At 36.9% G+C, this 121,896-nt stretch overlaps 1 protein-coding gene across 1 annotated transcript; it reads right to left on the reverse strand.

Annotated features, from left to right (window-relative positions):
- Window positions 1-22,280: 22,280 nt before the first annotated feature.
- OPA1 (OPA1 mitochondrial dynamin like GTPase) lies at window positions 22,281-114,011 on the reverse strand (the record flags this gene model as incomplete). The annotated part of the gene is made up of 31 exons (XM_079704828.1): window positions 22,281-22,674; window positions 24,715-24,789; window positions 45,792-45,902; window positions 46,414-46,507; window positions 53,260-53,376; window positions 55,170-55,310; window positions 58,413-58,492; window positions 58,991-59,099; window positions 60,466-60,618; window positions 62,608-62,773; window positions 75,886-75,962; window positions 76,728-76,792; window positions 77,702-77,817; window positions 79,101-79,173; window positions 79,266-79,338; window positions 81,972-82,102; window positions 82,788-82,887; window positions 82,971-83,042; window positions 83,371-83,445; window positions 83,569-83,649; window positions 85,572-85,685; window positions 86,340-86,426; window positions 88,079-88,183; window positions 90,529-90,582; window positions 95,984-96,094; window positions 104,663-104,730; window positions 105,414-105,467; window positions 106,510-106,617; window positions 109,302-109,398; window positions 110,059-110,377; window positions 113,980-114,011. The coding sequence occupies 30 exons, from the start codon at window positions 114,009-114,011 to the stop codon at window positions 24,725-24,727; spliced, it is 3,048 nt and encodes a 1,015-aa protein (XP_079560954.1). The 3' UTR covers window positions 22,281-22,674; window positions 24,715-24,724.
- Window positions 114,012-121,896: the final 7,885 nt, after the last annotated feature.

Consider the following 121,896-nt stretch of genomic DNA (forward strand, 5'->3'; position numbering starts at 1 on the left):
CATACAATATACTGCACATATTTAAACTGTACAAGTGGTAAGTCTCTGCATATGTGAAACCATCACCAAAATCAAGATAGTGAACATACTCATCGGCCCAAAGTTTCCCTTGTGCACTTTATAATACCTTCATCCTGTCCCCAGCCACCCACAGATCTTCTATCACATTAGTTTGCAATTCCTAGAATGTATGATTCCTAGCATCATACAGTATGTCCTCTTTTAATTTTTTTTTAATCTGGCTTCTTTCACTTAGCATCATCATTCTGAGATTCACCCATGTTGTATGCATGTCCATTCTTTTTAATTGTAGAGTTGTATTCTATTGTGTGGATATACCAGAGTGTGCTTATCCATTTCTCTGTTGGTAGACATTTGAGTGATATCCAGTTTCTGGCTGTTAGAAATAAAGCTGCTAGGAACATCTGTGTACAAATCTTTGTTTAGACACAGGCTTTCATTTCTCTTGGGTAGACATCTAGGAATGGGATGGCTAAATCTTATGGTGGGCTATATATTTAACTTTTCAAGAAACTGCCAACTGTTTTCCAAAGTGGTTGTATCATTTTACATTTCCACCAATAGTGTAAGAAGGTTCCAATTGCTCTAGATACTTGTCAACACTTGGCATGGTCAGTTTTCAACTTTAGCCATTCTAATAGGTGTATATTTGTACTTCATCTTTTCATGTGCTTATTTGCCATCCTACATCTTCTTTGGTGAAATGTCTATTCAAATATGTTGCCCATATTTTTAATTGGCTTATTTGAGTCTTATGATTGATGTTTGAGAGTTCTTCATATTTTCTGAGCACAAGTCTTTTTTCAGATCCATGAATATTTTCTCCAGTCTGAGACTTGTCTTTTCATTCCCTTAACAGTGTCTTTTATAGAACAGAAGTTTTTAATTTTGATGATGTCCTATTTATCAATTTCTTCTTTTATGGATGGTGCTTTAGTTGTGTTTGCCTAACTTGAGCTTGCAACACTTCTCTCCTATGTTTTCTTCTAGAAGTTTTATAGTTACAGTTTCTACATTTAGGTCTATAATCCATTTCATGATAATTTATGTTTATCACGAGTTGAAGATTTTTTTTGCATATCCAATTGTTTCAGCACCACTTGTTGAAAAAAATCCTTTCTTTATTGAATAATATTTGAAATTTTGTCAAAAATCAGGTTACAAGACACCTCTGGCTTAATATTCTGTTTCTCAGTTTTTTACCAAAATAATGTGTGCTTCATTTTCTGTCTTTGGTTTTTAAAAGTTACTGTTTCATTAAATTAGTGTTCATAAATCTTTTAGGAAGTTCCTTTCTTGTCAGTTTAGATTGCTATAAAAGGAATAAAAAGGGACGCTTTCTACCGGAAAAACAAACAAACAAACAAAACAAAATGGAAACAGACTCACAGACATAGAAAACAAATTTATGGTTACCAAAGGGGTGGGGCGTGGGGAGGGATAAATTAGGAGTTTGGGATTAACAGATACACACGACTATATATAAAATAGATTAAAAAACAAGGACCTACTGTATAACACAGGGAACTATATATTCAATATCTTGTAACAACCTATAATGGAAAAGAATCTAAAAAGGAATATATATATATATATATATATATATATATATGTGTGTATATGTGTATATATATATATTCCTTTTTAGATTCTGTATATACTTCAGTAAACTAACTAAATTAAAAATAAATAAATAAAAAGCTGAAAGAGCTCAGCAGCAGCAGGCATATACTATAAGAAATAGCAACAGAAATCCATTAAAAATGATACCAGATGGAAATCTGGATCTATGGAAAGGACTGGAGAGTACCAGGAATGGTAACTACATGAGTAAGTGTATATGATCTTTCTTATTACAAGTCCCTTTCAAAGATCATTTTTAAAAACATAATTGCCTGTTTAAAGCAAAAATAATAGCAATGTATTGGGGACTTTATAACATAGGTCGAAGTAAAATGTATGACATCAATACACTGTAAAGTTTCTTAGCCATTATCACAATTAAGAGCTTATTATGCCAAAAGTGAAATATGACAGTTCACTTTTTGAAGTATATCCTTCCGTGCAGCTGAAATGCAACCTCCTCCAAAAAGGCCATCTAGGTTGATGGGCTTTCTTTGGCCTGTCTTCCCACAGCACTCCATGCCCCTTTTAGGAGTGCTCATTCTCTAAAGTTAGTGTCTGTGATCCAGCATCATTACTCTCCTCCTCATGTTCAATCCCTACCAAATTGTTTGTAGAAAAGCTTGAGCCTCCTAGATCTCTCTGAGTTCCAAAGAACAAATTTAATCAGAGAAGTGAGGAAATGCAAAAGCAAAGGAAAACAGTCAAGCAAGACAAATAATAATAGTTTAGCCATAAAACAAAGTCAAGGACCTTTAGTTCCTCCTCAAGGGCTATAGGTAATATCCTGAGCCGTATCCTTGAATTGTTTTGCAGATACTAAAACCCCTGGCAGAGCAAGAGGGAGGGGATATATTATAAGTATAGCTGATTTACTTTGTTATACAGCAGAAACTAACACAACATTGTAAAGCAATTATACTCCAAAAAAGATGTTAATAAAAACCAAATAAAATAAAACCCCCAGCAGGTGGAACAAGTTAACTATGCTGACCACAGGCATGCGGACCTCAGAACCAGGTTGATGTTAACTCCAGAAATAGCACGCTGTTACCTCACCACCAACCAATGAGAAGAATGTCCACAAGCTGATCATGCACCCTGCAACCCTCACCCCTAATGTTGCCTTTAAAAACCCTCTCTGAAAGCTATCGGAGAGTTCAGGTCTTCTGAGCATGAGCTGCCTGTTCTTGCTTGGGACCCTGCAATAAATGCTGTACTTTCCTTCACCACAACCCGGTGTAAGTAGACTGGCTTTGCTGCACGTCGGGTAGGCAGACTCAAGTTTGACTCTTCACCTGTGAGGGAAGAAGTTGAACCCCCAGCTCTGGCATGCTTTCTGTAAGCCATTTCCACTCCCTGCCACCCTATCCCACCACTACCACTGCACACGCACACACAGAAAAGGCTTTAGGAATGCAAAAAGGAGTGGGATATCTATCACTCAGCAGAATGTAGTAAGAGGGAAGTTTCCAACCTCTCTCTCTCCATCTGCCTGGGACAGTTTTCAGATAGGAGAACGGACCAGATTCAGGACAGGAACAAATCAGGTGTATTCCAGTGGTGTGGAGAGAATCCTGAACTGACCTGTCTTCTGATGTTTCTGGATGGTGGCATGGAAGGTACAGTGAGCCATGATGGGCAGGGCAGCACCTCCTTCTTAGAACATACTCCCAAGCCTGTGCATGGACATGGGCTTATAGTCCTCCTGTGCACAGCCCATCCGCCCCCATAGTGGAGCCCGGGACCACACGCTGGCACTGGAAGGGCCCCACGAGACTCAGACCAACTCTGTCCTTTGGCAAGGCCAACCTGATACCAGAGCACTGAGGGGCTTGCCCAAGCAAGGGTGGAGGTGAGATCAGCGGGAGCGCTGCCCTGTAACCACACTTTGCTGGACAAACACAGAGTACCTTGGCTTCAAATGCCAAGGGAAAGTTTCTAATGCAAAAGGCTTAAAACAGGGGAAAGTAATTTCCATTAGAAGTCTGAATAGGAGAGTGGTCACTGTTGCAGGAGGTGGTCTTGGGAGGGAGCACAGGTGGGCTGTGGGATGCCGGAAACGTTCAGGTTCTTGACCTGATGGATACAAGGGTGTGGCAGTTTCCATTAAGCCGGACAGGTGACACGTGTACGTTATATTTCAATAAGAAAGTATTTTTAACAAATGAATGAAAAGAGAGAGGAAAGGAAGCATGGGGCCCGGACACTGTGCTGGGCAGCCCCCAGTAGGTGGAGAGGGCAGTGTGTCCGGCACCCCAGCTGTGCCCCTGGGAGGGTCTGAGGGCCGGTCGCCTGCGCGTGTTGTCAGAGCTAACAGCCGGGCCTCCGGGCGCACTGTCTCCTCTGTGTACACAGGGTGTTAGGCCAGGCTCCACCGAGCTGCACTTCATGGTGACAAAGACAACAATGCCACCATCTCGTAACTGTCAACAGCATCGCTGTGCTCAGGGCTTTGTTCCAATATTTGCGGAGCCAGAAGGGCCGGGTCGCCTTTACGATATTGACTTAGATTCATCACTTACCAGAGAAAGCAGAGTGCCCAGGCCGGCTGGCTCGGTGCTGAGGCCTTTGGGACGTGCGTGACCTCAGGCAGAACATGCGGGGCCTTAGAAAACCGACCCGCTTGCCTGTCGTCACTCTTACCTTCCCTGTGGACCTGGGGGTCAGGAGTCACAAATTTCCAGACCGCCGATCAAGATTCTCTTAAGTCCTGTATAACCCAACCTGCCAGATTTGCAGAGGGAGCTGGGGAAACTGAAGCAGAAAGTTTACATCTTGAACTGAAGATTTCGGGAAATGGCATTAGAAAGCTTTTCATGAGGAAGTTTTCTTATTTTATAGGAAAAGGAATTTTTTTTTTTTCTTAACTGGATTAAACTCTATAAATGCCAAACATCTTAGCCTCTAGCTTGGGGTTTTATTGCTCCCAATCATTTCTCAGTGAGACACTTCACCACTGACAAATACGAGAGACCACTTTCCAGAAACTCGTGTTGCCAGGGGAAGCTCCCCGCTCCCCTTTGTGAGCCCCGGGCCTCAGCGTCCAGCCCTGACCTGTGACCTCCGGGGCTCCCGGCCTTGCTGTCAGCAGGAGAAAGCGAGGGGCCAGCCTGCGTCAGCTGGACAAACAAGGGCCTGGCAACACGGTCTTAGACTCTGCTCTCCGCGAGGAGCTGACCCCTCGCAGCAGGTGCCCTGTCCCCAGGGCGGCCTTGCTGTCCGGTCAGGTGGCAGGAAGCTCAGGCATCTCTGCTGCCTGAGAGGGTTTCTCTTCTTCCCGTTTTATGAGAAGAGCTCTGCCGAGACTCTGTGCCCTGCCGTCTCTCTGTCTCCAGGGCCCACACATTCAGCGAGCCCTCCGGCAGCCATTCATTTAGCCAGTTTCCTGGGCCACAGCGTCCTCTGGGGACCCCACTTTGGTGGGCAGCAGCGGAACAAGACGCCCTGCTGTTTCCCTTCCCTTTTAATTACACGGGGACAAGCTTCCTTGGGCTGACTTTGGGAGGCAAGCCCCGGGCCAGCCTGGCTGCCCTCCACGAAACAATGCACACATGTTCCAGAGAATTCCCTTCTCGCCTAATCCGGGCTAGGAAGAAAAGGGCTTTTCTTCTTGTTGTCAAAGGGGGTCTTGGATGCTAAGATTCCATTTTGTGTCTCAAGTCATGTCACGGGACTTCTGCCTCGGCCTTGCTGCCTGCTCTTTAGAAATGAAAGACACAGTCCGTGCTTCACCTCAGGACAAGACCCCCTCCCCTTCCCCGAAAATACAGGGGCTGGGGGCCAAGAGAAGCGGGAAAATCTTCCAGCTCCCACTGTTCCTTTCTTACCCAGGCAACCTCAGCTTTTTGGACTATTTGCCCAAAGGATGAGTGGGGAGGGCTGGGCCTCACCTGCTGATCTCAAGGGTCATGAATATTCTTATAATCCCCTGGAGAGAAGGGCCCTTTCATTAGAGAAGCAGATTCCTCTGCCTCTGCTCCACAGCCTCTGGGGCCCAGCTGGCTTCTCCAGATTTTCCTAAGGCCTGGCTATGCTGCTTTCCATCGCGAATCCACACCCCTATTTTATAGATGAAATAAAGGAAATAACAGCAAGGAAGTTACAGACACGCAACCTGTGCTTAGCAAGGAGCTGGGTTCAGTACCCAGAGGAGAACAAACTTCCTGCATCACTGGTAGTTGCAGGCACTTATGTGTTTACACTTTACCTTGTTTGGCAAAAGGATTGGAGGTAGCTTTTGGAAATACCCATGAAAATTCAGACGAAGAAATCAAAGATAAGTGCAGCGGGAGTGGCAGAATGAAATCAAGGCAGGGTAAGGTAGGTTTAGACATGTAAATGTAAGTTTCCATTTGCGAGCCAGGCTAAGCTGAGAATTTAGCTTCAGGCTCCCTAGAAGCCAAAGGAAAGGGAGAAAAATGGTTGATAGAAGGTCAGAGCATACCAGTCTCTCAAGGGAAGCACAGTTCTCCTTGAAACTGAGGCCTGAGACTCCCGACCCAAGGCCCCCATGAATGGTGACATGGTGGTGAGTCCTCAAATAAACAAAAACACTAGGTACTTCATTAAAAATATCATCTGTGATGTAACAGTTTCCTTAAGTTGTGCTTTACAATGGTTGAACTTGCAACTCACACAGCAATAACTGACATTCGCTAGACTCCCATCTAACCCTTGTATTTAAAATATATCCTGAATTCAGGCTAAGAAACTAAGAAATAATTCTCATGGGGATTGCATTGCTGCAGATATTTTAAACAAAGGCTCTGATCCTATCGCTAAGCCTCATAGTACAAAGCAATGATTTTCAAAGTTTTAATCTCTTAAAAAGTATCGTATACCCCAAAGTTTTTGTTGACATGGGTTTATGTCGATTGATATTTACTATTGGATATAATAGTTGATACTGATATATTCAAAACTGAAACTGAGAAATATTTAAAATATTTACTCATTAATAAATTTTTTTAAATGAAATGATTCCATGTTAATATAAAATACATTTCTTATGAAAAACAAAAGAATGTAGCAACATGAGTAGCTATTATTGTTTTTTATTTTTATATTTTTTTTGCGGTACGCGGGCCTCTCACTGTTGTGGCCTCTCCCGTCGCGGAGCACAGGCTCCAGACGCGCAGGCCCAGCGGCCATGGCTCACGGGCCCAGCCGCTCCGCGGCATGTGGGATCTTCCCGGACCGGGCACGAACCCGTGTCCCCTGCATCGGCAGGCGAACTCTCAACCACTGTGCCACCAGGGAAGCCCTATTATTTTTAATTAATTTATTTTTAATTTATTTACTTTTGGCTGTGTTGGTTCTTCATTGTTGCATATGGGCTTATTGCGGTGGCTTCTCTTGTTGCAGAGCATGGGCTCTAGGCGCGCAGGTTTCAGTAGTTTTGGCACGAGGGCTCAGTAGTTGTGGCTCACGGGCTCTAGAGCACAGGCTCAGCAGCTGTGGCACACGGGCTTAGTTGCTCCGTGGCATGTGGGATCCTCCCGGACCAGGGATCGAACCCGTGTCTGCTGCACTGGCAGGTGGACTCTCAACCACTGTGCCACCAGGGAAGCCCACGAGTAGCTTAAAAAATTTTTTTTTTTGCAATTCTCTTTAGTGTCTGGCTTGATAGAAGATAGATGGATTCTTCTATCTGCTTCTGCATTCAATCTGTTGCAATATGTTGTTTTGGTTAAGGAGGTGAAGAAAACCTGGTCTCACGCAGTAATGGGATGAGAAAAAAACAAGAAGAATGGAATAGCCTTTCCAGGTAATTGTGCAGCTCCTTTGATGCTACACAAACACTTGACACGTCAGTAAACTTATCCTCTATGACGTAAAATCCCTTGGTCTACCTCCTGCTTGGAGAGGACCTTTCCTCATGCCTGATCTGGACCCATTATGCACTAGCCGTTCAGAAAATATTGGTTTCCTTGTTTATGCAGATCTTCCAAATGACACATCTCTTTTTACAATATGAAAAAATCACATTCATGAATACCATCTTCTATCTCATCAGAAAAATACTGAGAAGTTGTCAAGCTCATTTTGTTTTTCCAAATTCTCATTTTTGCTTAAACGTGTAAGTTTTACCATTGGCAGCCAATACAACAGAAGTGTTTTCCTTAAAGTGGCAGGTTCACTCTTAGTTTTGAGAAAATGTCTGCTTTATGAGTCAGTTTGAATTACCATAGTTGATTAGTCATTCTTTTAAGCAAAATGGTGTTCCTTGAAAAAAATGACAGTTTAGGTCATACATCAAATAATTGCACGAGTACTTTTTATCAAGATGACTGTGATATTTTGGGTTACAAAGGGTTTTATGTGACACTCCTACTTTGTCAGACTATTAAAAAAGCATGTACTTAAGGGTTGAGGTTTAATAAAACTAAAAATCGATAAAATACATTAATATCATAGCAATACAAATTAATAAAATAAATGAATAATTTTTACTATTTCATCAAGCCATTCTTTAAGTAAAACTAGTTTGTTTCTTTTAAACTGTGAGTGCATGGTGGTAAAGATGACACAACGCTCATTAGCACAGGTTGTGCCATTGTCTTGATTCATGCTAGGCAGTGTTACCCATGGCTGTTTTTGCAGAACCAGTTAATGTCAACATAGTGAAAAGGGGAAATAAAGTATCAGTGTTATTATAAAATCATTTTGACCTTGTTGAGTACTGACAGGGTCTTGAGTACCCCCAGGGTCCCACCCTTACCAACTAACTGCTGGTGTAGAGGAAGACTTGGCATCTAAGATAGCAGGTACTCTAGGAGACACTCCGGATGCCAAAAAGGAAAAGGCAAGGATTTCTTTCTGAAAATGTTCTATATTTTGAGTACAGCTCTGAGAGCTAAAGGAATTAGAAATGCATCCTGTGATTATAATGTGATAAATATTTCAGAAGTTTAGTGCTAGAATCAAGTTATTTGATTAAGGTTAGATAAATGCTTAATATAAGCCAATAACTGAATTCTACTCATTTCATCACAATATCTTATCTACCATACTGATATATTTTAAACATTAAATGAGATAATAGCTCTGAAAGCTGTATGCCAATTCAGGACAGTTTTATTTAGAAAAGGCAATTTTATATAAAAATAGAATCACTTATGGTTACCAAGGTGGGGGCAGGAGGGATAAATGGGGAGACTGGGATGGACTTATACACACTACTATATATAAAATAGATAACTAATAAGGACCTACTGTATAGCACAGGGAACTCAATACTCTGTAATGATCTATATGGGAAAAGAATCTAAAAAAGAGTGGATATATGTATATGTATAACTGATTCACTTTGCTGTACAGCAGAAACTAACACAACATTGTAAATCAACTGTACTCCAATAAAAATTAATTATAAAAAAATAGAATCAAAGTTTTTACAAATGTCAGCATTAGAAGGACCTTTAGTGAACAGCCAATCAAACCCTTTTATTTTACCAACAAGGAAATTAAGACTAAAGTTGCAAAGGACCTTCCAAATTAGAGCAAATCCTGGGCCAGTTTTTTGCCAGTTGAAGTGAAAAGTTAATTATTCATCCCAGATAGCAAATGAAAAAAGACACTCACATGCTCACACATAAACCTGAGTAAACATATAGCAGTGAGCATTACCTTATACGTAACTCAACGTCTATATACTGTATGTTTTACAGACGTGAACAGTTCACTCATTTGAACAGTTTTTCAATATTTGTTATGTGCCAGATGCTGTGCTAAATGTTAGAGATAAGAAGATCTACGATACCCAGTGTCTGCCCTTAAAGACCTTTCACTCTTGTTAAGAAATGTATGTAAAGCGGCAGTCCCAGGACATGATGCTGTTAGGACAGGCAGATGTGTGGGGCGCTAATGGAAAAGCAGCCAGTTCAGGTGGGAGTTGGGAAGGAAGGGAGGGTTCACAAAAGTTACCCAGAGGAGGTGGTGCTGGATCAGGGTCCCCATGGATGGACGAAGGTTATATCAGAGCAAGGACAGTCCATCCTGAGCAGTGTGTGTGCAGAAAGGTCTGTGGCTCTTGATATAGATGTGGGCTGAGGGGATGGTTGGAATTGCTATCAGAGAAATGGGCTATGTGCTAAAGAATTATTATTATTATTATTATTATTTTGGCGGTACGCGGGCCTCTCACTGTTGTGGCCTCTCCCGTTGCGGAGCACAGGTCCCGGACGCGCAGGCTCAGTGGCCATGGCTCACTGGCCTAGCTGCTCCGTGGCATGTGGGATCTTCCCAGACTGGGGCACGAACCCATGTCCCCTGCATCGTCAGGTGGACTCTCAACCACTGTGCCACCAAGGAAGCCCTGTGCTAAAGATTTTGAACTTTATTTGCAAGTTATCTGGAGACAGTTTTAATCAAAAATGGTCACATTTGCATTTTAGAGTCTTCTTTCTGGCAAGAGTGTAAAGGATGCTTAAGATAGAAATGAAAATGAAGGCATGTGGCAGGAAGAGAGGTGAGCTATGGGGCCATCTGAGGTGTGCAGAGACAGGAGGATGAGCACAAAAGATACTAAGATCAAAACTGTAGACATTGGTGATCGGGTTTGTTGCTTGTATCAGGGACAGGGAGACTCCTAGGTGTCTTTCTTGGCAGCTATTACAGTGCCTGTCACCAAAATAGTGAGATCTGGAGAAGGGAGAGGTTTAAAATGGAGAAAGGGGTGGCTGCACTTTGGACAGGTTGAGTGTAAGACACCTAGGGCACATGCAAGTAGGGAGCTGGAGCTGGGGTTTGGAGTGTGGAGATAGGAACAGGATGGAGCTGGAGAGTTGAGAGTCACAAGCAAATGTGGCTGGGCGTCAACCAGCCAGGAGGAAGAGGAGACAGAAAAGGAGAGTGCTGAGGGAGCGCTCCAGGAAAGGCCCGCCCTCGGGAAGCTCTGTGGACAGTCCTGACAATCAGCAACCATTCTGTGATAAGAACGAAGACCAGGAGAAAGTGGGGTCACAAAATTACAGAAGTCAAAGAAGTAAGGGTTGAGAGAGAGAGAGAACAGATGTCACAAAGTATTAAATGGCCTTAATGGATCAAGCAAAGTAAGTATAGCAGTATTTGGGGGCATTAGTAGCACGGAAGTCACTGGGGGCCTCCGAGAGGGGTGGCTGGCCGAGGGGCAGTGGTGGGAGCAGCAAGGACGTGGGGAGGGAGGCCCAGCTGACAAAGGAAATGCCAGCTTGCAGCTTGGAGTGAGCTGTAGATTGAGTACGGGTTGATCTCTCTTCCAAGGCGCTTGGCTGAGAATGAAAGAGAGGGCATAGTTTACAGATATACAGGGTTTACCGAAGATACCAATTTACTTCTAGAGCCTGGGATTCAAGGACATTTTAAAAGTTCATTTGCTTTATTTCCAGATAACTCTCCCCAGAAGTACCCAGAAGACAGTAAAGTGGCAGTATAAAATGAAGACGAAGGAAAACCCATTCAAACTGAAAAATGTAAAAATAGCTAACGTAAGCAACCATACTGAATAAGATGTCAACAATCCAACTTTCCTTATACCCACATGGTAAAGCATGGCCTGGTGGCAGGGCTAGTAGGAGATAGCGAGCCAGTCCCTTTGCTGCCCGCCATGAACATAAGGATTCACACAACTCTCACTGTTCCCTCTCAGGCAACCCATCCATAGCCTTTTTTTAAAAAAATTTTTTTTCAATTTTTTTTCATTTATTTATTTTTTCGCTGCATTGGGTCTTCGTTGCTGTGCGCAGGCTTTCTATAGTTGTCGCAAGCGGGGGCTACTCTTCATTGCAGTGCGTGGGCTTCTCACTGCGGTGGCTTCTCTTGTTGGGAACACAGGCTCTAGGCGCACGGGCTCAGTCGTTGTGGCACGCGGGCTCAGCAGTTGTGGTACGCGGGCTCAGTTGCTCCGTGGCATGTGGGATCTTCCCGGACCAGGGCTCAAACCTGTGTCCCCTGCATTGGCAGGCGGATTCTTAACCCTGCGCCACCAGGGACGTTCCTCCATAGTCTTTTTAAAAACCTACTTGGTTTCAGGTCTTTGTTCTCCCCTGTTCCAGTGCAAATTAAGCCCCTGCCCTTCCCTTCGGCAGGGAGGGGCTGCTGGGTGTGAGGTGTCTCCTTGGAAGTGAGGGGCATCCCAAGACTGGGCTGCCTGGCTCCCAGGGATTTGCGTGTGAGGTGTGGCACTGAGCCCTAGAAATAGAAAAATATTCTATCTGCAAACATTCCCGAGGGGGCTGGAACTCTCTTATCTACAGCTCCCAGATGCCAGCCTTCTGAAGTCACAACCTCTCAAACTTCTCTGACGTCCTTTGCCGACAGCAACTTCTTCCTCAGGCTTCCTACTAAGCAACACAGGCTATTTCTAGTAGAGAAACAGTTTACAGCACCGTGCAGTGGTTAAGTGCACAGACGAGAGGACAGATTGCCAGGGTGGAAATCCCAGCTTTGCCACTTACAAGCTAAGTAGACGGACAACTTGAACAACTCAGAGATGTCATTTTTTTTTTCCCATCTGTAAAAGGGGAAAAGACCAGTACCTACCTCTCAGGGTTGTGGAAACCAACACACAGGTTAAGTGCTTACAACAGTGCCTGACACATAATAAGCACTCAATAAATGTTGGTATCATTATTTAGAAGGATTTAGGAGAGAAACACCTTGTACCCGGTTTGGAGGCAAATATGATGCCTTTCACTTAAAAGAGAATATAATCTGGAAAATGTCCTGCTTGACTCAGTTGGACCAGGAGACACTTTTCCTCGGTGTTGGGAGAACATCTTTATTTATTTATTTATTTATTTATTTTTTTTGGCGGTACACGGGCCTCTCACTGTTGTGGCCTCTCCCGTTGCGGAGCACAGGCTCCGGACGCCGGACGCTCAGGCTCAGCGGCCATGGCTCACGGGCCCAGCCGCTCCGCGGCATGTGGGATCTTCCCGGACCGGGGCACGAACCTGTGTCCCCTGCATCGGCAGGCGGACTCTCAACCACTGCGCCACCAGGGAAGCCCGGGAGAACATCTTTAGATGCCAAGTTTAATCAGTGGTAGGAACTTTGGGACCATGCTGGTAGAGGAAGGGGCTCTGATAAGGTCACTCATCACATGGACGCAGAGCATGATTAGAAGCATGGCTCTTTGGCTTCGTGGCCTGTGCTCTGCCTTTGCTCTCTTGTAGATAAACATAGGTTTCAAACCCTGTATGGGTGTGCTTGTCAGGGCCTTGCCCTTCTCAGCAGTGGCCTTCCTCCTGGTAGAGTTTCTCCAACTAGATTTCTTTTTCTGGAAACAGCGATGCATTCTTGGTTACAAATCCAGGATAAACACACACAGACTACACAATAGACTCTCCTTTTTGAAAAAGCACCCTTTAGTTAGGGAGCTGATTTTATTCAAGCTGCACCATAAATACAAAATAATTACCAAAATTCTGGGCTACCTCCTCCTCAATAAACCTTAAAAATAAATGTGCTCTGAATACTCAGAATTCACTTAAACTATGAAAAACTAGCATGACAAGTGCCATTTTCCCCGGCTGAGGTTCACCAGGGTGACCTTCAGAACTTGAAAAACTTTGATGTTTAGAGCAAAAGACTTTTATGTAAGTACGTGCATCTCATTCAATTGGGGTTTTCCCTTAGCGAGGACTTGCCCGATGTGCCGGAAGTAGGGTATCCAGTTCTCCCTTTATGAACATACCCACAGTTTTGCCAAGCAGCTCACATGTAAAGGAACCGCCATGGCAGGAGAGTTGAGGAGGTGAGGGAAGAGGCTGTTAGCACACGGCCGGCCCATCCAATACCTGCCCTTTGTTCCAGGCTCTGCACTCAAACCTTCCTGGAATCCCAGAAAGACGGCTAACAAGCCAGCCTCGGAACTTCAGGCAGCCTCTCTGAGCCAGAGTTTATGTACGGTAAAATTTTCCCTTCAGTCCAGCCTCATCATCAGCGAAGCTAGAGCTCTAGGTATATAAATGAAGCTAAAAATCTACACATCTCTAAGAATGAGCAGAAATCATATTATTTTCAGAAGCCCTAGTAATACTGTCACTCAAATCCATGGAGGCCAGAGGTGAGCAGGAAGTTACCGTTTAAATCAGAGGCTTCAAACGGTGACCCATGGGTGGGCAGTGTGTTACAGATGTTTCTGACTCACACACTCTTAAAAAGATTCTTAAAATCAGCTGCTAATATTTAAAAGGCAGGAGGTTTCATATGATTATCCGGATCCCCAACTTCTTTTACAAATGACTGAGGTATTACATTTGTGGCCCCTGATTTAAATCTTCATGGAACAGAAACAATACTTCCCTGGGAGTCAGGAGGCAAGGGTTCTAGCTCGACCACTAATTGAACAAATTGCTTCTTCTCTCTGGGTCTCTTTTCTTCTTCTTTCTTTTTTTATAACGAAAAAAGAGATATCATTGTTCTAAAACTATAATTCACTTTCTAGATATGCAAAGCAAGTCCAAAGCAAGTCCATGATATAACTCCTCTAGAAATCACACCATATTCTGTACAGTTAGCCAGGTGGTAGAAGGTTTTAAAAATGTTTCAGTATGTATATAACTGGTAACACAAAAGATTATCCAAACTATAGGCATCGGTATAAAAGCCATGGTAACTCAGAAAGAGGAAGCTACTTTTAAAGGAAGAAGTTCTCTGTCTCATATACTTGGGAAGATGGAAGCTGCCCACCACCAGATGCTGAACATGCAGACGTGCCGCGTATCCATCTGCCATGGAAATTTCCCTATTTCCACATTCTCGTCTTGTAGTTTTGAGGGTGAGCATGCCACGCCTCGGCCGTGGAGGCTTTCTGCTCCAGTGGCTTCAGACAAAGTTACCATTAACTCCCCAACCTGCAAAAAAATTATTTGACACAAAGGATTCCAAAATGTCCTCCTCTCCCCCTACAAGCCCACAAACAAATGGTACAGGAATGAGGTCAGAAAGGAATCCCCCCGCCTACCAGGCCCCTGAATTCATTTACCTACCTCAGAGCCCATTCAGGGGAAGGGGTGGGACCGGGAACAAGAGCCCCTCGGAGGCCAAGTGGAGTTTGGGGGTCGCGCGCTACATTACAAGATCTGACAGGCCTTTGCCAGCCTTCAGCTTCTTTGTGTCTCTCACATAATAGAGAAACACAAACTGAGCAGCACACGATCTGTGGTTACACCCTTGGACAGAGCGCACTCTTTGCAAATGCTAATAGTATTGTAGCATCCTGTCACCCGGGAACACGAAAAAAGGATGTTGATTTTCACATGAACCAGAACAGGCCCATTGTACACAAGTTGGTGACCAACTTGTAGTATCTGCACATCAAAAGCCCAGCCAATCATAGGGTACACAGCTGGCGAACCACACCAACCCGGGCGCCTGTCCCAGAGAACGAGATCCTAATGCCCCTTCCACCGCTATGGTGACAAAACATAGTGCTTTTGACGTGAATGGGCCCACAGTCTCAGGATCCTGATTCAGCAATTAGTATAATTAGTAAGAACGTAAGTGTCTCATATATTTAAAAAGAGAAATCTGAATGTATGAAAATGGGCGTGGCTTCGTGCTCTTGCTGAGAGCCTTCGGTATGGCAGAAGCAGCAGAGGGCAGTGATATTCAATGAGGCTCTCATACTGGGGGGGCGGGGTATCTGCTACTGGACTAGAGGAGCTCACGAGAATGTTGGCAGGGAAGTATTTATTATCTATTCCTATCCTAATGGTCCTGGGAAACTAGAAACTCTCAGGGCAAGAAAATTAAATAAAGAATATAAATGATATTCCTGAAAATAAACTTAGAGGTTGTAAAGGCTTCTGTTAATAGCTTTCCTTTCAAGTGCTAAGTTTATGAGAAATCAAAAGGCAGTCAAAATTTGGGAAAATAAAACATTCAATCAAGGTTTTGAAAACTGGGGTAAAAATAATTCTGCATCTTAACAGTTGGGCTAACTCAGAAAGAATTAGACAATCTGTAGAGGTAAAATGGGAAAATTAACATGATTAACATGTTAAGGAAAAATTGCAGAGTATTCATTTTCACTCCTAAGGTTCGGGGTAGACCTGAGATTAGAAACCCCTGAATCTTAGTATCACCTTGTTCCCCAGGGCCCCAGAGGAAACCATCTCTGCAGGGGTTTCTATTCTTGTGGTGCAATAGAAGCCTCATATAATTAGGGAAAACCATCCTGGGCATTTCTGTAAAGTTAGCTCAACTTGCACTTTCTAGGTATATCAGTGCCCTAATATACTCATAATTTTATAAATAAATTCATTTTCCTAAAAGTATATTTGAGAGACAGCACGTTTTAGAAAGTGCGTAGGCTTGTAACCCGATTTGCTTTCCAATTTAGACTCTGCTAGTCACTGGAATGACCTTGGTTATTTAACTTTTCTGAGCTTATTTTCTCATCTATAAAAATGGAAATAGTACTGCCCGTGATAATGGATGCATAACATAAGACATACTGGTTCCTTTGCTTTGGATTTAAGTTCTTTCCTTCAAAGTTTAAAAGGAAAGTCAAAAACGTTTCACAGGATTAATCCTTGGCAAGACAGGATACTGACCATTAAAAAGGTTTCAGGGGGGTCTCTAGATAGATCCCCAAAAGGCTCATGGCCAGCGACAGTACACTGTGTCCTGAGTCCCGCTAAGACCTTTATACAGGCTCTTACTCAGGGTGTGCTGCCACCCCTGCAATGGCTGTGTACCTTTTCTCCCAAAACACATCAAACACCGCCCCCTCGCATTAGTGCTGCTCATGGCGGTGGGGAGGCGGGTTCACCATCATTACTGGGCGTGTGCTGTGCTGTGCTGTGTTAAGGTATAGGTGACTCCTGGTTTTCACTACATATACATTGATGGTAGACAAAAATGATATAAATTTGGCACCCAGAGGGATTGGCTGTGAGCCAGGTGCGGTGGCACGTGCCGGTAGTCCCAGCTACTTGGGAGGCTGAGGGCAGGAGGATCGCTTGATCCCATGAGTTCTGGGCTGTAGTGCGCTGTGCCAATCGGGTGTCTGCACTAAGTCTGGCATCTGTATGGTGACCTCCCGGGAGTGGGGGACCACCAGGTTGCCTAAGGAGGGGTGAAGCGGCTCAGGTCGGAAACGGAGCAGGTCAAAACTCCTGTGATCAGAGGAATTGGTTGTGTACCACTTGGAGCATCATTGGCTGCAAGTGTGAGGACTTTTGACTTAAGCCCTCTACACATATACAGTTTTTAATGGAGAAATAGTAAGTATGGCATTTCGTTAATGACTCATGACGACTTCTGTGTTAACATGTGTGGAAAAGAGAGATTAAAAACAAAAATGGAACACAAACTAAGGGAGCAGAGAAATGGATAGGTTCATCCCTTAAGAGGTATATTAATTTCAATATTCCTGTTAGCTGAAGCAAAGAAACAGGTGAAGTCTTGAGTTCTCTTTGACAGAAGGGAAGCACCATATGCGTTTGTCTGTAGTGGGAAACTTTGCTGGCACTGAATTATCTAGTACTCCTTACTTTAAAGAACTTAAGTGATAACAGAGACATGTCATTAGATTTTACTACTGCAAAAGGTACTGTGTATTTTGTCAAATAGGTGCATCATACAGTATTTGTCTGCGAAAGCCAAGGGCATAATACTAGATAAATTAAGAAGTCGGTAAAGGTAAGTAGTCCACGTAGTACTGATTTCTGATGATTTGGCCTAATTCTCAGATAAACTTTATCAAAGCAAGAAGATGGAGTTAACCTATTCCCTACATACTTTCTCACAAATGTTAGAGGTCTCACAAGCTTTTGGCAAGTGTTAGATCATGTATGCCATGAACATATTTTTTGACAAGGGGATAAAATTCGAATTTCCATGTTGTTGCTATGATTTAGTTACTTCAAGAGCAAGTAGCAGAACGGACATTCTGCTTTGAACTCTAAGGAGTGAAACTTGTATTCTTAACACAACCATAACATATGCCTCTGTGGAGGCTGCTGACAGTTTCACTGGATCTTCAGTGAGGTCTATGGCCTACATTTTTTTTTTTTAAAGACATTTTGCATCTTCTCAAATACTTGGATAGGAACCAGGCTACACCTGGGTTAGTTAAAAACAAAACAAAACAAAACAAATAATAAGAATCCTTTACCACAAAGAATAAGGAACTGATTAAAAACATTTAAAAGCTATAGTTACCCCCTATCAGTGACTTGACCCCAAATGAACCTTAACACTGATCCTACAGAATGTGAACAAAACACACAAGGAGGCTTTCAGAGGTCGATCATATACACTGTCTCACTGTCAAGCTGCTAACAACTCTCATTTCAAGATACATATTTAACCCAATGCCTTATGATGTATGTTTTTCTTACCCTTATTTTATAAAACTGTCTTCTTCGGGCTAAAGATCACTCACATTTAACTGTCCTGGCACTGTTCTGCTTTGCAATCTTTGACAACTTTTGGAGTACCTGTCTTAACTCTTTTAAGTTTTCTACATCTATCAACTTAGTCTAATATGTGCAGAAATTATGACTTAGTTATCACAAATTGGGTATTTTATTGTTTAAATTTTATTGAAACAATAATTATTATTTTAAAACACATTTTGTAATATAATTAAATAATGCATCTGTATTATTTACAAGCACGTGGTAGCTACTTCACTTGGACAAAGACACTAATTCTTCAGCTGAAAGTATTAGAAGAAAACACATAAATTACCCTATTAAATCTTCAGGAAGTAAATTCTTCAAACTTTCTTGACCCATGAAGATTTTGAACTTGAAGTGAACAAAGGAGGAAAACAATTTAAAATGCAACTAGTTTCGGGGCCTCAAACTAGGACTGGTCTGTTAACGCTGACGAGTGAAATAACTGCTCATATGACTGAAATATGTTCTTCCTTATAAACCCTCTAAAGGAAGTCAAAGATTGTCTTGACACCTATTCACCAGCAATATACCACACTCCAGCTATTGTCTGCAACGAATGGAAGCAATCATGACTTTACAGAATCTTTTCCTGGTTTTGATTTTAGCCAACCACATGAATCCTGGAGAAGACACACCCATGCTCTGCCTTATTTTACACATATAATGATCACCAAATCTTTAATAAGCATCATTTATGAGCAAAGTTCTGGGAAGAATTATAAAATAAAAAATGGGAGCTCATAATCAGGTGGTAGATGGAATTAAGTGATCTTTAAGGTTCCTTCCAGTTCTAAGACTTAATGATGGCTTGTTAGTAAGCCTCATATATGACTGAACATGTTAGCATCATTAATGAAAATAGTGGCCATGGACTTCCCTGGTGGTGCAGTGGTTAAGAATCTGCCTGCCAATGCAGGAGACACGGGTTTGATCCCTGGTCCGGGAAGATCCCACATGCTGCGGAGCAACGAAGCCTGTGCGCCACAACTACTAAGCCTGCGCTCTAGAGCCCACGAGCCACAACTAAGCCCTCGCGCCTAGAGCCTGTGCTCCACAACAACAGAAGCCACCACAATGAGAAGCCCGCACACCGCAATGAAAAGCAGCCCCTGCTCGCCACAACTAGAGAAAGCCCGCGCGCAGCAACGAAGACACAATGCGGCCAAAAATAAATAAATTAAAAAAAAGAAAGAAAATGGTGGCCATGGCAGCAAAATGCAATTAAAAACATTTAAAAATTATATTTTACCAAAGAAAATACCAAAATGTATTGACAAATATCAAGACATGAAAAAGAGCATTGTTAGATCATAGATTACAACTGTGCAATGTGAGGCATGTGAAATTCAAGCATTCAAAGAAGAGCTACATTTAAGAGGCTTGTTAGACCATGCATTTGGTTATACTGTGACGTCAAATTATTTCCGTAGGTACACAGGTTTCTCTCTCTCTCCCTCGTTAAAACAGAGACAACTTAAAAACTGCTCTCCAATAAGAGAATTATAACATGATTTCAGTATCTTTAATTACTCATCTACACAAATGACCTTAGATCGAGCACAGGCAAAATATAAATTGCAGTAATATCTACATATAGCATGAGGGTTTTTAAAAATAATACGAGTTCATTCATAGTGCACAAGTAAAAACAAGGTTAAGTTTAAAATATTTAAACACAAAGCCATGATTATTCAAAAGGTAAGCATATTTATGAGCACATTTCTATACTGCTAAAGTTCCTGAAACTATAGCATATACCAGCTTAAAGAACTGAGATTAAAAAAAAATTACTTTGATCCCCTTTATTGGTAAACTAAAACACCATTATAATTTTTTCACAGAAAAAAACCTCTAAAATAAATAAAAAATAAAATTATTAACTAGTTAAGGGATTTACCTTTTAAACCTACACTCTGAATCTTATCATCATGTGTAAAATTTCCAAATTATAAGGTCAGAAAACACCACTCTCTGCAATGTTCCCTACTTATTTTTACACTATTCATTTGCTTCTGGAGGCTAAATAATTTGTGGGAAGGAGTCTGCTGGAGTAAAGCCTGGAAAGGGGGGATAATGCAAAGAAAAGAGAATATAATTAAGCCGCTAAGAAAGGCTGATTGCTCTGCCTATAACTAAAGCTCAGTTGAACTATAATTCAACCGTGAAGCTGCAAGAACCGCTTGTTTCCTGTCATGATTTGCCTACACAGTTTGATTTTTAAAATTGATACCCGGACCGAGTAAATTTTAGATATAATCTATTTACAGTTGTTCAGTCTTCCATACAGAGCTTTGTTCATTCTATTCTTTGCAAATTCTGACATGAAAAACCAATGATTCCGGTCTAGTTAGAATTTAACTTCTGTATATTGAATTTGTTTTTATTTGTTACATTTGTATACTTCTGTATAGTGATTTGTTGATATCTGAATCATTTGTAAGTTCTGAACTATAGACACAATACGCAGGGTTTACTATGGAGAATCTGAATTTTATTTTTTTCTTTTAATAACATCTGCATTTAATAAATACCTGCCTGGCTTTTGGGTGGGCAGGGAAGCATGCTTAGTGTGAGACTAGCCATAAAGGAAAAAAATGTATAATCCATGAAAGAAGTTGTATTACTGAGGAGGACGGGGAATATCTGGACTCTAATGTGGGATTTTAAATAATATTTTTATTATCTATTTACATATTTAAATTACAAATACTGATCTCAAAGAAATGGAGACATCCATCCTCCCTCCCCCACACCTTTCTTAAATTTATACAAAGAGATGCAATAGTAGTACTGACTTAACATCAGCCTTTTTGCTTGGGGGCAATCTGTAGAAGTACAGCTGAGGGCATTCTTCCCTATCCATAGCTCAAGGAAATAAACATGGTCTTATTTCTTTTTTTCTTTAGAAATAGATTTGTAGTTATAAAGTGGTTGTGTTTTACAACTGCAAAAATATTAATTAATCATTGCATGATGTTTGCTTCCATGAGGGTGTTTACCCACTGGCCAAGACTGGTTAGAGGGAGTTAACCGGTAAAGTCATCTCCTAACCTTTGCACAGACCAGCAGGGAGTTCTACTCCCTTTCCATTCACCCACTATCCCTAGGTCTGAAGGATACAGAAACGTCCTTGACTACTCAGCTCCCAAATAAAGTATACTGCTACTAGCTGCTTAAAACTGGATCTACTTTTCTTACCAACCAGTTTAAAACAAATATTTCCTGAATTCTCAATTTCGGAAATATTTTGTGGTATACTTTAACCTTCTATATTAAGTGTCAGATCTTGATAGAGATCACAGTAAAGAATGTACTGATGTTAAATTAAAAAAAAAAATGTGGGGTGGCAAGGGAACTGTTACCAAAACATAATTTTCAAGAAAACTGTAAAATTAAGTAAACTGTAAAATAAAAACTGTCACACAATGGGCATTTTTATTAGAATAATAAAGGCTTAATGAAATGGCAGCAAAGAGCAGAGTTAAATGAGAAAGACATTTAAAGTAAAAAATGGCCTATTTCTTTGCTTTAAAGTCCTTTAGCCAATAAAAAAAAATATTTATATAAAAAAATGAAAATGATGTGAGAATATTATTGTAATTGAATTGCAATGAATTAAACTTTATATTTTTCTTTAAACATTCAGTGAAGAGGTGGATGGTCAACACTATTCTAATTGTTGAAATAATTTCTATTTAAAATACAGTCTTATGAAAGCAGGCTTTTTTCCTGAGGCCTAAATGAAATGTTTGACAATAGCTGAAATTAGTCTAAATGAAATTAGTCAATTGATTATTCTTAATCTTTCCTATCCTATGTCACAAACCAACAGCTCTGTCAAATGGTAAAAAAACCACTGTTAACAAGAAAGCCTAGCTCAAGTATACAACATCCAAAATGAATGAATTTCAAATGGGTAGAGAGAGTACAAAAACATCAACTGAATCCAATAGGTAAGCTGCTACTCACTTAGCTTCTAAGGCAACTTCTAAGCTGTCAATGAAGGGTTGAAATCTTTCACTGAATGTACACGGAATTGTAATACAAATTAACCTATTTGAGGGGTTTTTCTGTTAACTCGCTTTCTTTCATGAGATGAATATAAACTGAATTATCATGGTCAAATAGTTTCGGGATATAGAACATTACAGATACAGACAACAACTCAGCAGGTTACCATCAATTTATATACAATTGATAGCCTTTAGATAATTGCCATCAGTTTTATTTCAAAACACCTAGCATTCTTTTTCTGGAAAAGAAACTGACATTGAGTAACATCAGCTAATGAGTTAGTTGAACTAGTGCCACTACAAACGAGACAACAAGCAGGAGAGCAAGTTTCTTATCTTCAAGGACTGAGTCTACTGGCCATACCAAGTTAAATTATCCCAATTTGTCACTTTAATACAAAAAAAATAGAATGTTAATGCCATTTCCACTGTTTTTCCATTGAAAAGGCAGCTGATGGTTAAAGTGCCTCTAACACACATAAATTATTTTTATTCCATGACTTTATTTTATGTTTAGAAAGGTGGAACAGCAGAAGAAAAAAAAAGGCAGGACAAAAGGCTCTGGAGTTTTCTTTCTTCAGATGGGTGCAGAGGTGATTATATTATGAGTAGGAGGTCTGTAAAAATAAACAGAATTTTCATTGATAAATTTAGGTCTAGGGAGACAAATGTAAAGTTTCTAAGTAAATTTCACTACTGCATGATCATAAAAATGTTGAAGCTTAACTGCCTAAGTTTGCTAGTTTTATTAAATTTAAAATATCTACCACCAGAAAAATATAAAATAATTTTATCAAACATGATGTATGAATCAAATATTGGACTTCATCTTCAGCAAGTATCAGAATTGGTTACTGAAAACGATCAGGCTGAGTAACTCCATGCATCTTAAAACTGTCATTGCGAAAGTATTCCTTAAGATGCTTGGTAACTTTTATTAAATGGTCAGAATGAAGCAAGGCTACAATTTTGCCAGATTTATTCTTTTAAATGGATTTGCAGGATACAAAATAGATCATCTGTCCAATTCACAGATATATGTAACAGTTCGTGGCATAGAGAGTAGACACAAGTAGGGAACAAAGAAAGTTGGGACTATTTTCCTGTACACAGCCGACCTCATAGGACTGCCCTGGCCTGCAACTGAGGCAGACACTCTGGCAGGAAAAGGCATGTTCCCAGCAGCAACAGTACCTCCAGATGTCACACTGATCAGCTTAGGGAAGTGACAATGACTGTTCCGTAAAACACTGGTTGGCTTTGGGCTACCTTATTTCATTGAAAAGACAGAAACATACCTTATATTTTTAATGGGGTTTCTGTGAATTTTTCCCCCAAAAAACCATATGTGTAAACAAAGACATCAAGTAAGCAGGTGTTTATGAAGAGAATCTCCAAATCCAGAAGACTCTCAAAATGTTGCTAACATTAACTACTGATAGTAATTATGATGTTGAGGAAGATATCGTAACACTTTATGGTTTTAAAAGAAAATTTTCATACATTGAAGTTATATAAAACATTTACAAACACAGACACTTAATAACACTGAATTATGTTTGGTCTGAGTTAAAGATTAATGATATTTAGTTTCTAGATATATTTTTGTATACACCCATACACCAGTCTTAACTTATGAAAGACAAACAAAGTAACAAAGCATTATTCTAAAGCTTTTAACTCCTTCCTCTCTCATTCATTGCTGGTATACTGTTCTGAATGATGTTGGTCTGAGCTGTGCTTCCCTTTCTAGCTTGCTTTCTCAAATATATCGCCCCTACACTACAAGAAAGTAGGCAGTCTGATTTAAGGGCCTTTTCTGAACAGAATGCATCTAGGGAGAGAATGAATCTTTCACATTTCTACTCCTTTCACTTCTGACTGTGTTGCAGGCTGCCTATAGTGTAAGGCTCACAGATAAAGTGAGTAATTAAATATTTCAAATTAATGATAAGGTCTTAATTATAGCATTTTCCCTTTCTCAACTTCTTTTATAAAAGACTTACTAATTATAATTCTTCAGCAATAATTAACAATTAACTCTGCTACTAAGGGAAGTCTTCCAATATACAATATTTTATTGGGAACTGCTTATAATGCCAGACTACAGAATTAAACAAGAGCCCATATATTCAGAAGAGTCCTAAATTCTACAGCTATCTAAGTTACTTTAAATTGAAAAATGGTTTATTTAAATGTTTTTAAACATTGCGAATAAGATTAAGAACAATTGTTAAAATTTTTAGTCAAGACAAATAAAAAGCTTTGCAAGTGAACATATACACAATTATCCATTGAATATGAACAATGAGAAATAAAACAATGAGCTACAGCTCAATTCTTCACATACAGAAACTCTATGAGCCACCTGCACACTATGAAATATCTTAGCTTTATTCAGCTTTCTTCTGTTCAAAGAGTTCTAGAGGATATTTTTAGTTTAGCCACAAGGCAATCAAGTTATTCAAAGGAACATCATACATACAAAATTTAGAATCTAGTTTCAGAAACTCCTCCTTTTTAAATTATTTAATTACATTAAGATTATTAAGGAACAAGTTGGATATAGTTAAATAGAATGATGACTATTAAAATAAGTCTAAAATATAAATTTTGTGTTTAGTCATTACCAATGCAGTAAGAGGTTTTTTACTCACTTATTACAATTTATTTCTCCTGATGAAGAGCTTCAATAAAAGCATCAAGTTTTTCTTGAATTTCTCTAACTTTCTCTGTGGAGATAAAAAGAGATCATAAATTAAAAACAAATTTTTTTTCAAAGGCATCACACATCATAGAAGATAAATGGTTTGGGATACTTTAACGACTTGGGAAAAGGGGGGAAAATTACCTTAGCACCACACGCCATCTTATAGCCAAATAAAGTTTGAACAGATTATGTAATAGCAAGAGCTTCTAAATTTTTGGAAGGGGAGGAGCGTGGGGGTTTGTGACAGATACCTTTGAGGATTTAATACAAGCTGTGGATCCTTACACAGAAAAATGCAAGTATAGATAAATATACCATTACATATAGAATTTTAAGGAGTTGCCAGATTCTCTGGAGTCTAACCAAGGACTCACAGTTAGCATTATCTGGAACAGAGGAAAATATATAATAATGAAACCATTTTTTAAAATTAGAAGAGAATACAGGTGAGTATATAACTGGCCTTCAACTTGGAAATGACTTTCTAAGTATGAAGTAGTGGGAAGAGTTACAAAGATCAACCAATATGACATTAAAATGTACCCTTTATATGTCAAAATGTCCTAAAACTGAACAGCAAAAGAAATTGTAGGAAATATTTTCAACAAACATGAAAAAGGAAATAACACTTAAAAAAATAAAAACACACTTTTCTTGCTGTGAATGAGGAAAGGAAAGTTTAAAAACACCAGAGCCACTGATGACAGATTTACATTATTTTATTTGATTTTAGGTTTCCATGTTTAAAGATGTTTAAATAAAATCTACAATTTCTCTCTGAAATATAAAAATTTCCTTCAAAATGTAAACTATTCACAGGACACACGCCAATCTCTTAATATTAAAAACAGAAGTCGTGATTTATTCTACTTCACTAACCTAATCATGCAGCTCCCATTTTAAAATACAGGTTATAGTAAGCATGGTAACAAATATTTTTGTCCTGTTAACACAACTTAACATGTTGGTGAGAATTATCAATTAAAGTGAAATGACTGGTTCAAAGCTGGTGATCTAGAGGCAAAACTGCAAAGCATTCTACTTCATATCTTAGAGAAAAAACATGTAAGAGGTATTAATAGTCAACATTTATATTTTTCCCACCCAGAACTTCATGCATACTTTATTTGTTGGCAGTCACTGAATGGCTGCATAGTGCAATGCCTGAATAAGACAATATTCTCACTCTCATGATGTTTATATTCTTTCTTTTTCCAGGTTTTAAAAAAAAATTGAAGTATAGTTGATTTACAACATTTCTATCTTTTAAAAGATACAAATTGTATCATTTAAAAATAAATAATCTGCAATTGAAGATATAAGTATCCCTTTTTAACAGAGAGACAGCTTTTGTGATGAGTAGCCAATAAAAAGAACTATCTTTTTTGTAAATTCTTATTAGCATTGCAGGAACTCAACACAGCCTACCAGGGTTGCATATAAAGAACGTAATGTCTTCATCTTCTTTTTCCAGTAATTCAGCACTTCTAATTCTTGGTATTAGACCGAGACTAACACACACCAAAAAAAGCCAGGGGAGGGGTATCCCCTATTGTTTTAATCAAATTATTTACTGAGAAAATATGATTTTAGTTATCACAAAGGCAGGAGTAACTCCTTATATATAAAAAATTAAACTCTTGGAAGTTTAGTTTATACTTTTTGGTAGTCTGTTTTTTTGTTTTTTTTTAACTGGCAGTCAAACCAGTAAACATACTTCCTTTCTCAAAATAAGGCCACATTTCTTATTTTAAAAATTATTTCATGTAGTTGCTTAGAAACAGTTCACCTATTTTCTTCATTGAACATTTAGAGAGTTCCAGATACTATAGGTCATCAGATGAAGAATTTTTAAAGGGGGTTGGGAAACAGGTGGAAAAAAGTTTTCTAAACTGTCTCAAAATTTTGGAAGTGGATGGGGTCTTTAAAAAATCATCTAGCTTAAATAGCACAAAACATGGAAATCTAAAACAAGTGTTCAGAGCCTTAGCAGCTCTCTAACATTAGACTGAGAACTATTTCTACTTGGGAAAACTGTACTGTATGAAGAAAGGAAATGATTCTATCTGCTCCATGATCAGAGTACAATCAGGCAGCTGAACGGCCAGCTCTACCCATCCTTTTGCCCTGTCAATGACCTCTATGTTCAGCTGGACAGACTATCTGTGAGTGGGTGATACAGTAGCATCACTCACAAGACACTGTTCAGAGCAAGATCTACTTGTATTGAAAGAAGCCAAGAGCCACTCTGATGCATGTGCCTAATTGTGGAATCTGAATCAAATTCAAATTCTTCTAAAATTAGAGATAAGTGATGTTTTTCGTAAATGAAAGTTAAAAAAAAAACTAATTAATTTAAATATGAAAACCACAGAATAAAAAATTACCAAATTTCCCTTTAAAAAGCTTTTTTACAAAATATTTTACAATCGGAATATCAGGACACTGTACTGAAACCTCAAGAATGACACAAAAAACATTAGTAAGTTACTAGGAAGTAATGCGGGGAGAGGAGAGGAGAGGAGAGAAGAGGATGGAGGTAAATGTTAAAAGGAAAAAGAATAGTTGTGATAAATGTATCTTTTTAATACTAAATTGAAAAACTCATTTCTTCATTCATTCCTTCACTTATACAATGTACTTAATGGAGTGACATGGGACACACATTATACCCTGCCTTTGAGAAGAATTCCTTGCTTACTTTCTACCTCTCTCTAAGTCTGTAAGTGTCTACTATGATGTTTTGTGTGATGTCAGATCCCACATTTCATTTGGTCCTCATACAACCCAGCAGGTTTCACTGCCAAAGATGAGGACATTAAGCCTGGAGAGTTAGCCTTGTCCACACTCCTCCAATTAAGAAACACATATTAGATCTGCTACCATATGCAGACTCTAAATGGAAACAAAACAAATGCCATTATTTCAAATGTATTTGTTGAAAGTTTTACCTTTTATGTAAGCTAAGGCATTTTGATAAAAATTAGGGAGTGAGATAGTTACTGAGCACCTCCTAAGTAGTTCTGTGCCTAGAAATGTCTAAAAAATGTATACTATGCTACCATACTCAGATGAATATTATTACCTCTTGAGGAGACTAGATCTATACACACTTGGAGAGACCCTTGGAGAACAATATAAGAGTAGGAAACTGGCCTAAAAAAGTTTAGCATCTTCAGTGTCTACAACAATGTCTGACTCGCTATATATGCTCAATAAATATTTGATAAATGAAGTTCCCAAAAGTATGGCATGGAAAATGAGGGCTGTAGGTTATCAAGAAGGGAAAAAAAGCACTTAACATGCTTCCTGGATGTTATGCCAGGATCACAAGAGCTACAGCAAGTCTGAGAACAAGAGGCAGGGTATACACTGACAATGAAGATCAAGGAAAGCTGGTGGGTCACCTGAACCACATAAAGCACCACGAAACAGAGAATACTCAGGTCTTAGAACACAGTAGCATTTTGGGGGGCGGGGGGGGATGGGGGTGGGGTGGGGGACAACTTAATTATTGCACCTTAAGAAGGCTAAAATATGCTGACTACACAAGCACACACAAGCATGATTTCATGCTTTGCAAGGAAGCTATATTACAAATAATATAGCAGCATTATTTTCCATATTTGAATTCATTCATTTTAAATTCTGATATAAGGTTCCAGCACTGTCTTGTATACCAACTATGCTTCCTGGCTGCACAGAAAACTGAGTTATGTGTAAAAATCAAGTTGGAATGTTAGCAACTAACACTTAACACTTTCTGATCCTTCCAAATTAATGTCTCACTATTACAGTGTTTTCAAATCCCCAAATATTATGGTATTTAATTTTTTCACCATTAGAACTTACTTTCCCACAGAAAAATGTGTATATATTAGCATGGCTAATTATAGAGCAAACTCCTTTTTTTTCTATTAAATATTTGCAATAAATATTTATATAGCTAGAGAATTCTTATAAATTTGTGATTTACCTGATAAACTAAACCAACTCAGGAAGGGATTAACAAACTGCTATTTTTGTTACACTGAAATAGCCAATTCCACATGTAGTGAATACTGAGTCTACTTTCCATTTGTCCAATGTTTACTTAAAAGATGAACAATTTCAAACATCAATTCATTGTGCTTCTTGATTGAGTCATGAATATTCCCATAATCCCCAACTCATAAACCGTCAGTCTCAGTGAATGAAGTTCCTTCTCTTTTTTCTTTTCTTCGGATGACTTGACACTCATTCATGTTTTGGGTCTCTTTATCTCCACATGAAATGATACTGCTACTCTCATTTTTTTTTTTTTGAGACTTCTGATACTTGCTCTAAAAGTCTCAAATATAGACTAATCTGTAATTAGGATTTGAATACACTGTGAATACCAAAAGGCCAAACCCGGGAGAAGGTTCACTTCAGTGGTTAATAACAGTTTAGAACAGGAACAAAGAATCACACACAAAACACTACCACATGAACTGAAATAAACCTTTTACAGCTTTTGATGTTTTTAGAGAAAGCATAAAGCAACGAGCTGCAAACTTACTAATGCAGTGTATTTTAAACAAACCACACATCCAAAGATCCAAATGTACCTTAACAGAACTGCTTCATAACATACTACATACACACTTTGTACCAAGCTTGAGGACACCTTGTAGGTGAGATTTTGCTATAAAAAGTTGTTCACTAAAAGACTGAAAATTAAAGGAACACTTCTTATTATGTTATATATGTTGTTCCTAAACAGGCTTGCTTTTCATTAGACAATTACACTGTAAGTGCTCTTTAGAAATTCAGTATTTAAAGGAATCATCTAGGGAAACAAGCAAAGAAAACCAACAACAAAAAAAAGTGAATAACAGACCAGATTCAAGAGTCTCAAAACTACAGTCGAAATCTTAGACTTAGCACAAGAAAAGATGTACACCTCTTACAGTTGAAAGGAAGAGCCAAAGAGATACAGAGTCAAAGATGTATAGCTAAATCTAACACTTATCTTCTGAATCTTGGCCCTGTAGTTTGTTTTCCCTACAAATAGGTATGATTATTTTTAAACAGACTCATTAATGAAGACAAACAGTATACTTCTGCTTGTTACAGAAGAAGGAGGCATCGTTTCCTATGTCCTGGAAAGCTGTTTGAGACTTGGACAGTAATTGTAAAGCTGGGTGGGGTCCCAGACTTCCAGGAGTCTGTGAGGTGGAAATAGAGTTCTCTGGGTTATTTCCATTGTTTCAAAAGTTCAAATGGAAATCTTTGTTTGGGCTAGAATTACATCTACTCTTGTAACAATTAGTTATTTAGGCTGATTAAAGATATAGTTGCAATTCTATGTTTCAAATTAAAACTATGTGCATTGTAGACAAATCTTATAAAACATGGACTTCACAAGAGTATACAATAATGAAAGGAATGTTTGATGAAAAAAAATGTTAGGAATCCCTGGTCTAATGCCCCTAACAATCAATGGAGTAGTTATTTCATATGATTTTTATCAAGATGAGAACATAATGTATTAACAGGTATACGATAACGTGATCAGGGGAACTAAGTTTCTAGCCCTGGTTTTGCCTTTAATCTTACGACTGTAGACAAATCACAGTCCTAGTTTCTTTATCTCTAAAATGAGGGAATCAGTCTAAAAAAAGCCCATATTACTTTAAAATTTAGGACTGAAATGTACTATTCTAACTGATCATGTTTTAATTGTACCTTTTAAAACTTGTAAATAGTCTTTTCTTTGTTCTTTAGTATCTTTTTATTTGATGTTAAGCTCCTAGTAAAAAATGCAACCACAAATGATAATATTATTCTCATAGAGTTGCAGAATTCATTTTAGAAAGATCAGTTTTATACTTTTTTCCCCCCAAGAATCAACGTGTGACTGTTTGTATGAATTACCTACTTACAAAAAGTCTGTCATTTAAAATCACTCAGCAAGTGCTACAGTACTTGCTATGTAACAGATGCCTATGAATATTCATTCATTGCTCATTCATTTATTTATTGGTAAGTGATCTGACTTAACCAATACTTAATCCAAACATTAAAGATGATTATTTTAAAAATTTGCTATTTCAGACCCCAGAACAATATGATTTAGAAAGAAAGCTGCCATAGAAAGTCTGTGAAGTAAATTATAATTTATGTCTGCTGAATGTATAAACAGCTCAAAGTGACTTGTGAATAAATTCAGCCTAAATTTTAAAAACAACTTTTGCTGAGCATTTCTATCAGGCTCCTTTCTGGCTAATATAATCAAAACCTCTTAAAAAATACTTTCTTGAATTTTGAAGCCTGTTCTCCAAAAGACTTTAGTATGGATGAACAAAGAGTAGCTTTATACCCAGGCCTTTATATTGGTTAGGCCCTTAAACTTTCATAAATAGATGGCAACCCTAATTTCATCTCAGCTATTAATTCTTATGGACCTGCCCTTAACCAACAGAGTCACACCATTCCAGGTGCTTGTCAGTGTCAATCAGTGTAAAATCTTGAACTTTCTCTGCTATCTGATACTTATTAAAAGGCTCAGTTGCAAGAAGAAATCACATTTATGGAAAATTGTATGGGGGATATATAATTCATCTATTTCTCTAGATGCTATATATTTCATCTTTAGATAAGTCAAGCCAAATAGCTATTTATTTAGATGGCATCATTCTGATTTTGTCCAGAATTGCTTGTTACTGGCCTACACTGAGGAACATTACAAGAAAGAGCCCTATGAAATTCATGATTATGTGCAGTCATTTGATTCAGTATATCATATAACTCAGTGTTCCTCTTATGAGGACTAGTGACTTTTCTCTCAGGTGTGTGTACCAGGTATAGCTATGCTTCAACTAAGCAACTGCTGTGCTGTTGTCTGAGAGCTACCATAAATCATGTAATCAACTCTGCTTTCAATTTTGCATCAGCTACTGAAACCAACTCCCCCTAAAACTAAGTTCCCCTGCAGGGCTTATGATTAACCTCTCTGCCCGAAACTTTATCCCTTTTCTTGTCCCGTCCCTGTCCCCCTGAAGATTGAGAAGTAGCAAAGAAAAGAGGGGACTGAAACCGAGCAGGACCTCGCGGAGCATTCCCCAGGTACAAGGCCCTCCATGTCCCATTTCTTGTTTGACCTTCCCTGAGTTCCAAAGAGCAGACTCAAGCAGTTAATGATTAGAACAGAGTCACAGGACTCCTAGTTCCTCTTGAAGGGATGTAGATGACAATCTGACGCATATCTTCGAGTTGTTCTGTGGAGTTGTTCTGTGGAAACTAAGACCCCCCACCCAGTGGAGGAAGGTGACTACATGCTGTCAGCAAGCAAGTAGACCCCAGACTGCTTGGAACTGGAAAGTTGATGACTGAGATTCCCTAAACATCACCCTGTTACCTCACCACCAGCCAATCAGAAGAATGTCCACGAGTTGATCAGGCACCCTGTGAACCTCACACTTAATGGTTGCCTTTAAAAACCGTTCCTGAAAGCCAGCACGGAGTTCAGGTCTTTTGAGCACGAGCTGCCTGCTCTTGCTTGGGGTCCTACAATAAATGCTGTACTTTCCTTCACGACAGCCCAGTGTCAGTTGATTGGCTTTGCTGTGCATAGGGCGAGTGGATCAGAGTTCAGTTTGGTAACACTGCTAGGAAGCTCAGGGCCAGATATGCAGCTTGCTTATAGCAAAGTACGCAGAACCCTTGAGCACCAATCTTATCCCAAATTTCACATTATTTCACTTGCCTGGATTTTCTCTTCCTTTCCACCCAATTTTTCCACTCAAGTATTTTTACTTTTTGCACAGGGTAGATCTTTATAAGCTGCCTCAAATTGTTTGGGGAATAAGGCAGGGAATTAATAAACTAACAAGCTAGTTTGTAGAAGACATACCACTAGGTAGCTGATTATATAATATACTATAATATTCTAAAAAAATCTTTTTATATTGGTAATACTTTTTAAATCAGTAATTTAAGAACATTTTGGGAGGACAATATTTGTCACATTTAACCTTCTATATTCGAATAATCCCTACATGAGAGAAAAAAATAAATTATTTTTATTTCTGCTCAATTCTTGGAAAACTCAATGATATAAAAATCTATACTTAAAGTCATTATTTTCAGCAACAGAAAAAAATCATACATTTTTATGGGATTCATGATCGTCTTTTTAAATGTGAATGTTAGATGGATTCTACCGTAAAATTATAATTGTCTCCTGTGAATTATTTTATTCTGTATCCAGTACATAAAATATTCCATATTCATTACATCTATCAACTCATATTATGATGAAAAAATATTTAAGTTATTTTATGTGGTAACTCATTAATGATACATTTTTTTCTCAAAAAAGTTTAAATAAATACGCTATTTCAAAATGAATACATTTCTTTTTCTCCCCATAAAAAACCCTAAATATCTCTACAATTTAAAAACTATGATATAGGTAATTAATTGGGAAAGCTAAAAAGCGTTAGCGTAATGACCAGTAAAATATTGTTCCAAACAATTAAGGTTTTAAAATAATTCATCATTTTTTTTCCTTCTTAAAAGCATATTTTACTCTGAATTTTTTTAGGAGGGAAGTTGAAACATTTTAAGAGAAGGAAAACCACCCAGGCAGCCCTTAAAGAGACAGGACATCATTTATCACCTGAAAAGACAGATTTATAAGAAGAGGGCCCTTTCTGTTCCTTTAAGACTGCAAAACAGATGGGAAGTGAATGGACAGTCAATGGGACAAGAAAACACATGGGAGGTGCCGCTGTATGTATGTTCCCAGCATAAGAAAGAGGTCAAGATTGTAACTGCATGACTGGGTCCTGGAAAGGGTCTTTCTTCAAGCTGTTACAAAGACAAACGCTGTTCCTCATCCTGCTGTCAAACTGTTATAAATATTGGTTTGTCAAAAGACCTTCAGTGCTGAAATTTTAAAAGGGAGGTGTAACAGATGAATGAATCATGAGAATGATTCTTAAACAGTCAGCTCATTAATGTAATTTTAAAAGTAAAAGGAAATAATACAAGAAGGGAGAAGGTAATTCTGATTTATGAGCCAAACTGAAAGTTTATAGAAAAAAGTATGGAATTAAAAATTGCAGACTTTAATAAAGTTATGAATTAAGTGAGATGAAAAACAAGAATGGAATACAATTATATCTCTTAAATAAGATGCTACAGAAGGACAAGTATTATTAATATTATCACAAGGAGAACTAATAGGCATTTGTGTTTTTTTAGGCTGATTTCATAAGTTTTTAGTTATTTCTCACTATAACCCTATAAATTGATATCATTACTGATATTGGTTCCATAAGGCAGAATAAGGCTCAAAGACATAAATGCAACTTCAGAATTAATTTCATGCATTCAGTAATTTAGAAAATCACCTTTAAATTATAAATCACAATTTCTTTTTTTCTACAGAAAAGAAATAAAATTGAAATAGCAATAAGAATGCATAGATGGATAAGCCTGGGTTATCTTTTTTGAAGAATGAAACCATTACACATTTCTTTAGGAGACAAACTCATTGTTCTCAAGTTAATGATTAGTTGAACTAGGAGAGTAGGCTCTTAAAATAACACACTGAAAATAATATAAAAAAGGAAGCCAAACTATATGAACTTGGTTATCTACAGTCACCACTAGCACAAATCCAGACTAAAAATGAACAGAATCCCAAAACAAACCTAAAAAGATACTATCTCTGACACATGTTGTTAGCCCCAGCTTTGCCATAAATATTTATGTAACTGGCTAAATCATTTCCCTTAGTGAACATCAACTTCCCCATCTGAACAATGGGGATAATAACTTACAAGCCTTATACGCCTTTAGAAGACAAACATAACACACGGTGTAAAGTGCAAAGCTCTATACAAATTTAAAGCACATATATAGAGTTCCAAACAGGATTTAATTTGGATTCCAAAGTACCAAATGATGCAGTTACATGAGAATACTTTCTATTCCTAATGCTTGCCTGGCTCACTGCTTTCCTGATTGTCAGCAATCTCAGTAGAAGTGAGCATAAAAGATTACAAAGTTAAGAAGAGAGTGGATGGTTTAAAGTAGAGGCAGCAGCCAAACATTCAAAAGTTTTCCTGTAGACTTCCCAGGTGGCGCAGTGGTTAAGAATCCACCTGCAACGCAGGTGACACGGGTTCGATCCCTGGTCCAGGAAGATCCCACATGCCGCGGAGCAACTATGCCCATGCGCCACAACTACTGAGCTTGTGCTCTAGAGCCTGCAAGCCATAACTACTGAGCCCGTGTGCCACAACTACTGAAGCCCGCACGCCTAGAGCCCCTATTGCGCAACAAGAGAAGCCACCACAATGAGAAGCCCATGCACTGCAACGAAGAGTAGCATCCACTCGCTGCAACTAGAGAAAAGCCTGTGTGCAGCAACAAAGACCCAACGCAGCCAAAAATAAATAAATAAATAAATTTATTAAGGAAAAAAGTTTTCCTGTGTAAAAGAGAATCATGATCAAAAGTAGCTGGAGTGCACAGAAGAATCAATCTAGTAGTTTTAAGATAGGAATGATTTCAGCATCTTTGAAGAAAGAGAGACATAATGAAGGTACAAGTACATATAGGAAGTGCCAGGGTCCTGAATACAGGTGGAGATTAACTTTAAAAGCAGAGTGATTTTTAGTACATGTTTTGTTACTATATAGCCTCTGGAATCCCTGACCTATTTAAAGCAATGGGTACCATAGGTTTTATTTTTACTAACGCTGCTTATTCCTCTCAGGGAATCTTTTTTTTTTTTTTACAACTTTATTGGAGTATAATTGCTTCACAATGGTGTATTAGTTTCTGCTTTATAACAAAGTGAATCAGTTATACATATACATCTGTTCCCGTATCAGGGAATCTTTTTGAAATAAGTTTGTATGAAGAAAAGGAAGAGAAATTGAGCCTACTCTGATAGATGAGAAACCAGAAATAGGAGCAATGACAACAAATTGAAGATATGGGGTATAAGAGGAAGCCAACCCAAGATTTCTTCATGAAAAATGTGTTCCAGAAGTGTAACAGAAATTATGTCCCTAAGATCATATTACAAATTTTGTTAGAATACAATGTTACAGTGGTTGTATCTCGGCAGTGGCAACAGTTTGAAAAATTCTGCCATCTATATCTTCTAACTTTATACAATGCATATGCACTAGTTTTGTGATAAAAAAGATTAAAACAAAAACACCTAAAATTCTGGTAGTTGTACTGGGTGAAGACAGGTACACATGACACAGAATATGAAGTGGTACCAATAAAAGGAGAGACAAAAAAAGACCTGAATTCCTTGGCCCAGAAAAAAGATCTAACTCAAAAGACTAAAACTAAGGAACAGACTGAAAAAGTTCTTCTAAGAGAAATTAAAATGGACTAATTCCATACACAGTAGGTAACGACGAAGCAGAGAAAATCTATTATCTTTAATGGACTGCACAAGTGTGAAAACTTCACCAGTTCAAGAAAGATTTCAATTCATTCACAGGTGACAGATCCAGGAAGGGCAGTTACTAGAAGTAGGAAGAATTCAAAGTGAATCCCCAACCACAAAGGATGATACGATGACAACCAATTACTATGTAGCCCCATGAAATGTCTCTTGGTGTCACAATTACCAAGAGGTTATTTGGGAAGATATCAGTCACTTTTAAAATTGATCATATCATGAATTAGCTTAATCATTTCTATGAATGTGATAATTAAGAATATGAAATTTCTAAGGTCATTTTGAATTATGCTCATTTGGAAAAAGAAACAGTTTAGAAATGTATAAAATGGTAAAGAAATTAAAATTTCTTTTGTCCTCAACCCCTCCTGCAACTATCCTGAGAACCCTCTTTCACAGAGGTTACCAGTTCAGTGTGCATCAATCTGTCCTTCAAGACAGTTCTCTTTTTAAAAAAATGTATTCATATCTTGTTTAATTTTATTTTTTAGTATACTGTTCCACAGATCAATGGATTGTTTTGCAATTCGATTTAGTTTTCAATAACTAGATTACACCTTTTTCCATCTTAGAATGGAGAGAATACATAATTAAAAAATAAAACAAATCAAAGTTTAATCCAAAACGTAAAGATATTATTTCATCCTAAAGTCTCACTGAGGGAGTGGTAAGCATTAATAACAAGGGGAAAAACAGCCTCATTTCTAGCTTTAAAAATGTGCACTGTCTTTTTTATACATAATCATATACACACAAGCCCATAATACATAACACATAAATAGAAACCACTTTAAAATGATCAACAAAAAATGCAATCCATAAATTACTGAACAGCCCTTTCCTATCTTTATTCTCACTTTTAATCAGTTAAAATGTGAGTTTAAAGCAAAAAGAATATACTTGCTAGTAAAGCATTGAATAACAGTAGCCTGTAAAAGATTACAGAGAAGTAAATATCCTTTTAATCTTGTACCAATTTATCAATATCCATCAATGCTGTCTTTAAAAGACAGACTTAGGGCATGAAAAATGTGCTTGATTGTAAAAGCCCCATTTTGAGTCTGAATTTTCTCATCAATAACCTGGAAAGCACACAACTCGGACTCATCGTGTGGAACTGTGCATGTAAATAACTACTTCTCTAACACACAGGACTCTCCCTGAGGATTACTTTATTCTTTGTGTCAACTCACTCTCCCTTTTTTGGACTACAACACAAAGGCAGAGTCTACTTCATCTCTGCAGACTCAAGGTAAAAATAATCCTTCACTCTCTTCCTTAGCTGCTTTGTCAATTTCACCTTACTAGGAAAACTATTTCACAAAGGCAGAAGTTAAAAATTCAATCACTTTAACCCTGAGAAGATACCTTAAAGACCTCAAACACTGATAACATAAAACAGAAAGAAGCTATTTATTCTGTAGTGAAGAAAAGAAACATTCCAATCTTTCCATTTTTCAAATATACTCACTTCTACTAACCATTCCAGAAAGTACATAAATGTCAAATAGAATAAAAATATTCCAGTCGACTTAAAAATTCCTAATAAACACACACAAAAAAATGAGTGTTTCGGTGAACTGGGTGGACTGGGGATTAGGACATCACTGGTGACCTAGAAAGAAGTAAGAAGTGGTTCTGCTAGGGATGAAAGCTAGTCGCAAGATGCTAGCAAAGGAATGTGTGGGTATAGGGGTGAATGTAGCAAATGCGAGCTGCTCTACAAGAGAAATGAGGTTGCAGTTTTCTGGTGAGACAGAGTGGGAGTAAGCTTTCTTCTTCCTCTTTTTTAAGTTAAGAGAAGGGGGTAATGAAGAGCCTGTATTAAAACGTCATGATCCAACATTCAGCAAACACATTCAATATGACATACAAAAAATGGTGAATTTATGAAAGAAGCAAATGGCTTTGGCAGAATAGATCAATCATAATAGACATGAAAAATTTTTTTTCTTAAATTGGTTATCTTGGTTGATCTACAGTTGTCTATAGTGGGAAGTCTGCCTTCTGCTCAATTAAACAACACTGGCAGTACCTCAGTAAGGTTTTTAACCACTGAAGGAAGGTAAATAAGCAGGGAGGAGGAAAAGCACTAGCTCAGGACCAAGAGATAATAATGATATATAAGAAGGCACAGTGAGAGACATAAGAAGAAAAGAGACAAAGAGGGAAAGACTGCTTAGAAATGTGCTAGAAGCCAGGAGAGACGAGGAAGCAGTACTGAGTGCCTATAATTACTGGCCAAAAAACCACAATCACAGTATGTAGGTATAAATGATGCCACAGAGATTATGGTTTTTACAGTTGCCTAGGTACCTAGAATTCTACAACTCAATGCTACCCTCTCCTCCTTTAAATCCCTTTAAAATTCATTTTCTTTGGTTATGTCTACAGAAACAAAATGAACATGCTACTATAGATAATAGTTCAAATAACAAATTTTCAATAGTCACATGATTTATCAGACTCTACTAAAAGAAGATATATGTCGATTTCATGCCCATTAATAAAAATAACAGACTATGCCACTGTAAGCATGAAGAACTCTCCAGAGAACTGGTGCGGGGGTGGAGTGGGTGGTGTCAGTGTGTGGCAACAATCACCTGTGGAGACTTGGCAAAATATGCATGCCGTAGCCCTACCTCCGGAGAAATAGTTTAAACACATGATTTCCCTTTTCTACAGTTTTAAGTTCCAGATTCTGAGTACAATAATCTTTCTAGGATGATTTTCAGTCTCACACTACTTCGTGGTCACGGTTTTCATCCATAAAGGCCCTCAAGGATTCCGCAAGTACGGCAGAAGTTTAGGAATGTGGAGGAGCCAATGAAAATTAAATTCAAGAGTATCTTGCTATTTTTCTTTCCTAAATAAAGAACAACAAAATTATTCTTGCTGGAGCTTCTTCCATCTAGATATTTCCTGACTACTTTTTATCCAAGTTTTAACATGGCATGAAGACACTTCTTAACTCTCTTATAAATCAGAATTATATTTGAGAGATAATGAAGGTATTTCTTTCTTTCTTTTTTTTTTTTTTGCGGTACGCGGGCCTCTCACTGTTGTGGCCTCTCCCATTGCGGAGCACAGGCTCCGGACGCGCAGGCCCAGCAGCCATGGCTCACGGGCCCAGCTGCTCCACGGCATGTGGGATCTTCCTGGACTGGGGCACGAACCTGCGTCCCCTGCATCGGCAGGCGGACTCTCAACCACTGCGCCACCAGGGAAGCCCAAAGGTACTTCTTAAACTGAAGCAGCTAAGGTGCATTTCTCTTCTGATCTTAGCTTATAAAATGGTAGTACTGGATCATTCTGCTGCTACTCCCTTTTTATCATCATGATTTAAAAAATGCACTAGTACATTAATTATGAAGAACAAACAAAATTTTCATTACAAAAATAATTTGTTACTACCTGGTAGCTCAGAGAAAAAAGAAATTTCCATCTGTCATCTATATTTCTAAGTTTTTAGCATCAAAACTGAATCTCCTGCACACTAAGATAGAAAGCTTGTATCTTTACTCCATTCTAATTATCAAGAGAAAGCATAGGATGGAGGATAAGAGGAGACTGGGAAAGTAAGGAGACACAAAGACAAGCCCCACCAGCATTGTATATTGCCAAGAGAAACAAACTTTAGTTTCAAGAAACAATTGCCGGCTGTCTGGGAGATGCTCAGGCATCAAACAATAAAGAACAGTCAACAGAGGCAAGAGGCCGAGCATGCTGCTGCGACTGCTTCTCTAATCCCCGGACCTCTAGTAAAAAGGCCAGCTGTTGCCACCTCGTGTAGAGAGTCAGCAGAGCAAATTAACCACGGGAGAAAAAAAGCTGCGGATATTGGAAAATTCTAATTTACCAGCCTCTTTAAGCTACACTGTTTTTAACACTGAGGACATCAAACTATTATCATTAAAATAAGCCTGTGTAATGGTAGCCCAAGTAAAAAGGTTTAAGACTGTTTTCACATTTCATTGGTAAATGAGATAGATGTAAATATGAAATATTCGGTTTTGACTGAAGCATATCTCCTCTTCATGTAAAGTACAAGAAATACGAAGAAGTACACTGAAGCTTATTATAAAACATTTCAACACTCCCAGACAAGCTCGACAAAAAGCCTCAACTTAGAATAACAGCCATTATGCTCAAGTAAAGATTCTGTATCTGTTACAGCTGGATTTTAAGTCTCTAAGTACAAACACACCACGCTGAAAAGCTGTGTCTGAATTTTGGGCAACTTTGATACTACTTACCTATGGCGCAATTCAACTGAGTGTACTTCAAGACAATTTAACAAGTCACATAAAGAAAATTAACTTCCTTCAATCTGTTTACTGGCTTCATTTACACTTTTGTGTTCTCTTACCCAGATGTTCTAATGCTATCAAAGTTTTCATATTGTTTGAAAGTTTAAGCTGCAAAGTTTTTGTAGTGTAGGAAGTACACAGGATGATAATGACCATGATACTAACATGTATGTTCTTTTTTGACCCTCTCCGTAAAGGACACTGTTAACTATGGGAGCTTCCAAATATAAAAGACCATTTCATATAATTATATTGTCTAACACCTTGGGGTTTTTTTCTCAAATTAGTTCAGCAGAGTAATTAAAAGACCTGGGCTCAAAACTTGGCTTTACCAGTTACTATCTGTGTGTTTCTTAGGCTGCCGTTTCTTTTTCTATAACATGAGAAAAATGACTATACCTATGAGACTGCATGTTAAACACATAACCTAATATCTGGCACAGGAAATTTATTCAAATATTAATTTATATTCATAAAAAGATTCAAGTTTCGATACAAAAATGAAAAGGAATTTATTGTAAAATAAGAAGAGAACAATCTAAATGACTGGTAATACCCCTTTAATTCCTAGGTATCAGCGATTCTTTGATTATGTACACAGGGAATAGCGAACAAGAGTTAAAAAAGAAACCTAAGCTCTAAACCCCATGCAACTGATATCAAGGTCCAAAAACTCACAGTAAGCTAGGTTGATATGATATTTACAGAGCAAACAATAAAAGAATCCCATGCTGTTCTGATGAAACTCAGTTTAGCAACATTTCTAGCAGTTGTTACCAGTGTCCAGACACTCAGTTTCCAGGCTGGGATGGAGAATAAATTCTAAAAAAAAGTCTGTGAGATGTTAGCACTATTACTTATTTTATATAATGACAATCATAAAATATATCTTACAAATAATAAGCAGATCATTATAGAAAGAAACATTTTAAATTGAGCTGTAACATGCCAATCTTTTCCTCTTCAAAGAAAGCGTTTTAAAATTGCGGTCTGTTTCAATAAATACATTGGACACATTATTAAAAACTATGCTGGGAATCCAAATAGATTTTATCTAAATTAATGCTGTATTTAAGTATCTATACAAAATCCTTTGAGATAAAATTCACTATAAAATCAAAAGAATTTCATCAAGGTCATAGTGAACATATTTAAGCACCAGACAGTTCTGAGTATGACTAGACAATGCAAAAAAGGAATAAGGTGGAAAGATTAGCTATGTATTTTACTAAACTGTCCATGAGGCAACCCAGTCTTTCAACATCTTCACAGGTCATGTTTTCAAAAGTCTCATTATCTCTAAATTATTTTCATATGATCCCTGATCCATTATCAGCTATAAAAACAAAATTAAATATTTTTTTACCCTTTTCTCAGACTTAGGGAACAGTTGTAAGAATACTACAAAGAACATTTTTCCTGAATCGTTTACTGTCATTATGCCCCATAGGCCCCAAATATTCTACTGTGTATTAGCTACAAATAAGGATATTTTCCTAAATAATCCCAATCTAACAAAGTTTAAAAATTAACAGTGAAGTATTACTACCATGTAACCCTTAGATTCCCACCAACTGTCCCATGAATGTCCTTTAGAGCAAAAAGATCTAGTTCAGGATCATGCATTGTATTTTGTTTTCCTGTTCTTTAGTCTCCCTCAACCTGGAACAGTTCCTCAGTCTTTCTTTGTCTCTCATGATCTTGATACATTTTAAAGATTACAAGCCAGTTATTTTATAGACTGTGCTTTAATTTGGGTTTTTCTGATGTATCCTTATGATTGAATTTAAGTTATACATTGAAGGTAAGAAAATCACAGAAGTGATGCTGGGTTCTTCTCACTGCATTCTATGAGGTGGCACACAGTTCTGATTTGACTACTACTGATAATATTACTGTGACCACTTGATTAAGGTGGTTATTACCAGGCTTCCCCACTTTAAAGTTACTCTTTTTTCCTTTTTAATTATTTTGCATGGAGATAGTTTGTGTGATTATACAAACATCCCATTCCTCATCACTGATTTTATTCATTTACTTCTATAATTATCAATTTATGGACTCCTGTTTTATTCAATGGATTATAATTTCTAACTGTCCTTATTTATATTGATGCCCAAACTGTCCTAGTTTTGGCCAACAGGAACCTCTGCACGTTGGCTTCTGTATCTTGTTGACCTGTCCCTATCATCCTTCAACTACTTCCTTACTTTCTATATCCTAAGATGTCCCAGGTTCCTCCTGACCTTCCCCTGCTCCACCTATGGAATCCACTGCATCTCCAGAGTCCTGGTTCCTTGTATGCCTCCTCATCTCATAAGCCTCCTAGGACTAGAAGAGGCAAGGTCTTCTTTCATTTCTTTCATCTTCCTAACTCTAGCTTTGTGGCTTCACTTCAATATTGAACACGGTATATTTTCTCCAGAATATGAGAGAATACCGTACTCATCTAAAAGGACAACCAGTTGATGAATCCCCAAAGTAAAGTGGTGAAATGATTTGAAATTGGGCAAGTTTAAAACTGGCAAAATATATGATGCATCAAACTTCTACCAATCTCTACAATAATCTACCCTGTACCATTTTGAAACGGTAGTAAAAACAAAACAAACAAAAACTCTGACTCCCTTTCTCTAAATTTCATTAACCGACTTAACATATTCTAATTGAATATGCTATACTAGGAACTTTGATCTGTGTAAGACAGTAGTAACCATTAAACTGTGAAAGTTTACTGGCTGCAAGTATCCATGACCATATTCGCAAGTGTTAGACTGAACATAAACAGTAAGGAAAAGATACTCTCAAGATTTTTTTTCAACTAATGGACAAAGTCATGGCTCATCTCCTTTAGTGTGACTGATGAGGCTGAGTCACTGGTCAAACACCTGCTTCCAAGGACATTATCTGGTACATTAACACGACAATAATTATATATATACAAAAGTAGTAAATCATTTCAAGGGAGTCATATGAGTACTTTCTCAGGAAAACATAAGACTTGGCTTGACAGTGCACAAATTTGTGTTAGCAATACACTTTCCTTAAACAATCAAATTGGGAGTAGAAAATGATAGGGTTACACAAGACTCTATTATAAAACGTGAGAAAAGACATATTTTCTAATCACTTAAAAATGTATATGCTGGTAAAACACATGGAAGTATTTCACTGTCTGATAACTATGTCTTGAGGGATACAAAAGAAATATATCTGTATACACTGTGATACTGACACATCTCTTCCTGTAACAGTACTAATTTAGCAAGAAATTATGAACCAGAAACTTCCAAATGTTTTTTGAACCAATTCCCCTACCAACCCTGTAAAAAAAACTATTATAGTATCATTCTTACAAAGAAGCTAAGGCTGTGGGAGATACCCTGCCTAAGATAACACAGCTAGTACATGGTAGTTCAGATTTAAGCACAGGCCTTCTATGAGTTAGCACAGACTTAACTACACTACCAAGGCAGCATGAAAAAACTGGAAGAACAGCAACAGAAGATGGAAATAAAAGTTAAAGTGAGATATGTTTCAAAAAAAGATTACCTAAAGAAAGAAGGAAAAGGAAAAGAGAAAGAAATAGGAAGCTGAGATAGTAGGGAGGAGAGAGAAAGAGAGGACAAGCAGTGGAGGAGAACAAGCTGCTCTGGCACACAGCAGAAGACAGGAAAACGCTGCTTGGTTTCGCTTGGATGTTCTAGGGATTGTATTGTAGCGCTAAATATTCAGCTTAGAAACTGTTTTCAGATTTGAAGAACTGCTTTTGTTTGAGCATGTGCTACCTTCTGGATATCAGAAAATTCAGAGATAGTAAATTTAAGTTTACATTGAAAGAAAAAAATACTGTTTCATGAAGCTGAAATAAGGGAAACTTATAACAAGGTAAACTCAAACAGAAGCACTAACCACCAGTATTTTTATTTTTATTTAATAATATTAACTTCTCACTGATTTCCTTGGGTTCTGAAGTATCTAAGTAAATCTTAATAGGCAATCCAAACATCTTAAAGCTAGGAATTCACTAGCATTCAAAGAAGAACCAAATGTCCCTCCGCACCGCCCGCCAAAGCCCCCAAAAACAAAGTGACAAAGTGACTAACAGGGCCCAGCTAGGTTGGGGGCTGAAGGTGGGGAGCCATATCACCCTGGTATAGGTGTTAAAGCCAGACCAGGTGTAAGAGGGTGTTCATGACCTGCCCAGTAGTGAGGAGAGGATCCGTGTAGGAGGAGAGTCAGTGCAGGAGGCCAAAGCACAAGCAGGATGAAAACAGTATCTCTACAAAAGCACGGTTGGGCTTCAGGTGAGGAAGAGTCCTTGTGTAGCTGGGCAGGGGGTAGGAAGAATGAGAGAGAGAGATGCCTGGCAGTGTCAGAGCATGAGCTCAGTAAAAAGGACTCTGAGGAAGGGCAACCTGGCACAGAATGTCAGAGCCTAGATGAGGTGGAAAGGGTATCAACACAGGGTAAGGTATTGTGGTGGTGGCCTGGAGTTGGGTGATAAGAACTGAGCTGGGTGAGAAGGACATTTGTGCAATGAAGGGGACAGTAGCAAGTTTGGTTACATATAAGAGGACTGATCAAAATAAGGAAATATATTAAAGATACTTAGAGCCAGATTTCTGTCAGAAAAAGGAATTACAAATAAGGAAAAGGAAAAAATTAGAATGAACTCGGTATTATTAGATTAAAATGGAAAGCACTGGTGTCAACTTATGGTTTTCAATACAGATATATACATATGATTAGAAATACAGATGTAAATATGTGTATATATGTGCACACACACACATGGTATTTGTTCCCTCGCTCCACCGAGTGGGTCTGGGAACAGTGATATTTCAATAATGATGAACATATCTGGTTCTTAGTTCTTGATTTCTAAATATCATTCTCCAAAAAGGGAAGCTTGGTCAGGGAAAGCACAAGATGAATATGGAACATCTTGTGTGGAAGGACAATATTAGGACAACAGGTGAAACTTGCATGGAGTCTGAAAATCAGATGTAGTAATTTATCAGTGTTATTAACATCCCGATTTTGATGGGCTAGGAGAAAATTCTTGTTTCTAAAAAACACACGTTAAAGTACTTGGAACTGATGGAGCTTCAGGTCAGCAACTTTCAAACAGTTCAGGGGGAAAAGGTTCTTTGTACATACTTTTCTATAAGTTTAAAATGAGGTGGAGAAATAAATGGACATGCAGAAGGTGAAAAGGCAGTGAGATGGAGGGCAGGAAGGATTACTTACTGAGGTCTTCAGCCAGTTGAACTCGTTTACCAGTAAGCAATTTTACCTTCTTCTCACTATCTTCAGCAAAATCTTCCAGTACCTCTTTAACATTTTTCTCTAATCGCCTGACTGTTTAAAGCAAATAAAGAAACATGAGAAGCATGATTTTTATGAATGCACAAGGATGATAAAATTAACAATATACGGAGAGCAAGTTCTTATTTTTCTCATCACGATAAATCTATTGTTAAGTTCAGACTTCTCACAGTTATAGGGAGAATATCTACCTGTTATGCAGTACTTTTATCAACATGAAATTAATACATATCTTCAGAGAAAGTCCTATTCTTAAGCCCTAACATTTTAATGGAAGTACAGATTCCCCAAAAAACCTAAGTGATGCTTAGGAGTCCTTTCCTAACAGAGTTTTTGTGTAATGAAGGAAGACTCCTGATATGTTTATCTCCCATCTTTTTCAATTATGGTTTATTTTCATTACTATTTTAAAGGCAAATTATAATTTTTGGTCTTCTAATAAATCTAATATTCAGGAAATATTTTGGTATCCATCTATTTAAAGTGAAATGTTATTACTGCTATTTTTCATGTCAAATTAGAAAGTGGTCCTTCTGTGGCTTACCTTCAGTGTTTGTAAGTTGCTGTCTTAAAGTATTTGCAGTGATAGCAAGCATTCGCTGTATTCGCCAAAACAGGACAACATCATTGCATTCCAACTGAAATATTAGGTAATGAAGATTACCAGATGCAAACTTAAAAATGAAAACCACAATCATGAACACATAAAATTCCTGAAGTCAGTACCTACAGCCTCTGCTTTAATAAAAAATAATCAGATTTACCTAATATATATATTCCTCTTGTAGATAGGACCTACTGCATTTTTTCTGCACAGGAACCACAAAGTTCTACATGATTTGGGTTTTATTTGCACCACAGCTACATAGCTTTGTTTTGATTCCAATGACAAAGCAAGTAAACTTGGGAAGTAGAGAATTTCATTATGTTATATACAAGCAGAAGTTCACAGAATATATACTTACTTAGCATTTAGTTCAACTAACAATCATGTTATCTTAAATATGTCCTTAGGCTAACCTCTATTCTTTGAGTGTACACTCAAGCCATTTTTGAAATTCAGCTGCATATGAAAATACATTAATGATATTTTAAAAAAGCTTATCCTCTGGGTGAGGAGTAAAACAGGGGTAGGAGATTAAATAGTACAAACAACAATGTATAAAATAAATAAGCTACAAGGATATATTGTACAGCACAGGGAAATATAGCCAATATTTTATAATAACTTTAAATGGAGTATAATCTATAAAAATATTGAATCACTATTCTGTATACCTGAAACAAATATAAAATAGTAAATCAACTATACTTCAATTAAAAAAATAGCATATTCCTTTTCGAAAGCAAGAAAGCAAGAAAGGGAAAAAGCAAGAAAGCAAGAAAGAGAAAGGAAAAGAAAGAAAGCTTATTCAATAGAGAGGTCTTACTAACAATGAAAATTATGCAAACAACTTGCCAATTTTTACACAGGCACGTTTAAACACAAATTTCTTTTAAGCTGCTGAAAACGCAAAAGAAAAACATTTTAGGGGTCTCAAATAAGATCGCTGATTAACAGAGCTCTTTCAGAAGGACACTTTAAAAAGCATTTATGCTTGTATGAAAAAGCTCAAAATACATTAGTTTACCGCCACCTAGGGGTTACTTTGTAAAATGTGACATTAAAGTGCAGTTGTGCATTCTAAGAACTTTCTACAGTTCTTTTAAAGAATTATTTAAAGCAAGATTTTCATGGAGGAAGCTTGCACAAGCCTCTTAGATAGCCTCATCCACCAAAGGGCAGACACCAGAAACAAGAACTATGATCCTGCAGCCTGTGGAACGTAAACCACATTCACAGAAAGACAGACAAAATGAAAAGGCAGAGGACTATGTACCAGATGAAGGAACAAAATAAAACCCCAGAAAAACAATTAAAAGAAGTGGAGATAGGCAACCTTTCAGAAAAAGAATTCAGAATAATGATAGTGAAGATGATCCAGGACCTCGGAAAAAGAATGGAGGCAAAGACCAAGAAGATGTAAGAAATGTTTAACAAGAACCTAGAAGAATTAAAGAACAAACAAACAGAGATGAACAATACAATAACTGAAATGAATAATACCCTAGAAGGAATCAATAGCAGAATAACTGAGGCTGAAAAACAGATAAGTGACCTGGAAGACAAAATAGTGGAATTCACCGCTGTGGAACACAATAAAGAAAAAAGAATGAAAAGAAAGGAAGACAGCCTAAGAGACCTGTGGGACAACATTAAACACAGCAACATTCGCGTCATACGGTGCCAGAAGAAGAGAGAAAGAAAGGACCTGAGAAAATATCTGAAGAGATAATTGCTAAAAACTTCCCTAACATGGGAAAGGAAATAGTCACCTAAGTTCAGGAAGCTGAGAGAGTCCCAGGCAGGATAAGCCAAAGGAGGAACATGAAAGACATGTAGTAATCAAGTTGACAAAAGTTAAAGATAATGAAAAAATATTAAATGCAACAAGGGAAAAGCAACAAATAACATACAAGGGAATTCCCATAAGGATGTCAGCTGATTTCTCAGCAGAAACTCCGTAGGCCAGAAGGCAGTGGCACGATGTATTTAAAGTGATGCAAGGGAAGAACCTACAACCAAGATCACTCTACCTGGCAGGGATCTCATTCAAATTTGACAGAGAAATCAAAAGCTTTAGACAAGCAAAAGCTAAGAGAATTCAGCACCACCAAACCAGCTCTACAACACATGCTAAAGGAACTTCTCTAAGTGGGAAACACAAGAGAAGGACCTGCAAAAACAAACCCAAAAGAATTACCATAATGGTAACAGGAACATACATATTGATAATTACCTTAAATGTGAATGGAATAAATGCTCCAACCAAAAGACACAGGCTCATCGAATGGATACAAAAACAAGACCCATATATATGCTGTCAACAAGAGACCCAATTCAGACTAGGGACACATACAGACTGAAAGTGAGGGGATGGAAAAAGATATTCCATGTAAATGGAAATCAAAAGAAAGCTGGAGTAGCAATCCTCATATCAGATAAAATAGACTTTAAAATAAAGAATGTTATAAGAGACAAGAAAGGACAATACATATGATCAAGGGATCAATCCAAGAAGAAGATATAACAATTATAAATATATATGCACCCAACATAGGAGCACCTCAATACATAAGGCAAATGCTAACAGCTATAAAAGAGGAAATCAACAGTAACACAGTAGTGGGGGACTTTAACACCTCACTTACACCAATGGACACATCATCCAAACAGAAAATTAATAAAGAAACAGAAGCTTTAAATGACACAACAGACCAGATAGATTTAATGGCTATTTATAGGACATTCCATCCAAAAACAGCAGATTACACTTTCTTCTCAAGTGCACATGGAACATTCTCCAGGATAGATCACATCTTGGGTCACAAATTAAGCCTTGGTAAATTCAAGAAAACTGAAATCATATCAAGCATCTTTTCCGACCACAATGCTACGAGATTAGAAATAAATTACAGTGGAAAAAACGTAAAAGACACAAACACATGGAGGCTAAAAAATGTTACTAAATAACCAAGAGATCACTGAAGAAATCAAAGAGGAAATCAAAAAATACCTAGAGACAAATGACAATGAAAACACGACAAACCAAAACCTATGCGATGCAGCAAAGCAGTTCTAAGAGGGAAGTTTATAGCAATACAATCCCACCTCAAGAAACAAGAAAAATCTCAAACAAACAACCTAAAGTTAAACCTAAAGGGACTAGAGAAAGAAGAACAAACAAAACCCAAAGTTAGTAGAAGGAAAGAAATAATAAACATGAAAGTAGAAATAAATGAAATAAAAACAAGAAAACAATAGCAAAGATCAATAAAACTAAAGCTGGTTCTTTGAGAAGATAAACGAAATTGATAAACCTTTAGCCAGATGCATCAAGAAAAAGAGGGAGAGGATTCAAATCAGTAAAATTAAAAATGAAAAAGGAGAAGTTACAACAGACAACGCAGAAATACATAACATCCTAAGAGACTACTACAAGCAACTGTATGCCAATCAAATGGACAACCTGGAAGAAATGGACAAATTCTTAGAAAGTTATAACCTTCCAAGACTGAATGAGGAAAAAACAGAAAATATGAACAGACCAATTACAAGTAATGAAACTGTGAGTTAAAATCTCCCAACAAATAAAAGCCCAGGACCATATGGCTTCACAGGTGATTTCTATCAAATATTTAGAGAAGAGCTAACACCCATCCTTCTCAAACTCTTGCAAAAATTGCAGAGGACGGAACACTCCCAAACTCACTCTACAAGGCCACCATTACCCTGATACCAAAACCAGACAAAGATACTACAAAAAAAAAGAAAATTACAGACCAATATCACTGATGAGTTTAGATTCAAAAATCCTCAACAAAATCCTAGCAAACAGAATCCAGCAACACACTGAAAGGATCATACACCATGATGAAGTGCGATTTATCCTAGGGATGCAAGGATTCTTCAAAATACACAAATCAACCAATGTGATACACCATATTAACAAACTGAAGAATAAAAACCGTATGATCATCTCACTAGATGCAGAAAAAGCTTTTGAGAAAATTCAACACCCATTCATGATGAAAACTCTCCAGAAAGTGGGCATAGAGGGAACCTATCTCAACATAATAAACGCCATATATGACAAACCCACAGCAAACATCATTCTCAATGGTGAAAAGCTGAAAGCATTTCCTCTAAGATCAGGAACAAGACAAGGATGTCCACTATTGCCACTGTTATTCCACATAGTTTTGGAAGTCCTAGCCACAGCAATCAGAGAAGAAAAAGAAATAAAAGGAATCCAAATTGAAAAAGAAGAAGTAAAACTGCCACTGTTTGCAGATGAAATGATACTATACGTAGAGAATCCTAAAGATGCCACCAGAAAACTACTAGAGCTAATCAATGAATTTGGTAAAGTTGCAGGCTACAAAATTAATGCACAGAAATCTCTTGCATTCCTATACAATAAAGATGAAAAATCCAAAACAGAAATTAAGGAAACACTCCCATTAACCACTGCAGCAAAAAGAATTAAATATCTAGGAATAAACCTACCTAAGGAGGCAAAAGACCTGTATGCAGAAATCTATAAGACACTGATGAAAGAAATTAAAGAAGATACAAACAGATGGAGAGATATACCATGTTCTTAGATTGGAAGAATCAACTTTGTGAAAATGACTATACTACCCAAAGCAATCTACAGATTCAGTGCAATTGCTATCCAACTACCAATGGCATTTTTCACAGAACTAGAACAAAAAATTTCAAAATTTGTATGGAAACACAAAAGACCCTGAATAGCCAAAGCAATCTTGAGAAAGAAAAATGGAGCTGGAGGAATCAGGCTCCCTGACTTCAGACTATACTACAAAGCTACAGTATCAAGACAATATGGTACTGGCACAAAAACAGAAACACAGATCAATGGAACAGGATAGAAAGCCCAGAGATAAACCCACGCACCTATGATCAACTAATCTATGACAAAGGAGGCAAGGATATACAATGGAGAAAAGACAGTCTCTTCAATAAGTGGTGCTGGGAGAACTGGACAGCTACATGTAAAAGAATGAAATTAGAACACTCCCTAACACCATACACAAAAATAAACTCAAAATGGATTAACGACCTAAATATAAGACCAGACACTCCAAAACTCTTACAGGAAAACCTAGGAAGAACACTCTTTGACATAAATCACAGTAAGATCTTTTTTGACCCACCTCCTAGAGTAGTGGGAAAAAAAACAAAAATAAACAAATGGGACCTAATGAAACTTAAAAGCTTTTGCACAGCAAGGAAACTATAAACAAGACGAAAAGATAACCCTCAGAATGGGAGAAAACATTTGCAAATGAATCAATGGACAAAGCATTAATCTCTAAAATATATAAACAGCTCATGCAGCTCAATGTTAAAAAAACAAACAACCCAATCCAGGAATGGGCAGAAGACCTAAACAGACATTTGTCCAAAGAAGACATACAGATGCCCAAGAGGCACATGAAAAGCTGCTCAACATCACTAATTATTAGAGAAATGGAAATCAAAACTACAATGAGGTATCACCTCACACCGGTTAGAATGGCCATCATCAGAAAATCTACAAACAACAAATGCTGGAGAGGGTGTGGAGAAAAGGGAACCCTGTTGCACTGTTGGTGGGAATGTAAATTGATACAGCCACTATGGAGAATAGTATGGAGGTTCCTTAAAAAACTAAAAACAGAATTACCTTATGACCCAGCAATCCCACTACTGGGCATATACACAGAGAAAACCATAATTCAAAAAGACACATGCACCCCAATGTTCACTGCAGCACTCTTTACAATAGCCAGCTATGGAAGCAACCTAAATGCCCATTGAAAGATGAATGGATAAAGAAGATGTGGTACATATATACAATGGAATATTACTCAGCCATAAAAAGAAACGAAACTGGGTCATTTGTAGAGATGTGGATAGACCCAGAGACTATCATACGGAGTGAAGTAAGTCAGAAAGAGAAAAACAAATGTTGTATATTAATGCATATATGTGGAATCTAGAAAAATGGTACAGATGAACTGGTTTGCAAGGTAGAAATAGAGACACAGATGTAGTGAACAAACATATGGACACCAAGGGGGGAAAGCAGGGAGGGGGTGGTGGTGGTGGGATGAATTGGGAGATTGGGATTGACATATATACACTAATATGTATAAAATAGATAACTAATAAGAATGTGCTGTATAAAAAAAATAAACAGAAAAAAATTCAAAAACAAAAAAAGATTTTCATGATATAAAGAATTATAATATGGGGGAAAAGCATGATAAAAAATGTAGTGCATTATTATTTCCATTATGCAAATAAATGGTTATGTTATATATCTATACACACATACATACAACATGTATAGAAAGAGTTGAATAGATATACATAAATATGTTAACTAAAAGTACTTCTAGGTCAGGGGATTATAAAATATTGTTTCCTTTTGCATGTTTTTTTTTTTTAACATTTATTTATTCCATTTACTTTCTATAATGGGAAAGTATTATTTTCTAACATAAAGTTAATTCTTAAAAAAAATCTTTAAAAAGTAGTGTAGTGCCTATTACATTCACACGATCTAATATGCACTGGGATGATATGTATGTAAAATGTAATCACTACAAAAGTGGTAAATATCTTTGAAAAAATAAGAGTTAGGTCACTCTATAAATTACGCATACGTTTTTCAGAAGATCAAAAGACTTAAAAGTTAATGCTAAACCTCAAGCTTACTTTTAAGCAATTAAACAACTATCACTAAAAAACATTTCTCTTTGTTTTTGGAAACCTTACCTCAGAATCTACAAAATGCCTCTGGTAGTAATAGAAGCCTCTTCGACAAAGGTTACAATGGTTTAGAGCTGTTTTTAAGAAATGTCTTCTATAAACTTGGTGCCAAGTATCCTTGATCTAAAATAATAAAAAGAAAACAGACCAAAGAGTTACTGTATGCTCTCCAGGTTGATCAAACACATTCTGAAAAGTACAAAGTTTACTTATAAAAAACTAAAACCAATGGCAATGTTGTTATTCTGTCAACCTTTTATATCCATTAAAAATGTTTTTCTCAAGATAAAGATTATATCACTAGTACTCTGACTCCTTACCAGTCTATATACTTTAAGCATTATTATTAATCATCTTGTAGAGTAGAGAGGGTGGAGATTATCTTCCTCTAGTTAGAGGTAAGGTGTCCAAGGCAAAAAGAGGTTGTGAGCCTTGTCTAAGGTCAGAGTCAGACTAGGAAGCTGGTCTCAGACCATGTCCATCAACCCAACAACATTTCCTTTCTCATTATGAAATTTCATTGTTCCCTCAGCAATATGACCCCCACCACTTTATTACTATATAGTCTGTTAGGGTGTTCAGAGGTCTTCCACACCATTGTCTTTTTTCGAGCACGACAAAAATAATGTTGAGAAAGTAGAACAAGCATCATCAACACCATCTGACAGATGAGAAAAGGGGGCTGAGATTATACCAATAACTAAAGGCAATATTACTAGCTAATGGAATGGAAGTGTACTGGAATTCACATCTTCTGACATCTAGTCTATCCACTATTCTTATCACAGTACTTTGCTACCTATTTTATAGCTTCATAAAATGCAGTGAACATAGTTTCTCTTGGAAAAAATCTGATACTTTCTCGCTCACAGAAAGTAATTAAGATATACAGCCAATTCATATCCTAAGATATGGACAAAGTCCCTCCTATTGTATTAACCACTTATAAAGTTCAAAAGTATCCAACCAAACAGAACTTACTGTTAGTAAGAGCTAGGACCAATGTGGATAAGTAAAATCTATATTCAACTAATAATTTCATGTAATCATTAGTTTTAATTTCATTTTCAATTTATAAACAATGAGATGTATAGCAGCTTTAACTGTTTCTTTTCTCAGTTTTCTTTTCTTGTTCTGACCTCTGGTGGATTTTAAATTAAGTATACTCATTTCTCAAGTGCAGAAACATAAATAGCAAATAAATCTTTAAAAGAATCTATGCATGGCCCTGAAACTTCTTAAATGATTGTTTTCCTCACTAGAATTACTTTTCTAAATGGGGTTCACTTAAGCTAATTTAAGCTAATGTTAAAATGAAGCTTTGATCCCTTACACCCTAACTAACTAGGGAACACAGGCCCAGAAACACAACTGTTTTTTTAAAATTTTCTCCAAATAAGCATCATGAAGGTAAGCAAAAGTAGCCTAAACTATAATTATGTATCCTCATATTTATTATGAAGAAAGAAAATGAGATAGAACCCAAAGGCGTTATCCAATTTACTCATACCTGATTAAGATACATTTGACTGAAAAAACATACATATTAAGTGAGCCATATTTAAGCAAAAATTTCATTCTGTAATCTGAAACAGTGTAACGTAGTGCAGAGATCTGGGTGGGGTCCCTCCCCTTTTCCCAGAACTTACTGCTGAATTTGTCCAGATAACTTCCCTTTTCTAAGTCTCAAGTTCCCCATTTACAAATTAAAGCATTATACTTAGAGCAATACTGAGAATAAAATTTCAACTGTTTCCACACTCAAAATGACCAAGTTCTTTTTGTCAGCAAAAGTACACACAATCAAAGTGCAATTAAGCACTTAAATATCTAAGTAATACATTAGAAGTAGTAACATTTTACTACAAGAAACAAAGACTAAGGAAGCAAGTTCATGCTTTTCAGCAGTTTATTACCAAGCTTGGGTCTACTTCTACTCCTCGGGATTCAAGGTTCTTTCGGACTGTAGTTATCTCATCACTTGCAAGATAAGCTGGGTGCTCCTCATTACATTTCAACATTTTCTCCAGTTCATTCTTGGTTTCATTGTGAACACACTATGAAATGTTTAAAAGAGGACTGTGTTTAGATGGTTCATGATTTGGCATAATTATAAAAACAGAGTCCCAATTTTAATAAATATATTACTTTTGCACGATTGGTGACACAAGCTCAACCACAACAAACAAGGAAAACCAGAGTACCCCGGCTTATGAATGCAAAACAACCTGGACGTTTGGGGGCAAGGAGGGAAGGGGATTAGCCCTATTTGCTGTATTTTATCGATACTTTGGCTGAGAGGTTTTACTGTCCAAGTCACAGGATCAGGCACCTTACTATGTACTTCCTTTCTTGACCTTAGGGTATGATTTCAATCTAGGAAAAAGTGCCCTGTATACATGGGAAGAGATAATGTTCTATAAATGCCTCATATCTAAGAACTGGATGACTGTAAGGCCCTGTGCCTGTTGACATGCTCCTTTTCTGATAAATACAAAATTCATAGTCTGATTTTTTTATAAAGTCTTTTCATTAAAATCGTTCTTAGATTGCTGCTGTGAGGTGCCCAACATTCTTAAATTCACTTCCAGTCTCTTCTCTATAATTGTTTACAATCTCTTCACCAAATGAGGAAAGCATACACACTAGTGGTAAGTCTGAAAGCAAGACTCAGTACAGTGTCAAATTAACTTTATCTTTTCATTTTTTCCATCCTTCTTTCAAAACTGCATGGTACAGGAAACTAGCTTCAAATTCACTAATCACTCTAAACAAATTACGACCATAGCACTTTGCCCCAAACTGTACCAAGCTATGGAATCTGAGTATTTATATAAAAATAACACTGAAACACAAATAAATGGCTTGTAAATGGAACTACTAAATAATATTCTCTGAAAACATTAGAAGAAATTTAATAAAGAGAAATTTCACTGTTTCCTTAAATTTCTGCTATTTGGTCTGAGACAGGAAAGAAAATTCCAACTGTATTCTCCCACTTTTCCTGCCCTGTTTCACTTCCACCTGTCCACCTGTGTCCACCATGCTGGTTGTTCAGGAGAACACCACTCTCCCATCTATCCTGACCAAGATTTCCATTAGTTTAGCTCAAAGTGAAAATGTTTCAAAGGAATGGTTTTTCCCCAGAAGATTAGGAAAAAGTAACAATATAAAAGCAAAATATAGTTTTCAGAACATGGATTTCTCATCTTTAGCAAAGGACAATCTTAAGTTTCTTTTCCTGCTAAATCCTGCCAACTCAAAAAGAAAAGGAACTGTTACACAGCTATCTAAACTTGCAGTGTGGGACCTAGGGATATTCTCAACTTATAGAATCTGTTTCTCACTGAAAACTCCAGGTATGAAGTCTGGACCAGTGGTTTTCAACTGGGAGTGGGAGGGTTAGAGAGGTGAGGGGAGAGCTTGAGTCAGCGAGTCTGACATGACGCTTTGCTTTGACAGAGAAAACAAAACCTGCGTATACAAACACCTCCCCAGCGGTTCTCCTGTCCCTCCCCTCTACACTCCAAACTATGGCCTCTGTTTGTTCTACAGTCAGACTGAGTCTTACACATGCTGCCCTGAAACCCTAGGAGAAGCTCTTCTCTGAAGGGTTTCCAAATTCCTCTTCTAGGCTACAGATCCTTGCACTGACAGTAAAACTAATTTCTCTGCTTCTCTTAAAGGGATTCCCTATGGGTTCAAGTTCCTGAGAAAGTAACTTACAACCAGGAATCACTCCTCTCTGAGAATGTTTGGCCAAAGCATATTTACTACTAGTTGCTGAGGCAAGTTCTGCCATCACTGATTGTTCTAGATCTAATTAGGCCTAATTTCACTAAGCCTTAAAGGTCAGACGCCATTTTTCTTTGGAGTTTATCTGCCTTACACCAGTTCTTTCTAATCAATGCCTCTATCTGTCTCAAAGTCAGAAACCTCTGATGAATCCCCTAGGAATTCTGTTCTGAAAGACCGCCTCCTCACAGCCCATCTGTATAGCAGAGATAACTGATGCACTCTGAATACACGCATGACCCAACCACTAACTCTGTCCATTTCTTCAGCTTCTTTTCAGTCTCTGAGTGACTCATTTTCCCACAAAAATCATATCAGAAAAAAAAAAAAGAGGAAGACTGTCCCTTCACTATTTTAAGACAAACTGTGACTTACATCTGATAGATATCTTACGAAACAAGAAATGCATAAAACCAGAAAAACATAGGGTGTTGATTATATAATTAACTCTGTATTTAAAATAAAAACAAAAAAATAAAAAAAGAATAGGAATGATATGTCATTTGGTAATTTTTCATTCTCTTTATCTGCTCTCTCAATATACACACATCTGATGGTCTCATTTCTCTAATTACATGGATTCAAGGAAGGAAGAAAGGAAAGTAAATTAGATGCCACCTCTTTTTCTTATTCATTACTTCCTTCATCTATGTATTTTGATTCTATATTCTATTTACAATCTTTTATTTAAGGAATTAACATAAGAAAGAGATGGTGGTGTAAGACTCAATGCTAATAGGAAAAGAAGCCATAACAGCAAGGAAAGAATAAAAACAGGTGGGGGGAAGGGGGGGAGGATTTTAATGATTACACATTTTCCCTCTATTTATTCATTTGTAAAGTTATTTATACTTGCCTGTACCATTTTGTTCTTTTAAAGTGATCATTAAATGTTTATAATATGAATTCTATCATTCTACTTCCTGTCTGAATTTTTATGCTTATTTTGTGAACACAGGAGCAAAAAATGCAAAAGAATAAAATAATTTAAATAGACGACTAACAGAAAAATCCAGTGATAATAATAGAATAAGGTTTTAAAAAAAGTCATTATATCTTTTATTCTAATCACATTCATTCTACATCCTCTGAAGTCCTTGTCATTTTTTCTTCTGTTTATAAATTTAATCTTCATCTTACCTCAAATAGGCACTTGAACAAAGTAATCAACCACTCTTTTGAACAAAAAATGCTACCTCATTTTTTTTAAACTTTCTTTTGTAGTTTACTGTTTTTTCTAAAGATTTATTGTCTTTCAGAAAGGCTGATATAAAATATTTGAAATTATTAAGTTTGGCTTAGAGGCATCCAGAGGTTATATTTTAATGCCTGAATTAAAATGCCAAAGATTTGTTTGTTTTTACCTGTTCTTGGGTTCGATTCTTCCAGTATAACCACCTCTTTTTCCAATCTGGACCTACCATATTTTCAATTGCATTTTCAGCTAGAAAAATTTAAAAAAAATTTTTTTTAATTTATCAGGAATTTTATCACTTACCAGGTACATAAATTATAACTAATACTATCTTGCTTTCTTAACCACTTCGAAACACTGTGTCAATATGAAGTCAGTTGAAATAAAGAATAAAACTATATAATTGATATGGTACATATATAAGAAAGAATTTAATTATATATGTTTAGAATCTATGAAAAGTATAATTGCTTATAAAGTTCCCATAAGTATAGTAGCAAACACTAAAATCGTCTGAATTACAGCTTTTTAGAATATAAGTACATATAAATATCATGTGTCCAATTTAACATTTTTAATAGTTACAAGCAGTTGACCAAAAAATTGCACAAATAATATTCAACTAGAATAGTACTGACAAAGAACTTGAGATGTTAGATTTTTTTTTTAAACCAATGTTCACTAAAGTTAGATGACTCTTTATCCACTGAGAATACTCAAAACTCAATAACCCATGTCCCTACTTACTATCCTTGAGACGAGCCTGAAGAGCCTCTTCCATAAAGTAAATAGCTGCATCCCATTGCTGTTTATCAGATATGGACCGATCTTCTAAAGCATTGTGCTGAATAACCCTCTGAAACAACAAGGAAAGAAAAACAGCTATTTTGATGTATATCTTGTCATTTTAGTAATTTTAATTCTAATTGACAGCTCAGCAAATATCCAAACTAGCAGATGTATCTACAACAACATAAAAGTATGTCCCTCCCACACAAATCCTATTATCTGCCTGCTTATTTGTCAGTTTTCTGTCTAAAAAATAAAACAGTGGAGATTTCCTCCTAGCCTGAATTAAATGAGCTCACCATCGAGAAGATAGTTGGGGGTTGGGGGGTGGGTAGAGAATTACATATTTAACTACATAACATTACACCCTAGAACCCTGGTATTCAGGAGCTAATGATTCAGATCATCTCTACTGCTTCTTTTTGCCATATGACCTATGTGTTAGCATTTTCAAAAAGGAGAGGAGAAAAAAAAGCAATAACCATTATCTCACTGTTAACACCAATGGAAAATGTAATGGAAGGAAGCTTAAGAGGTCTAGACAATCATAAGTAAATGTTAGTTATTTATTGTAAGAAAATTGGTTTCCAAATCTTATAGCTTTTGAATTAATGAATGAATGAAAACAGCACCACTCTCTCTCAGTAAGCCTATCTTATTAAGGCATTTGACAAGAATGGATATGGTTTTCAAATATGAAGACAAATTTCTTTAAAAAAACCCCTATAATTACGATCAGCCCACAGTGAAATATGCATTTTTAGAAAACTGCTCAATCTTATCTTTCAACAGTTCCTCCCATAACTGTCTGAACAGAGTGGGTGGTTAAAAAAGGTTTGATTAGGTGATGAGAACATTCTACATAACAAAAGATTTATCAGGTGATGAAGGTCAGGAGACAGGCTTTACAATTAAGACACAATGGGGCTCGCATCCCAGCTTTGCCAATGACAACAATAGAACTGCTTAAGAACAAAATAAAATAATGCTTACAAAATACATAGAGTTGCTGGTACCTTGTAAGCATCCAACACATGGTAGTTAGCATTATGATTTTAGGAATCTAACATTTTGACTGAACTCCACTGAAAACCAATGCATCTAATTCTTTTTACCACTGAGGGTAAAATGAGAAGCTGCTATCCGTAGTTCAGGCCCATGTAAATTCTGTGGAAGTTTATAGAAACCTGTTTACTGCAAGGTTTGAGTTTCTTCTGAAATGATAGCCAAAAAAGAAATAGCAGAGGGCGATTTTAGAAGGGCAGAAAAATGTCAAAAGGCCAATTATATTTCGTAAATCTATTTCTTTCCTTCATTATTTTCAATTCAGAACCTAATTTAAATAGTCATATAAAAATATTCTATAAAAGAATATCAATTTGAGAAATTATATAAAAAAATTAGGCTGGCACCCTAATATACAAACGACATACCAAGCTGTCCTCTGCAAAATCATTCCATTTGTGGCGTTTAATAGTTTCTTCCTTAACAGCCTCTTTAAGTTTATCAAATATGTCATCATGCTCTTTTCCTTTCGGTTCTGTCATGAAGCGGGAAAACTCTTCTTGTAGGGTCTCCCAAGCAACCTAGAATGATTTAAAAGAAAAAAGCTGCATCTATATTGCATACTTTCATTTAATGTGTAACAAGAAAAATAAACACATGAATTTAAGCCAAGTTGATGTGATAAATCAGTTTATCAGAAAATACATATGAAATCACAGTTTTTTAAAAAGGTATAGCAAATATAAACTCTGCCCTCAAGAGCTCATACTGGTAGCTGGTGGAATAGACTTGGCCTCCTGACATGTTTCGCTATACATACACAGCGACTCAAATTTTAAAAAATTAGTAACCAACATTTAAAACCTGAGAGACTTCCTATAAAATCCATGTTTCCAGCCTCACTTGAACCACCTGGCAACACTGGGCCCACGTTCCTACACACCTTCGCCCGCTGGAGCTAAACAGGAGCTGCCTGTCCCTTCAGAGAAGGCACACAGGCCACATCAGCCACCAGACTCGGTTCACTTACTTATTTACTTCACTCTCTACAACATCTAAGCTTGCCTGCTTCTTCCATACCGTAAAAAGTTTAAAATTTCTTAATGATTTAGTTTTTTCACATCTTTGCCCTTATGCAAATATATGAGGTAGTGTGTCAATACTTTCGAACACAGGTGAGTATTATTCAGCCTTGTACTATTGCTAATTCCCAATTATCTGAACAGTGAAAGGAGAGCACAGTGTCAAAAGAAATTAAGAACTAAACCTACTTAGGACTAAGTGGGCTAGTTAATATTGTATTTTATATATAGCCCTCTTCGTTTTAAACATTAAGAAATTATGGCATAAAAAAAGGTGACTGTCCAAGAATATAGAGTAAGGTATTAAAATCTGTTTCCTGACCTTCAGCAGGCTCACGTCTTTCTACCACACCTATGTGTGAAGGGAGAAAGCAGCAAAAGACAGAATCACTTGCCATTTTTATGATCACTTCTGCTGCTTGAACCTTAGGGTCCAGAAAAATGTTAGAGCCAGTAGTGAGGAGAAGAAGTGGCAGCAGCTCTCAACTACTTTAGGGGGAAATGTGTCGAGACCAGGGGTCAGCAACATGAAGCTTAGATAGAGTGGCTGTTAAGAGTTCTTAGAAAAAGAGACTTGAGGAAATTGAGAACAGAGATTAAGAAGCAAGGACTGGAAGGATAGGAAAGGGGTAAAATACATCTGAATAATTAGACACTGACATTTTGTTTCTAAGGTAGGTATGAAAAACAAAATTATTTTTAACACGGATTCTAATTTTGTGAGCAACTTCACACCGAAGCAAAGGACACACTGGCTCTTTATCTACAACAATCATTCTTCAGAGTAATGTGCCTGGCAAGATCAACTTGGATGATGATCATAATAGCAGCTGGCATTTACCAAATGGTTACTATGGAGCAGATACTAAGTATTCTACATATGTTAACTCCTTGACTCCTCACAACAATTTGTGATGTAGGCAACACTTTCATCCTTATTTTATAGATGAGAAAACAGGAAGGCTACTAAGCAAACAGCCCAAGGATCGCATAGCTACAAAGTGGTAGAGCCAAGATACATGGGTATCAGAAATGCATTCTCTAAGGTACTTTCTTACAATTCGTAGTCTAACTTCTGGCAGGGTCCTAACTAAGGAAATAATTATTTAAGTAAAATTGAGCCCTGCAGAAAATCAACAAATAAAAGTTTCATCCATTAAACATTTTCCTTATGGAATCTCTAACTACACAAGAAGTTAAAAATTTTTCACATTCAAACAAATTTTGCCTGTTTTGTTAAATGCTCCCTTTGGAAGGAGAACCGGTACCCTCAGACCAACACCATAGCAATTAGTAAATTTTTTTGACAGTAGTAACTGGTAGGAGCATTAAGGTTAATCCCAATACAGAGATTAAGAATAAAGAATAAAAGGAGCATAAGGACCAAAGAGAAAGATAGTGGCTGTGATAGGAATAAAACCTAAAATTCACAGCTCTTAATCTCTTCACATAATGCTTCTTACCCATTTAATTAAATTATATCCTAACCTCGACTGCTTTATTAGGAAGCTGCTTATCAGTCCACTGTTTAAGCTTGATATCCACTGTCGTATTAAAAGTTCCAGAATTCATGGTCTGTGCAGCTGGAAGATAGATGTTTTCAATCACATGAGTTGATACTCTTTCCCACAAAGACTGCTGAAGAATTTCCTCCCTGAAATTAAAAAAAAAAAAAGTTCCAAGAACACCAAATTCAAATATAATATTAAGCTTTTATAAGCAGCCTTATTGAAGTATCAACTTACAATAAATTGTACATATTTAAAGTTTTGACATACGTACATGCCTATGTAGCACCGCAATCAAGATAATGAACTTATTCATCATCCTCAAAAGTTGTAACCACTGGATCTACTTTCTGTCACTACAGCTTAGTTTATATTTTCTACAATTTAATATAAATGCAGTCATGCAGCATGTACTCTTATTTTCTCTGTCTTCTTTCATCAGCATAATTACTTTGAGATTCATCCATATTGTTGTGTATATTAATATTTCACTTCCTTTTTTGCTGAGTAATATTCCATTGCATAAATCTGTTTACTTATTCACCTGCTGTCGGACATTTGGGCTGTTTCCAGTTGCTGGCTATCACAAATAAAGCTGCTATGAGCATTCATGTACAAGTCTTTGTATGACATATGCTCTTGTTCCTCTTGGGCAAATATCTAGGAGTGGAATGGCTGGATCATATGGTAATTATATATTTAACTTTATAAGACACTGCCAAAATGTTTTCCAAATTGGTTGAACCATTTGACATTCCCACCAGAGGCGTATGAGAGTTCTAGATCCTCTACATCTTGCCAACATTTGGTATGATTAGTCATTTTCATTTTTGTCACTGTAATAGGTTTACAGTGGTATCTCATTATGGTTTTAATTTGCATTTCCCTAATGACTAATAATTCCAAGTATCTTTTTATGTGGTCATTTACCTAATATTAATACATACTTTATATGTGTTGAATGTGAAGTAGAGTCCAAGACTGTAAACTTCTTGGTATGATTTTAACAATTTATCAGACCACAGCACAAAGCACAGAGACATTATGGGATATTGCTAGGTAAAATTGTTCAACATTTCATGATAATATAAAGGATGAATAATCAAGCTGAAAATTCTACCTTTTAAAAGACATCTTACAAGAATACGGTTCTTTAAATAGAAAAAAGAAAAGTACTTCAATCAAGAAAAAATTTGAAATCTCTAGAAAATATTTATTTGGCTTCTCCCAAACTAATCTTTACTGTTATACAGTGCTAAAAGATACAAAAACACCGTGTTTATCAAATGATCAGTCTTAGGAGTAACCTCACCTTTTAGGATGCAGTTACAAAGCTCAGGGCAACAGAAACACCCCCTTCTGTCCAAAAGCCAAACTGCACTTTTCTTGGGTGAGGAGAGCCAACACTTCCTGCCATGCAAGTTGACTCATACTCACTCAATATTTTGTGTAAAACTAAGTCTATTGGGTCAATGAGCTTAGCTGCAGGTCTTCCCTTGATAATTTTCAGGTCTTTTTTCCCTTAAACCCACAAAAAAAAAAAGAGTATGGGAGGGAGGACAAAACACGGGAAGAAGATAAAGAGGTATAAACATACAGCTGTAAAATAAATAAGTCGTGGGGATGTAATATACAGCATGAAGAACATGACCAATAATATTGTAATAACTTTGTATGGGGACAGATGGTTACTAGACTCAGTAACTTAGTTCCATAATGTATGCAAATGTCAAATCACTATGTAGAGGAGGAGCTTCAAGATGGCAGAAGAGTAAGATGTGGAGATCACCTTCCTCCCCACAAATACATCAGAAATACATCTACATGTGGAACAACTCCTACAGAACACCTACTGAACGCTGGCAGAAGACCTCAGACCTCCCAAAAGGCAAGAAACTCCCTATGTACTTGGGTAGGGCAAAAGAAAAAAGAGAGACAAAAGAATAGGGACAGGACCTGCACCAGTGGGAGGGAGCTGTGAAGGAGGAAAGGTTTCCACACACTAGGAGCCCCTTCACGGGCGGAGACTGCGGGTGGCGGAGGGGGAAGCTTCGGCGCCAAGGAGGAGAGCACAGCAACAGGGGTGCGGAGGGCAAAGCGGAGAGATTCCCGCACAGAGCATCGGTGCCAACCAGCACTCACCAGCCTGAGAGGCTTGTCTGCTCACCCGTCGGGGTGGGCGGGGCTGGGAGCTGAGGCTCGGGCTTCGGAGGTCAGACCACAGGGAGAGGACTGGGGTTGGCGGCGTGAACACAGCCTAAAGGGGGCTAGTGCGCCATGGCTGGCCGGAAGGCAGTCTGGGAAATAGTCTCAAGCTGCCGCCTCAGGCTGGTGCAACGTCACCACGGCCTCTGCCGCTGCAGGCTCGCCCCGCCTCCATGCCCCTCCCCCCCACCCCCCCACCCCCCCCCACCCCCCGGCCTGAGTGAGCCAGAGCCCCTGAAGCAGCTACTCCTTTAACCCCGTCCTGTGTGAGTGAAGAACGGATGCCCTCAGGTGACCTACACGCACAGGCGGGGCCAAATCCAAAGCTGAACCCCGGGAGCTGTGCGAACAAAGAAGAGAAAAGGAAGTTTCTCCCAGCAGCCTCAGGAGCAGCGGATTAAATCTCCACAATCAACTTGATGTACCCTGCATGTGTGGAATACCTGAGTAGACAACAAATCATCCCAAATTGAGGAGGTGGACTTTGGGGGCAACGATATATATATATATTTTTTCACGTTTTCCCTTTTTGTTAGTGTGTATGTGTATGCTTCTGTGTGTGATTTTGTCTGTATAGCTTTGCTTTTACCATTTGTCCTAGGGTTCTGTCTGTCCGTTTTTGTTTTTTTAATTACTTAAAAAAACTTCTTTTCTTAATAATAATTTTTTATTTTAATAACTTTATTTTTTTTACTTTATTTTATCTTCTTCTTTCTTTCTTTCCTAGTTTCTCCCTTTTATTCTGAGCCATGTGGAGGACAGGCTCCTGGTGCTCCAGCCCGGCGTCAGGGCTGTGCCACTGAGGTGGGAGAGCCAAGTTCAGGACACGGGTCCACAAGAGACCTCCCAGCTCCACGTAATATCAAACGGTGAAAATCTCCCAGAGATCTCCATCTCAAAGCCAAGACCCAGCTCCACTCAACGACCAGCAAGCTACAGTGCTGGACACCCTATGCCAAACAACTAGCAAGACAGGAACACAACCCCATCCATTAGCACAGAGACTGCCTAAAATCATAATAAGGCTACAGACACCCCAAAACACACCACCAGATGTGGACCTGCCCACCAGAAAGACAAGATCCAGCCTCATCCACCAGAACACAGGCACTAGTCCCCTCCACAAGGAAGCCTACACAACCCACTGAACCAACCTTAGCCACTGGGGACAGACACCAAAAACAACGGAAACTACGAACCTGCAGCCTGTGAAAAGGATACCCCAAACACGGTAGGTTAAGCAAAATGAAAAGACAGAGAAACACACAGCAGATGAAGGAGCAAGGTAAAAACCCATCAGACCTAACAAATGAAGAGGAAATCGGCAGTCTACCTGAAAAACAATTCAGAATAATGATAGTAAACATGAGCCAAAATCTTGGAAATAGAATGGAGAAAATACAAGAAATGTTTAACAAGGACCCAGAAGAGCTAAAGAGGAAACAAACAATGATGAACAACACAATAAATAAAATTAAAAATTCTCTCGAAGGGATCAATAGCAGAATAACTGAGGCAGAAGAACAGATAAGTGACCTGGAAGATAAAATAGTGGAAATAACTACTGCAGAGCAGAATAAAGAAAAAAGAATGAAAAGAATTGAGGACATTCTCAGAGACCTCTGGGACACCATTAAACGCACCAACATTCAAATTATAGGGGTCCTAGAAGAAGAAGAGATAAAGAAAGGGACTGAGATAATGTTTGAAGAGATTATAGTTGAAAACTTCCCTACTATGTGAAAGGAAATAGTTAATCAAGCCCAGGAAGCACAGAGAGTCCGACACAGGATAAATCCAAGGAGAAACATGCCAAGACACATATTAATCAAACTATCAGAAATTAAATACAAAGAACAAATATTAAAAGCAGCAAGGGAAAAACAACAAGTAACCCACAGGGGAATCCCCATAAAGTTAACAGCTGATCTTTCAGCAGAAACTCTGCAATCCAGAAGGGAGTGGCAGGACATATTTAAAGTGATGAAAGAGAAAAACCTACAACCAAGATTACTCTACACAGCAAGGATCTCATTCAGATTTGACAGAGAAATTAAAAGCTCTACAGACAAGCAAAAGCTAAGAGAATTCAGCACCACCAAACCAGCTTTACAACAAATGCTAAAGGAACTTCTCCAGGCAGGAAACACAAGAGAAGGAAAAGACCTACAATAATAAACCCAAAACAATTAAGAAAATGGTAATATGAACATGCATATCGATAATTACCTTAAATGTAAATGGATTAAATGCTCCAACCAAAAGACGTACACTGGCTGGATACAAAAACAAGACCCATATATATGCTGTCTACAAGAGACCCAATTCAGACCTAGGGACACATACAGACTGAAAGTGAGGGGATGGAAAAAGATATTCCATGCAAATGGAAATCAAAAGAAAGCTGGAGTAGCAATACTCATATCAGACAAAACAGATGTTAAAATAAAGAGTATTACAAGAGACAAAGAAGGACAATACATAATGGTCAAGGGATCAATCCAAGAAGAAGATGTAACAATTGTAAATATTTATGCACCCAACATAGGAGCACCTCAATACATAAGGCAAATATAACAGCCATAAAAGGGAAAATCGACAGTAATACAATTATAGTAGGGGACTTTAACACCCCACATTCACCAATGCACAGATCATCCAAAATGAAAATAAATAAGGAAACACAAGCTTTGAATGATACACTAAACAAGATGGACTTAATTGATATTTATAGGACATTCCATCCAAAAACAACAGTACACATTCTTCTCAAGTGCCCATGGAACATTTTCCAGGATAGATCACATCTTGGGTCACAAATCAAGCTTTGGTAAATTTAAGAAAATTGAAATCGTATCAAGTATCTTTTCCAACCAGAACGCTATGAGACTACATATCAATTACAGGAAAAAATCTGTAAGAAATACAAACACATGGAGGCTAAACAACACACTACTTAAGAACCAAGAGATCACTGGAAAAATCAAAGAGGAAATCAAAACATACCTAGAAACAAATGACAATGAGAACACAACGACCCAAAATCTATGGGATGCAGCAAAAGCAGTTCTAAGAGGGAAGTTTATAGCTATACAAGCCTACCTTAAGAAACAAGAAACATCTCAAATAAACAACCTAAACTTACACCTAAAGCAATTAGAGAAAGAAGAACAAAAAAACCCCAAAGTTAGCAAAAGGAAAGAAATCATAAAGATCAGATCAGAAATAAATGAAAAAGAAATGAAGGAAAAGATAGCAAAGATCAATAAGACTAAAAGTTGGTTCTTTGAGAAGATAAACAAAATTGATAAACCATTAGCCAGACTTATCAAGAAAAAAAGGGAGAAGACTCAAATCAATAGAATTAGAAGTGAAAAAGGAGAAGTAAAAACTGACACTGCAGAAATACAAAGGATCATGAGAGATTACTACAAGCAACTCTATGCCAATAAAATGGACAACCTGGAAGAAATGGACAAATTCTTAGAAATGCACAACCTTCCGAGACTGAAGCAGGAAGAAATAGAAAGTATGAACAGACCAATCACAAGCACTGAATTTGAACTGTGATTAAAAATCTTCTAACAAACAAAAGCCCAGGACCAGATGGCTTCACAGGTGAATTCTATCAAACATTTACAGAAAAGCTAACACCTATCCTTCTCAAACTCTTCCAAATATAGCAGAGGTAGGAACACTCCCAAACTCATTCTACAAGGCCACCATCATTCTGATACCAAAACCAGACAAAGATGTCACAAAGAAAGAAAAATACAGGCCAATATCACTGATGAACACAGATGCAAAAATCCTCAAAAAAATACTAGCAAACAGGGCTTCCCTGGTGGCGCAGTGGTTGAGAGTCCATCTGCCAATGCAGGGGACACAGGTTCATGCCCTGGTCCATGAAGATCCTACATGCCGCGGAGCGGCTGGGCCCGTGAGCCATGGCCACTTAGCCTGTGTGGCCGGAGCCCGTGCTCCACAATGGGAAAGGCCACAACAGTGAGAGGCCCGTGTAACGCAAAAAAAAAAAAAAAAAAACAACAAATGATACTAGCAAACACAATCTAACAGCACATTAAAAGGATCATACACCATGATCAAGTGGGGTGTATCCCAGGAATGCAAGGATTCTTCAATATACACAAATCAATCAACGTGATACACCATATTAACAAACTGAAGGAGAAAAACCATATGATCATCTCAATAGAAGTAGAGAAAACTTCTGACAAAATTCAACACCCATTTATGATAAAAACCATCCAGAAAGTAGGAAGAGAGGGAACTTTCCTCAACACAATAAAGACCATACATGACAAACCCACAGCCAACATCATCCTCAATGGTGAAAAACTGAAACCATTTCCACTAAGATCAGGAACAAGACAAGGTTGCCCACTCTCACGGCTCTTATTCAACATAGTTTTGGAAGTTTTAGCCACAGCAATCAGAGAAGAAAAGGAAATAAAAGGAATCCAAATTGGAAAAGAAGAAGTAAAGCTGTCACTGTTTGCAGATGACATGACACTATACATAGAGAATCCTAAAGATGCTACCAGAAAACTACTAGAGCTAATCAATGAATTCGGTAAAGTAGCAGGATACAAAATTAATGCACAGAAATCTCTGGCATTCCTGTACACTAATCATGAAAAATATGAAAGTGAAATCAAGAAAACACTCCCATTTACCATTGCAACAAAAAGAATAAAATATCTAGGAATAAACCTACCTAAGGAGACAAAAGGCCTGTATGCAGAAAATTATAAGACACTGATGAAAGAAAGTAAAGATGATACAAATAGATGGAGAGATATACCATGTTCTTGGATTGGAAGAATCAATATTGTGAAAATGACTATACTACCCAAAGCAATCTACAGATTCAACGCAATCCCTATCAAACTACCACTGGTATTTTCACAGAACTAGAACAAAAAATTTCACAATTTGTATGGAAACACAAAAGACCCCAAATAGCCAAAGGAATCTTGAGAAAGAAAAATGGAGCTGGAGGAATCAGGCTCCCTGACTTCAGACTATACTACAAAGCTACAGTAATCAAGACAGTATGGTACTGGCACAAAATCAGAAATATAGATCAACTGAACAGGATAGAAAGCCCAGAGATAAACCCACGCACATATGGTCACCTTATTTTTGATAAAGGGGGCAAGAATATACAGTGGAGAAAAGATAGCCTCTTCAATAAGCGGTGCTGGGAAAACTGGACAGCTACATGTGAAAGAATGAAATTAGAACACTCCGTAACACCATACACAAAAATAAACTCAATATGGATTAAAGACCTAAATGTAAGGCCAGACACCATCAAACTCTTAGAGGAAAACATAGGCAGAACACTCTATGACATAAATCACAGCAAGATCGTTTTTGACCCACCTCCTAGAGAAATGGAAATAATAACAAAAATAAATAAATGGGACCTAATGAAACTTAAAAGCTTTTGCACAGCAAAGGAAACCATAAACAAGATGAAAAAACAACCCTCAGAATGGGAGAAAATATTTGCAAATGAAGCAACTGACATAGGATTAACCTCCAAAACATACAAGCAACTCATGCAGCTCAATATCAAAAAAAAAACCAACCCAATCCAAAAATGGGCAGAAGACCTAAATAGACATTTCTCCAAAGAAGATATACAGATTGCCAACAAACACATGAAAGAACACTCAACATCATTAATCATTAGAGAAATGCAAATCAAAACTACAATGAGATATCACCTCACACTGGTCAGAATGGCCACCATCAAAAAATCTACAAACAATAAATGCTGGAGAGGGTGTGGAGAAAAGGGAACCCTCTTGCACTGTTGGTGGGAATGTAAATTGATACAGCCACTATGGAGAACAGTATGGAATTTCCTCAAAAAACTCAAAATAGGACTACCATATGACCTAGCAATCCCACTACTGGGCATATACCCTGAGAAAACCATAATTTAAAAAGCATCATGTACCAAAATGTTCATTGCAGCTCTACTTACAATAGCCAGGAGATGGAAACAACCTAGGTGTCCATCATCGGATGAATGGGTAAAGAAGATGTGGCACATATACACAATGGAATATTACTCAGCCATAAAAAGAAACAAAATTGAGTTATCTGTAGGGAGGTGGATGGACCTAGAGACTGTTATACAGAGTGAAGTAAGTCAGAAAGAGAAAAACAAATACCGTATGCTAACACATATATATGGAATATAAAAAAAAATGAAAATGGTCAGAAGAACCTAGGAGCAAGATGGGAATAAAGATGCAGACCTACTAGAGAATGGACTTGAGGATATCGGGAGAGGGAAGGGTAAGCTGGGACAAAGTGAGAGAGTGGCACGGACATATATACACTACCAAACGTAAAATAGACAGCTAGTGGGAAGCAGCCACATAGCACAGGGACATCAGCTCGGTGCTTTGTGACCACCTAGAGGGGTGGGATAGGGAGGGTCGGAGGGAGGGAGATGCAAGAGGGAAGACATATGGGGACATATGTATAACTGATTTACTTTGTTATAAAGCAGAAAGTGACATACCATTGTAAAGCAATTATACTCTAATAAAGATGTTAAAAAAATCACTATGTAGTGCACTGAAACTAACATAATATTGTATGTCAACTATATTTCAATAAAAACAAAAGGAAGGAAAGAAGGAAAGAGAGAAAGAATATGCAGAGAGAATACACCATTGAGGATCAAAAGGACAAAGTCCATTTAGTCACGGCATTAATGACAGATAATGGGAGAATTTTAAGAGCAAGGTGGAAGAAGAAAAGTTTGTCAGGGCCATCTATTCAGACAATTTTAAACACAAACTCAAGATATCTGAAAGATGAACAAAAAATCAGGGTACAGCCTCTGACCACGAAGGCCTTTTGCTGCTCCTGCCTCAGAACAGACATGGTCTGTTAATCTCTTCCTAGGAGTCTATGGGACAGGACTCTACAACCGAGAAACCCTTTCAAGGAGATCATAACAAAATTCCAGACCACTAAATTCTGACAAGCCTTAGGTAACTTTCTCAAAGGAGGCTGCAGCTTCCCAATCCAAAGGTGGTTGCTGTCACTTATCCTTACCCAGCTCACTTGCCCTTTCATCACTAAGCTGCTGTCCTCTGTCCAGACTCCCTCTGCTCCCCTCCATCACAATAACTTTTATTGTGCCTCCAATACCTTGTTCCATAACAGACAAACCATTTTATATTCTCATTCTTTCCATTTTCCTTGCATCTTCAAACCTTTCCTGACCCTCCCTTAAGGACAGTAACTGTCCTCAAATTCTGCTGCCTGGAAGCTGCTCATTAGCTGAATGTGCTTCAGAGTCAGGAAGTGGATGTTCTCCTTATCCCACAATCTCTCTTCCAGACCATTAGTCTTCTACTCACATCGACCAGTTCCCCCAGTATATATTCTAGGTGATTGTAGACTTCTCTAAGTTTTGCCATCGTCCAGGGATAAATACCACTAATACACAAAATACAATTACCATTATAGTTGTATTTATCACCCCCTTTATCTCCTGAACTTTACCTATATGCCCTTTTAATTTTTTTTTCAAAATGAAAATTTCTTCTTTTATAGCAGAAGACTTACTCCATATAATTTAAAACCAATAAAGAAAAAGTAAGAAGTCCTCCATAATGTCTCTTTCACTAAATGACCACTATTCACAAGCTTAATTTATCATTAAAAATATTCAATGCCTACATTACTATTTGTGTGTTTACACAGGTGATATTACACATACTGTTTAATAAATATAATATTAAAGTATATTGTACATAGTTTTCCATGTTGACATCCTACATTTTTCAATGGCTGCATAGTAATCCATTCTATGGATAAATCAAATATTATGTAATTACAAATAAAAACACAAGTTTTCAATTTTTTACACTTATAAACAAAACCATGGTGAAGATTCTTATGTGTTCATCTTCGTCAAAAATATCTTCATTTCCATAGAGCCCTAGCAATATAACTACTGGATATAAATGTACTCAGTGTTTAACTGGCTCCTCGTCTGCATTACCTACACATCCAATCACTAAATCCTGTCAATTCTATCCTCTAGGTAACCTCTCAAATATCTCAAAAATGTCTCCTCTTCTCCACCTGCACAACCACTATTCAAGTTCAAGCCACTATCTCTTCTGGTCTAGATTATTTCAACAGTCAACTATCTCCTTGCTCAGTTTTCTCCACCTGTATTCCACTTTCCCTACTACAAAAATCTTTCTAAAATGCAAATCTGCCTAAGTCTCTTCATTGGCCCTCACTGGTTGTGGGATAAATTTCAAGCTTCTAAACATGGTTTCTAAGGCCCTTAATCATCTATATCTTGCTTATATCCACCGTTTCATCTTCTGCCTCTTGCCTCCTTCTATGCTAAAGCCATAGGTACCTGTCTTCAGTTACTTGTGTCACTTTTCTTGCTCTCATCTCTTGGCCTCTGCAATATTCTGGTCACTGCCTTTACCTAGCATCTATTCACTCTTTAAATCTCAAATTATAAGAAATCTTTTTTGATTCCTTACACCTGAGTTAGGGTACTTAACTGTGCATTCCCATATTCCTTTCATTCTTTTAATTTCAACAAAATAAACTTAATACTTTTCACCAAAAATTGTATGTATACTGCGATACCATTTTTAAGTGTATTTCTATAAATCCTGCCAGCTATCCTTCTAAATAAGGATAAAATAACTATCTCCTGCTTAGTGTCCGTAATCGACTCCTAAAGATCAAGTATATTGTGTGAAAGTGCTGAGAGCCTATTTCTTACTCTAATGAATCATGTCAAATCTAAACCTCCAATAACTTTCTTAAAATATGACTGAACTATAGAATGACAAAATGCTTGTAACAGTGCTTCCAGATGACCAAATACAGATCAAACAGTCCTGTGACTTAAATAATTATAAACATCTTAAGGGTGTATCCTAAAATGTCACATAAGGCATTAAGCAGCAAAAAGATACTACCTGATACAACATCAACTATGTCACAAAAATAAAACATTTTGGGTGCAATGCAGTTGAAATCAATGTGGCACAAACAGCTAAGATTAGGACCTGCTATTTTGATCTATGTTTGTGTTAAGCTACAGCGTCTGGGGAAAAAGGGTGTGGCGGAGGTGGGGGTGGTGGTGATGAAAAGATCCAGCAGCTCAAAGAATAAATCTCTAGCAGCCAGATGTCCTAGTTCTCTCCCTTGCCTTCTTAATAGGCAATCTGGCAATATAGGTTTCTTGTCCCTTCACAAATTCCCTTCACCACCCGTGTATTAAGTAAATTAGATTTATCTTCATGGCTCGCTTAAGTGTAGGTACACTTTGATTTCAGACTTGCTCTGTCCAAACAAAACCAACCATTCCATTTGATGATGCCAGAAATTCACAGAGGCGCCACATTTTTCTCCCATAAACAGCATTATGAGTTATCATAGTTTACAAATCACTTTTTCTGTACATTATCTTCATACAACCTAGTAAGTAGTACTATTCATTCTGTGTGTATGTGTATATGTATATACTATACACATACATACATATATACACACACACATATCTATCTCTTGCAAACTTCAAAAGCTGGATGACTTATAGAAAGCCATAGAACTGGCTTAAAATACAAATAATAATGATAACAAGTTTTTTTGTGTGTATGTGTATATATATATATATATATATGATTAATCAATCAACAAATACAGATAAGATCAGAATTCTTTTTTGGATAAGGAGAGAGATTAAAAATAGGCAAATTTTGACTACTTGAAGAGAGAAAAGGGTTCACTACTGAGGAAGAAAGGGCACCAACATGAGGAAACTAGTAGTACTGAATACAAACTTAAGAACTGGACACTACTCTCTAAGTTCAATTTTTTTTTTTTTTTTTGCTGTACGCGGGCCTCTCACTGTTGTGGCCTCTCCTGTTGCGGAGCACAGGCTCCGGAAGCGCAGGCTCAGAGGCCATGGTTCACGGGCCCAGCCGCTCCGCAGCATGTGGGATCTTCCCGGACCGGGGCACGAACCCGTGTCCCCTACATCGGCAGGCGGACTCTCAACCACTGCGCCACCAAGGAAGCCCTAAGTTCAATTTTGATAATCTTCAACTGAGCAAATAGAAGAATTGCAGAAAATATTCATAATAAATGGCAGTTCTGCTCCAAGAATAATAAATTCTTAAAATACTACAGACTTCATTATAAAGATAATTTTTATATAAGGGATTTATTAATTAAAATACGATTATAAAAATTTAAGCTATTTATACGTAGCTTGCTTGAGGTACATGGAACCTATTTTGGTTACTGCCATTCCAACATATTTAAGAGTGCCAATATTTACTAAAACATAAATTGAAGGTGACACTTGGCCCTAAAAGCGATTTGCATGAGTATTTTTCAAAAGAATGCATTTACTTGCTATTTTAAAAAAAATCTCAAATAGGATTCAATTTCAAATGTGATTTGTACAAAACATATCAGACACATATTACAAAAGCACCAGTGTTCTTATGCAGATGTGAGAATTTGAAAGTAATATACTCTTCTCCGTTTACAAATCAACTTTCTCTGTAGTTTTGTTCTCTATGTGTAATCCAACAAGAGCAACCAATTTTGTTAGCCTGTTTGATACTTAGCTAAAGCACAATTTGATAAAACTTTTACCTAAATGATTTTATAGAAATCAAAATTATGTATCTATTAAGTATAAGATAAGGAAAAACCTAAGATGAATGAAGATTTCAAAAGAGCATGGAGAAAGCTATCTTTCAGAATATCTCTTCTCAGAGATATATAATAAATACATAATTCATTATACTTAAAATATTTAATTGGTTAGACTAGAATAGTGGTTAGATTTTGCAACAAAAAATACTTTTATGTTCTTGCCTATTTACTAAGTGTTTGGGGGGACAGGCCAAGGCTACAATAAATCACTGCTTTATCAATCTAAATTTTAGTATTCCGTTATAATTCACATAGTAAAGTCTTTGAGAAAAGGTCAAATACTCACCAATGTTTTGGTGTAACCTGGCTCAGACTGATAACTTCATCGAGGATTTCATTTTTAGCTTTTTCAAACAGTTCGTTCTAGGCAATATAGATATACGTAAATAAGATTTTCATAAGATAGTCAATTTGCCCTGCCATGATTTTCAGAGATAACTAAAAGGAAGCCCTCTGACAAGCTACTGGCTGGGCTTAGGTTTGAAGCATGCCTGACCAACAAGTAACGCTCTTCTCTTCTAGTCTCTTTCTTTAGGAATGCCAATATCCAGATAAGGACAAAGAAACTGACACACGTCTACTTATTCAACTCTGAATGCAGTTTTTCACAGAACATTTGTTCTGATAAGTTTTTTACGTAACAAACGTTATGTGAAAGTTATCAACGCACATTAATTTAGTGTATTACTAACAGTAATCTGATGCTGTGTTTTACAACTGATGGCATTTTAAAATCAAGGAAAACCAATACTTAAGACCTATTAACTTAGAGTATAAACAGTGAAAAGGTTAAAAAGCTGATGTATAATTTTTAAGTTTACATTACATAAATATGTTAATTTATAAGACCTTGAAAGACTGTTCTTCACCTTTTCAGAAAAAAATTTTGAACACCTGTTTGGATATCCTATGATCCCTAATTACTTTTTTTATTATGTAATAAATAATTTAAATTATTTGTAAAAGTGACAACTGTTCCTGGAAATGTATTCTTGCAACTCTAAATTAGTAATCATGGTTAAAACCAAAACAATTTAGCTTACCAGATTTTGCTCGTCAACATAAATTTTGTTAGAGCACAATACTAAATTAGATATATACAAAATACATGAGGTACATAAATATTACCCGGTCAAGTTCTCGCAGGCGAGGATAGTTATTCTTCCACTCAGTTTCAAGGTTAAAACGTGTTGCTGAGGAAGAAGGAAAAATGCTCAAGTTTGAGGATTCTCTTCAGTTCCAGATGCAGTGGTTAAAGGCTGTCTCTCACATATCTGCTATATTAACTGAATTTCTGAGTGTGCACAGATAGTTCCTGAGTACTCTGGGCTCTCAATATCTCAGAATAGCATTACTGCAACAGTTTTCCAAACTAATCCCTTTGACTTTAGTTTCTCCATTTTCAATCCACAAAGCACACAGCTGACACAATTTAGTACAGCTGCTAAGAGCAGGGAACTCTGAAGTCATACCACCAACTCAATCCTGATTTTGAACCCCATTCAAATCCTGGGTCTATTATCTATTACTGTTTGATGCTGGGTGTGTTACTTAGGTAAATTATTCTCTGCCTCAGTTTGCTCTTCTGTAAGATGAGAATAATACTTACAAGGTTGCTGAGGGACTAATGGGATAAATAGGTAGGCTCTCCTAATGAGAAAATGGAACGACGATATACTCTCACCAAATGAAACTACGGAAGCAAGCAAAGCCATGGAACAGGAAAGCGTGGGATTCAGCAACCAGTACATTGTAGCTGAAAGTACACTGGCTGCTGTTTCCCAACACATTTCCTCTCTTTCCTCTAAAAAAGGCAGAATCTGAGTTCTCTATAGTTATACTAGGTTCTTTCTCCCAAACACTACTGCAAACTTTCTCTTTAAATTTTGTAATGTGCTCCTAGCAATGTTTCCCCTGAAAGGAAAAATCCTGCTCTCATACAACTGAAGATTTGTATTTTTCCTTTTCCTACATACTATCTTATAGTAAATGAATGAAAAGCAACTGTTAAAGCAAAGGAAGTAAAGAATCTGATGGATGCCCAAGACTGCCAGCTAATAAAATATCTAAATTTGAGAGTTTATTTTAAAAACCCAACTTACCTTTGAAACTGTCAGCCTGTTGTTCAACTGACTCTCGTACCATTTTCCAAAAGCAGTCCGATACAGCAAGGCTTAGATTTCTTGTAGTCACTTGGTGTGCCTTTAGCATGCTTGTCCTACAAAACAGTAACCAGAGCTAAAGTATATTAAAGTGGCAGAATGGACAATACTATCACCAAGTTTGAGAATGTGCTTGTTATAACATAATGAGAATAGCCACTTAATCATTTTATACTAGGGCGGTCCAATGAACTTTCTGTGATGAGGTAAGTAATCTATACCCGTGCTGTCCAATATGGTAACTACTAGTCACATGGGGTTATTGACCCCTTGAAATGTGTGGCTAGTGTGACTGAGGAACTCAAATTTTCCTTCTATTTAATGTTAACTAACTTAAATTTAGAGACTTCCCTGGTGGCACAGTGGTTAAGAGTCTGCCTGCCAGCGTAGGGGACATGGGTTCGAGCCCTGGTCTGGGAGGATCCCACATGCCACAGAGCAACTAAGCCCATGTGCCACAACTACTGAGCCTGTGCTCTAGAGCCCGAGAGCCACAACTACTGAAGTCCACACCACCTAGAGCCCATGCTCCTCAACAAGATGCAATGAGAAGCCTGCGCACCGCAACAAAGAGTAGCCCCTGCTTGCTGGAACTAGAGAAAACACGCGCGTAGCAACAAAGACCCAACACGGCCAAAAATAAATAAATAAATTTATTTTAAAATAAATAAATAAATAAATAAATTTAAACAAGCACACAAGGCTAGTGACCACTGTATTGGATAGCATAGTTCTACCCACTTGCCAGCTCCCAACCCAACAGACAATTCTCAAGACTACGTGTGAAAAGACTACCTTGACTTACTACACTAATATAGAGGCAAACACACTCTTCCAGTTCAAGAGACTCTCTACATGTTATAATGTTTTAAAATTCAGTTGCCCTTTAGCTTTTCCTCTTTGCTTTACTGTCAGTATCTTATTTTCTGTTAATTTCTGTCAATATCTATTTAAGGACACCCCTTTCACACTCCCACCCCTCACTCCAACTTTTCCCAATACTGTAAGAGAAATGTGTACATGCATTTAAACATGTAAGTGTTGATTTTAAAAAATCACCTTATAAGTAAAACAACTTAAGTGATGTCAGTGTGGTCTCCAATGCCCATATGCCAAGGGGCAGTTTATTACAACAGCATGTACTGTACTGTGTGATAAACTGCTCCCAATTCTGTCAGAGTAGCTTGAGGACTTGCTTATTAAATACAGATCGCTATTTGGGAATTCAATTCTGGAAATTCAATGTTAAACTGATAGCTATAAAACAAACTTTTAAATGAAAACAGCTGAAGCTACTCCCTCACTATAAATTCTTTAAATATTTAAACAAGATACCTACTTTAGGAGTTTTGAATTCTGAAAAAATTCTTCTTCATAGTCTCTTATAGCTTCAATGCTTTCAGAGCTGTTTCCTAGGGAGAGATGATGGTAAAGTTCTCACTAAGAAAATTCATTTTTATTATTTGAAAACAACAAAAAACTATAATAATCTGTCTTTGCATACCTTTTCCTGTTACAACAGCAAAATAACCTAGAGCTTTCATTGGGAAGAGTTTTCCTTCAATTATCTGCTGAATCTATTTTCAAAAGTGGGAAAAACAAACAGATGTAAGTTTACATAATTTTTAAAGCATAACATGCTATTTAGAAAGCAAATTTAATAATGCTATATATGTATATGTTTAGGTAAATATATGTCTGTACAAAAGTACTGAAATGTATTTCAATTGCTATATATGTCTGTACAAAAGTACTGAAATGCATTTCAATTGCTCTTTGAGGAAAAAATTAAATACATTTAATTTTGTTATATTAAAAATGTATTGTTAAAACGTAAGTACCAAAATTAGAACTTGGAATGACATATAGAGCTTTGGAGTCAGGCCTTAGTTTGAATTTCTGCTCTGGCACTTACTAGGTGTGTGGCCTTAAGTAAGCTACTTAACTTTTTCAAAATGGTAGTTGAAAAGATTATATGATACTTAACACAGTGCCAGGCATGCAGAAGCACACAATAATGGTAGCTGCTATTATTATTTCCCCAATATCTAAATTCTAACAAAGTTGGACGGTCTTTTTTTTTCGTTTTTTAACTTTATTAAAAAAAATTTGGATCCATTGGTTCTCAACTCTTTTAGAGTCAAAACTCCTTTTCTAAATGAAATAAAAACTACAGACTCTCTCTCTAGAAAAATGCACATTTGCACAGAGATCTGTCATTCACACATAACATAAAAGAGTTCTTACTCCCAGAAGCTCATTAAGATTAATACTGAGATAAGAATCCCTCCTCTAAGACAAGTTACATTTCTAAGCTAATGCTGAATCTTTGGTATTAAAAAAGACTGATATAAGCTTCAACTGTATTCAAAGGAAATGCAAACTCATTATCCTAAAGAAGAGGAGAAAGAAATGAAAGGAATGATGGGAAATGGGAAGGAAGCACAGAAATTTGCTTCTACCTCACTTCTCCCCTCCTCCCTATCAGGACCAATACTGCCAAGGGCAGGCCTTACCCTTAAAAATAAGGCAAAGCTAAGGTCACCGAGGCTGTACAGAAAAGAGTTAACACAGCAGGCCTGAGAATGCTGTCCTCAGAAAGGCCTGCTTGTCCTTGGCTGGCATCTGGGAACTTAACTGGTAAACAATTCCCTACACTGATATAAAACTTTCCCTAAATAACAGTGGCTCATTGTGCAATCCATGTGGTTTATGCTGAACATCTGCTTTCCTTTGGGCGTCTGGAATCTTGGTACTTGAGGGTGGCTACATGAACAGCCCCCAATAAAAACCTTAGGTGCTGTGTCTCTAATGAGTAACTTGTTGCTGGCAGGATTAAGCATTTCCTGTATGACTCTACTAGGAAAGAACTCTTGGAAACTTGAGCTTGGTTTCCTTCAGATATCACCTTTTGCACCTTCTCATTTTGTAATTTTGCTTTGCATCCTATCACTGTAATAAAATCTTAGGTGGAAGTATTACTATGTACTGAGTCCTGTGAATCCTTCTACGGAATCAGGGAGCCTAGGGGTGGTCTGTCTTGGGAACCCCATCACAGAGGCATAGTCCTACAGAGTTTTGGATGGGAAAAAGAGAAATTCTAAGCAGTAGCCAGAGGGATGGGTACTTATATCTGAAGTTGTTCCATGGGGGATGAAGATATAATAAAAACAGATGATAGCCACCATTTACATAACACTTTTGTGCCAAGCACTATTTCAACCACTTTACAATGGATATTTAACTCAATAAATTTTCATAACCTATGAGACAGTACCATTAATATCTTCATTTCCAACAGATGAGAAAGCCTAAAGCACTGAAAAAGTAAAACAACTTACCTAAGGTTACACAACTAGCAAACAGTAGAGCAGATGTGAAACCAAGCAATCTGGCTACAGATTGTGCATTTTTACCCACTTTTACCTTATGCCTTCATAATTAAGTAGAGAGCATGTCCTAATAAACCTTGCACACAATCATACCTTAAAATAAAATTCTTGCCTTGTTAAGGGAGGAGGAGAGAAGGGACACTGAATACCATGAATAGAAGTCACAGAATCTCAGAAATGAAAATGACCTAGAGATCAACTAGACTAATAGGTTGGATGGTGCACTGACTGGATGCAGAAAAGTAACAAGATTTGCCCAAGGACATGCAGCTGGTTGGTGGTAGAGCATGGATAAGAATGCTGAGCCCCGACACCCCATCCAATGCCTTCTCTATTATGAAAATCTGCCACACAGTCTTTCATCAGTTAAGAAACATAATGGTCATCTGAAAAAAATACATAAATAATAAAATCTTTTTTTAAAAACAGGACAAAATAAAATAAGTAAGGCCCAAAAGGAATTTAAACTGTCACTAGTTTTACATTAATTTATGAACATCAACTAAAAAAAAAGTTTAAACTATAACAAAAAATACTACAAATGATGTTAATGACTCTATGTCAACATACAAAATTTAAATTAAATTAGAGTAAGCAACATTAGCAGTTTTAAGTATTTGAAGCAAACTGATTACAATTGTGGAATTTCACTTATACCTCGATATTGCACTTAAGTAACTTACTATAACTATACAATACTTTGTTTTTAATGAGAACCAAGAAAAATCACATTACTACTTGTATTTCACAAGGAAATTTTTTATTCCCCCAACCAGTCCCTGTCATAACTGGAGCTTGTATAAAGAACTTGCCCTCACCCTGCTTGGACTAGCCACATTTTTCTCTGCCAGATCTACTTTGGTCAAAACAAATATTGTCCTTCTTCCATGAGGATCCATTTGACTGACCAGGTCGGTAACAATGCTGCGTTCAGCATCCACAGATCCATCTGAAAAAAAATTGAAAAATGACACTGTAGGGCTTCCCTGGTGGTGCAGTGGTTAATAATCCACCTGCCAGTGCAGGGGACATGGGTTCAAGCCCCGGACCTGGAAGATCCCACATGCCAAGGAGCAACTAAGCCCATGCGCCACAAATACTGAGCCTGCGCTCTAGAGCCCGCAAGCCACAACTACTGGGCCCATGTGCCACAGCTACTGAAGCCCACAGGCCTAGAGCCCATTCTCTGCAATGAGAAGCCCGCGCACCGCAGCGAAGAGTAGCCCCCACTCGCCACTAGAGAAAGCCCACGCTCAGCAACAAAGACCCAATGGAGCCATAAATAAATAAATAAATAAATAAATAAGACACTGTAATGGTTACAAAGTAGGTTTTAAAAACTTCAACAAGCTACATCCTTGTGTCTACATTATAGTAAGAAAAATTTTCTTAATATTTTATCTTAGTTATGAAAAGACATTCTAGCCAATAAAAATGTCTATGATGCCTACACAGTGAAATTTATCAAAATATCACCAACTTCAATTCTATTTACTAATAAAATGAACAAGTAAGAGAAGAGGACAAAACATATTTATTTTGTATGTTTATGTAACATGCATATGTAGAACAAAGCTTTGATTGCTAAGTAAGGAAGAATATTAGTGCAATTAAAATCTTTCAATAAGACTTACCTTGAATACATAGTATGATAGCATTAGGATTCTGCATATAAGCTTTGCTGATACTGAAAATAGTTTCTTTTGTGTCAGGAGCCATGCCTGATGTCACAGTCTTGAAGAAAAAGGTTTTAAATGTCATTATAAATGTCTTTCACAATAGGAATAAGATAAAACACACATTTTGTAGATACTTACATTAATCACACCTGGTAGGTCAACAAGCACCATCCTCTGTAGTCCAGGGCCCTTTACATTTAAGGATATGGTCTGTGCAGGGAAAAAAAATCCAAAAACCAAAAAACTAATTTTGGGAGGCAGCTTGTTAGGAATTTTTTGGTGACACATATTTTGAAAATTCTGTATCTCATCCATTCAGATATGCAGCTCAGAAAAAAATTATGCTTTTTCTGACCATAACAGTAATTATCATAGAAAATTATCCACAAAGCAATACATTCTTTGGAATATTAAAAGAAAAAAAAAGACTAAGTATCTTGGAACAGCTGCAATCTAAACATCAATGCTAACACCATGATTTCAAACCATAAACATTGGATTTCCATAAAACATTGTTGAAATGAATTGCAACACTTACCTCAGAGCTAACAGTACAGCCTTCTTTCACATTTTTTCTCATTCGGAGTTCTATTTCATGTCTTAATGCTGCAAGCTATCAATGGAAAGCAACAAAATCCTAAGGAAATCTTCAGTCAAATATTCCATTTAGTTGTCTTTTGTAAGTTTACACGTTATAAAAAGTTACATACATAAACCTCATACAAATTCTACTTACATCTTCCTCTTTGGTAAGATCAAACTCCCGAGAACTATCTTTAAACAAGGCCACGTGGTGAGGGCCTTCACTGAGAGTCACCTGAAATTAATAGAAAATTGAGAAGACTGTATTTACATTTCCTATTAATTCCCACAGCACTTACATGGTTCTCATTTTCCAGTCAACATTATACAGAGTACCAAGCACAAAGCCATCAATCTCAAAACTTGAAAAACTAAAAGGAAATCTTGCATTTCACTTCAAAAGTAAATTTAGGTAAAGGACAATTCATTTATTCAACATCTATTTATTGAGAGCCAACTGTGTCAGGCATTGTAGATGGGGGAACTGGAAGAATTGACTGTCCCTGGTTTAGGCCTCATTATATACTGGGAGAAATATACAGAGAGAATAGGTCTGTGTAGCAAAACCTAGGATGCCACAGAGGAGAGCAGTACTAAGGGGAACTAAGGCAGCCTTCACCCAAGGAGTGACATTTGAGCAAGAAATTCTCTAACAACTTATATGTCAACAGTCAGTGGTTTCATGAGAACTTCTAAACTTCACATTCCTTAACTTTTCAGTTGTAACTTTTCAAGCTTCTCTATAATGATCCGATTTCACTTTTAAAATACAATTCTATCTACTAAGATTAGCTAAGCATACAGAGGATAACAAACAAAATCTAGCTGTTTGAAGACATCAGAGGAGCAACCATGGCAGCCTGGACTGAGTCCAAGACCCCAAAGGATTTGGATGCGTATATTCCTGCAGCTATTTTCCCTCAGGGCATTTGCTGATTTGTGGCACAGGGTGGCCTGAAAGAGAAGTTTAAAACTTGTAGCAGTCTCACTGTGTTGAAGAGACAAAATCGGATTCCGGGGTTATCAAGCAGCCACGATCTAAGATGCCAAACTCTCAGAGAAAAATGGACAGCAGAAATAAATCTCCAAAAACTGAGCCCTACATTCTATGCACAATTTCCCTTTAAGGCATTTGCACATTAAGGAACAAAGAAGCTGTTAAAGAGGTTAAAATGTTAAGTCAAGATTTTGGCAATTTCACTCTTCAAGGGGAGACAAAAAATCTGGAGTTTAGAGTCCATCAAGGAGAAGTCCTGGTAAATACTAGTGAAGTAATGACAAACTGAAAAGAGAACAGCCTTGTCTGTTTCAAGGAAATCTGTCCATGATATCTGCCTGCTGGAAGAAAGTGAACTCCTTCCTAAAATATAGTATCAGCCACAGCCACTACAATTAGGGTGCTGGTTACAATGTAAAAGATAGGTTCACAATATTTTTACAGTTAATTACAGAGCATGATATAAAGTATAGTCAGTTCATTCTTTTCCTCCTAAATTTGTAATATTCCAAATGCCCATCAACAATAAAACGGATCTATAAAGTGTGGTATATTCACACAATAACACAAAGCAATGAAAAAGAAACTAGTTTTACACAACATGGTTGAAATCACAGCCAGACCCCAAATAATGCACTGTCTGAATCACACTAGACTGCCTGTTGTAGTTATAAACAGACCTCAATTCTGCAAGACTTCAGCATCAGCCTCATTGTCTCACTTTCTACCACTATTCTAGCCTTCATTCTTGGTGACCTCAATTTTCCATTTCTCCAATCACTCTATACCTACTCCATCCATCGGCTGAGTTAAAACATACACACACATCCTTGTGTCTACATTACAGCAAGAAAAACTCCTGATCTTTGTTCACGCCTGAGGGATGCCGCCTACTGATTTCTACACTAGCAATAATTCCAAATGCTACATATCAATTATTTCTTTTGTCAGAATTCTTCATTTTAACACATGGACAAACTTCATTAAAGTGACTACTTTCCTGAGGAACTTCATTTGGCCTATTTTCCTTTTTAACTGAAGTAGAGTTGACAAACAATATTATGTTAGTTTCGGTGTATAACATAGTGCTTCAACATTTAAATACATTACAAAATGACCACCACAATAAGTCTATTAATCCAGAGGGCCTATTTTCTTACCTTAACCGGAGAACGTGTCATCATCTCCCCAGATCCTCTAGGGAATATTCGTGCTTGAGCAATCATTTCCAACACACTAGTTTTTCCAGCACTTTGATCTCCAACCACAACAACCTTATGACAAAATAAATACCACATTTTCATATTTTTTGATACCAACTTAAATTTAATAGATTTGGAATGCTGCTGAGAATTTTTAGTCTTAAAAATTATACACACTTAAATGATTTTAAAATATCATCCAGAAAAAAATGATGGTTCATACATTGATGTGTATTGAAAACATAAACAGCAAAACATTAACTGGATCCATTATTTACAGCCAAATTTTTATTAAAAACTTATGCTAATTTAAACCACTATTTTAAAACCACATTAACATTCATATTCCACAAGTCTTTTCCAATAGCTAGTTTACTCTTTACAAAGACATTTTCAATTCTATAAGGTTAAATTTCACTCATGTACCTAATCTTATCCACCATTCAGGTATTTTAATATCATGGATATCATGAATACGTAATGCCAAATATCTGAAAGCCTTACTTTATTATGCATAAATATAAGTAAACCAATGGACCAAAATAAAGAGTCAAACAATATTCAATGCTTAGGGCATCACCTAGAACACATGAATATTATACAGAAAATTTTATGTCTTTGTCTATGTCTATACATATGTGTATGTATTATGCATGTAACTTTTTAAAAAACTACAGTGCTGTTTTGCTAATGGGCAAGTTCACTGTGTACTAATTTTTTACTTACCCTTGGCAGATGATCTTGTGTATTATAACTGGCATCATAATCGGACAGAACATCAAGAACTTCAGAGTACATGTCAATCAAAGATTTCTATAAAATTCAAGAAATTAATAATATAAAATAGTGAAAACATTTTTAAAAAACCACAGATGTGTCAAGATAAAAGAGCTGATACATTCAAAATGTTTCCATAATAACTGTATTGCTTTTCCTAGTTATGCAAATAAATATTCCTAGTAAATGTAAAACAATACAGAAAATTCCATATGTTCTTATCAAATTTATTTTAAAGAGACAATGATTTAACACAGTATATTAATTCATGATTTCCGAACCTTCTAATTAAATGGTAAAAGAAGGAGGTTATTGTTTAATATTGAAGAGCTAACATTAAGTGTCCAACAAAGGAAGACCATTAACACCAAAAACGCCCAATAAGGGGTCAGGTGACCAACTGAAAGGAATGTTTGGTGTATGCGTCAGAGCAGGAGAGAAAGAAAGACTGAAAAACTGGTAAAGTAGAGAAAGAATCACCAAGATTATTGTTAAATCAGTATGAATGATTAGTGTACACTGATAACTGGGCAGACTAAAATGTGAGAGCACCAGGGGCAGACATCTCAGTAAAACCAGTATCAAACACGGTGCCTGGAAAATTATAAGCTTCAAGTATTTGAGGAATGATTGAACATATACACAGGCCTGGGAAAAAGGTTACTATCAAGCATTTAATAATTAAAGGTAAGTTTCAGTGCCAAAGTAGGAACAAAATGAGGGTCTACACTGCCTTTCATCTCTCAACACCTAGAAATAATTAAAAGGAAAGCAACTGTTATCCCCTCCACCTAAAAATAAACAAAAAACTTTTCGAATTTTCATTACCATTTCATGAGAGAAAATACAATTTCTCAATGTTAATATATATAATTCTCAATATATATTAACACTTGGATGTGGTTTTTCCCAACTGCCATGTGCTGACTTATAAATAAAGTCATGCTATTTATTTGTTTTATGCAGTCGTAATTTGGAGTCAGAACTATTAATATATGTTGGTTAAACTAGGGCTATATATCTTTGGACCTTGGCTACAAAATGAATGTGCCATGATTTATTGCAGTTTTGCTACGTACAAATTGTTTACTTATATGACATTTAAGTTAAAAGAATTACTTCAATTTCATTTAGCACATAAAGGTTGGTTTAGTGGGGAATAATAAGATTTAATTAACTGATAATGGTAATTACCAATGTGCTGATGATAACAATACCAGCATGCTTTTTCAAAAATACTTTAAAATGTCTAAGGAACCTTCCAGAAGAAAACATTAACTATTGTAAAACTGGAGAAAGTGGCCTCTTCACTGAGTGGCAATACAAGTAAGGCAATGAAAATAAGACATACGTAACTTTCTATCAACTTACATTGCTGGTTTTATAGCTGTATAAATTAAGTAAACCTAGAGATAAACTAAATATTTCAGAAAAAATAAACTGATTCACAAGAAATGACTCTTGAAAGTATGAAAATTTAAGGATATAGTACAAAATAAATGTTTGAAGATTATAATTTGTGAAAAGTCTTAACATAGGAAGAGACCTCCCTATCCCCTAAGCATATCAGGTTAGAAATAAAAGGATGATAGAACCCTTTGCAGTTCCTTAAAAACCGGTATTGATCAACACACAGTGTGAAGTGGTAAAGTTCTGAGAGCGAACAAATTAAGACAAACTTAAAGTACCTTAAGCTTTCTATGATGGATGCCTTTGTCATCTTTCTGTAATACTAATTTTCTCAATTCTTTGTTCTCCTTTTCTAGCCGTTCCAAGATTCTCTGGTACTTTAACTGCAACAAAATAATACACATAACTTTATAAGAAAGAGATGGGTTAAAAAATAACATTAAGTGTAAATTAAAATCTTCCAAGATCCTGAAGCAATATCTACTGCCTACTTAAAATGAATTATTTCATTTAAGTCATCTATGAAAATGTTGAACAAATAAATTATGAATATTATCTCAAACAATGAACTTCATTATAGTTTTCTATTTCAATTGGCATTTTGTTTGGAAAAGTCTTTGCTGTTTATGTTGAAGAAATTATTAAAAATACTAAAAATGAACGGAGTTGAAGAAGGAAGTTCTTAAGTATACTCTATGAAGCAATATTTCCTATTACAACAAAATTTTAAGTCTTCATTAAAGGGACATTTGACAAAAATTCAAACTCTCCCCATCCCCCATATTATTTTATAAAAATGATATAAAATAAAAATAGCTAACAGTACCTGACTATGCAGTATGTGACAGGCCCTTTACTGCCTGTTTGACCTGCATTAACTCCCGTAAGACTTCAAGTGAGGCAAATTAGAATTAGATCTGTGCTGTCTAATATGGATGGTAGCCACTAGCCACATGCAGGTACTGAGCACTTGAAATGTGGCTAGTCTGAATGGAGATTAGTTAAGTATAAAATACACACCAGATTTCTATAATTCAGTAAAAATACATAAACACCATATTAATATTTTTTATACTAATTAGATGTTTAAATGATATTATTTTAGATTTGCTGGGTTAAATTTATTATTAACATCAAAATTCTACCTATTTCTTTTCACCCTTATTTTAATGTAAAATTTTAAAGTGCATGGCTTGCATTATATTTCTACTGAACACTACTGATATAGATAATGCTATTATTACATCATGAACTCTCCATCAAGTGTTTGTGTCAATGCCTAGCAGCTGACAACAACTGTACAAATTGAAGGGTTGATATCAATAGGTATATATAGGGGTGGTAGGATTTCCACTGGCTCACTTCTTGGTAAATATGGAATCAATTATGGGGTCTACATTTTCTGGGGCTGCAAACACCCTTTAGTACAGGTGCCAATCTGCAGTCTTCCTACAGAGATGTGCTGCTGGGTCATCCTGCAAAGACGTCTAGACCAGTAATTCTCAAACTTAAGAATTCATCAGAATCACTTGAGGGTTTTTAAGAACAAAGATTGCTCAGTTCTACACCCAGAGCTTCCCACTCAGTGCAGATGGGATGGGATCAATAATCTGCATTTCCAACAAGTTCCCAAAGGACATTACTGATGCTAATGCTGCAGAGACCACATTCTGAGGCCAATGATTCTTAATCCCTGGCTGCAGATTGTAATCACCTGGCTGGGAAGCCATAACAAATATATACAGTGCTGCTCAGAGCACACGCAATTCTAACATATAGTCAAGTGTAAGAATAATGCATAGATATTAAGAAAACCTGGGACTCAAAATATACTAGTTCCTAATTTCATCTAGAGTGTCCTTGTATTTTTTTCCCCTAAAAAGAGAGACCCAATAAGTCTTTTTAACTTATTCTTAATTATTGCATATCATTGTATCTACATAGAATAACTAAAGATAGAGTGGGTGATAGGGCAATTTTTCACTAGAATGTTACCTACTCAATTACATTGCACAGAACAAGTCTTTAATGATAATTGTTATCATCAATTATAAGAGAATAGCTTTTCATAGCAGTGTTAGAAATACCTTTGGAAAGGTTATTATCTGATTGGCTTTGGGCTTCAAAGAACTGTGGTAGACTCAACTCCAATTTAACTGTTACTTAATTAGCCTATCAATGTAAAATTGCAAACATAGATTTATATAAGGACAGATCACTTTCCCCAGTTTTTGCCATAGTTTTTCTTTAAAATTAGAAGCATAAGGGCTTCCCTGGTGGTGCAGTGGTTGAGAGTCCACCTGCCGATGCAGGGGACACAGGTTCATGCCCTGGTCTGGGAAGATCCCACATGCCGTGGAGGGGCTAGGCCCGTGAGCCATGGCCACTGAGCCTGAGCGTCTGGAGCCTGTGCTCCGCAACGTGAGAGGCCACAACAGTGAGAGGCCCGTGTACCGCAAAAAAAAAAAAAAAAAAAAAAAAAAAAAAAATTAGAAGCATAAGATTCACTAAAAAATAGGTTTTTACACATAAATTAGTTAATTAAAGTTCCTTCATTATTCCTTATTTCTCAATTAGTTTTTGCATTTTGGGGGTCATCTACTTATAATAATAAGGTTCTATCATTAAGCCACTCTAAACTTTGCTTTGGTTAAAAAGATAAATTTCCACACCACCAAACTTAGAGTATAAGAAAAACTTTCTGGTTCTTTTTACTCATCAGAATTACCTGGGTATGCAGAAGCTCTTCTTGAAGTTGGTCTATTTTCTCTTTTTCTGACACCTAAATGTTTAAAATAAATAATTTTATTTGAGTAGAATTAGGTTTATATAGAATATACAGTAAGTTAATGTTTTTAAAAAAGCATTTTTAAGAGTGAAAACTACTGGCTTTATATGGATATTTAGTCAAAGCAAATTTTAAATCATATGCTGATTTAAGTAAAAAAATCTTATTAATAAAAATAGCTCATCAAAATTGTATATTAAGTGAAAACCTTAAAAAGCAACCATCTTCCTATTGCCATTCTAGTCATATATGGCTGGCTTGTTAGAAAAATAAGAAAGCAACACATATGGTTACTACATTCTTGATAGGTTATTTTGTACTCAAGCACAGGGACTTGGATGCTTGGAGAAATAAGGTAATAATATCCTTACAGAAATGTTTCGGGAAGTCAGACACATGTTATCATTTACAGCTACTGAAAAGTTCATTGGTCATAGTGTATCTTTAAGCAAACACTATCCATTTCTATTCTGTAAGTAGGAAAGTGTTTAATAAATGCAAAGAACAACTTGCATTTTCAGAGCTTTAAGTGGAACCAGATGCTTGTTTTTAAATTCAGTTCCAATGCAAGATCTGCTAACCCGTAATAAAGCGAATGCATCAGGAGCAATGAAGTTGAGTAAAGCAACTAAAATTGATTTGAACATAAAACAAAAGTAGGATAAAATCCACAGGTATTGGGGAAACTACTCCGAATTGTTATTAATGCTAATAGTTCTAAGATAAAATATTCAAAACAACAAAAAACTTTATTCTATAACAGGCTTTAAAGTAGTCACAATTCCAAATATAAAACACAATAATCAACTGTAATTAAAATGATGCCATTTATGACAAATACATGTAACCATACTTTGACTCCCTGGGGAGATGCCAAAGTTGCCATTCTCAGTCCTTCAAAATAATTATCTAATTTCTGATACTCAAAATTTTTAGAGATGATTTTATTCCACAGGAGACAAAAATCAAGTTAAAATTCATGTAAATCTTTATTCATCTTTATTCATTGGCTATTTAAGCAATCATGACATCATGGTAGCAAATATATATGAAAACATTCTAAATGATTTGCTTATTGAGGTAGACGTTAATAACTCTCATCCATGAAATAAAGTTATTTTGAGATTTTAATTCCTATTTCCAAATAATTTATCAAAATTTCCCTCAAAATTCTTTTAAATAAAAATGACAATACTTGCTAGAAATGATAGGCATGTATCATTTTTTCCTAAAAAGCCTATGTCTAAAAATCTAAATTTGATTTGGTAATTAGAAAAATGATAATATAAAACAAACTTTGCCAGAGACTTGTGGATAGAAGTGTTTTTCATTTGACTATGTGTTTGTGTAAAATGGACAAGAATTATTAATCGTCTCCTAAAATGTGAGGAGACAAGCACGTTGAGGAGGAGCCCACAACCCAAAGAACAAAATCTTAAAGGCCAATGAAGAAATAAAGAATTCCATATTTTGACCATATGGCATGCCATCATACTGTAATAGTATGGTCATAAAAATTTTGTTATGCAGATTATATTCCCAATTCATTTTGAAAGTTTCTCTGATTTACTCTGTTCCATTAACTATTCATCCAACTGCAGTTAAATTAGTATTAAATGTATAAACAATATTAGTATAAACTGTTTTAGTTTTAGATGTGAATATTTAATGATTTCATGCAATAAATCCTAAATTACAGTAGAAAATCCGACATTTCTCTATATCTGGGACAATAATTAAGAAACTAATACAATTACACAAAGTTAGAATGTTTACTATAAGCCAAGGACTATAAAAAGTTACCTTGATAATTTGGTAAAATAAAAAGGATATATAAAGAGTTAAAATGATATAGGTTATTAGAACATTACAAATACAATCTTTATGCTAATATTAGTATTTAGTACAATGACTGTTAAGATTTTCATAAATTTGGATTTTTAGAAATATTTAAATTTATCATGTGCCCTTCTGGCATGACTGTTAGGAACAACTCATGCACAGTTTTACCAATACACTTCCTATCTGCTTAGTTTAATGTTAAATTAAAAGATTAATGTTATTATGTAAAAGACATGTGATGGTGGAATCAAGAATTAGGCCTAATATTTTCTAGGAAACAAAATCAAAACATTTAGGTTCACAAAATAAATATTAAAGATTAATGATAAGATACTTTTACATATTTCCTTAAGAGAATAGTACATGCTATTGTTAGTCTATCATTTATTTGAGGTCTTAACTAGCAACCTGGGTGTATTTTATTTTCATGCACTTTACTGGTAAAATTCAGCTACTTACAGTAAGTTCTTATCCTGCTGTTTAATATATTTAGTTTTCATTATGAAATTAATTTAAAACTCACCCTGACAGAAATGGGTATCAATAGTCTTGAAACCAGAGCTTTTCTACAATTCCAGGGCTGTAAAATTGATGGAGAAAGAGCAGAACCCTCTGCAGAAACAAGCTAAAGCTGAAAGAGAAAAACCTTTACTAGCTCCTCACAAAACCAAACCTGATTTTTAAATTTTAAGTATTTCTTCCTACTAAGCAATTGTGGACATTCTGAAATACAGAAATGCATAAGACTCGTAAAAATTTTTATGTATGTGTACGTATTCACAGGAGGCAAACCTATCAATGGCAGGTCTTTTTTTTTTTTTTTTGCGGTATGTGGGCGTCTCACTGCCGTGGCCTCTCCCATTGCGGAGCACAGGCTCCGGATGCGCAGGCTCAGCAGCCATGGCTCACGGGCCTAGCTGCTCCGCGGCACGTGGGATCTTCCCGGACTGGGGCACGAACCCATGTCCCATGCATCGGCAGGCGGACTCTCAACCACTGCGCCACCAGGGAAGCCCCAATGGCAGTCTTAATCTGCTGTCTCTGCATGAGCTCCTTTGCTCAGATGATACAGGGTAAATCTATTAGCTGATACTAATAAGATATAAATAATGAAGGCCTACTTATATTTTCAAGGTGTAATAAGAAATAATGATCAAAAAGCAACAAAAAGTAGCTGTGGCTTAGTACCTCAAGCAAACCTCAAATGCTTGGAATGATAAAAATCTCATCAAATTAGGATTTTGGTCATTATGACAATGTAGGGCTAAAAAGTCATCTGTGTACTAACTATAGGGGGAACAAAGGGGAAGATACAGTAAGGAAACCATCTTTAAGGACAGTAAAAGGAATGATATTATTATAGAGGAGCATAAATTGTTTTTAGTCTCATTTACTTTCACACAAGGTAACTGCAAAGTGGGCAGGAACAAGCCCCGTTTCGTGCTCTACTAAGTATGCCTTAATAAACAAAACAGATGGAGGTACAGTCCTGCCAGTAGCTCTTTTACAAATGTGTAAAGTGAGGAATAAAAGGGTTACATGGATAATCCAATAAATATTAGGAATAGGAAGGATAACCGTAAGCCTGAAAAAAGGCTAGGAAAGTAGGCCCCAAATGAACATTAACCCTTGGCAGTGTAGAAAATAAACAATATTCACTATTGATATTGCTTAAATCATAAGATTCAATAGCACATCAATAATCTTAAACTGTATCTTAGAATCTCAAAATAGCAGATCTATAGGACTCTTTGCAAATTATTTTACCATCATGAAAAAAACAAGCACTACTAGTAACTAGAGCTATATTCATATCCTTAACTAACATATCAAAACACAGTAGCTCCCTCCCCTTCTTTCTGTAACAAAGCTAAGGAACAGAGAGGGCTTAGCCTAAGCATCCAACTTGTTACAATATTTAAATGGTACTCTCAACAGCATGAGGAACAGAGAATGCTAAAGCACCATTTAAAGTAAGCCCTTCCTTGGGACTTCCCTGGTGGTACAGTGGTTAAGAATCCGCCTGCCAATGCAGGGGACACAGGTTCAATCCCTGGTCTGGAAGGATCCCACATGCTGCGGAGCAACTAAGCCCGTGTGCCACAACTACTGAGCCTGCTCTCTAGAGCCTGCGAGCCACAACTACTGAAGCCTGCGCACCCTAGGGCCCGCACACTGCAACTACTGAGCGCATGCACTGCAACTACTGGAGCCCATGCACTCTAGGGCCCGGGTGCTGCAACTACTGAGCCCGTGCACATAGAGCCCATGCTCCGCAACAAGAGAAGCCACCGCAGTGAGAAGCCTACACACCGCAATGAAGAGTAGCCTCCGCTCACCACAACTAGAGAAAACCTGCGCAGAGCAACGAAGACCCAACGCAGCCAAAAAAAAAAAACTAAGTCCTCCCTTGGTTTAACACAAGTAGGAAAATAACTTGTTTTCTATTTCTACCTATGTTATTCATTCACCGAAAGCTAAACAACATATAGGAGTTGATTCCACAGCCATGGAATTGAGAAAAGCCAGGTAGTGATACTGAAAAAATAAATGAAACTATGATGAGTATTCTCAAGTATTAACCACTGGCAAATGCGACAGGGTTAGCCAGCAGAATTATTGCACTAATTATCTATAATATTGGTTGATTTCAATATCAGAACCTACAGGAAGCTAATTATATGACTGAATCTTTTTTCCTGAGTAAGATTTGCACCTAACTCCAAAATTTTTCTTATCTAATATATGTAACACAAATAGCTGATTTCAAGATCTTAGAGTATAATTTAAAAATCATTACATACAGTTCATTTGACTCTAGTCTCTTTAGAACATTAACCTTGGGATCTATACTATAGGATCATCTAACAGCCAAAAGTATATCTTTAAGGATTCCTTGGTTGCTCCTATAACCAAACATCTGTATACTGTTATGCTGAGTTTTATCAGAATCTGTTCTTTACTGACCAGAATTATATCAAATTTCCAATGTTCAATCCTTCAGTGGACAAGGTGAAAATCTGTGCTGACTTTATTAATAAATGTGGAAAATCTTTATACAAATTTATCAAAGTATCTAAGAATAACTTTGCCCCAAAGTTAAGTCAAAATAGTTTCCTTCTGTAAGAAATAAGAATTCTCTGCTGATTCATTTTAACTAAAACAAATACATTTCATTCTTTAATTTAACATGGTCATTCACAGTAACCCTTTTCATTTTACAAATGAAAACTTGGAGAATAGACAAGTTGGCTACAAATTTAAGGTGACTCAATAACTGGACCAAGTAAACTGCAATTCATACTTCTTATCTAAGTTCAAATCCATGAACCCTCACAGATAATCTAATTTTTGGAAAATAAATTCCTATGTTTAATATTCTGGATTTACCTACTCTAGGAAAGTTGCATATCTCCATTATCTTTCATATTTTTACTTTGTCAAAAATAATTTCTCATAATTGGAGTCCATGAATGGATTAAGGTGACATGATCCTGGTAGAAACAGCTGATTAGTGTGAACATATCAGTAGCCCCCTTAAACCATCCATCACCTTGCGCTTCTGTTGGGCATGGCTCGTGCTATATTGGCCTGCGGCTCTGCGCGCTTCCTCTTCATGCTCTTGAATTTGCTGTTGTAAGAGAATGAGCTCACCAAGCAGACCCTGCCATGAGTTTACAACGAGGAGAAGAGGAAAATTGGGGAGGAGAACAATGTTAAACCAAAGGGCACAAGAAAGGAACAGATGTAAGTCAGAGAGGAATGGATAGCTTATAACAAAAATGGAAACTCAGTTATGTACCTTTAGAGCCACTGTATAACTGGGTTCTGTACTACATTTCCATTTTTCTCCTCAGTAAAATTATGTCTCAGAAATATAAAACAGCATAGTTTAATAAGTGAAAAGGAAAATGCAATAAGTGACTGCTGAATAAAACGAGCCAGATATATAATATCAACATACAGTAAAACCGAGACTAACTGGAATGCTCAAGGAAGGTGGCACCACAGTTAACTAAATGTCCTAGTAACAGAAAAATTGAGAAAACAAATACTTCAACCCTTATTTTTGAATTGCCAATATGAACTAGTGTATGCTCCTGACTTGATACCTATGGGGGAAGAAACAAAACTGATTTTTGAACAGTGTTGATTTCAAAGGTCTGAATCTTCTAATTCTCAACCATAAGTTTCATAAGACTAAATGGAGAATACATAATAGCTTAATCACTTATTAAATTATTATTCTTAAGTTTTCCTTGACATCTGATGTCTTCAATTAAAGACCCCTCAAGGGACTTGCCTGGAGGTCCGGTGGTTAAGACTCCAAGCTCCCACTGCAGGGGGCGTGGGTTTGACCCTTGGTCCAGGAACTGAGATCCCATATGCCACGTGGCATGGCCAAAAAGTAAATAAATAAAGATCCCTCAAAATGCAGTTTCGAGCATCAAGTTAATCAGGGTTTTACATTAATTCATAATTTTACATGTCTATGCACAGAATCTTATTTGATTAAAATCTAAGGGTTTTTTTTTTTGCAAATTAAAAAATGTTTGAGGTACTTTTAGCTTTATACAACATCAAATAAGTAGTTTGACTGAATTTTCACTTTTTATGAGCTGTTTTGACATTAAATAAAAATGGCCTCTGAGAATATAACCAAGGATATATCAATTACTAAAGCACAAGTTCAATAAAATAACATAATTAAGATATGGAGATAATATAGTTACTATGAAAATAAAAATGAAACAAAACCCAGTTTGGACCTATGAACAAAATAATCATCATTTCTATGTTTAAAATTCATTCCATTTAATAATCATGAAATGTTCATCTGATGCAATGTATTCACTTGTGACATGAAACTAAAATACAGGTCATTTTCTGTACAGTGTTTTTAATTGCTGTCTATTAGATAATCAACCTCAAGAAATGTAGGAGAAAAAACAACTAGCAATTGACAAGGTCAGGAACCTTATATTTTCCCAATTAGAAACCCTAAAAAGGCAAAGTTCCAATGAATGAGGTCACTCTTTAATTTGCACAAGAATAGTTACCTGGGAGAACAATTTTTACCAAGTTATAATAATAAAAAGAATTAGGAAAACTAACACTCATTAAAATAATCCAAATTAGGAGTTTCAAATAGCTTCACAGCTTTATAAAATAACTGCCAAAAATATTTTATTTTGTATAGTACAATTATAAAGTTTCTTAAAATGAAATATTGGTTAAAGTTACATTCAAATTTTAATTAGTAGACTCACCTGGAGGCTTAATAACTTAGTTTATATAATCCAAAGATTTATATAAATAAAAAAGTTTACCAGAAAAGAAATAAATACAAATAGAAAAGCTGTATTACAGTAAAGCAGTTTAAATTAAGGGAAATATTACCAAACAATTAGGGGGATTTTTATTTTGTTTGATTCTTAGTTTTAATACATTAAGTTATACCAACATAATGAAACTGGTTGACTTACTATATAAATCAAAGGATGAAACTAGTTGATATTTCTTCATGAAAAGTAAGAGAACATCAAAGTGGCAAGTAACATAACTGAAATTTCAACATTTGTTTCCAAATAGTACAAAATATATTTATAAAAACCTGCAGTTATCTTTTAACATGTATTTTTTAAATAAACACTTTTATGGTCATTGATAAATCTATCAAAGAAATGCAATGCCAACTCACTACCCTCATCATTCCCATAATTTTTTATGTCCTTTTTTTTCATTTTTTGTATCACTGCCTTTCATCAAGCAGAAAGAAAAGTAATCCAACTCATTTTTATTCATTTAGTCATTTATCATAATCACTTCTTCTACTCATCCAAGTGTTTAGATTTCTCAAAACAGTTCCATTTTAAAGAAGGCTTCCCATGTTGGCTTACACATTAGTGTACCTGTGCTTTAATTAACATAATACCCAGTAGTATAAGTTATAAAATGCCAAAGCAGTGAGAAAATATTCCACATTTCTTAACTGTGCTGGTCTATCAGGCACAGGATTCTTGTTTATTCATAGCTTAAACACCCCTTCCTAATCCCCTGTTTATATGTACATACAAATTGTATGGTAAATATCTAATATCTATTACAAGAAAAACACCCTCTCTTTCTAGTGACACCTCACTTTCCTTCCAAGTCTGTTACTGAAGCCCTTTTATGTGAAGGTAGTTGAAATTAACTGTTACCTCCTGAAAAAAGTAGGAAGAAAACAAGAATTAGGCACAGAAAAAGCTATATACACTATACTAAAAAAGGTTACCTTTATCCAACTTTAGGCATCAAATCTCACCCTAAGCACAGCTGGATTAGCTTTTAAAGCTAAGGCTTGTGGAATAAGGAAGGGAAAAATGTGTGTGCCTCCTGTGCAAGATGAGGCATTTGTTCATGCCTCCTTACATGAACAGGACACTTTTACTCAATAAATATTTTCCCAAGTTCAGATATTCTTCTCAAGGAACAGCACATAATTGTTTTTTAAATGATATATATTACATTAAATATGTACTAATTGTGGTCTTTAACAAGTTATTGTAAACAACCACAGATGAATACTCTCTAAACATCTCCTGGTTACTGTCAATTTGACACTGCAGTTCTCATAGTCCCATATTTCATGTACAGTGTTCTCAGGTTTTTAAAAAATTATAATGCAGACCAAGAAAATCAGTGATAACTCCAGAAACCAAAATATCAACTGAAAATGCTGCAAATACCTCTAGAAGTTGATAAGTTTGTTAGAAAATATTTCTTAAAATCTTGAAATTATGACTCATTCTTATGTGAATACATTTAAAATGCTATATTTTGGGGAATTCCCAGCAGTCCAGTGGTTGGCACTTGGTGCTCTCACTGCTGGGGCCCTGGGTTCGATCCTTGGTTGGGAAACTAAGATCCCGCAACCCGGGAGGCATGGCCAAAAAATAAAATAAAATAAAATAAAATATTGGGTTGGCCAAAAAGTTTGTTTGGGTTTTTCTGTAAGATATGGAAAAGCCCGACCGAACTTTTTGGCCAACCCAATACTATATTTTTAACAGTATTCTAAAGGGCCCATACCTTGTTTGTTTTTATACCTAGCACACAGAATAAGGCCTGACACTTTAGATGTGTTATGGCCAGCACCTAGGATAGGGCTTGGCCCATGTCTGTTGCTTGAATGAATTAAATGATAACCTACTTTTACCTAAAAATGCACATAGTTTACAGCATAAAATCCAAATTGGGTTTCCTAAAAATTGCCTATTCTGTAAATAAGCTACACATCAACCCTACAGTCCATTTTCCCACTTATCACAATCCCCAGAACAGGTTCAACAGGAATTAAGAAAAGGGGAGGAAATTAATCAAATAATGTTAATATGCTAACTCATGGAATAATTCTAAGTGTTAGATGATAATAATCATCGTTATTATCATGATATTAATATTCATTTAGTTTTATCATGTGCCAAGATCTTGTGCTAAAGGGCTTTACGAAATGCTCACAATAACCCTTATCAGGTAGGGTTCCCCCATTACTGAAGAGGAAACCAGAAACTCAGAGAAGCTAAGGAACGTATCCAAGGTCACACAGCTCAGAAAACAGGAAGGACAGAGTCTGAATACAGGCAGTGTGACTCCAAAGTCAACACCTGATACCTGTTAGCTCTACAGTCTCACTATTTTCAAAGTGCCTTTGACCCTTCACATTCAATTTACATTTAAATGAGGAAAATGGTAAAACTACAATATTTCGGAGGGCAAATGTAAATTACTCATTAGAGAAGGAGTTGACGAAGTACAGTGGGCTACCTGAGTAGTCCTAGAGACCACAGGGCTTGCAAACTTAAAATATTTACCATCTGGCCTCTAAGGAAAAGCTTGCCAACCCCTGTTTTATTAGTTTTAAAAGTAACTTGGGTCCAGAAAAGAACTTCGTGAAAGTGAAGACTTCTTTCCCCTTCCATTTAAAAAATATTCCTAGGCACTAAACTACTTTTCAAAGTTTGAATAATTCTGCTATTTCATTAGCTAAAAAGATCTATTTTCCTATTTTCCTCCCTCCCAGTAATATATAATTCAGCTCAAGATATTTACAGCCAACTAAAATATGTTTATTATTGGATATCAGAAAGAAGTATGTCTTTCTACTTGAATTATTTAATTTGCTCCAATTGAGAAATATCATATCCTATTTTACTATTTGGACAATTTCTACAAATAATAATTTTAAGAGATGAACAAATCAGTCTATTACCAATAGTTTTTATCAATAATACAATTTCTACCAAATCCCCTTTGTTCTAAATTATTACCTAAAAATAGTGTTATGTACACAGTATATATTTAATGTTTTTTAAATGACATAAAAATGCAATATGCTTATTATTAAGGAATAAAACAAATATCTAACCAAGTATAGTTGCCAATTGTTAGCTGCTCAGGAAACCTAAGTTTCCTGAATCTGCGGCTACTTAATGGTGCTGGTTGTGAGAATTTCATTTTGCCACAGTTTACATTATTTGTTGCATGAGGAATCCCAGAAATGTAAGTCCTACTTAAGCAGCACTGCTTTGTTACAACTCAGAATTCCGAGTATAAGTGCTACCTTCACATTCTTGCTCTCCTCAATAGTTGTCAAATATTGAAGGCCAGGAGAAATTCAAAGGTAATCAGAGCAAAAAGACACATTACATAAAATCTTCGGGCCCGCTCTTGTTAGCATTAATCAAATTCGCTTACTTTAAATCAGACTTTTACTGAGTTAAATCAACTGACGAATTGTGTTAAGAGTTCAGCATTACCCTAGGTGCTCTGAGAACAGAGATCTTGTGATAGAAATAGCCTATTAAACAGTAAGAATGAAAGCCAAAGTAAATAGTGTTTCATCTGTGAAATGTTTTAAATTGTTAAGAGAATAATTATTGGGACTAAAATGGTTATGGAAGGCTTCACAAAGGTGACAACTGAACTGGGCTTTCAGGATGAGTGGAAATTAGGCAGAGAAAAGGGAAGAGAGATATTTCAGAGGGTAGGTATAAAATAAGTAAAGCCACACAAATAAGAATTACAGTAACGTGGAAAGGAAGATAATTACTATTTAATGATTATTTTTAAAAGAGTAACAATACTTTTTATGATTTGGACTTCAAATATTTTCTATAAATTATAAATGGGCTTGTAACCTTCAGAATGACCATATTCCTTACTTCTATGAGATGTTTATGAGCCATCAGAAACATGATAGAACAAAAGCACAGATGATATCTCATTTAGCAAATTAATTTTCACTAGAACACAACAATGTTACTGAATCTAAAAAAAGGAGATACACTAAGTGGTCCTGTCACCTATATATATTATGACTGATATACAGAAATCTACTGACTTACAAACCAGGTGAGTCCATTGATTCACTAAAAAAGCCTTGCCACTCCAATTCCGAATTTGTCTTCAGGTAGTTCTAAAGGTCTCCAGGTCTCAAGAATATTATTCAGGTCACACTAAGGGCTCTTTCTAATATTTTTCTATAGTGAACACAAGTTTAAAAATTTTTGATTAACTAAAAGCATTTACTAAAATGTGGTTTCAGTATTTTTCCATTTTTTATTTATCAAAAATACGTAGAAGAACTTTTGATAAACATAGCTACTGTCCACAAACTGAACGGATATAAATCCAGGCAAAATCAAAGAAACTTGAGGTTTAGTTAGCCTGTGTAGCATTATGTGGGAATACATGCTTTTTGACTTTTTCAAGACCTCAATCACAACTTTCCAGAACACCTAAAAGTCTAGTGACCCCAGACTGGGAACCACATGTAATCTGTCTATTGTGTGGTTCATTCTGCCTCACTCAAGTCAACCTGGCATCTGTGTTCCTGCAACTCCCTGTCACTTTCACTTCAGTTGGCTTAGAAAGGTTCCTAATTGTCCCTCTACTTGCCAGCACTTTTCCAGATGCGTTCTCTTATTAGAAAGAACAAGTTTTTCTTTTTACTTCTAGTCGAAATGTTTTTATTACTACATAAAAAAAATCTGATTCACATTTACTTTTACATTTCTAATAGAAGTCTAGCCAGAAACTTTGGTATAAACCCAACAATCATTAAGGTAAGGCATGAACACCATTTTAAACCTTGGGGCTCTCAGACACCAGAACGAACCAATCTAAAAGGTATCACCTGAACTCTGGATGCCATCCTACCACCTCTGATTATTGCCCAAATTTTCAAATTTGATGCTTTAGAATAATTTCAAAAAGGCTTCTGCTAAGGTCTCCCTTTCCATGCTTACATTCAACCATCAATTTACAGACAAGTTTCTTACAATCAGTTTATCTGCATCTTGTCTGAGTAGTTCATTATTTTCAAATATCACAGGTAACAGTCAAGCCTTGAAAACATAATGCTGCATATTAATAAAATTTAAAACCACGAGTTGAGGTTGAAAATACTTTTTCTGTATAGTAAACATTTATACTAGCATCTAATACTATCTGATTTAACCTATAATGAAAACGGCTTAATTTATAACAAATAGTTGGAAATAATTGGTGCGTTTTTAATGGGCAAGATAATCACCATAAATTATGGAAAAGTTAAAAAGAAAGAGTCTACAACAGCACTTATCTTCAAGCAAAGCAAACTATAAAATAAAGCAATAAATTTGCTCTCATGTCTACTGTGTAAAATAAAATCTGTAAATATAAATTCCCAGAGATCAATTCTCTTGTTTCTTCTATACTGCAGAGCTCTTGATCATTTATCAGTTACTACTCATTTATCACCTTAGCAGGATTTTAAGGAAATTATCTGTCAGGCCCTAAACAGGATTCTCATTTACCAAAACAATCCTAGGCCATATCAGAAAAGAACAGAGATGCAAGCCTCCCCTAACTGATCTAGGCAACAAGAAATCCTGTCGCTCAAAAACCATACTACCATACTTGTTAACAGGGGTTCCTTCTCCCCAGTTAGATTAGCTTTTCTCTGCACATTAAGTCTATCTGCATTAAGGGCCAAGGCCTTGGTTCAAAATAAGCTGTGCATCATAGGCTAATTTCTATTCAAATTTTTCTTCCCAGTAGCATGTATAGTCAAGGGTATGCCTTGGTTAAAATAATGCCAGTGGAAAAGGTATCAAAAATGATCAAGTTAAAAGGCAAACACACACATGTATACACACACATTTTGAAAAATGTTTTCTCCAAAAGATCAAGTTAAAAGACAAAAGAAAAAAAATCTTTTGAAATATAATTAAAACTTGGAATATCATGTAAAAAGCTCAAAGTTGAAGGACAGGAAACAAGATGTAAATCTACACATAGGAATTACTTTCTTCCTGCTTCCCCCAAAAAACATAAAATTATTTACCTCAATGATTTAAAACCAAAATAACCTTCATCATTTAATTTTTAAATGTTCATATTGAATTTTTAAATGTTCATGGAATATTTTTTCTAGATATTTATTTATCTAGGTTATTATTTAAAAAAAAAAAACTTCCAAGGAATCAGTTATCTTACCAATTTCAAAAGATGAAAAAAATGAAGAGTAAGACAATATCAGGTGAACATATTAATATAAATACACAACAATGCATGTTATTCTACATCAGCAATTCTCCTAAAAGTTTCATATGGGTTTTAATGCATGAATTGAAATTAACACATCCTAAATAACCCCCTACATAATTTTGTTGACTATCAATGTAACAGAAGTCTGTTTATCCCTTAGTAACAAACTCACCGTTCCCTTAATATTTCCCCTAACTGTATATCATGAAACATTAGTCCCTAGAAGGTATTTCATGGAAGAAGGGTTTTGTTGCTAAATAAATCTGGAAAACCCTGCACACTTTGACTTCTCTTAGAGATTCACAATGCACATGCATATATTAAGGTCTGAGAAATCCTAGGGAAAAGAAAAGAAGCCTGTTTGTTTTATTTATACCAGCTTTCCCCCACACACACTTAACAACAAAGCCCTTTGTTGGGGACAACCCTGGAAACTAATATTTCACAGACATATTTGAGGGAAACTGGCTTCTCCAATTATATTCCAGAACTGTTGAATAATACCTTGCATTTTGTACCAAGAATAATAACAATACCTCCACTGGATGCTTTTATGTTTGCTTCTCGGATGTTACCATTTTCAGATCTTCCAGGGTAGGTAAAAACTTTAAAATATCTTTCAAGACTATCTATGTGAAGAATGCTCCTTTATACGTACCTTTCTATAAGGTTTGTCACTTTCAGACCCGGGATCTGTCGCTCTAAATGCCGTTTCTCCAGGTGAACCTTAAAGATAAATATGCAGTCCTTTAACTTCTCCAGTGAAGTCAATAGCCTAAACTAAATTCCAAATTATGTTTAGTTGGTTGAAAGATAAAAGGATTTTTAGAGCAAAAATCACTTTTTGGAAAGCTATTCTTATTTTAAGGAACACAGTGGTAACCTAAGAAAAAAATTTTCAAAACCATTATAGGACATGTTTAACTGATTTTTTAAAATATCACTGAAAATTACAATAAAAAACAAGGCAATCTTTGATAAGGATTATTTTACATGAGAGTACTTACAGTTCAGCCATACACTACTGCCATTACAGACCATATACAGTAAAAAAATTAAATTAAAAATGTCAACTGTGACAGGACAGATGAGACAAACTAAAATGACTTTCATTTCAATTATCAGAAACAATCAGATCAGGTTCAAGAAAATATTTTGGTTAACCAAGCTTTCTTTTTAATAGCTTTAATCTTATAATATAGACACATATTTAGGAATTTTAGTTTTACCACAAAAAATTATTTTATTATTTCCACCTAAAGGATAATGAATTTGCCCAATATAGTTCTGACATTTTAAAATTCAGCATAAGCAATATTATAAATTTGGTCTGCAATTTTATTTGCAGCTAGTTTATTAGATGCATTTAAAAGGCATGTTAAGATCAGCAAAAATATCTGTTTACACACCTAACAAGAGAAGTAGGTCAGAAGCTTCTATGACTTCACTAACCAATTTGTGACCTGTGAAAAATCAGCAAAGGGGGAAATAGAAATGTAAAATTTAACAATGAGCAAACAAAGATGTCTGAGACCTCAGATTTATACCATGATAGGGCAGAATTGGGCAAATACACCAGGACTAACCTTAGTAAATTCTACTCATTATGGTCCGTTATAATTAAATTTGTTTTAAAATCACCAAATCGGCTCTAACCAATTATGAACAGCAAACACACAGGAAGTATCATCTACTTGTCAAGAACAAGTGATTTATTTTCCCCTCACTGACTAAAGCCAAGCATGTTTAAGTTCTTCCAAATTTTCATTTTCTTGGGCCAAACAAAAATTAAAACCACGGGGACTTCCCTGGTGGTCCAGTGGTTAAGACTCTGTGCTTCCACTGCAGGGGCCACAGGTTTGAACCCTGGTCAGGGAACTAAGATCCCGTGTGCCGCATGGCACGGCCAAAAAATAAAAATAAATTTAAAAAATAGTAAAACCACAGAGCAAAACAACTTCATGTTTATCCTTTTATCAAAAACCTGGCTTTTATTTGTACTAAATATTTTCATTTAAAAGATGGAAATAGGGACTTCCCTGGTGGTGCAGTGGCTGAGAATCCACCTACCAATGCAGGGGACACAGGTTCGAGCCCTGATCCGGGAAGATCTCACATGCCGTGGAGCAACTAAGCCCGTGAGCCACAACTACTGAGCCTACACTCTAGAGCCCATGAGCCAGAACTACTGCGCCCACGTGCCAAAACTACTGAAGCCCGCGTGCCTAGAGCCCGTGCTCCGCAACAAAAGAAGCCACCGTAATGAAAAGCCCGCCTGCCGCAAGGAAGAGTAGCCCCCGCTCGCCACAACTAGAGAAAGCCCGCGCATAGCAATGAAGACCCAATGCAGCCAAAAATAAATAAACAAAATAAATAAATTTATTTTAAAAATGTTAATTTAAAATTATAAATAAAGATGGAAATAAACAAATGAATACATTTTAAGTATTTTTCCTCTGTGTTTCCCAACATTTTAAACGAGATCAAACACACGTCCTTCCTTACCTGTGGTGAAAAAGTCCTTCAATAAGCTGAGGCTTTCAACAATCTTGTCAAAGTCGGGTGCCAATTTTGCAAGGTCCTCTGAATCAGGAAGGGCTTTTCTAATTTTCTCTGGAGAAGAGAAAAGAAATAGTCTCAAAATAAGAATTTGACTATTGAAACAAGCATACAATTTAAATAATCATTATAAACTTAAATATTTTTTCCATTTTTCTCCCTATTCCAACTATAACTGCTACGTATATCTGAAACAATGTGTTATTCTGATGATCTTCTACAAGCCATGAAAATTTTTTAAAGACTCACCAAACATACGGTTTAGAGGGTTATCTTTGATTTATAAGTTAAACGCCTTGAGACAGAAACACTGTATAAATGTTAACACTGGATTGGAAACAGAAGTATTTTTTGGGAGGAAGTCACAGCAGAAAGGCAATGAATCAAAGAAAAAAGAAAAAATATCTTTTGTAGCACCTGACCTGAATTCAAAAAAAAGTGATGAAATCCCAGTTCAAGTTTAAGAACAGAACTCCATTACTTTTCTCTCTCCTTTTGTATTCCCTAGGAAGACTAACACTTGTTACCACTTCAGAAAAACTGTCTCTGAACCCAAGACAAGCCATTACTTTATTATTGCTAGCTTTATTTATAAAGTGATCAAGTATTTATTTTTGTTTACAAATACTCAACAATTTTGTCAAAGTTTGGTACAACTTTACAGTGTCTTCTGAATTAGGAAGGGCTTTTCTAATTTTCTCTGGAGAAGATAAAACACAAAGTTTCTCAAAATAAGAATATGTATTAGGTCTTATTCTATAAAAGCATTAACTTGTTTAATTTTCATGTCAATGCTACAAAACAGTTCTCATCAACCACATTTTACAGACGAGGAATGGGGCACAGAGGTTAAGTAACAGGACCTGCACATACAGCATAGTGGGGGAGTCAGGTTTAAGCCTAGACAGTCTAGCTTCAGAACCCAGGCTTGCAGTCACTACAGCGTGGGACTGGTGAATGCATACCGTTAAAAGCTCTTCTCATAAACGTTAGAAAAATAATTTGAAGGAGTGCTTTTCCTGTAAATATCTTTGTCAATGCAACAATTTTACCTTTAAGACAGTGCTGTGAATAGTGCATGCAGAGATTAAATCCACCCCCATATACACCTAAGCTAAAGTCTAAAAAATGTCTACACAAAGTCTTAAAAAAGAGACCTGAGGAAAATAATTTCATCAGAAAAAATCTTTTTCTAAAGATCACCATGAGTTACTGGCAATCATAACTATCAAATATACTTTTTTTCTCATCTATCTATTATTTGAAAAAGGGAACAATGAAAGACTAACAGGAGAAATTACTCTGGACACTAGCAGGCTCTTAAGGAACCTGGTTACAAAAAGTAGAGGTAGCCAAGGTACTCAATCAAAGGGAGCTAGTTAGGTGAAGCACAGTGCATCTGTTCTGGGTAACATCAGACAACATTGAAAATGATATTCAAGAAGGCTGCTCGGCAGAGTAGAAAATGCTGACAAATGTGTTAAGTAGCAAAAGATAAGATAGCAAAGTGTATGTTCACTATGACTATATAATTCTTAAAAAGGAAAGTAAAATATTAACCACATACACAAAATAGGTACAATTAAAAGAAACTGATCCCTAAGGATAGTGGCAGCTGTGTTAAACTGATGAACTAGTGGATAATTTTTTTCCTACCAATTTTTTTCTGCTATTCTATTACTTTTATCATTAAAATAAAACTGCTACAACAGGCCATCATCAAAAAATCTACAAACATGGTGGTGTGATGAATTGGGAGATTGGGTTGACATATATAAACTAATGAGTATAAAATGGATAACTAATAAGAACCTGCTGTATAAAAAAAAATCTACAAACAATAAATGCTGGAGAGGGTGTGGAGAAAAGGGAACCCTCTTGCACTGTTGGTGGGAATGTAAATTGATACAGCCACTATGGAGAACAGTATGGAGGGCCCTTAAAAAACTAAAAATAGAATTACCATATGACCCAGCAATCCCACTACTGGGCATATACCCAGAGAAAACCATAATTCAAAAGACACATGCACCTCAATGTTCATTGCAGCTCTATTTACAATAGCCAGGTCATGGAAACAACCTAAGTGTCCATGAATGGATAAAGAAGATGTGGCACATATATATAATGAAATATTACTCAGCCATAAAAAGAAACAAAACTAGTTATTTGTAGTGAGGTGAATGGACCTAGAGTCTGTCATACACAGAGAAGGAAGTCAGAAAGAGAAAAACAAATACCATATGCTAACACATATATAAAGGAATCTAAGAAAAAAAAAAGGTTCTAACGAACCTAGGGGCAGGACAGGAATAAAGACGGAGACGTAGAGAATGGACTTGAGGACACAGGGAGGGGGAAGGGTAAGCTGGGACGAAGTGAGAGAGTAGTACTGACATATATACACTACGAAATGTAAGATAGCTAGTGGGAAGCAGCCGCCTAGCACAGGGAGGTCAGCTCGGTGCTATGTGACCATCTAGAGGGGTGGGATAGGGAGGGTGGGAGGGAGACACAAGAGGGAGGAGACATGGGGATATGTGTATATGTATAGTGGATTCACTTTGTTATACAGCAGAAACTAACACACCATTGTAAAGCAATCATACTCCAATAAAGATGTCAAAAACAAAAAAACTGCTACAACCTTAAACTTAGAGTTAAGGAGCTATCTCAATACAACTATTTCTCTTTCCTAAAGATACAACCAAGAAAAGTATTTTAATGTTGATACAAACCGAAATCGATATACTCATCAATCTCCCATACAATGTCAGGCACAATCCATTTATAGTCACTAAGGTCAGGTATCATGTCTTTCCACTGATCAAAAGTCTGAAAGATGAGAAAGTATGCCGATCAAATGATCTGAATGCCATATAAAATATAAAAAAAACTATTTAAATTTATTTTGTTAAAACATGCTAAGCTACTAAGAGCAATGTATTATGTTCAAAATTTTTAGAAACAAAGTGGCCTCTGCTCTTCTAAAAATAAATTAGCAGACAAGCATATAAAACATGTAAATGTTCCTTTACTAAATACAGAAAATGGAAAAATTCAAAATGTACTCCTATTTCAAATGGGTCTCATGATTTGGCTTTAAACAACACTGAGGAATACAAGGAAGACAGACCAGGGATCAGGATACCCCGCCTTTGGTCCCAGAGCTGGCACGAAGTAGTTGCATGAGCATGCCACTTACTTCCCTTCCTGTGCTACTAAATGGCAAAGCTGAAAATCAAACCTAAGTGTTCTTACTCTCAGACCAGTGCTCCTTCCATTAGGCCATTTTCATCTCTTATAATAACTAAGATTCAGAGAGCATTTTCCTATTAGCACCATTAAAACAATTTAGCACATAATAGAGACACACAATAAATGTTTAAACATCTAATTACATTCTACTGCACTAAAGAAAAACGACATATGCTAAGAAACCTTAAAACAATCATGCTGGAATAATTGAAAAAGCAGTAGGAAAGTTAACCTCACCTTTTTGGCTGTATAGCCACCCCCAACAGCAGATCCGAGTATGAGATACCGAAGTTTTAAGAGTCTTGCAGCTAATCTCGCTGGCCAAAAATTTCTGTGGGGCTGGTAGCCATATTTAATTGGAGAAAGTTTCAGTTTACGTAAAGGAAGGTTAGTTAAAGAGGAGAACTGCTGAAATGAGGTCCTGAAGTGGGGTCTTTGAAGCTTTAAGATAGGATGATGCGAATGATAAATACTTCGTGAAACCAGATGCAGTTTTTGTAGTGGTAAGCTTCCTTTTGTTCCAGAGCTGTGTTTCACTAAGGATTGGCAGACCTCACTGAAAGAAAAATAGATGTGGAAGAAAGATCAGATGGGGAAACAATGCAAAGGAAACGATATAAAAGAGCAATATGCAAAAGGGAAAACACACAGGCACACATGACCAATCACACTGTGTCTTACGAGAGCCCACAGTTACTAACCATTTACTGTGTGCCAGGCACTGCTGCAGCAGGAGCGAACTCATTTGATCCTGCTGATAATCCTATGATAAAAGTACTAGTATCGCTCCCATTTTACCAACGAGGAAAAGGCAGACAGACATAAGTAAGTTGCTGAGGTCCCCACTGACATAAGGAGTAAAGGAAGGATTCAAACCTAGGCAGTGGAACGAACTCCAGAGCCTGTCCCCTAATTTACTATATGTGGGCTATGATCCTGGTCCAAGAAATCAAAACTGAAAACAAAAAAGGTAGAGACTTATTTTATTAACTACTGACAGCTATTTGCTGTCAGTAAAGTTGAAAACATAATATCTTTGTATAGTGACATATCCGAACTAAACTCATCATGGTAATCATTTTGAAATGGTATAGAAATACCAAATCACCATGTTGTGTAATAGGAACTAACACAGTGTTGTAGGTCAATTATACTTCAAAGACAAACAAACAAACACACATAGAAAAGAGATCAGATTTGTGGCTACCCAAGGAAGGGGGTGGCAGAAGGGGGAATTGAATGAAGGCAGTCAAAAGGTACAAATTTAGAGTTCTAAGCTAAATAAATACTAAGAGTGTAATGGACAACATGATAAATACGATTAACAGGCTGTATGTTATATATGAAAGTTAAGACAGTAAATCCTGAGAATTCTCATCACAAAAAAGTTTTTTTTCTATTTCTTTAATTTTGTATCTATATGAGACGACGGCTGTTCACTAAACTTGCTGTGGTCATCATTTCATGATGTATATAAGTCAAATCACTATGCTGTACACCTTAAACCTATACAGTGCTGTATGTCAATTATACCTCAATAAAACTGGAAAAAATGATGTGCTGTAATAGCAAAAAATGTTACCACTTAAATATGTAATATTAAGAACATAAATTTGTAAACTATGGTGCATAAACAAAAGAGAATACTGAGAATACTGTGTATAGCCATTAAAGTGATAAATATGAAGACCATGTAGATATACGAAAAGATTTCACGTAATGTTAGGCTAAAATGGTGGTATGAAAATAAATGTGAATTATGGATGCACCTATACAAAAAAAGGCATGTAAACTTTTACTTTTAAGCACAAAAGTTCCAGTAGCTTATAACATCTATTCTTTGCCCTCTCATCTATGTTTCACAATCCTGAGATGGTCCAGGAATGGAAATTAAGGAAAAATTATTAACACCTCATGTACCTGGCTCCCCAGAAAAAGAAAGAAAGAAGGGAGGGAACGCCCCAAAGAGAAAAGAATCTAAATGCACATGTTACTATCTGAGAGCTCTTCCCTCCTGTCCTTCCTGGCAGAGAATGAAAGTCTCCTACCAACAAACATACGCCTGATTATCTTATTCAACACACAGTCATAGTGCTTACTATGGGCCAGATCCCATACTAAAGAATAAAATTTTAATTCATTTAATTACACAGGAGTAGAAATATCTTAAGGAAAAGGAATCAAGGAACACAGAAATAATGTTGTGAAGAAGGACAGTGAGGGGAAAGGGGTACCTAACTGCCAGGCATTATGTCAGATGTTTACACAAATGCTACTGTTAACTCTCAGAAAAACCCAGTAAGGTTAAGTATCCTTATTTTACCAACTTGCCTTTTTTTAAACTGTGTCTTGTCTAAGGTAGAATGACTAGTGAATGGTGGAAAAGGAATTTGAATCCATACTTATATATTAGGCCAAACTAAAAATCAAGTGTGATGCAAAACAAGGCTCCCCGACTCCAACCCCAGAAATCATCTATTCACACTCATCCATCATCTTCTTTTAATCTATGTACTGTTTCCTAGCATGTTATTATTTTTTCAACAATTTTATGCAAATATTTATTGCACCTAAATAAATGTTGGCCATTGGTCTTCTGACATGTCTAGGAGCACATTTAGATATATATGTCAAAGAATGTTTACTTATTAAAGATTAAGAATTTAAAGGTACTCCTTCATAACATGCATAGGAACTACATCAAGAGAAACTCCAGAACTTGGGGCATCTGACCTTCCGCATCTCTACCGCTGCAGGAAGCTAAACTGTGCTATCAACATAAGACATATTAAGCCATGACTACAGAGTCAATAGTAACTTTAGAAACAATTTAGCCAACAGCATCCAATTGAATAAACAATTATCAGTTGATAATTAGTCGGTTGGAAACTCAATTCTTAAAGTTCTTCCTACATATCTTAATTGCTCCAACAAAGTACGCTATTTTCTGCAAAGTCTTTTCTTATTTAAAGAAAATTAAATATATTGCCCCAGTAAATACTGAGGAGTAGAAATAAAAAGTTTGTAAATAACTTAGTTCAGTACCAAGCGCTGTGGATTTACTCAGAAATTAAAATTCCATGACATTAGAAGTAACTTATTCAATTATTCTAATTGACTGAAACTTCAACTATTGTATGCCATTCAGTTCTAAATTTAGAATCAAATTAACCTTCATAAAACAAATGGATCCCCTCACTTATAAACACTATAAATTACACCACTTAAAAACATTCCGAAAAAAATTCAAAACAGGTGTTTAGAGACTGAGTTAATTCAGGAAAACCAAGTTTTTCCAACCTTGCTTGATGTATGTTATTTCTCATCAAATGCCTGCAACAATGAGTTAAACCTGAAGATGTCTAAGGATACTAGAACACAGCTACGTGTAAAGATTAAAGTCAAATTTAATTTCATTAAAATGCACACAGTAACCCATAGAAATGTAAATACTTCTATGATTTTCGGTTTAGAATAACACAGACCAGGGCAACAATAACACAGTGATTAGAAAGGTGGTGCTACATTAACCACCTCGCATCCAAAAAGCAAGTCTCCCTTCCTAAACACTGAAAAAAGCTGCTATTAAGAGAATACCTCTAATCACCATCTCTGACACTACATGTATGCGTCACCGCTCCAGATCTGACTCCAAATCATGTTCACTCAGCGTACTAAGGAAGAGGCAGAGTCCCCTTCACCCCGAGAGCAGAGCTCAGGTACCTGCAAAAGCAATGTAAGCTGGCGTGGAGGCAGAAGCAAAAGACAGTGAGAATTAAGAGACGCGGCAAGGGTGACACATGGTTAGAGTCATAGAGCCCGGACAGAAACAAGAAGCCACCAGAGACAGAGAAAACAGCGAGGATAGAAGGGTGAAAGGGGCAGGCACAAAAGGACAATAGAAAAGGCCAAGACTGAAAAGCGCCCAGAATCTTCCGAGGGGCATAGGAACACGGACAGGGGCCAGTACGGGGGCCAGCACCTAGGTAAACCTAGTCAGGGCTCCTGTCACTCCGGGTCCTCAAAAATATCCCGGAATCCTCCAACTGCTCTCTGCTTGGCCTGAGAGTTACCTGCACATTCTGGATGTCGTGATGGGACAACCTCGTTTTCTGGAGGCCCCGGAAATAACGGGGCCAGGTCGGAGCCCGCACTTACCAGGCCACGGCAGCCCGGCGTAGTCGCCACATCCCGCCGGAGAGGAGGTCACACAGGCGCCGAGGCGGCCGGGGGGAGCCTCGGTGTCAGCCCCAGTCCGGCTCCTACTCCAGGAATGACCCAAGAAGAGGCCCTCGGCAACAAGGGCACAGACTAGCCACTGCAGACCTCCCAATGGCGAACGGACTTCCGTGAGAGCCTGCTCGGCACCCGTACTCGGTCCGTCGGGCAAACCTCCACCCCACCCCTCTTCCTAGGAGGGCAGCACAAACGGTCCGGGGAAGGACTCAACGCATGCGGTCAAAGCCTCTGTAGGAACCACAGTATTTCCCGCCCCCCCCTCCACCCCGCCCCGACCCGCCCCTCCCTTTTTGTTTCCAGAGTGGAATGGTGAATTCGTGCCTCTCTGGTTAAAGACTTGGGGAGGGGAGGGGTCTAGGTGTGGGGCAGGGGCTGAAGGACGAGAAACACGGAGTGATAAATTCTTACTGGGTGGCTACCATTTAGAAAATTTGGTATTGCAGGAGCATAGAGGAGCCTAAGGAATACAAAATGAATACAGTACAGGGATAGAGTAATAGAATAATGAAAACCCACGGCTGCCCCTTTGCCCTGCTCCTTTGTTTGGCCTCTTTGTTTACGAAGTACTTTCATATTCTTAAAGCAATCTCCGGAGGCTGGAGAAGTACTGGACAAGTTAAATGCTTTAGAATCTCTGAAGGTCAGACCTAAGAGGGGTCATGAATTAGGAGACCTAAGGGCTTGGGACAAGCTTGTGCAGTTTATAAAGGCGTCAAAAATGATTTTGTTCATTTACTCCTTAACCGGCTTTCATCTGGCTTTTAATCACACTAATTTGTTGAAATTGCTGTTGTCAAAGCCTCCAGCAATTCCATATTGCCAGTGGTCACTGGACTGCTCCGCGTTCAGCTCAGAATATTGGATCTCAGCACACTCCTTAATCGGCTTCCCTCTCCTGGCTTTCAGGACATCACATTCACCTTTTCGCAAGGACCTGCTACTCCCCAGTCTCCTTTCCCATTTCCTCCTCCCAGCCTCTAAACGTAGGATCTCTTGAGATTCTGGACCCCTTCTCTTCTCTGTCTTCATTATCTCTCTAAGTAGTCTAAGTCAGTTCTATGACTTTAAATACCCTTTTCCCATTCCAACTCTTATCATTTTATGTTTTATGTGGAAACGGGCCCATACAAGGGATGTGGCCTGTGGAAGGTAGTGAAGTCAATTAGTGGCCCAATATCAGAGGGCTGGGTATGCCCCCTTCATTTTAAGAACTCCACCCCCCGGCACATGCTACACACAAAATTCCTTTCCCGTAATCATCAGGCTCATAAGTCAGTGTGCATCCATTCACAGTAACACCAAATATAGACCCAACCTATGGTAGTAAACTTCCCAAATGAAGGGCTCTGGGATTTTCTTTATTATATTTAGTGTGGTGACTGTTTTAATGGCAAGTACAAATGGGAACTTGCTATATTGATCTGTACAAAATGCGGGTTTTCCCAGGATTGTAGATTTATGCAAAAATTCCTTTGTTACTGTTAATTCCAGTTGTTTTATGGGGAAAAAAAAGTGGAAACCAAATAATGGCAACTCCTTTCATATATGGGTTATCTTTACATCTTACAAAGTCCTTGTTTTGTGATTCTACTTCTAAGCATTTAGCATACTGAATCTGTTCTCCGAAAAACTGGGTTCTCCTCTTGGTGGGTGTCAAGCCAAAAGACACAACTAAGCCAAAGTTCATGAGAAGGAAGTATTTATTCCTTGCAGCAAGTGAGGAGAAAACTGGGAATCTCCCAAAGCAGTAATTCCTCCAACAGCAAAATTTGGGAAGTTGTAAGCATGTTTATGAAGGGGTTGGGCAGTCAATAGAGTCCAAGCTTGAGTTGATTGGAGTCACACAGGTCAGAAAAGGTCAACATCATCATCCCTTAGGTGCCAGTTGATCTAGTGGTTGAGGCTTCAGACTAATCTTTACCAGTGAAACAGAACTGGGAGTCTTTACAACTGATACATTCTCTTTGCTATTGTTACTTCTCTTACCTGATAACAGTTGTTTGTTTCTGCATTCTTTTGTTCCCTTAAGATCATTAATTACTGAGACCTGAGGGCAAGAATTGTGGCCAGGCTGAGATCACACAATGGCTTTGGCCCAAAATGCCTTCCCTAATGCCATGAAAGCCATACGTAGTTTTCTTTCTCCAGACCCTCTACCTCGTCTGCTTACAAGTCATGCAAAGATGTATACATGCTGTTTCTTTCTGCATTGTATGAAAGAGCAAAAGATCGGAATCAACATCATTAACAGATAAACTGACTCAATAAAAAATTGAAGGGTTTACTTGATCAAAAATTATTCAAATCAAGCAGTACCGAGCTGTAACAGAGAAGAGCCAATTTTGACTCCATGCTGGATCGGTTTCTTTGACTTTCACCTTTACTTTTCATTGCTTTTGTTATTATAATCATATATAATGGCCTGCCTCAGGGAACCCTGCCCCTCTGCCTGAATGTTAAACTGAAGTGCCTTCCTTTGTTCAGCTCACAGGGAGACAATCTGACCCTGCCCACCTGTGAATGGCTGAAGGAAAGAAGAAATTAACATACCGCGCCTCAATGCAATCCATGGGAGGAGATGTTTTGCAAGACTCATGGCCCTTTTTACTTTACTTCCTCCCCGCCTCTCCCTCTCTGATTCTATAAAAGAGACTGGCATCCAGACCCCGATAAGATGGTTTTGGAGGACCCTAATCCGCCATCTTCTCAGCCTGCCAGCTTTCCGAATAAAGTCGTTATTCCTTGCCTCAACACCTCATCTCCCAATTTATTGGCCTGTCGTGTGGCAAGCAGAGTGAGATTGGATTCGGTAACAAAGCTAGAATTGGTTAGAAGTGATCCATCCATTGACACTTTTATGGAGAAGACACAGAAGTGAAGAAAGGAAATTATTTGGTTGGCTGTAGTTTAAGTGGTTACCTTATTTGGGAAAGCCTAGTTGGCTGTTTCTGATTGGTTGTTTTAGATTTTGATTTCTTAACGTTGAGGCTTAGGTTTTGTTTTGCTTAGTAGGCTGCTATAGGGGAACAAAATTTGCCACCACAAAATGTGTCTCTTTGGCATGAGGTTAATTTAAGTTGATTATTTTTAAGAAACAGAAGACTCAGGAAGTCTTTCTTTTTACCTCCCCCTTAGCTGCCTAAGGAATTTAGACAGAGGACCTGTTGTAGGAATAGAGCTATCACCAGAGATATCTGTAAAAGATATGGGCTAAGTGCAGTGGGGGAAACTCTTAGTGATCAGAATCCACTTTCCATCCATTTGTCTCTGACTGGCCCAGCATTTATTTAGGAAATATTTACTTTTCAAATTCCATGTGAATTTCCTTTCTCCCCTTTGAAGTCCCAAGCCCCTATCCCCAACATCTACTTTTGTCTTTAGCTGAGGATGGTCCTGATATTTAAGGTAAGGCTTCAGTCATTTTGGCGATTCACAGTTTTTCCGGGTCTCTCCCATGTATACATGTTATTAAACTTTTGTTTGATTGTCTCCTATTTATCTGTCTCATGTCAACTTAATTATTAGACTATTGCTGAGCACAAGTTCACATGCCCAACACACAGTGATGCCAAACAAACCTAGAGGTTTGGAGTAGAGAAAGGTTTCTTGAAAGGGCCATGAAAGGAGAATGGGCAGCTTGTGCTCAGAAAACCCAAACTCCCAGATGGTTTGGGGGGAAGAAGTTTTATAAACAAGATTCAGGATGAAGGCTGCAGGATATATGACTTTTTTCTGATTGGTTGGTGGTGAGGTAACAGGACCCTGTTCCATGAATCTTGTACTCAGCCTGTAGTTACCGTTCTCCACCTGAGTGGGGGCCTTAGTTTCTACAGAAGAACTCAAAGTTATGTATATCCCTTGAGGAGGAACCAGGACCTTGCTTTATGGCTGCACTCTTGTCTCTTGATTGCTCCTTCTTTGTTTCTGCATTCCCTTCCTTCCCTAATTAGAAACTGTTTGAATCTGCCCTTTGGAACTGAGGGAAGGTCTAGGAGGCTGAAGGTTTTTTCCTACAAACAAGAAATGGGGGATACAGAAAGGCTTTTGTACCAGGAGGGCCCCACAGCGTCCTGCTCCATTTCAAGGCCAGACAGAAGAACCTAGAAGAGTAGAGGAAAATTTCTTCCTCCTCGACACTGCCAAGACACTAGAACCATCTTGTCTAATGACCTTTTTGTTTAATTAATTTAATAAGAAAAATAGCCAGAAATAGAAATAGTTAAATAAATTATATTCACACTAGCCATGGAAGTCTGTGAGTTAGATCTCTTTGTCCTGATAAGGAACAATTTCCAATATATAGTATCACATGAGAATAAAGGGGCAGAATATTGTGTAATCAAAATGCCACCATTGGTCCAAATTCATCCCCCTGACCTGTTTTGTTTGGCTTGTGTTAGCCTATTTGATGTTTTAAAAATAATATTGAACTTGTTGCTGTTAAAGAGAAAAACCACAGGCCCCAAACAGTGTCACTTATGCTAAAGCCCATGATACCAAACCTAGATTTAACACCTAACCCAATGAGGCCCTCCTGGGTACAAAAGCCTCTTTTTGCCCCTGTTTCTTGTTTATAGACAAAGGCTTTAGTCTCCTGGCCTTCTCTGAGTTCCACTTTGCAGACTCAAGCAATTACTAATTAGGAAAGTGAGGGAATACAAAAACAAAGGAAAAGCAAATAGTTCAGTGATAAAACAGAGTCATATTTCATCCTCAAGGGATACACATAACCATCTGATGCATATCTTTGAGTTGTTCTGCAGAAACTAAGACCCTCACCCAGGTGCAGAATGGTGACTACATGCTGACCACAAGCAGTGAACCCCAGAATGGTTGCAACCAGAAGGTTGATGAGTAAGTTTCCTGAAACTTCATCCTGTTACCTCACCACCAATCAGACTAAAGTTCACGAGCTGCAACCCTCAACCCAGATGTTGCTTTTAAAAACCTTCCTGGAAGCCATCAGGGAGATTGGGTCTTTTAAGCATGAGCTGCCTGTTCTCCTTGCTTGGCACCCTGCAAATAAATGCTATACTTTCCTTTACCGCAACCTGGTGTCAGTAGATTGGCTTTGTTGCACTGCGGGCAAGTGGACCCAAATTTTGTTTGGTAAGAGTAACAACCTGGACTTGTGATTGGATCTGAAGTGAGGGGGTAGGGAACCAGTCTTGTGGAGCTGAGCCCCTAACCTGTAGGATCTGATGCTATCTCCAAGTAGATAGTGTCACAATTGAATTAAATTATAGAACACCCAGCTGGTGTCTGGAGAATCTGAAAATTGCTTGATGTGAGGGAACCATTCCAATCCCCACCACCCTCACTGACTTTTGGTGACTAGAAGTGTCAGAAATAAAGCAGAGGATTCAGAGAGTATCAGGAATAGACACAGGAGGACTTTTTCCTTTACAGGAAGGGTCTGGGGAAGGACTTGAGGATGGTGAGTCGTGAGTGGAAAGGAGGCTTACTTTCACTGTAAATCCTTTTATACTCTGAATTTGTTAACATGTGTATTATTTACTTAAGGAAATAGATGTTAAAAATGTTTTTCTGGTCCAGAAGTCATGAAATAATTTTACTATTTTAAACTCTCAGGTTCAGATGGAAATTGAGCAGTGCACCAGTTAAAATTCCCAAAACATTTATTAATATATTTACCTGCAAAAAGACATTTTTCAGAGAATCAGGGATCTTCAGAAAGGGAGATGTTAATGGAAGCTGAAATATTTGTATTTGTTTTCTTAAGTTTTGTATTAAAATTTTTACAATAGAAGTTTTTGCCAAGTTCTTCCTGGGAGACGCCCAAGTTCCCGTGACACTGCAGTCTTTCTCTGTGGTTTCCTGGAGCGGGGAAACTAGCTAAGTCACACATAACTGCACCATGAGGCTTATCAAACTCTTCCCACCCTTCAGAAAAGCATGTCATAATCCTCATCAACAAACATTATAAATGATTTCCTAAAAATCCTCATTTGGATTTTATATATATATATATATACATATATATGTGTATATATATACATATATACACACACACATGTATACATGGATATATTTTTTAAAAAGAGAAAAACCCAGCCCTGCTCTCAAGTAACCATTGTCTGGCTAGGGAGACATATACCTAAAAAGGTAAACAATGTTTACAAAGGTAAACAATGATTGAGTACATACTGAGGACCTAGTAAGGGGTGGAAGTTCTGCTACAGGGCAGAACTATAGCTTAATCAAGTGGGCTTAAGGAAGATAATTCTCGGGAAAAAAAAACAGAAAAGGATGAATTTGTAAAGAGAGAGATTGAAGGTTGGGAAGGCTAGATGAGAAAGTCAAGTGTGAGGGGTCTGAGCTAAGTACAGCGATGGGGATAGAGGTGAGAGATCATTTAAAAGAATATTTTTGAATATTTAAAGCAATGGAAAACTAAATGCAGAAGCTAGGGACAGGAATCAAAGATGACTAGTATTTCAAGCTGTAGTGAATCAACAGTGCTAGTGACAGTCACAGATATAGGGAAGCTAATTTGGAGTGGAGATATGATAATGCTGGTTTTGGATTGATGATTAATGCTGAGGCATTAATGTGTTACCTAGGTTGAAAAATCCATGAGGCTCTTAGAAATCAAGTCCTGGAATTCCAGAAGGAGGTAAGGCTTGCAATACAGATTTGAGAATTGTCTTTATAAAGGTGAAACTGAATCACTTTTTAAAAAACTTTTTAATTTCTTGGCTGCTGTATGCGGGATCTTAATTCCCCTGCAGTGGAAGCATGGAGTCTTAACCATTGGACCTCCAGGGAAGTCCCAAACTGAATCACATTAACCTTTGGAAAACTGTGCAAGAACTTGAAATTGTTTACAAATGATTAAATCCACATTATTTTATAATGTTTATATTTTAAGACTAAAAGTATTACATGCAGTGAAATAATGCAAGAAAAAGAAATATAAGGCATAACATTTTCAAATGATTGTTCACATTGAAAACCTTAAGAAATCAATAAGAAAAAATAAGCCACTAGATATAATTAATGAGGTAAGAAGAGTCTCAGAATACAAGGTGAATATAAAAAAATAATTGTGTTGCTATATATTTGCAAAAACACCTGTGTAGATATCAGGTCCTAAGCCTTGGAACTTGTAATTGTTACCTTATTTGGAAAAAGGGCCTTTGCAGATGTTATATTAAGGATCTTGAGATGTGAATAGTACAATATTTTAGATTATCCAGGTGGGCCCTAAATGCCAGTACATGTATCCTTACGAGAGGAAGATGTCACAGGGACACACAGAGGAGAAGGCAATGTGAAGACGGAGGCAGAGGTTGGAGGATCTCACCGACTAGAAAGAGACCATGCTGGCACCTTGATCTTGGACTGTCCAGCCTCCAAAACTATGAAAAATGAATTTCTGTTCTTTATAAGCTACCCAGTTTATGGTATTTTGTTATAGCAGCCCTAATTGACTAAGGCACAACCCAATTAAAAATGGGCAAAAAAAATTCAAACAAACACTGAACAAAGGAAGATATATATAAATAACCAAGGAACACATAAATGAAGTGCACAATGTTATTAATCATCAGGGAAATGCAAATTAAAACCACAAGATACCAATATATCTCCACTAAGCTGCTAAAATGAAAAAGAATGACAATACCAAGTTTGATGAAGAACTCTCAGGCACTGCTGATGGGTATGTAAAATGGTACAACCACTTTGGAAAAATATTTGACAGTTTCTTACAAAGCTAAACATACACCTCCCCTTTGGTCCAACAATTCCACTCTTAGGGATTTATCTAAGAGAAATAAAAACACATGTATGCAAAAAAGGCTTGTATAAAAA

The sequence above is a fragment of the Hyperoodon ampullatus genome (genome assembly GCF_949752795.1).
Source record: "Hyperoodon ampullatus genome assembly, chromosome: 5".
Taxonomy (NCBI): domain Eukaryota; kingdom Metazoa; phylum Chordata; class Mammalia; order Artiodactyla; family Ziphiidae; genus Hyperoodon; species Hyperoodon ampullatus.